This window comes from Mus musculus, chromosome 13, assembly GCF_000001635.26.
Source record: "Mus musculus strain C57BL/6J chromosome 13, GRCm38.p6 C57BL/6J".
NCBI classification, from domain to species: Eukaryota; Metazoa; Chordata; class Mammalia; order Rodentia; family Muridae; genus Mus; species Mus musculus.
This window is the reverse complement of record NC_000079.6, coordinates 67,571,704-67,688,454: the sequence shown is the minus strand read 5'-3', so window position 1 is coordinate 67,688,454 and position 116,751 is coordinate 67,571,704. Positions and strand designations below refer to the sequence as shown.

Here is a 116,751-nt window from a genome sequence, read left to right as displayed (position 1 = left end):
GTATTCTTTCGGTTTTGGGCAAGAGGTTCTGTAGATACCCTCCAGGTCGATGTGTTTTAATGATCGTCAGTGATGGTGTTTTTGGGTTTAGCTTTGGGCTGGATAACCTGACAATTGGTGAGAATCGGGTATTGAACTCTCCAATGAGGTTAGGGCCAATGTGGTATTATGCAGGTAATGTTTCTCTTACAGACGTGAGTGTTCTTGCATTTGTGATGTGGATGTTAAGAATTGAAACATCATCTTTGTGGATCTTTCCTTTGATGAATTTAAACTGTTCCTCTCTGTTTGATTAGTTTGTGTTTGATTAATTTTGGTTTGAATTCTATTTTGGACATGTGAGAATAGCTACAACAGCTTGCATCTGAGGTCCATTTGCTTGGAAAATATTTTTATAAAACATTTCTCTGAGGTGATAGCTGAAGTTTAAGTGTGTTTCTTATAGGTTGCAGGATGGTCTTTTTGTCTTGCATCCTTTCATTCATTCTACGTCTTTTTATTGAAAACGTAGTCTTGTCTATTTCCTGAGGAAGTGAGTCTAATCTTTAGTGGTTTTATTATTGTATGACAAGGAGACAGTGCTAGTTTGAACATGCTTGGTCCATAGGAAGTGGTACTGTTAGGAGGTATGGCCTCGTTTGTGGTATAGTCTTACTACAGGAAGCATGACAGGAGGTGGGGCTTTGATATCTCATATATAAAGTCGAGTCTGGCCAGTGTGACCCAGAGCCTCTTCCTTGCTGTATGCAGAAGACAGACCCCCTTCTGCTGCCTGCAGATAAAAATGTAGACCTCACATTTCTGCCTAAACCTTACCATGCTTTCTACCATGACGATATTGAACTGACTCTCTGAAAATGTAAGCCAGTTCCAATTAAATATTTTCTTTCATAAGGGCTTATCCCTGACTAGCTTACAAGTAAACGAGGTTCAGACTCGAGGTTATTTCATCTGGCTTTGACAAGTACTGGGGTTCAACCCCTAATTTACTCTTCCTCTAACTGCTTTCTTGGCTACCTTCCCAGTGGTGTACTTCAGATACTTGATGTTTCTCCCGGCCATGCACCACCCCCTTGCCCCCATGGCAGCTCGTCCTCTTCCCCCATTCTTCCTTCTTTTCCTGGCCTTTTTCCTTCTCTCTCTTCTCCACCCCGTACCAGGTAACTCAGAAGCCACCTACCTCTAATCCCTCCAGTAATAGACTGTACCGAATTTGATTTAACTAAGAGTTTTCAATCAAGGAACAAGGTTTGCATAACAGAACCTTTTAAATGTAAGAGGTCCATGGTAAGCTTAGAACTTCGAATATAGAATTTAGTATTACAATACATAGTAACATACCAAACCTCAACACATACACATATTGGAAAACTAACTATGCTCAGCTTTGTTAAATCCTTGTGGTTGCTGACAAGACCCTTCACTGCAGTCTTCAGGGGGAGGACATACCACTCATGATGTCACTCTAAACAGACATGCCAATCAAATGTCCAGGTGAATGTACTGCTTGTTGACTCTAGTTTTTCTAAGTTGAGGAATCTGTTCTGATCCCTAGGCAAACACACTCCCTAGAGAAGAAGAATTGGATAGGTGTAGTCTCCCCTCCCCCAGCCTGAAACCTGCTTGCTCAGGGGTGGAGCTTCCTGCTCATTCGTTCTGCCACGCCCACTGCTGGACCTGCGGCTTTGCTGTTCTGAGCCGTGCACGTGGTCACCCTGCTATTGGACCCCAAGATTAATTGGCAGGAATCGGCCCCCTTCCCCTGCTTTATAATTGCATGCGGAACAGTAAAATTGAGCTTTGATCAGAATAACTGTCTTAGCTGCATTTCTTTATCTCGCCACCTAGCCCCTCTTCTCTTCCAGGTTTCCAAAATGCCTTTCCAGGCTAGAACCCAGGTTGTGGTCTGCTGGCTGGACACAACATTTGGCGAACCAACGCGGGACTGAGAAACGGCAAAGGATTTTTGGAAGAGACACTGCTGGTTCGGAGCTCCATGAAATAATTAAAGGATAAAGGAAATTCATACCGGAGAAGGTATGGGCTAAGCTGAGACAGCGTTAAACCCGAGCGCTGGTTCACTTAGGTTCAGCAGTGAAGCTTAAGAGGAGCTGGGTAACAGGCGGTAGGCCGTGGCTCTCCGAAGCTACATTAGGCGTGAGAAAAGAAAGGGTTTATTAAAAGGAAATTAATAATCAGGCGGATTGCCGCAGTTAATAAAAACTGCATCATGAGGGAGGAAAATGTTCCAAAAAGCAGAGAGAAATTTCTCTCTGGGCCTTATAGCAGGAGTACTCTGTTCCCTTTTGTGTCTTGTCTAATGTCTGGTGCACCAATCTGTTCTCGTGTTCAATTCATGTATGTTCGTGTCCAGTCTGTATGAATGAATGTTCTATGTTTTATGTTGGATAATAAAGATGGTATAAAAAACTTTATCTGCAAAGCCGAGAGCTGCCACGTGTTTCAGCCAGGAATCAGACACGTGGCAGGAGGGCCCCTGCTGGAAAAACTGTTCGTTTTAGGAAATAAGGGCGAGTGCACAGCCTCTTAGTTTCGGAGTAAAAAAGCTGATAAATGGTTTCTGACTAATGTGTTTGAGAATGGTAAAGTGCCTTTTATTCTATGATTGTAGCTAGAAAAATTAATATTCTCTGATTGGTCTAAATGTAACTGCTTCATTTGGTTCTTTTTTATTGATAATGTGCTCTGCATGTTTTCACATCCAGCTCATAAGTTGTTGGTTAAGATTAATAATTGTTACATTGCTATAGATGGTTAGTGTTAAATTTGATAACTCAAGTTTAGAGTCCTTCCGACACGTGGCATAAAGCAGGCCAAGAGGCTGGGTTTCTAAAGATATTTCTAGTTTAGATAATAATTAATGTGGTTCCTATCCTAAATAGTAAAATTTAAGATAAGATCTAAAACAATGCCTCTTTATTAAAGCAGTAAAGCTTGCTTTAATAGGTATTCATAAGTATTAATTGGCATCCAAACTTCGTAATGGGATAGTAATGCTTCTAATATTGATTTTAAAGATGATAAATTGTTTTAAACTTGGGTTTTGCTTTCCCAAGGTTGTAGGTATTATCCTAACCTTGCACAAGAAACTTAAAAATTATGGTTAAAACTGCCAGAGTTCCACTGACTTCAGCCTGCAGTTTCATTGCAAATTTAAGATTTTCTACTCACCCATATATTGTTAATTAAGATTATTACAAGAGTAATCATCTTTTGAAAGCACTAATACAGCTCACTTCATACAAAACTGTGACAGAGTTATCTAGTTATGTTTGTCTTTGTGAATAGATTAGACAATCACTTTGGCTATAGTTGCTGCCTGGCAGGAAACTGCAGTACGGGCAATTTTTTCACAACACTAAAGTTGTGAAGAACATTTTAACTGTAAGTCATCTTAAGAAAGAGTATCAAACTTTAGAGGCGTAGACGGTTACATTGTTCCTCTAGAATTGGTCCTTATTACAGGAGGGCCAAGATGCTCAGATTAAAAAAAGTATTTTACCTTTGAGTCAATGCAGGGCTCTGGGCAGCCCCAGAGCGGCTTGTGGCCTTCTTGTGTTTTGCAAACAGTGCCTGAGAAAGTTTTTCCCTGTGTCCAAGAAAATTTCTTTTTAACAGTGTTGCAGATCTATTCAGATGTTTAAAATAATGCTTAAATTCAAAGAGTTTTGCTTCAGGTGAACTGTAATCACTAGAAAATTTTGCCTCTAGGTATGGCTAATGTAACTTTACCTTATGTAAGAAAAATTTTTATTGTTTCTGCTTCTATACTTGAAGCCAAGAGTTTTAATCTTTCAGTGTATATTGTTTCCTAAGTGGAAAGTATTTTATTAACTAATGCTTCTTAAAGGAAGTTTACCTTAAATCCTTGCTCTCACCCAAAGGATTCAGAGACAATCCTTTTATTACTTAGGGATTTCGCACAGTCTCTGCTCTGAAACAGCTTGCTTTTGAATTATTGTGCCTCAGGGAAGTATGAAATCTTTTCTGTAATGCCATTTGTAGCTTTAACTCAAGCATGAACTACACAGGAATAAACCTTCCCACGAAAAGATGGGAATTCTCAATACTCCAAGTTTCCAGTCTAACTTCTTTAATACATCGACCTCGTTTTACAGTGATATGAACATATTTCTGATACCTTTATATTCCAGGAGGAACGATCTCAGTGTTCTGCTTAGGAGAAGTGAGGGAAGTACAAGGCAGCTACCAGTAATGTTCAAGTATTATCAAATGTGAATGATGACAGGATCAGTGGAGACAGGAAAATCAATAAAGAACATCAAACCAAACACAGAGGGAAATTGAAGAGCCAGTACACACACCATTGTGATCCTAGGAGCTGTGCCCCTCCTCTTGGGAGAGATTCAGAGGAGGAAAGCAAGTGCTCAGAAAATACTTGGTGGTGACTCACTTTGATTTCTAATTCTGTCTTAAGTACCTGGGATGGTTTCGATAACATCTTAAAGAGATAATGCCCACTCTTACATTATCTTCCTTTTTCATATTTTAAGTAAACCATGAAAGCATTAATTTTCCACTCCGTAGTAAGATGCTAATAAGTAGAGATGTGCTTTTTAAAAAACCAAAAACAACAATAACAACAAAAAAGATCCGAGCTTTAAACTCACAATGTTTTAGAAGAGATAACAAGGAAATGCGATAAACATTACTGTGAAACTCAGCTCACAGGCTAACATCGCGTGCTGTGACCAAAGACTTTTTTTAAAGCCCAATTTCCCTGTGGCTGCCCACATGCTGCAGCCTGTTTTTTTCTAACTTCAGCTGCCCAGAGCTGGGCTGCAAGGCAGGCAATGCACAAGACCTCTTCTGTGGGTCCCTGTAAGTCCTTCCAACTGACTTGTGGGAAGTGTAGTCCCGTCCCTTGTGAGGTCATCAGAAAGGGCCCTCGGAATCGAGCTTCCTTAGTCTTTCTTCAAACTTCACTCCTCAAATGTATGCAGTTGTCCTCAGCACTACATCTGGATTTCTGACATGGAGGTTGGTGCAGGGAGCAGCGCCATCTTTCAGGTCTGAGGGGCTGTGCAGGGTGGCAGGTAGGGCACGGAGGGAGCTGGCTCGGGCTTATTGAGAGGCAAGAAGCTGCTGACCTGGAGATGCTGTGCTGACCTAGGCTGGGCCGCTGCGCCTGGGCACGGGTTTGAAGGGGAAAAGACTGAAAACAACAGGATGGCAAGGGCAGGCTGGGTCAGCTGCCTGCCTGTTCCTGAGATGCTGACAAGAGCGCACTCATCATTACCTAGCTGGCCCGTTCTCACGTGACTGTAGTCAGATTCTCAGGACATACAGAGCACTTGACATGTAGCACCCTCTATACGTTATGTCTTGGACACCACTCCTGGTTTGTGCTCAAACAGCTTCCTAAAGTTCCTAGTGTCCAAGGAGCAAGAATCCTGTGAGGGAGGGCAAACTGTTGTGTGGGATGTTAGTTCCTGTTCCTTTGGAACGAATTGTTAGACTCACGGATGCCCTGATTCAAATAAGATTTTCTAATAGACACCTTTGTGACCTGAATGCGACAATACATGGATATAAAACCACAAAATAATCTTGTAGTTGGTATGAACCAGTGTTTGCACAATCCAAATAAATAGGATTTTACACTAAAGATTAAAAATCACTAGACAATAATACCTCAACAATTCTGAGTATGTGTTGTGTCCAAAATTTTGACTCCTTTTCAGATGTGAGAGACTTGACTTGGTGTGATGAGAAATGGCAGGGGGGGCTAGAAAGTCTGAAAGGGAAGGGGGAAATGGCTCTGCTCATCTTCCAGGCTCTGTACATTGCACTCTAATCTGCAAGGATCTGTACATTGCTCTCTAATCTGCCAGAGTCTGTACATTGTTGTCTCTTCACTTGCTTTTCTTCTTTGTGTTCATGTTATCAGCATTGTCTGAACTCTCTTAAATTTTCCTTTATCCCTTAATGTGACATTCATGTTTACTGACACACCCTTCTTAATAGTTTTAGAAAAAATTCTCCCAAGTTTTTCAACTGTATTTGAAAAGCTGTAAGATAGAACTGGAGAGATGGCTCAGTGGTTAAGATATCTGGCTGTTCTTCCAAAGGTCCTGAGTTTAATTCCCAGCAACCACTTGGTGGCTCCCGACTATCTATAATTGGATCTGATGTTCTCTTCTGGTGTGTCAGCAAAAGAATGCTCAAAGAAAGAAAAGAAAGAAAGAAAGAAAGAAAGAAAGAAAGAAAGAAAGAAAGAAAGAAAGAAAGAAAAATACTTTCGGTCTTATGGTTTACACATAGTATGTTTATGATCATTCAAAAATGCACAGTTCTCCTCTTGAAAGGTTAAGAGAATAGTTTAGTACAGAGCAATTTGAGTAGCCATGATCTGAGGACATAGATTTAGTTTAAACCAAATTCCATACTCTAACATGGAATCAGTTTCATGATTGTACACTCAGGAAGAGTGAGAATCAAGCATCCTCCATTGGGCCCTCCTTTTTATTTAGTGTGTCTGGGTCTGTTGATTGTATCATGGATATCTTCGTAGCTAATATCCACTTATAAGTGAGTATATATTATGCATATCCTTTTGGTTCTGGGCTAAGTCACTCAGGAAGATGAAGTGCAAGTTTCTAGTTTCTTTAAATTCAGTTGTGTCACGTAATGTTTTGCTGGAAGCTGTCTCGTCAGAGGGCATGTGATGTTTTGCTGAGAGCAGATGCTTGAGAACGTGGGTGATATTTAGAAAGAAGATAAATAGCACCCCACAGACAATGAGAGGATGCTTCTGCATTGATAGGACCTGCAAAGCTCTGCTGGTCTTCACTACATAGAGAGAAATGCACCAAAGAACTTCTGTGGGATTTTGGCTGCTTCTACTGATTCATATGAATTCAGTGGTTCCTTGTGCTTTCTGTTGGATCTTGCTATGTGTCCTGATTCATGCTTGATGTTTTGTAATTGGACTGGACTGCTGTCTTAGTCGGGGTTTGTATTCCTGCACAAACATCATGACCAAGAAGCAAGTTGGGGAGGAAGAGGTTTATTTGGCTTACACTTCCATAGTGCTGTTCATCACCAAGGAAGTCAGGACTGAAACTTAAGCAGGTCAGGGAGCAGGAGCTGATGCAGAGACCATGGGAGGATGTTCCTTACTGGCTTACTTCCCCTGGCTTGCTCAGCCTGCTCTCTTATAAAACCAAGATTACCAGCCCAGAGATGGTCCCACCCACAAGGGGCCTTTCCCCCTTGATCACTAATTGAGAAAATGCCTTACAGTTGGATCTCATGGAGGCATTTCCTCAACTGAAGCTCCTTTTTCTGTGATAACTCCAGCTGTGTCAAGTTGACACAAAACTAGCCAGTACAATTGACCCCTTGTCAACTTGACACACAAACACATCACTAGTAAACCTCAACCCTTAGTTTCTTATTCATCCCCAAGTTTAAAACATTAAAAGTCAATCGCTTTAAAATGTCCAATATCTTTTATAAGCCAAAGTCTTTTTACAATTAAAATTCTCTTAACTGTGGGCTCCACTAAAATAGTTTCTTCCTTCAAGACTGAAAATAACAGGGCACAGTCACAATCAAAAGCAAAAATCAATCTCCAACCATCCAATGTCTGGGATCCAACTCACGATCTTCTGGGATCCTCCAAGGGTTTGGGTCACTTCTCCAGCTATGCCCGTTGTAGCACACGCGTTGTCCTCTAGGCTCCAGATGCCTGTACTCCACTGCTGCTGTTCTTGGTGGTCATCTCATGGTACTGGCATCTCCAAAACACTGCATGACCTCTTCAATGGTGGGCCGACAATTGCAACTGTGGCTGCACCTTCACCAATGGACTTCCATGGCCTCTCACAGTGCCGAGCCTCAGCTGCTCTGCGTGACCCCTTCATGCCTTTAAAACCAGTACCACATGGGTGACCCTTACACGTTACCAAGTCCTGCTGCAGCAGGAGTACAACCTTGGCTATCTCTGGAACACAGCCTCTTTGTGCTTTGAGAAAACACTTCCCAGATGATGTTTCCTCAATGATGCTGGTCTCTTCTTAATCACCACTAATTTCTTAGCTCCAGCTAACCAGCATCAGTAGTCCCAGTAATGCAAAGTTTTTGCTTTGGTAGTTCTGGTATCTTGTTAATCACAGCTGATTCTTCAACCCCAACTAACCAGAAGTACAGAATATCCACAATCAAAATAGCAATGGCCCTGAACAGGGTCTTTAATTTTCCCTCTGAAATTTCACAAGCCAGGCCTCCATCTTCTGCACAGTTCTCAACATTATCTTCCAAGCTCCTACACAACATCTGACAGCTCTTAACAATGAATGGATCTTCAAGCCCAAATTTCCAAAGTCCTTCCACAGTTGTTCCCAAAACACGGTTAGGTTGTCACAGGAATACCCCACTATGCTGGTACCAATTTGACTTTGTCAGGGTTTCTATTCCTGTACAAAACATCATGACCAAGAAGCAATTTGGGGAGGAAGGGGTTTATTCGGCTTACACTTCCATACTGCTGTTCATCACCAAGGACGTCAGGACTGGAACTCAAGCAGGTCAGGAAGCAGGAGCTGATGCAGAGGCCATAGAGGGTTGTTCCTTACTGGCTTGCTTCCCCTGGCTTGCTCAGCCTGCTCTCTTATAGAACCAAGATTACCAGCCTAGAGATGGTCCCCCATAAGGGGCTTGATCACTAATTGAGAAAATGCCTTACAGTTGGATCTCATGGAGGCATTTCCTCAATTGAAGCTCCTTTTTCTGTGATGACTCCAGCTGTGTTAAGTTGACACATAACTATCTCGAGTACAATTGCTGATATCCTGACAACAAATATTGGAACTACCCCAAGGAACTACTTCTAAATAGGGCCATAACCCCTGTTTTCTATTTATCTTTTTTGTCCCCAACCACTGGTATGTGGGCTAGAAAGAAGGTTGAAACATTTGAGAACTCTACTTAAAGTAAGTTTTGAAAAAAGTCTACGTTTTCTAGTTCCATCAATTTGCCTGTAATCTTCATGATATCCTTGTTTTTAATAGCTGAGTAATAGTCTGCTGTGTAAATGAATAACAATTTCTTTATCCATTGTCCCTTAGGGATATCTGTGTTGTTTCCAGTTTCTGGCTGATATGAATAAAGCTGCTACAAATATAGTTGAGCAAGTGTCCTTGTGGTATGGTAGGACATCTTTTGGGTATATGCCCAAGAGTGATCTCTCTGAGACTTGAGGAAGAGCTATCCCCATTATTCTGAGAAACCTCCACATTGATTTCCATAGTGATTATATAACTTAGCATTCCCACCAGCAAGCAAGGAGTGTTTCCATTGCCCTACCTATATCCTTGCCTGCATGTGCTGTGGGTGTAAGGTAGAATCTCAGAGTCACTTTGATTTGCATTTCCCTGATGACCAAAGAAACTTGTTAAAGTGTTTCCCTCTGTTGAGAATTCTCTGCTTAGCTCTGTACCCATTTTTTAACTGGGTTATTGGGTTTGCTGCTGTCCAACTTCTTGAGTTTTTTAATATAATTGCATATCAGCCCACTGTGAGATTTTGGGTTGCTGAAAATCTTCCCATTCTGGAGGCTGTCAATATGACAGTGTCCTTTGCTTTACAGAAGGTTTCCAGTTGCATGAGATCCCACTCATTAATTGTTTATTTTAGTGCCTTAGTTATTAGTGTTCTGTTCAGTAAGTTGTTCCTATACCAATGCATTCAAGGCTACTCCCCACTTCCTCTTCTATTAGACTTAGAGTATTTGTTGGTTTGGTTTTTTACAGTTTTATTTTGTATTTATATGAGTGCACTGCAGCTCTCTTCAGACACACATTAGAAAAGTGCATCAGATCCCATTACAGATCGTTGTGAGCCACTATGTGGTTGCTGGGATTTGAAGTCAGAACGTCTGGAAGAGCAGTCAGAGCACTTAACTGCTGAGCCATCTCTCCAACCTGTGTATCTGGTTTTATGTTGAGGTTTTTTGATCCACTAGGACTTGAGTTTTGTGCAGAGTGATGAATATGAATCTATTTGTGTTCTTCTACATGCAGATATCCAGTTAGATTGCCACCATTTTTTGAAGATGCTTTCTCTCTTCCAATGTATGATTTTGGCTTCTTTGTCATAATTTACGTGTCCAGAGGTGTATTGGTTATTTCAGAGTCTTCTGATCAATTCCCTTGGTCAATCTGTGTGTTTCTATACCAATACCATACAGGTTTCTTTCATTACTCTTTCTCTGTAGTTCTGCTTGAAATCAGGGATTATGATACCTGTGGGAGTTCTTTTGTTGTATAGGACTGTTTTTTCTATTCTGGGGGGGGGGGAGTTGTTTTTTTGTTCTTTTTTAATATGAAGTTGAGAATTGTTCTTTCAAAGTCTGTAAAGAATTGTATGGGAATTTTGATGAGAAGTGCATTGAATCTATAGATTGCCTTTGATGAGATGGCCATTTTCACTGTGTTAATACTACTTACCCATGTGCATGAGAAATCTTTCTATCTTACGGTATATCCTTCACATTCATTCTTCAGAGACATGAAGGTCTTGTCATACAGCTCTTTCACTTGATTTGTTAGAGTTACACCAAGACATTTTATATTATTTGCAGATATTGTGAAGGGTATTATTTCCCTGATTTCTTTTTTAGCCTCTTTATGGTTTGTATAAAAAAAGGTTACTGATTTTTTTTTTTTAATTTCTCAAGGCAGGGTTTCTCTGTGTTCCCCTGGCTGTCCTGGAACTCAGAAATTTGCCTGTGTCTGCATCCCAAGTACTGGGATTAAAGGCATGCACAACCATGCCCAGCAATTTTTTTTTTTAGTTGATTTTTTTTATCCAGCCACTTTGCTGAAGGGATTTATCAGCTCTACAAGTTCTCTGGTAGAGTTTTTTGTTTGTTTGTTTGTTTGTTTGTTTGTTGGGGGTGTCACTGATATACTATCATATTATCTGTAAATAGCTATACTTTGCATTTTTCTTTTCCAGATTGTATCCCCTTGATCTCTTTTCCTTTTCTTATTGCTCTGGCTATATATTCAAGTATATATCAAGTAATATGTTATAGAGACATGGAGAGAGTGGACAGCCTTGTCTTGTCCCTGATTTTAGTGTAATTGCTTTAAGTTTCTCTCCATTTAAGTTGATGTTAACTTAAGATTGGCTTGCTGTATATTACTTTTATTATGTTTAGGTATGCACCTCATATCCCTGATCTCTCCAAGACTTTTAACATGAAGGGGTTTTGAATTTTCTCAAAGGGTTTCTCAGCATTGGAGATTGTCATATAACTTTTGGTTGTCTCATTTTGTTTATATAATGGAGTAAATTGACAGATTGTCATATATTGAACCACCCCTGTATTCCTGGGATGAAGACTACTTCATGGTGGATTATGTTTTTGGTGTATTCTTGGATTTGGTTTGTGATCATTTTATTGAGTATTTTTGCATCAATATTCATAAGGAGCTGGGCGTGGTGGCGCACACCTTTAATCCCAGCACTCAGGAGGCAGAGGCAGGCGGATTTCTAGGTTCGAGGCCAGCCTGGTCTACAAAGTGAGTGCCAGGACAGCCAGGGCTACACAGAGAAACCCTGTCTCGAAAAACCAAAAAAAGAAAAAAAAATATTCATGAGGAAAAGTGGTTGAAATACTCTTTCTTTCTTGAGTCTTTGTGTGGTTTAGGTATCAGGGTGACCACTATTGGGTTTACCAAGAGAGACTGCAGGCTGGTAGGGAGCTGGGGTTGAAGGTTCAAGGTTACTTTCAGACCCCTATTTATGTTCTTCCACTTCCCTAATTATTGCCCCACAATTCTTCCCAATTTCCCCATGCACTCATATGTAACCTCCATTCCCTTTCTTATGCTCGCAAACAGCATCCCTGCAGCAGAATACCAAGGCAGGGGAGGAAGGAAGGCAGTCTGCCCAACACAACTCACTAGTAGTTGCTTGTTCAAATGGGGGGAATCTGATGTCCACTTGATTGTTTTAGGCATATTCAAGCACTAGCACAATTAGGTGTAAACTCTTCTGGTGATAATTACCTCAGTACTGTAAGCACAAAAAAACATACCTAAATGTCCTAGAGGAACAAAGTTAGCAAAATACATATCATAAGTGACTAAGTAGACTAGTAATCAGCTCTAAGCTTTGTATGGAAAACAGAGTTTACATTCCTTCCCTTGAAGAAACATTCCTCTAGTCTCACATTCTGTAGCACTTACACCCTGAAAGCATATTGGAGTTTGTCCAAGACTTTTCTGCCCCTCTTGAAATGACCATGTGTTTATTGTCTATAAGACTATGTCATTTTTTGCATTTATTCGCTTGCATATGGTGAACTATCCCTGCATTTAAGAGATAAAGCCAACTTGGTCATGGTGGATATTTCTGACATGTGTCTATATTCTCTTTGCAAAGTTTTGTTGTTGTTGTATATTTTTTTTTCTTTTATAGCCTTTTTGAAGATCAATTTATGCCATTGTCTGGAGGTTGTTCTCCTTCATCTATGCCTGTTGTTATCACCGTGTCTAACATTTCCTATATATTTCCTTTCATTGTCTTTAATGGCATTGAGATGTTTCTTCATACCTTTAAGAGATGTTTGTAGTCTTTGATGAAGTTTATGATTGTACTTCTAAAATTTGGTTCCTAGTGTTCATCCTAAGTAATGTGTATTGGCAAATGTTTCTAGAAATCTTGTAGGATACTGAATGGAAATTCCAGCGTGATGTTTTATATTGTTTTTCTATGAAATCTGGTCATATGGTTTATAGGAAAAAAATACAGGCATGACCTACCAGTCAGCGTACATACTGCAAAAGTAATTGTTGTTTTATTAATTTTGTGTGTCTGACTCTATTCCTATTCCTTCCTCTATTCTTATCCATTATGAAACATCTCTATATTCCTTAACCCAATACATTATTTTTCTTTATATTCTTCTTTTTGGTAATTTTGAGGTTATCTTAATGTGGTCACAAATGAACATCTTTAATTTGAATGAATTAATTACACATAAAAGTAAAAGACTTAGGAAATTGCGGCACACAGTTTCTCTCTGTTCTGCTCCTCAATTCACTGCTTAATTTGTGGTATTATTTGGTGATGTTACTGCATGCAATATGGTCATTTGTAAAAATATGGATTATGTTAGATTTGTGAACACAGATCAAAAAGAAGAAAGGCAGGAAAGAGGTTGAAAACAACAGTTGAGGCTGCTTATTAGTACACAAACAGACAGGCACCAGCTCTCCTGGAAACATGGGATGGGGTTTATGTTAAAAAAGGAACCTGGCTTGAAACTTTTAAGACACGCAAGGGGCTTGCGAAAGAGGAAGTGGGTCCTGCTTCTAGGAGCCCCATCCAGGTTTCTCCTTTCTGGTATTGTCTGCTTAAGCTAGACAGGTTTTCATGCTGTCCTAAAAACAAACAAACAAAGAAAGAAAACATTCCTCTGTGGGTTGTAGCAGACAAATAAGGTCAACTGTATTCACATAGGAATCCTGATTTTAAAAGCAAGACTCTTATCAGATGGGAAAGGACATTATTGTTTTAGTCATAAATAGACAAGTCTCTCATGCTGTGTGACCGTACTTCTTGTGCCTTCTGACTGACTTACCTATACCAGGTGCTTGTCTGCCTGAAATCACGGGCACAGATCTTCTATGCTTTATAGTAAAGGAGGATTGCTTTCATGTCTGAGAGATTGTCTGATCCTCTGTAACTGGAGTTATAGACAGTTGTGAGTGGCCATGTGGGATGTAGTAATCAACCCCATGTCCTTCGAAGAGTAGCCAGTGCTCTTAACTGCTGAGCCATCTCTCCAGCCTCAGCACACTGTACTATAGTTGCCCTTGTTGTCTCCTGTTTATGGTCCTTAAAAGTGTTAGACCATAGAAGATTGTCAGACCTTCTGTCATCCATGTCCCATAAAACAACAGCAGATGAGGAGAACTTTAGGGATATTACTTACCTATATCAGAAGTCGTTCCAGTTCTCACTTAGGGCCACCTTTAGACTTCTGTGAAGAAGCACATGATGCCTCTTTGTATTTATGTTATTCTTGATGGTTCTAATTCGCATAGTATATAAGTTAATTGTGGTTGTCTCTATCCCAGTTTAGCTTCCAAATGAGTGAGGCTCACACTATGATTTATTTATTTGGCTTTTGCTCAATTACTTGGGAATAATGCCTAATCTATTTTTCTAAAGCTAGACTGGCTACTTCTCCAGCTGTGCTCCCTAATTCCTTGATGATTGAGACTTTCCTGAATTATTTCTGCTCCATCAGTGTTTCCTGGGGGTTTAGGGATCACTTCAGTTGGGCATATGCTACTGATCCATCATGTCTCATGGAGACCTCATGTCCTCCCGTCTTCCCCTTCTCCCTGTTTCTCCTCATCGTGATTCTTTTTTCCCCCTTTGGTTTTTGAGACAGGGTGTCTCTGTATAGCCCGACTTTCATCATGATTCTTACTTTGACTCCCAGCCTGATCATTGAAGCCATAGTACCCTCCATTTTTCTACATAATTGGCTGTTGCCAGTTTTATTTAACTAATAGTTTTAAATTTGAGAGCAGGGTTTACACAGTAAATGCAGGGGTTGTTTAGAATTTGTTTGTCTTGTGGGAGCCAGATCTTTAGTATAGATTTAGCATTTGAACACATAGCAGCACCAGACCAAATCCCAAAGGTGTGTTATTCTCATTCATTCTCTCTCTCTCTCTCCCTCTCTCTTTTTTTCAGGAAATGCTGTCATTCAGGGATGTGGCCATTGATTTCTCTGCAGAGGAGTGGGAATGCCTGGAGCCTGCTCAGTTGGATCTGTACAGGGACGTGATGCTGGAGAATTACAGCAACCTTGTGTTCCTGGGTAAGGAGAGCTTTCATTAATTGTCAGCATGAAATTCCTCCTTTTGTACAGTATCTGATGGGAGCCTGTGCTTCCAACAATATCGTTTATAGGACTATTTTTAAGAAAATTTAGAATTATTTATATACCTTACAACTATTTCTTCTGGTGTTGGTTCCTCCCTGCATCCCCATAAGTCTCAGTGTTATTAGAATGTAAGTGGTACACCTTACAGAGACTGTCACACACTTCAGTTTTAAAAGTTGTACTTATAAATAAGGACATGAAATAAGGGATATGAAGCTCAGGACACAGAAGTCCTAAGTTTCTCCTAAGGACTCTGGTGTGCCCATCAGAAAACATATGAAAAATGAATCCTCTATATTCCTCTATTGTATCATCTCATTGATTATATACACAGTCTGGAAAGGACCATTTTATTTTCCAGGAAAATACCCTAACAATGTTGTTTCCTTTTCCCACAAACAGGTCTTGCTTCGTCTAAGCCATATCTGGTCACATGTCTGGAGCAAATACAAGAGCCTTCAGATGTGAAAAGAGGAGCGGCTACCTCTATGCTCCCGGGTGTGTTAGGAGGAGGGAATCAGAGAACAGAGTGGGAAATTCTAAGATCTAATATAAAGCCATTAAGACATAATATTGTGGTATAAATCATCTTTTAAAGCTATACTTTTCTGTCTTTTTCTTTGAAAGGAAATTATCTAATGTTAAGGATGCTTTGAATCTCATAAGCTTTGTTTTCTTCCACCATGATATTAACTTGTGTTCCCCAGGACAGCCAAAGATCTGTTATTTCTAAGTAGTCTTTAACTCTGATGTTTATTTTTTAATATAAAATATAAAAAATGCATTTAAAAATGTGTACATACATTCTTAAAAGTGAAGATTTGTCTCTGTCCCTGCCTAGCTCCAAAATGAAAGGGACTGAAACTATAAGATTTATTTGATAAGATTCACAAGACAATTACCTGGCAATTAATGATCAGTTCTAATCTAAGTTAATCTGGCTACCTCCCAGCCAAAATTCTCAGGATACTTGCATTTTTGTATTAGTCTGGCTCTCTGGGCTTTGTGTGTCTTTACATTATGTCTCTCCAGACCCCGTCCTCCAGGTGAATCCTTTCCTTCCCTCCTGTCCCTCTCCTTCTTCTTCTCCTCCCCCAGCCCCAGCCTTCTCTTCTTCCCTGGGCTTGCAGATGTCCAACTCTTTCCTCTCTACAGTTGGTCTTTTGGCTTGTCAGTTTTCTTGGCAAGTTAGAGACTGAAATGGGATCAATATTTACACAAACTTCATAAGAGAAATTCTTAGAATACATATTACGTATCATGTGTGGATGGCAAGTAGATATGAGGCAGAAAAATCAGTGTTTGAATAATACCAGGATAATGTTCACATACTGCTCAAACCCACCATGCCTAAAGATATGCATAAGCTTCTTTCTTGAACTCTTGAAAATTTATTATTGATAACTTCATAAACTAAACTCTATACTAATATATTTATATCTATATCATATATATTTAATATATTATATAATATAGAATATAGAAATATTGTTTGTTCTGGTGTATTCAAAGGTAGACCATTCTATATTTTGTCTTTATCTAGTTATGAGATTTCTGTATTTCTGTTAGGAGCTGATTTGTATATACATAATGGGTTTTCTTAGCTGATATTATGTTTTGCTTACATTTTAATATTCTTTTGATTAATATTTTTGGTTCCATGTTCTAAACAGTCATGCTCTTCTTTTAGTACAAGGTGACATGATTTTCACTTATTCTGTGATTTAACTTAGGCTTCATTGAATACAGGTTTAGAAATTTGAATATAGGTTATCATTTATAAAAAAATGCAACTATGAGTAAATGTTTGTTATTAAAAAGAAGCATTATAAATTTACGGAATTTTGCTCTACCTTCACTAATTTCTCAATCATTCCTCACCAGAAAGAAAATGCTATAAGTGCAAAGAGTGTGGCAAAGTCTCTGAGTGGACAAAAGTGTTTCAAAATCACCAGATGCTTGATTTAGGAATGAATTACTACAAGTGTGAAGAATGTGCCAAGTCCTTCCATAGTCCATCATTAAGTTCTGAAGAGAACAGAATTCATGCAGGAGAAAAACCTTACAAATGTGAAGTTTGTGGCAAGGCCTTCTGCATTCCATTATTACTTTCTAAACACAAGATAATTCATAAAGGAGAGAATCTCTACAAGTGTGAAGTGTGTGGCAAGGCCTTCCAACATCCATCAAGACTTTCCAGACATAAGAAGATTCATTCAGAAGAGAAACCATACAAGTGTGAAGTATGTGGAAAAGCCTTCCACTTTCCATCATTACTTTTGGTACACAAGAGAGTTCATACAGGAGAGAAACCATACAAGTGTACAGTATGTGGCAAAGCCTTCCATTATCCATCAATATTTTCTAAACACAAGCGAATTCATACAGGAGAGAAACCATACAAGTGTGAAGAATGTGGCAAGGCCTTCCACATTTCATCATTTCTTTCTAAACACAAAATAATTCATAGAGGAGAAAAACCCTACAAGTGTGAGGTATGTGGCAAGGCCTTCCATTATCCATCAAGACTTTCCAACCATAAGAAAATCCATTCAGGAGAGAAACCATTCAAGTGTGAAGTATGTGGGAAGGCCTTCCGCATTTTATCACTCCTTTCTAAGCACAAGATAATTCATACAGAAGAGAATCCTTACAAGTGTGAAGTATGTGGCAAGGCTTTCGATTATCCCTCAAGACTTTCTAACCATGCAGAAATGCATACAAGAGAGAAACCATACAAGTGTGAAGTATGTCAAAAGGCTTTCCGTTCTCTGTCATCATTTTCTAAACACAAGAGAATTCATACAAAAGACAATTACTATAACAGTGAATTATGTGGCAAGGCCTTCATTTATCCTTCAAGACTTTCTAAACATAAGAAAATTTGTGCAGGAGAGAAGCCCTACAAGTGTGAAGTATGTGGCAAGGCCTTCCATGTTGCATCACTACTTTCTAAACACAGGACAATTCATACAGGAGAAAAACTCTATAAGTGTGAAGTATGTGGGAAGGCCTTTTATTATCCATCAAGACTTTCCAACCATAAGAAAATTCATACAGGAGAGAAACCATTCCAGTGTGAAGTATGTGGGAAGGCCTTCTGTTTTCCTTCATCACTATCTAAACACAAGAGAATTCACACAGGAGAGAAACCATACAAATGTAAAGAGTGTGGAAAGGCCTTCCGCTCTCTGTCCTCACTTTCTAAACACAAGAGAATTCACACAGGAGAGAAACCCTACAAATGTGAAGAATGTGGCAAGGCCTTCCATTATCCATCATTACTTTCTAAACACAAGATAATTCATACAGGAGAAAAACCCTATAAGTGTGATATATGTGACCAGGCGTTTCATGTTCCATCAAAACTTTCTCATCACAAAATAATTCATAGAGGAGAAAAACCCCACAAGTGTGAGGTATGTGGCAAGGCCTTCCATTATCCATCAAGACTTTCCAACCATAAGAAAATCCATTCAGAAGAGAAACCATACAAGTGTGAAGTATGTGGGAAGGCCTTCCGCATTTTATCACTCCTTTCTAAGCACAAGATAATTCATACCGAAGAGAATCCTTACAAGTGTGAAGTATGTGGCAAGGCTTTCGATTATCCCTCAAGACTTTCTACCCATGCAAAAATGCATACAAGAGAGAAACCATACAAATGTGAAGTATGTCAAAATGCTTTCCGTTCTCTGTCATCACTTTCTAAACACAAGATAATTCATAAGGAAGAAAAACCCTACAAGTCTGACATATGTGGCCAGGCGTTCCATGTTCCATCCAAACTTTCTCATCACAAAATAATTCAGACAGGAGAAAAACCCTACAAGTGTGAAGTATGTGGCAAGGCCTTCTGCATTCCATTATTAGTTTCTAAACACAAGAGAGTTCATACAGGAGAGAATCCCTATAACAGTCAAGTATATAACAAGGCCTTCATTTATCCTTTAAGACTTTCTAAGCATAAGAAAATTTGTACAAAAGAGAAACCATACAAGTGTTAATATGTGGAAAGTCGCGCCACTTCCCATCATTACTACTAATACACAAGAGAATGCATACTGGAGAAAAACCCTACAAGTGTGAATATTGTGGCAAGGACTTCCATTATCCATCACTACTTTCTAAACACAAGTGAATTCATACAGGAGAAAAACCATACCAGTGTGAAGTGTGTGGCAAGGACTTCCATGTTTCATCATCACTATCTAAACACGGGATAATTCATATGGGAGAGAAGCCATACAACTGTGAAGTATGTGGGATGACCTTCCGCTTTTCATCATCACTATCTAAACACAAGAGAAATCATACAGGGAAGAAACCCTACAAGTGTGAGGAATGTGGCAAGGCCTTCCATTTTCCGTCAGTACTTTGGAAACACAAGATAAGTCACACTGGAGAGAAACCCTACAATTGTGACTTATAAGGCAAGGCCTTCCATTACTCATCATTACTTTCTAAATATAAGATGAGTCATACAGAAGAAAACCCCCACAAGTGATATATGTGGCAAGGCCTTCCATTATCCTTCAAAACTTTCCAGCCATAAGAAAATTCATGCAGGAGAGAAACCCTACAAGTGTGACGTATGTGACAAGGCCTTCCATTATCCATCATTACTTACTAAACACAAGGTAATTCATACAGGAAAAAAAACCCTCAAGTGTGAAGTATGTGGCAAAGCCTTCCATTATCCCTCACGACTTTCCAAGCATAAGAAAATTCATGGGGCTGGAGACATGGCTCAGCAGTTAAGAGAACTGGCTGCACTTTCAATTGTGCTGTCCTGGGTTCAAGTTCCGGCAACCACATGCTGGCTCACAGTCATGTATGATGGAATCTGTTTCCCTATTCTCGTATGCAGGGGTACATGCAGGCAGAGCACTCATGTACATAAAATAAATGTTATTTACAAAATTGATAGTATGTTGCCTGGTGACTAAAAGTAAAATATACCAGAGACAAACCAACCCTATTAGTGGAAGCATGTGGCAAGGACTTCCAATGTCCAGAACTATTTTCTAACCACAAGAGAAATCATATGGGAGAGAAACCCTCCAATTAGGAAGTATGTAGCCTGTTCCTCTATTGTCCATAATTACTTTCTGAACACAGGAGAATACACACAGGTTAGAAACCCTACAATTGTTAAGTGCAAGTGAACTCCTGTAGAATTTGCCAGATTTTTCATACTCGTTTAATGTGGAAAAGACTTTTCTACAAATATACACCAGTGTTTACACAAGTTAACTCATAATGTGGCAACATTTACAAATACAAAGAATATGTCCAAGTGTTCAACAAAAACTTTAGTGATCATCAAAAATTCATTTTGTCAAGAAAACATACAAATCTAAAGAATGTGGCAAATACATCAGAAGTTCCAAAGCATGATCTGAACACCGGATAATTCCTACTGGAGAGAAACATTACAATTGTGGAGAATGTGGCAAAACCTATTACCAGTCTTCTGGTCTTAAACAACATTCAAGAATTCATCTGTGAGTGAAACCACACAAGTGTGAAGAATGTTCCAAGGTCTTTTGTACTTACTAAGAATTTGTGAAACACCTCATAATTCATACGAAACTGAAATGCCACATGTGGAAAATGTTGCAAACCCTTTATTAAACTTTCTTATATTTCTCAACACAAAGTAGTTCAAATGGGAGTGAAATAATACAAATGTTAAATATTCATAATATGTTAACACTTCTTCAGACACTAAAAGCTCCCTGCTGAATAGAAACCAGATAAGAGTAAGCAATGTGTGGTAAGTAAAGACTTTGGAATCATTCACACAATCATGCCAAAAGTAGAGCTGTCAGATTGTATGTTTGTTCTCTGGATTTGGGGCTGATCTTTCCTGGGTGTCTTTTGTTTCTTCTGTTTTAGAATAAGAATACTTATTCTATACCAGTGAGTAGTAAAAGTAGTCTCTTGTTCTTATGTTGTAAGAGCTCACACAAAGAGATTGCCTTGAGTGTCATGTGACACATGGACTGTGAGCTTTCATAGTGTTGTAATTATTAAATCTTGTATGGACCTTTCAAGTTGTTATTTTATTTATGAGATGAAAGTAAGGTTGGAGAAAAGGGAAGAAATGTTAAGATTAAAGCTTTGTGGCTAAAGCTAGCATGATGACTTTGGGAACAAACTTAATTGCCAACAAAACCTGTACCCATGTTAGTATTCCCAGTACAATGAAATGCAAAGGGGTAATTATCTCTGAATGTTGTCCTCTGATCTTCACGCATTGGCTGACATACATACATACATACATACATACATACATACATACATACATACACCCAGACAAAATAAACCTAGATTTATAACAGCAAAATTTCAACCCACAAAACGTCTACACAATCAACTCAGAGCAATTGATATTGATACAAGCTGCCCACCTAGATTGGACACATTGCCCTATTTTATTCTATGCTCTTTTATGATATTCATAGCTACCTGTGACTATTTCAAGCCACATGGATCTGGTTGGTCCTCTTCCTCCATCTTCTCTGTCCTTCTGTCTTTCCCCTGTCCTCTCTCTCTGAAACTCTTAGCTCCATCTTCCTATTTCACTGCCCATTCACAGACTCTAGCCTTATATTTCACTGGCCCTCACCTGCATATCAACAGCAATCCATAGTGTGCTCTATCAAAAAGCAAGATCATATGAAACTGTTGCTTTCAAATTATTATGAGCATATAGAATGAAACACTGCTTTAAACTTGTCAATGACAGTGTTCTGTAACTCCCATTTTGTGTAACATTTAATCAACAATGGAATTTTCTAAAGAATTTTTGTCTAAGAAGGTATTAAAAGGCAAAAATAAATAAATAAGGAGAAGTTAGTAGCTTGAGGGTAGGAGCTCTGCCTATTCCATCCATCTAAAGGTGATGTAGGCATTTTCCACTTCATCCGGTGTGTGTTTTCTATGGGAGTGACTCTTTTTTTCTCTGATTCACAAAGAAGTAAACTAGTATGTCCTTTTATAAAGTTCTTGGACCCCATTTTTTTTTCCATTTTTTATTAGGTATTTCGCTCATTTACATTTGCAATGCTATACCAAAAGTCCCCCATAGCCACCCACCCCCTCTCCCCTACCCACCCACTCCCCTTTTATGGCCCTGGCGTTCCCCTGTACTGGGGCATATAAAGTTTGCGTGTCCAATGGGCCTCTCTTTCCAGTGATGGCCGACTAGGCCATCTTTTGATGCATATGCAGCTAGAGTCAAGAGCTCCGGGGTACTGGTTAGTTCATAATGTTGTTCCACCTATAGGGTTGCAGATCCCTTTAGCTTCTTTGGTACTTTCTCTAGCTCCTTCATTGGTGGACCCCATTTTTTAATCGAGTCATTTGTTGTTTTGGAGGTTATCTCCTTGAGTTCTCTATATATTTTGGGTATTGGATGTAGGTTAGTGAAGATTTGTTCCCTATCTATAGGTTGCTGATTTCTCCTACTGACACTGTCCTTTGCCTTACAGAAGCTTTTCAGTTTCCTGAGGCCCCATCTGTCAATTGTTGATCTTAGAGCCTGAGTCATTGGCATTCCATTCAGGAAATTTCCCCTGTACCAATGAGTTCTAGGCTCTTTCCTACTTTCTCTTCTATGAGATTCCGTATATCTGGTTTTATGTTGAGGTCCTTGATCCACTTGGACTTGAACTTTGTACAAGGTGATGAATAGGGATCTATTTTCATTCTTCTACATGCAGGCCAGTTAGCCCATCACCATTTATTGAAGAAGCTTTCATTTATTGTATGGTTTTGGTTTCTTTTTCAAAAATCAAGACTCTATGTGTGTAGCTTTATTTTTGATTTTTCGATTCTATAGTACTCATCGACCTGGCTGTCTTTGTACCAAAACCGTACACTCTTTAATCACAATTCCTCTGTAGTACAGCTTGAGGTCAGGAATGGTGATTCCTTCTGAAGTTATTTTATGGCTCAGGATTGTTTTGGCTATTATTATTTTTTGTTTTTCCATATGGAATTGAAAGTTGCTCTTTCAAGGTCTATAAAGAATTGGAATTTTGATGGGGATTCCTTTTAAACCATAGATTGCTTTTGGTAAGATGACCATTTTCACCTTGTTAATCCTTGTTATCCATGACCATGGAAGATCTTTACATCTTCTGATATCTTCTTCAATTTATTTATTCAGGTACTTGAAATTATTGTCATACAGAACTTTCACTTGCTTGATTAGATTTACATCAAGCGATTTTATATTATTTGTAGGTATTGTGAAGGATATTGTTTCCCTAATTTCTTTCTCAGAATATTTTTATCATTTGCATGAAGAAAGGTCACTGATATCTTTGAGTTAATTTTATGTACAGCCACTTTGCTGAAGTTGTTTCTCAGCTCTAGGACTTCTCTGGTAGAATTTTCGGGGTCACTTATGTATACTATCATGCCATCCATTAATAGTGATGCCTTGACTTCTTCCTTTCCAATTTTAATCCCCTTGATCACCTTTTGTTGTCTTGTGGCTCTAACTATTACTTCAGTGACTATATTTAATGGATAGAGAGTGTTCAGCCTTGTCTTCTACCTGATTTTAGTGCAATTGCTGCTTCATTCCATTTATTTTGATATTGGATAGTGGTTTGCTGTACATTGCTTTTGTTCCATTTCGGTATGTACCTCAAAGTCTTGCTCTTTCCAAGACTTGGAGGGTTGTTGGATTTTATTAAAGGCTTTTTCATCATCTAATGAGATGATCATATGATTTTTTTAACCCCCTTTTGGTTTGTTTATATTGAAATTCTTTGAATCTGTGGATTACTTTGATGGATTTTTATATAGTGGGCCATCCCTATGTCCCTGGGATGAGGCTTATTTGATCATGCTGAATGCTTTTGTTGTATTTTTGGATTCAGTTTGTGAAAATTTTATTGAGTATTTTTGCATCAATGTTCATAAGTAAAATGGATCTTAAGTTCTCTTTCCTTGTTGAGTCTTTGTGTAGTTTATGTATCAGGGTTACTGTGGCCTCATAGAATGATTAAGGTAGTGTTCCTCCTGTTTCTATTTTTTGAAATAGTTTGGGGAGTATTTGGTATTAGTTCTTCTTTGAAAGACTAGTAGAGGGCTGGAGAGATGGCTCAGCAGTTAAGAGCACTGACTGCTCTTCCAAATGGTCCTGAGTTCAAATCCAAGCAACCACATAATGGTTCACAACCACCTATAATGAGATCTGTTGCCCTCTTCCGGTGCTTTTGAAGACAGCTACAGTGCACTTATAATAATAAATTAATCTTAAAAAAAAAAAAAAAAGGAAGGAAGGTAGGTAGATAGGTAGGTAGAATTCTGAACTAACAACATCTGGCCCTCACTTTTTTGTTTGTTTGTATTGTTTTGTTTTGTTAATGAATGCTTTTATTTCTAATGGGTTATGGAATAGCTTACCTGATCTTCATTTAACTTTGGTATGTGGTATCTGTCTATAAAATTATCCATTTTGTCTATGTTTTCCAGTTTTTTTGTGTATATGCATTTGTAGTAAGATCTGATAACTTAGTGAATTTCCTCAATTTTATGTCTTCCTTTTCATCTCTGATTCTATTGATTTGGATACTGGCTGTGTGTCTTTTAGTTTGACTAAGCATTTGTCTATCATGTTGATTTTCTCAAAGAACCAGCTCTTGGTTTTCATGATTCCTTGTATTGTTCTCTTTGTTCTAATTGGCTGATTTAGGCCTTGAGTTTACCTCTTTCCGGCCATCAACTCCTCTTGGGTGTGTTTGTTTCTTTTTGTTCTAGAGTTTTCAGGTGTGCTGTTATGTTGCTAATATATTTCCAATTTCTTTATGAAGGCACTTAATGCTATGAATTCTGCTAAATATTTTTCATATTAATACTGCTTTCCCAAAGTAACTCTGTGTCCCATGGGAATAGGTATACTGTGTCTTCATTTTCATTAAATTCTAGAAAGACTTCAAATTTTTAGTGTATTTCTTCTCTAAGTTATCATTGTGTAAACAGTTGCTCAGTTTCCTTGAGTATGTGTGATTTCTGTTGTTTCTGTTGTTGTGGAAATCCAACCTTGTTCTGTGGTAGTTTGATAGAATGCATGGTTTGTTTCAATATTCTTGTATCTGTTGCGGCTTGTTCTGTGTCCAGATGTATGGTCAGTTTTGGAGAAGGTTATATGAGGTGCTGAGAGGAAGGTATATTTTGTTTTGGCGTGAAATGTTCTGTAGTTATCTGATAAATACATTTGGTTCCTAACTTTTGTTAGTTTAATTGTATCTATGTTTAGTTTCTGTTTTGATGAACTGTCCATTGATGTGAGGTGAGGTGTTGAAGTCTCCTATGATTATTATGTGGGACTCAGTATTTGTTTTGAGCTTTAGTAAGGTTTTATGAATGTGGTACCCTTGCATTTGTGGCAACAATGTTCAGAATTGAAACTTCCTTCTGGTAGATTTTTCTTTTGATGAGTATGAAGTGTCCTTCCCCATCTCTTTTGATTCCTTTTGTTTGAAAGTTGATTTTATTGCCACTCTAGCTTGGTTCAGGGACTGTTTGCTAGGAAAACTTTTCCCCAGCCCTATACTTTGAGGTAGTGTCTATCCTTGTTGCTAAAGTGTGTTTCTTATAGGCAGGAGAGGGATGGATCCTGTTTACATATCCTTCTGTTAGCCTATTTCATTTTATTGAGAAATTGAGATTTTTGGTATTAAGAGATATTATTGACCAATGGTTGTTAGTTCTTGTTATTTAGTTCTTGGAAATGGTTCTCTCTCTCTCTCTCTTTCTCTCTCTCTCTCTCTCTCTGTGTGTGTGTGTGTGTGTGCACGCGCATGTGTGTGTGTCTGTACAAATGGAATAGTAGAAAGATATTATTAAGTTTAGTTTTGTCATGAGTATATTGGTTTCTCCATCTATTGTGATTGAATATTTGCTGGGTATAGTTGTCTGGTCTGGCTTCTGTGGTCTTTTAGGACCTGTAAGATATCTGTCTGAGATCTTCTGGATTTTAGAGTATCTGTTGAGAAGTCATGTGTCATTCTGATAGGTCTGATAATTTACCCTAGTCCCTTAAAATTTTTAATGTGCTTTCATTCTTTTGTACATTTGATGTTTTTCATTTTTGTGGGGTAAGAAGATTTTATTTTCTGGTCCAATTGATTTGGTGTTCTGTAGGCTTCGTTTATGTTTATGACCATCTCTTTCTTTAGATTAGGAAAGTTTTCTTCTATAATTTTGCTGAAGATGTTTTCTGGCTGTTTGAACTGGGAATGTTCTTCCTCTTCTATTTCTATTATATTAGGTTTGTATTTTTTCATTTTGCCCTAAATTTTCTGGATGTTTTGAGTTAGGAACTTTTTCCGTTTGTCAGTTTCTTTGATTGGTGTATCAATATCTCCTATGGTATCGTCTATACTAGATATTCGTTCTTCCATCTCTTTTATTTGGCTGGTGGTCCTTGTGTCTGTAGTATCTGTTGTCTTTCTTAGGTTTTGCATCCCCAGGGATGCCTCCATGTGTGATTTTTTTCACTTTTTAAAAAAGATTTTATTTATTTTATATATGTGAGTACACTATATCTATACAGATGATTGTGAGCCATCATGTGGTTGCTGGGAATTGGAATTAGGGCTTCTGCTCACTCTGGCCCTGCTTGCTCCAACCTGGCTTGATCTGGCCCCACCCCTCTTTCTCTTTCTTTAAATTTTCTATTTCCATTTTTATGTCTTGGACTCTTTTGTTCATTTCCGTCACCTATTTGATTGTATTTTCCTGTATTTCTTTAAGATATTTATTTCTTTCCTCTTTAAGGACTTCTACCTGTTTGACTGTATTTTTCTTTCTCTCCTTTTTCTTTTTCTTTTTTTTTTATGCAGTGGGTGCAGTGAACTTTATTGATGGTATTCAAGATGGTAGGGCTCCCTAAGCCTTTCCTGTTATTATGGGGGTCTGGGATGTTAACTGGGATGGAGATGCTCAGTGTTGGAGACCGAGTAGGACAGGGACTCCTCAGCAACTGAGAGCCTCTCACTTGCTCTCAATGTCCTTGCTTGGGTGAATAGTTTCTTACTATTTCTTACTCCTAGGAGGCCATGTAGCCCTTGAGGTCCTCCACCCTGTTGCTATAGCCATATTCATTGTCATTCTAGGAACTGAGTTTAACAAAGTTGTCATTGAGAGCAATGCCAGCCCCAGAATCAAAGGTGAATGAGTGGGAGTTACTGTTGAAGTCACAGGAGACAAGTTGGTCCTTAGTGTAGCCCAGGATGCCCTTCAGTGGGCCATCAGATGCCTGCATCACTAACTTCTTTATGCCATAATATATGGCAGGTTTCTCCAGGTGGCATGTCAAATCCACACTGGATATGTTAGGAATAGTAACACAGATGGCCATACCAACTCTGGAATTAACTTGCCCACAGCCTTGCCAGCACCAGTTGATGCAGGGATGAAGTTCTGGGCAGCCCCATAGCCATTACACCACCCCTTTCCAGAGGGGCCATCCATAGTCTTCTGAATTGCAGTGATGGCATAGACCATGGTCATGAGCCCTTCCACTATGCCAAAGTTGTCATGGATGACCTGGCCAAGGGGTCTAAGTAGTTGGTAGTACAGGATGGATTGCTGACAATCTTGAGGGAGTTGTCATATTTCTTGTAGTTCATAGCCATCACAAACATGGAGGCATCGGCAGAAAGGGTGAAGATGATGACCCTTTTGATCCCACCCTTAAAGTGAGCTCTGGCCTTTTCCATGGTGGTGAAGACACCCGTAGACTCCACAACATAGTCAGCACCAGCACCACCCATTTGCTATTAGTGGGATCTCACTCCTGGAAGATGATGTTGGCCTTCCCATTGATGACAAGCTTGCCATTCTCAGCCTTGACTGTGTCATTGAACTTGCCATGGGTCATACTGTAATATGTAGACAATTTAGTTGAGGTTAATGAAGGTGTCATTGATGGCAACAGTCTCCACTTTGTAGCTGCAGAACAGAAGGCAGCCCTGATAACCAGGTGCCCAATATGGCCAAATCCATTAACACAGAATGTCATCATCACGTCTACAGAATCAAGCTGGTCCTCATGGGAAGATGCAGCTGTCTCTGAAACAGGGAGGAGCAGAGAACCTTCTTTTATTTTTTTTTAAGGGAATTACTTATATCCTCTTTAAGGGCCTCCCTCTATCATCTTCATGAGATGGAATTTAAGGTGTGTTAGGGTATCCAGGGATTGCTGTAATAGGAGAACTGGGTCCTGATGGTGCCAAATTGCAATGCCTCCTGTGAGTTATGTTCTTCTGCTTTTCATTTGCCATCTGGTTGTTTGGTGTTAACTGGTCTGGGTGTCCAGGATTGGGGCAGGCCTCACTGGAACCAGGGTGAACTGTGTGTCCCAGGTTAGAGCAGGCCTCCTGTGAGGCAGGCAGTGCTCTGTCTCTGGTTACACCAGGCCTACTGTCCTACCTCTGGGATCAAAACTTCTAGGCCAGCAGAAGTTTGGGGTGTGGGAACAGGAAGTAAAAACGTTGCTAGTGGGTCACTAGGCATGATAGTAAGTGGACCTGTTCCCTTTCTACCCCTTGATTCCTGGACCCATGATTCCCAGCTATGGGAGACACTGTACCATGTACGGAATACTGATTCAAAGCATATACTGCTTTCTGGAGAACCCTGTTTTAGCCATTCATGCTCCTGCCACCTATTTGGTGCTATCACTGTGTCTTCAAAAGGACATTCCATTTCTCTGTCATGTCATCTCACTTCAGGATGGTGGTGTACAAGGTAAGACCAGTGGATTCCATGATCATGGGGCCCTGCTGTGGCAATTCTTTGGGTGTGAAATGTGTTTCTTGGTCAGAAGACATACTGTGTAGAATACCATGACAATGGATAAGTCACTTTATAAGGTCATAAATTGTAGTTTGGCCAGAAGGATCATGTATAGGAAAGGCAAATGCATAACCAGAATAAGTATCTACTCCAGTAAGAACAAAATGTCTTTTTTTCCCATGGAAGAAGCTCTCCAATGTATTGCTGGCTGGTCACTTCAGTGAATGGTGCTACATCTGGGGCTCAGTTTTGGTCTCTGGTGATGGCAGATGTGGCATCCAGCAGCAGCTGTAGCCAGGTCAGCCTTGGTGAGTGAATTACCATGTTTTTGAACCGAAGCATGAACACATCTTGCCAACATGGCCACTTTGTTCATGTGTACATCAAGCAATGGCAGGGATGGCTGGGAATTGATTTACTAAACAAGATTGCCAACTAAAGTTGGTTTCTAACAACTTTGGGCTACCCCTTTTCAGTTTCATTATGTGGTGGCATGGTAGGCTCTTATCTAAATTCTTCTTTCCCTTACTGAATATTCTTCTTATTTTTATTTATTTCTCTTTCTAAGTTTTGTGTAAATTCCAGTCTGTGTCTGAATATTTTGATATTAAATCTTTTTAAGGCTTGCTTAAATTCCTTTGTCTGAATCGGAGTATTTTGGTCATATTCATTTACAAGACTTTCCATTTTCAGCTAGAGAAAGCACCCAAGGAGGTGAAAGAGTCTGCAACCCTAGGTGGAACAACAATATGAACTAACCAATACCCCCGGAGCTTGTGTCTCTAGCTGCATATGTAGCAGAAGATGGACTAGTTGGCAGTCACTAGGAAGAGAGGCCCCTTTATCTGCCCCAGTACCGGGGAATGCCAGGGCCAAGAAATGGGAGTGGGTGGGTAGGGGAGCAGGGCATGGGGAGGGTATAGGGGAGTTTCAGGATAGCATTTGAAATGTATTTAAAGAAAATATCCAATAATAAAAAATTTTAAATTAAAAAACAAAAGACTCTCCATTTTCCTCCTAAGGCTTTTATCCTATCATTACATAGTTCGTATCTTTTTCCTAAATCTCTATAGGGTTATTTTTGAACAGGTATAGTGCCATGGACTGGGCCTAGTCGGCCCCCCTCAATCCATGGGAATCAGGGGTTCTGGCAGATGGGCATAGAGTTGGCGGGAATAGGGTGACAAACAGACACAAGGGAGTATGGATCTGAATGTAATTTGTCTCAAACAACCATCAGTTTTATAATACAGAAAGCAAAGGAGTTGGATATCATAGCAGGCAAGGTATATCTGACACAAAACAGAGGAGTGCCTACAAAGGACTGGCAGGAACCAACTGGGATAAAATTCAATGTTAACAACTGGGAATCAAAAGCAGTCCCACCTAAGGTTCACTTAATCTTAGAAGTCAGGGACTTCGTGCCCTTGCCATAGTTCCTATTCTAGTCTATTGTATAGTCTACCTTCCCCCTAGGCCTTTGTAAATACTTGTATATGGGTATAACTCAGCTATCTATAGTTCTAAGTATCTACTCTGGTTCCTCCTAAGATCACAAACTTCCTTCTTCCTAGATAATGGTAAATTCCTGTGTAGGGCTGTGACTTAGCTATCCATGCCCAGAGTCGGATCAAGGTCTGCCTAGAATCTAACTTAGCTATATGTCAAAAAATTCAATCCTTAGGAGCACTTGTAATAAAGCAATATTAAGGGAAAGCACATAGATCTACCAACAAAAGCAAGGACATTGGATCACTCGTTATACAGGATGCCATGGCTCCAGGAAACTAAGTTTCCGTGACCTTTTCGCCTGGGGACAGCGCCCAGGTTTTTGGAGCCTTTTGTGCTTGTCACTACTGGAGTGGATGTAGCAGTATAAAAAACCACTTTAGCCATTAAGAGAACAGTATGAAATACCAAAATGATAATAATTATAATCTATATTGAGCCAATCTCAGGTAAGTCAATTAGCTCTTCATTTGCTTCATTTGCTCAAGTGATCCAAAGGAGCACTGTGCAAGGTTGTCAACTGTTCTACTGTGGTAGCTCCCATCCTTAACTTTCTCTTTGAGGACATCCCAGATGATTTTCAAAATCTGTTAGCTTCTCTGTCTAGCTGGAGTGATCTCTCCATCTGTGGGTGGGATCTTGCCACAAGTTAGAGGACCAAAATGTTGTTTTAAAAACAAAAAATAGCAGCAGTTCAATTTTAATAACTAAGACATAGGAGCCTTAAGCTGTGGTGAAAGCCTGCTATCCCAAAGAGGAAGAGAAAACAGCCAGCTCACCTTCCTACTCCACCAATGTTCCAGAGGGAAAAGGCTCTTTCCCCTTCTCCATGCTGCCTTAAATAGTCTTCTCCTCAATGGTACTTTTTCTGTTTACTCAACGTTCCCTCTCTGCCTGCTGGTTGTTTCCTCTGCCCCTTATCTGGAGTTGACCTAATTGAGCTCTTGGATTAAAGATATGTGCTAGAGCTGAGTTTAATAGGCAAAAGTGAGCAACAAAGACCCACCCCAGAGATAGATTACATAGTGCTTTATTAACCTTATTTTTTTTTAATGCTATAATTGGAAAAAAACTACAGCTGCTGAAAGACATTCAGCTTCTTGCTTGATGTACTCAAATACATTGAGATGGTTTCCTCTAAAGACTTGCTTCCAGGATATTTCCAGAACAGCTAGACCACCCATTCAGCCTTTCAGACTGTTACAGTCAGGACTTTAGATAAGGCATGAACTTTCTCAGCACAAAGAGACTGGAAAGCAAATGAGAGCCCTCCTTTGACAAAGCCAATTTTCCTATTTTCCTTTGGGCCCCCAGAAGGGAATTCACCCTGATTCAGCTAGAAGGAAGCAAAAGAAGATCTTCATCCCAACCCCTTAGGTTCTGGTGGATGGTTCTGATATTTTATAAATTATAATTATGCTGTCATTTCAAGGGATAACCTGCAAGTATTGTAACTTTTGGACAGGGAAGAAAGAGAGTTTAGACTCGGGGATTTCTTTTTCCTTTCCTCTTCTCTACCCTTCCTTCTTGAGTAAAGGAGAGGGGGATGGAAAGAAAAAAGGGGGAAAAGACAAATAGACACAGGATATTAAATTTACTCTTAAATCATTGTATAGCCATAATCTTACATTGGTAGAAACCTTTATATTTGATGCCAAATTGAAGTTTTCATTTCTTACATTGGTACAGAATTTATATATTGACACAGGTTTAAGGATTTCATTAGGATAAATTTTTGTATATTGATACAAAATTTAAAATTGATATTGTTACTCTTAGATAGGTATTGTGCCTATGCAACTCAAATAAGAATACAAAGGCTTGGGGGCTAGAGGGATGGCTCAGTAGTTAAGAGCATTGACTGTTGTTCTTCCAAAGGTCCTGAGTTCAATACCCAGCAACTACATGGTGGCTTACAACCATCAGTAACAGGATCTGATGTCCTCTTCTGGTGTGTCTAAAGATAGCTACAGTATACTCATCATATAAATTAAATAAATAAAATCTTTAAAAAAAAACAAAACACAAAGGCTTACACCCAGTCCTTGCAATCACTGCCATTACAAACTGTTTAAGATGATTAAGTAATGTAAGTTAATAGTCAGATAGTAAAACTCATGGCCATATCCGATTCTAATTTAATTAATTACAATAAGTGTTTTCAAGATTATTCAAATAATGAATAGCTAAGCATAATGAATGTTCACCAATTCAGTTCTGCTACATATTTAGATCGTCTTCAAAAGTATCAGCATCAGAGATCCATAGAATATGTCATTTAATATTATTTCATTTGACTACGAAACAGGTGTGCTCCTGACAGTGTTCCCATTCCACTTCCAGGAAGATATTGAGCAGCATTACCTCCGGGCTGAGTTGCTTCAATCATGACAAAGTAGCCACTTTACAAAAATTGCTCTAATCCATATGCAGACAAAAATACTGTCCAAAAAGGACAAACAGATGTGGGATAGTTGACTAATAAGCTTTGCCAAGACAGCATAAGCTAGTCCTCCATAATTCCTGCTTCACTTAAGGACTGTTAGATGGTTCTGGGCCAGAAGTCTGAAGACAGATGCTCCAATGTTATAAGAAATTAAGGGACTGTCCAGGCAGTCAGCTGACTCCACAAAGTATAGCTTTATAAGCTATGTCTTTGTGCTTCCTACAGATTCAGGTAGTATATAATTTATTCTCAGATCTCTGATGGAATTGAAGACTAGTCATAATCTCATAATCAAACTTAAGTTGTTTAGCATTAAGGAAGATGATCTAGATTTATAAGGATGGATGTCAGATGGGAATACAAGTTAAATAAAACATAATTCAGGCACAGAATTGTAAACTTTTTAAGGGAGGATAGATGGTAGATTACTTTATCTACATTGACAAATATCATGGAATGGACGGTAAGTGTGTATCATAGTTTATAATTTGCATAATTGTTATAGTAGTGTTCAATGTATATCTGAGGGAGAGCCTTTCTTATTGGACAAAAAGGGGGAAGTGTTGTGGGTTGCCTGGATTCTGTTTGTATTCTGGTGTTAATTCTGCTTCCTCAAGAGGAGCTACCCTTTGACAAGCAGTTGATCACATACTCAGGTGATGTCATGCGAATCATTTGCCCATTCTTAACTGGTCAAATAAAGGCTAGAGCCTATGACTGGGCAGTGGAAGGAAAAGGAGGGACAAGAGGCCTTGAAGATCTGGGGAAGGAAGGAGGAGAAAAAAAGAAGAGAGGACAGAGGAGTAAGAAGAGTAGGAGGGGGAGGAAAAGGAGGAAGAGAAATAGAGCAGAACCATGTATAACAAGGAGAAACTGCAAGTAGCAAGGGTCTTATAGCTGGGGAAAAAGTTAGCATAGTGATAGAGCTGTTCAATCTAGTCTTATAGTTTATAAATATAATAGCTGGATTTTGTGTTTTTACACTGGTTTATAGGGGTTAATAATTCTTGTAACATAGAGTACTAGCAAATTCTAGTCATAAGCTTCACCTAGATTCATGTATGTGTTTTCATGTTTGAGTCTGAAGCAGGCGACTAGGAACAAAATTTATGTACCTCACATGTACTTATCATATTGTGGTCTTCAAGTGTTTCAGGGAATTGCTTAATATGATGGTTACATGTGTAAGTTTTTTTACAGTAAACTGAGACTATTCCTAACACTAACCTGTTAGGTCTCCAAGAAGATAATGGGGCCCTGCAATGCAGAATCCAGCTGGACTGTGGTAACACTGTCTTAGTCAGGGTTTCTATTCCTGCACAAACATCATGACCAAGAAGCAGTTGGGGAGGAAAGGGTTTATTCAACTTACATTTCCACATTGCTGTTCATCACTGAAAGAAGTCAGGACTGGAACTCAAGCAGGTCAGGGAGCAGGAGCTGATGCAGAGTCCATGGAGGGATATTCTTTACTGGCTTGCTTCCCCTGGCTTGCTCAGCCTGCTCTCTTACAGAACCCAAGACTACCAGCCCAGAGATGGTCCCACCCACAAGAAGCCTTTCCCCCTTGATCACTAATTGAGAAAATGCCTTACAGTTGGATCTCATGAAGGCATTTCCTCAACTGAAGCTTCTTTTTCTGTGATAACTCCAGCTGTGTCAAGTTGACTCACAAAACCAGCTAGTACAATTGACCCCTTGTCAACTTGACACACAAACACATCACTAGTAAGCCTCAACCCTTACATTCTTATTCATCCCCAATGTCTAAATAACTTTCAATGTCCCACAGTCTTTATATATTCTTAAAATTTCAATCTCTTTAAAATATCCATCTCTTTTAAAATCCAAAGTCTTTTTACAATTAAAAGTCTTTTAACTGTGGGCTTCACTAAAATAGTTTCTTCCTTCAAGACTGAAAATAACAGGGCACAGTCACAATCAAAAGCAAAAATCAATCTCCAACCATCCAATGTCTGGGATCCTCCAAGGGCTTGGGTCACTTCTCCAGCCATGCCCTTTGTAGCACACGTTGTCCTCTAGGCTCCAGATGCCTGTACTCCACTGCTGCTGTTCTTGGTGGTCATCTCATGGTACTGGCATCTCCAAAACACTGCATGACCCCTTCAGTGGTGGGCCAACAATTGCAACTGAGGCTGCACCTTCACCAATGGCCTTCCATGGCCTCTCACAGTGCCGAGCCTCAGCTGCTCTGCGTGACCCCTTCATGACTTCAAAACCAGTACCATATGGGTCACCCTTACACCTTACCAAGTCCTGCTGCTGCAGGAGTACCACCTTGGCTATTTCTGGAACACAGCCTCTTTGTGCTTTCAGAAAAACACTCCCAGAAGATATCACCTCAATGATGCTGGTCTCTTCTTAATCACCACTAATTTCTTAGCTCCAGCTAACCAGCATCAATAGTCCCAGTAATGCAAAGTTTTTGCTTTAGTAGTTCTGGTATCTTGTTAATCACAGCTGATTCTTCAGCCCCAGCTAACCAGAACCACAGAATAATCAAACTCCAAAATAGCAATGGCCCTGAAAAAGAGTCCTTAATTTTCCCTCTGAAATTTCACAAGCCAGGCCTCCATCTTCTGCACAGTTCTCAACCTTATCTTCCAAGCTCCTACACATCATCTGACAGAGCTCTTAACACAGAGTGGATCTTCTAGTCCTGCCAAGCACACTGGTCAAATCTGCTGAAAAGCCTTGGAGCCACTCACGAGGAAAAGAGTTTCAAGGAAACTCACGTCTTGGAGCTTTGGCATTCTCATTTACCCATATACTCATACCCTATTCCCGAGTTAGTCTGGTGTATGGAACTACGAACTCTCTTTTAGTATTATTTTATTATAAAAGCTTTTTAAGATTAAATTCTGAGATAGTTAAGTCTCCCCAGTGTTCCAAGCTCCCAGAAGCAGAGCTTAGAATCCTGTAAGAATGCAGTAAGGAAGTTAACCTATTCAGTAACTAATTAAGCATTACAAAAGACGGAGCCAGTGGCTCAGAGCTAGTCTACAAGGTGTTTACTAAGGACAGTAACAAATTGCATGCAAACAAGGAATACCACGAAAGAGCCAGGGAATCCCACTGAGATAGAAATCTTCAGTGCAGGCTACATTACATATTAGAAGCAAGTCAGTGAATTCTTCTGACAAATGGAGATTCTCCAGTTACTTAAAATTTACACTCATATAGGAATTTATCAAGGTCTAGGAGATAGGGGGGTTGTGATATTGCATTATTCATGAGGTCTGCCAAGAGCAGAACCCCCTGGTGCTAGCCTTCATAAGGTTCAAATGTATAGCACTAGAGTGTGAAATCCTTACCTGTCACTAAGCTGCCCCTAAGCAGGACTGCTTTATCTTTACTGTAACCTTCTACCTGGTTCCTATAAATCCTTTTGAAGTCATTCCTTTGTTTTGTATCAGGTAATTTCAATGTACTTTGCCTGCTACCCTTTGTATTTTCTGTACTATATAAGATTGGTGTTCACTTTGTGACAATACATTCAGATTCTACACAATCTCACCTGTTAGTCTGTCTGTCACCTGCCAATGCTTTGCCCACCTGCCCCAGAGACCCGTTCCACGCAGACAAAGGGACCCACAGGGTCTGTGACATAGCCCAATGTTCCAAAGTCCTTCCACAGTCCTCCCCAAAACATGGTCAGGTTGTCACAGGAATAACCCACTATGCTGGTACCAATTTGTCTTAGGGTTTCTATTCCTGGACAAAACATCATAATCAAGAAGCAAGTTGGGGAGGAAGGGCTTACACTTCCATATGGCTTACACTTCCATATGGCTTACACTTCCATACGGCTTACACTTCCATACTGTTCATCACTAAGAAATTCAGGACTGGAAATCAAGCAGGTCAGGAAGCAGGAGCTGATGCAGAGGCCATGGAGGGATGTTCTTTACTGGCTTGCTTCCCCTGGCTTGCATAGCCTGCTCTCTTATAGAACCCAAGACTACCAGCCCAGAGATGGTCCCACCTACAAGGGGCCTTTCCCCCTTGATCACTAATTGAGAAAATGCCTTACCATTGGATCTTATGGAGGCATTTCCTTAACTGAAGCTCCTTTCTGTGATAACTCCAGCTGAGTCAAGTTGACACAAAACTAGCCAGTTAACTACCATTGAGAAAATATTTTTGAAGATTCTGGCGCCAAGTTCTGCACAAACTATGGACAACTTTGGGTTGAATACTGTGTTCTACCTAAGCATGATTGCTACTAAGCTGACAAACACCTCCCAAAAATCAGCTTTGGACTATGAACTGCTCAGGACAATCAAATTGCTGATTCCATATGAGACTTAAATACACATTTTTCAGAATTTTGAATTCAAAAATACTTAGTCTTAAGCCTTCCAAATACAGCCAGGTGTGGTGGCGCACGCCTTTAATCCCCGCACTCAGGAGGCAGAGGCAGGCAGATTTCTGAGTTCGAGGCCAGCCGGGTCTACAAAGTGAGTTCCAGGACAGCCAGGGCTACACAGAGAAACTCTGTCTCGGAAAAACCATAAAAAAAAAAAAAAAAAAAAGAAGACTTCCAAATACAACCAAGCTCAGCATGTTGGAAAGCTTAGCACAAATAGCTTTATTAAATATGTTTTACTGTGTTTGCATTAAAACCATGCCCTTTTTATTTAGACAAAAAAAAAATGGAGAAATGTTGAAAGGAATCTGATCACACTGTTAAGCTCCAATTCTGTTATTTACAGGAAAATCCCATTTCTAGATGTGCTGTGGCTCAGTCCTAGCAGATGCCTTTAATCCAAGAGCTATCTCCTTGAATAATGTATGCAAGGTTAAAATAAAGTCAACCATAGGTCAAGAGGCAGAGGATGTGAAAGAACTCAGTGGGGAAACCCCCACTCAGCTCCCGATTCGGCATGCACCCAAGAATCACGAATAGAACACAACACCTTGGAGTTTCATTAGGTCCCATTTGTCAATTCTCGATCTTACAGCACAAGCCATTGCTGTTCTGTTCAGGAATTTTTCCCCTGTGCCCATATCTTCAAGGCTTTTCCCCACTTTCTCCTCTATAAGTTTCAGTGTCTCTGGTTTTATGTGAAGTTCCTTGATCCACTTAGATTTGACCTTAGTACAAGGAGATAAGTATGGATCGATTCGCATTCTTCTACACGATAACAACCAGTTGTGCCAGCACCAATTGTTGAAAATGCCGTCTTTCTTCCACTGGATGGTTTTAGCTCCCTTGTCGAAGATCAAGTGACCATAGGTGTGTGGGCCCCATAATCAGCATCCAAACGCTGACACCATTGCATACACTAGCAAGATTTTATTGAAAGGACGCAGATGTAGCTGTCTCTTGTGAGACTATGCCGGGGCCCAGCAAACACAGAAGTGGATGCTCACAGTCAGCTAATGGATGGATCATAGGGCTCCCAATGGAGGAGCTAGAGAAAGTAGCCAAGGAGCTAAAGGGATCTGCAACCCTATAGGTGGAACAACATTATGAGCTAACCAGTACCCCGGAGCTCTTGACTCTAGCTGCATATATATCAAAAGATGGCCTAGTCGGCCATCACTGGAAAGAGAGGCCCATTGGACTTGCAAACTTTATATGCCCCAGTACAGGGGAACACCAGGGCCAAAAAGGGGGAGTGGGTGGGCAGGGGAGTGGGGGTGGGTGGATATGGGGGACTTTTGGTATAGCATTGGAAATGTAAATGAGTTAAATACCTAATAAAAATGGAAAAAAAAAAAAAAGAAATAATGTTTAAAAAAAAAAAAAAAAACACAACACCTTGATGTAACAACAAGAGGTTTTTAATGGCGGAGCTCCGGGTAGAAACGTATCTCACATAACAGGAGACAGTGGATTCGACCAAGAGGCTTGGAAGCTAGGGGGTTTTATAGAAAAGGAGTGGGGCTGGGGGAGGAATTGGCGCGGTTTCACATGATTGGTCCATTTAAACATCAGCAGCCTGTAACATTTAACTTAGGTCAGAGGGGTGGGAGCTAGGGAGGCGATGGGCTTGCCCGGGCATGTCCTGGTCTGTTCTGCTATGTTCTCAGCCCCAGGTTTCAAAGCTCAGAAACAACTCTTTGGGCTATTTAACATACATTACATGAATTACAGTTTTATTTCCTTTCATTCCCCTCTTCTTCTGTTTAGACTAATTCTAATCATAGAATTTTAGAGATTGGTGTCCCCTAACTCTTCATCTACCTGAACTATAGGTTGATATTGCCTTTGAAGAACCATGAGTTTTACTGTATCAATTTTACTCTGGATGAAAGCCATTCCTCTATTTATTATACAAGGGCCGAAAACTAAAGCTAAGCATATCATAAGGATTGGTCCGGCTACAGCGGAAATTAAAGAAGTTATCCAAGATGGTCGTGATTCAAACCACGACTCAAACCACCCCCGTTGAGCATCCCGTTCCCGTTTCCTTCGCTCTAATCTTTCTCTCAGTTTCTGCATAGAGTCTCTAACTATTCCTGTATGATCTGCATAGAAGCAGCACTCTTCTTTAAGGGCAGCACACAGTCCTCCTTCCTTTAGGAACAACAAATCAAGACCTCTCCTGTTCTGTAAAACTACCTCAGACAGGGAGGTCAAAGATTTTTCTAAAGCGTCAATGGACTTCTCTATTGCCGCTAGGTCTTCATTGACAGCATCCCTCAAAGACTGAATTCCCTGTCTTCCTTCTATCAAAGCTGCCACTCCCGTCCCCACTCCTACTGCCATACCTATTCCCATGAATGCAGCCAGGGTTAAAGTAATTGGTTCTCTTTTTGACCGCCGGCCAGCATAGCTTTCTTCTAAACTGGATGCAGGGTGATAATATACGCGGGGTAACAGCTGGATCATGACACAAAAATCATGAGATGAACTAAAAACCTTAGTTGATACACAGGGAGTAAGTCCTGTATTGCAAGCCCACCATCCAACCGGGGAAGGTACAAGATAGTAATTAGCTTCCGTTCTGGACACGGACTGAATTTGTCCGCATAGGTGTTTGTGAGTGGAAGGTGGGGTACCTATACAGAGACCTGGATTCCTTGCGGATACTTCAGTCAGGGTCAGTTTTTGTCCTGTACCCCAAGAGCAGGAAGTATGGCTGCTGGTTCTGTTGAAATCTCCATTGAAGGCGATTCCTTCATAATAAGGCGGACCCAAGGACAGGCATAGCCAGCAGTCCTCAGTAGCGCTTGGATCAGTTCTGTTAAGGGCATAAAAGGCTCCTCTCACTAGGTTAAACATCCTCTGTCTTGAAGGAATCTCGGGGGTAATAGTTAGAGGTACCTGAGGAGTGGGAGGTTGGGTGATAGCGGCCATATTAAGGGGGTCCGCAATCACTGGAGTAGGCTGAGTAATTGTATGGGTGAGGGGTGTGAACTTGGTTGGGGGGCCTAAAGGATTGTAGGGGGTCTCTATTTTTAATCTGATAGTGAACAATAATCCCTCATCATATCTTTCCTTGTAAATCCTAAGACCCCAGGTATACCCTTTTGTCCATCCCAGAGCTCTCTTCCCTGGTTCAGTGAAGGTGACACGGAGCGGATGGCACCAGTCAGTACACTCGTCTAGGTCAAATCCTCCAGGTACATAAGACGCTAGGGAATAGTTGGCTGTTACTCTAATATAGTCCCAGCTCGAGGAGGGCTTCCAGCGGGCTGTACCTGAAGTCTCGCAACCCCAGCTCTTACAAAAGAAGTCAGCCTTACCTCCACACGTTGGATTGAGGGACTGACTTCGGTGGGGCCCGGGGCAGACATAGAAGGGATGGGTTCGAAGCATACTTCTATCCCTTTGGTTAGAGCAACCACCCCATGGGTCTCTCGAATGTTTTTCTACGTACGGAGGGGGTGTTAAAGGTGCCCTCTGAATGTCAAAGTACCCCTCCAAGTCCCATCCAGGAGGGGCTCCTATAGCCAACTTACAGATGTCAGGGAAAAGATCAGGCCACCAAGTCCACAGAGGGTGTTCCTCGGCGATTGTCCATACAGCCCTACCCCCCTCATTGAGTACCTCCCACATTTGTTGAACAGGACTGTGGGGGTTAAAGTCTTTTGGGATCGCTCCTACGAAGCAGGCGCAACTTCAAAGGATTAGTAGTCTTCTCCAAAGTCCACTCATCATGGCTGACTCCAGGGGGTGCTCTCTTGACGTGGGATGCGTGGACCCAAGTGGGGATTCCTTCCACTTTGACCGCGGTGGGCGTTGTCAGTAGCACCAAGTAGGGTCCCTTCCACCTCGGTTCTAGGTTTCCCACTCGGTGTCTCCTCACCAGGACTGCGTCTCCTACTTCAAACTGATGCGGCACCTGTGTGTCACCAGCAACATAGGTTTCTTTTAGCTGTTCCCAGACCTCTTTTCTTACTATTTCGAGAGCTTTTAATCGAGCCAAAAGACTAGAAGAAGGAGAGAAAGACACATCCGGGCGATTCTTATCCCCTACGGTCATAAAAATGGGTGGGGGCGCCCCATACATTAATTCAAATGGAGTTAGGCCAAGGGGTCCAGGTGTATTCCGAACCCTGAACAAGGCATAAGGGAGAACGGCTGTCCAATCGCTTCTGCCGGATTCTAAGGCTATTTTAGTCAGAGTCTCCTTTAGCGTTCTGTTCATCCTTTCTACCTGTCCTGAACTCTGGGGTCTGTATGCACAATGTAATTTCCAATTTGTCCCCAGTTGTCTGGCCAATCCCTGACTTACCTGGGAGACGAAGGCAGGTCCGTTGTCTGACCCCATTACCTTAGGTATCCCAAAGCGGGGAAGGATTTCTTCAAGTATCTTCTTGACCACTACATTAGCCGTTTCTTTCTTGGTGGGGAACGCTTCGACCCATCCTGAAAAGGTGTCTATAAAAACTAGGAGATATTTATTTCCATACCTAGCCGGTTTCACCTCAGTGAAGTCAGTTTCCCAGTAGGCTCCAGGCCTGTCTCCTCGCAGTCGTTTTCCTTCCTGGAGCCTGCTAGACCCAGCGTTGGTAAGTGCACAAGCACGGCAGTTTTTTACTATCTCTTCCACAATTCCTTTTAATCCAGGAATGTAATAGGGGGACTTACTAACCAATTTTAGTAATTTTTTAGTTCCTAAATGAGTCAGATGGTGTATGTTAGCTAAGTAATCTCGCCCCTCTTCTTCTGTGAGGGTTCTTTTATTTATTTCCTCAGCAGCGGGCTGTTGGGTTCTCACCACCAGAGTCATTGGCCCTTGGGCTGCTTTTTTAGCTTCTTGGTCTGCCATTTGATTTCCCTTTTCAACGGGCCCAGTTCCCTTCTGGTGTCCTGGGCAATGGATAATTGCCACCCTACGGGGCAAATGAACAGCTTCTAATAAGCTGAGAATTTCTTCTTTATTTTTGATATCTTTGCCGGCAGACGTCAGCAGTCCACGGTGTCGGTATATTGCTCCGTGAACATGAGCCGTGGCAAAAGCGTACCGGCTGTCGGTATAGACATTAAGAGCCCTTCCTTCTGCCAGCCTTAAGGCTTGAATTAATGCGATTAGTCCCGCTTTTTGAGCTGATGTACCCTCCGGCAGACTGCTGGCCCATATGACAGCCTTTCCATCCACTACTGCAGCCCCAGCCTTCCGCTTACCTTCTACCACAAAGCTGCTTCCGTCCGTGAACCAAGTCATCGCCCCTGGCCAAGGTTGGTCTGTGAGGTCTGGCCGGATTCCAGTCTCTTCTGCCAGTATTTCTTCACACTTATGTGCAGGGGCCTCGTCAGCCTCAGGTAGTAAGGAGGCGGGGTTGAGAATGGCTGGGGGTGCAAAACTTACTCGCTCTGTCAGCAATAGGCTCTGGTAGTGCGTCATTCGGGCGTTGGTCATCCAGCGGTCCGGTGGTTGCCTGATGATGCTCTCAAGAGAGTGTGGGGCCACTATAGTAACATTCTGGCCCATAGTCAGTTTGTCAGCATCTTTTACTAGCACAGCTGTGGCTGCTATCGCTCGCAGGCAGGAGGGCCATCCACTGGCCACAGCGTCCAGTTTCTTTGATAAGTAGGCTACCGGGCGCTTCCATGGTCCCAAAACCTGGGTAAGGAATCCCCTTGCCACTCCATTTCTTTCATCAATGTATAGGGTGAAAGGTTTGTTTAAATCTGGCAGGGCCAATGCCGGAGCCTGCAGCAGTGCCTTTTTGAGAGTTTCAAAGGCTAGCTGATGTTCTCTGGTCCAGGTGAATTCCCCTTTCTCTTTGGTTAGTGGATACAAGAGAGCTGCCAGTGTGGCAAATCCGGGAATCCAGAGTCTGCAAAACCCGGCGGTCCCCAGGAACTCTCTTACCTGGCGAGCAGTGGTTGGGGTCGGGATCTGCATAACAGCTTGTTTTCTGGCTTCTGTGAGCCACCTTTGTCCATCTCTCAAGACATATCCTAGGTAGGTCACTTCTATCTGGCATTACTGAGCCTTTTTAGCAGAGGCCCGATACCCCAGCTTACCTAACTCGCCCAGGAGGTTTTGGGTCCCAATTTCACAGTCCTCGAGTGTTTCTGCAGCTAGGAGCAGGTCATCTACATATTGCAGAAGAGTCACCTGTGGGTTATTGGCTCGGAAAAGAGCAAGATCTCGGTGTAGGGCTTCATCGAACAAAGTGGGCGAGTTCTTGAATCCCTGAGGCAGCCTCGTCCATGTGAGCTGTCCGGCTTGTCCACTCTCGGAGTCTCGCCATTCGAAAGCGAACAAGGGCTGGCTGTTGGGGTGTAACCTCAAACAGAAAAAAGCGTCTTTGAGATCCAGGACTGTGTACCATGTCCGACCAGGTGGCAAGGTGCTGAGGAGGTTATAAGGATTTGGCACCGTGGGGTGTATGTCCTGAACTCTCTTGTTGACTTCTCTAAGGTCCTGTACTGGACGATAGTCCCTGGTCCCTGGTTTTTTTACTGGAAGTAGAGGAGTGTTCCAAGGGGATTTGCATGGGACCAAAATCCCTTGTTGGAGCAGTTTGTTGATTTGGGGGCGTATACCCTCTTGAGCTTCTCTGCTCATGGGATATTGTCGGACCCCTATAGGGGTGGCCCCGGACTTAAGTTCAATCACCACAGGGGGGACCAGTTTTGCCATCCCCACTCCTCCCGTCTCTGCCCACGCCTGAGGGTATCAATTCAACCAGTCCTGTAATCCCTCAGGGGGCTTTACTTTATTTTGGTAAAGTCGATATTCCTCCCCTAGTTGTAAAGACAGCTCTAGAGTCTGGGGTGCTTTTATTCCCCAGAAAACCTCCGGTCGATGAGAGGTGAAAGTTATTTGTGCTTTTAACTTGGTTAGTAAGTCTCTCCCCAATAAAGGCATAGGACACTCTGGAATGACTAGAAACGAATGAGTTACTCGATTTCGCCCTATGTCTACTACTCGGGATGTGGTCCATGGATACGATTTTTGTCCCGTGGCCCCGATCACCAAGATTTTTTCATTTTTCTTTACTTTTCCTAGAGGTGTTTTGAGTACTGAAAATTCGGCTCCTGTGTCAACTAGAAAGTCCACAGGGGTCCCCTCCACTTCTAAAGTTACCCTAGGCTCGGGGAGGGGAGCCGAGCCCCGTTCCCCCTAGTCTTCATCTTCCCCAAGAGAAAGCACCTTTACCTCTTATTTTTTTTTCGGACAGTCGCTCTTCCAGTGGCCCATTTCCTTGCAATACGCGCATTGGTTCCTCTCCAGGCGCTGCCCGCCTTCTCTGGGTCTCCTTGGTCCCTGCTGCCTTTTGTCTCCCAGGTTCCCTGACTGTCTACCTCTTCTTCCATTATCTCTTTCTCCTACTGCGGCCAGGATCCTAGTCAAAACCTTTTCTTGCCTCCTGTCTCTCCTATCCTCCTCTTCTCTTTTCTCTCTTTTCTCTCTCTCTAACTTTTCATCTTCTGTTTCTCTCCTATGATACACTTTCTCTGCCTCTCTAACTACATCCCTTATGGTGTAATCCTGCAAGCCCTCAATTCGCTGTAACTTCTTCCTAATGTCAGGAGCTGACTGGCCAATGAAGGCCATAATTACTGAGGCCCTTTGACCCTCAGACGTGGGGTCGAATGGGGTATATCTCCTATAAGCCTCCATGAGCCTTTCAAGGAAGACTGAGGGGGGCTCAGTCGCTCCCTGCATAACCTCTCTTACCTTGGCCAGATTCGTGGGCTGACGGGCAGCACCTCTGAGACCCGCCACTAGGACCCGGCGATAATTGGACAGTCGTTCCCTACCTGATGCCGTATTATAATCCCATCGGGGCCGGGTTAGCGGAAATCCTTCATCTATCTCAGCTGGAGTTTGGACAGGGCGCCCAGCCTCATCTCGGACGTTTTTCCGAGCCTCGAGGAGAATCCTCTCTCTCTCCTCGGTTGTGAATAGAGTCTGCAGAAGCTGCTGGCAGTCATCCCAGGTCGGCTGGTGTGAATACATTAATGATTCAACCAACCCAGTGAGTCCTGCAGGGTTTTCTGAAAAAGGGGGGTGATTAGCTTTCCAGTTATAAAGGTCAGAAGAGGAAAAAGGCCAATACTGTAGGGGCTGTAGACTATTTGGATCGGCAGGAGGAGCCCCAATAGCCCTGAGGGGGAGCGCCACGGTTGAATCCGCAGGCCCCTCAGGGGTGACTCCTCGCCGACTCCTTGTTCCTGTGGAGGGACCCCCTCCTCCGGCCGGGGCCTGAGGCAGGGGTCCCGAAGGAGCTAAAGGTTGGGGCTGGGGAGCATACGGTGGGGGTTGAGGGGTGTCGGGCCACTCAGGGGGTTCTTCAATCTCTGGATAGATCTTGGGGGGTTTCGTCACTGGTGTGCTGCGATCATCATCTCCCCCGAGCGGTGGTTTCGGTTTCTCTTTCTCACCATTTTCTCGGATGGCTAGAATCTTGGTGCCAGGGCGGAGAGGCGGGAGGAATGGGCGAACCCACGGGGGTGGGTAACGTGCCAAGTCCTCCCATACCATGATGTACGGTTGTTGGTCTGGATGCGACCCTGGCCCTTCCTGAAAAACAATGGCCTTCACAGCCCTTATGGTAGGTAAGTAAAAAGTTCCTTCTGCTGGCCAACCTACTCCAAAAACAGGCCATTCTGAGGAACAGAAAGTCATCCATGGCTTTTTCTTCACTTTTACTGACAAATTTTGTCCTCTAGCCCTAACGTCCGTCCAATGGTCCTTAGTTAAAGATAAAGGAGTAGACACGGTCTGTCCCATAGTGAAGAATAAGAGTAAACACAACACAATGACAGAGACGGAAAACACTAAGACATCCAAGCACACTCGTCTGCGTCTGGACTTACACAACCAGCCAAACGCTACCTCTGATGGAGTGGGATTCCGCTCCACTCCTCTGGCAGGAAGAGCACTCACTCTTCTTCACTCTGCCAGACAACAGCCAGGTCCTCCTGACTGTTCCGTACCCCGGGCACTCCAGGGTCTCCCTCGGAATGTCTTCCAAGGGTGCAGCCTGTGGGGAAATAGACCGTCGTCTTCCCACAGCCACTAGGGTCCTTACGGTCCGCAGTGGCAGCTGCCAGAATACAGAATACCAGAACTGGTAACACAGGTGGGGCTCAAACCCACAATCTCAGAACTGAAAAACTAAGACACAAATTCAGCAGTGCCACACTTAGACACTTAGACAACAGACAACATAACAAGACTCACACAAACAAACGCACCTCCAAGGGGTCCTTCGGGGTTCCTGGGTGTCACGCAGATCTCGGTGGAACCTCCAAATGAAAGAACTCAGTGGGGAAACCCCCACTCAGCTCCCGATTCGGCGTGCACCCAAGAATCACGAATAGAACACAACACCTTGATGTAACAACAAGAGGTTTTTAATGGCGGAGCTCCGGGTAGAAACGTATCTCACATAACAGGAGACAGTGGATTCGACCAAGAGGCTTGGAAGCTAGGGGGTTTTATAGAAAAGGAGTGGGGCTGGGGGAGGAATTGGCGCGGTTTCACATGATTGGTCCATTTAAACATCAGCAGCCTGTAACATTTAACTTAGGTCAGAGGGGTGGGAGCTAGGGAGGCGATGGGCTTGCCCGGGCATGTCCTGGTCTGTTCTGCTATGTTCTCAGCCCCAGGTTTCAAAGCTCAGAAACAACTCTTTGGGCTATTTAACATACATTACATGAATTACAGTTTTATTTCCTTTCAGATGCAACAAATTGACAGGAACCAAACATAAGATTATTAAGGAAAGAGCAGAGAGTGTAAGAGAGACAGGAGGACGGACTGATTGATAAACACATAGGAAATAGGAAGAGGGACATTATTTTTGGAGGAGGTTGTTTAAAAAGGCATGAGAGAAAGAGGATTCCTTCTGAGATAAATCAGCTGAGAAAGAATGTCAGCAAGGTGCTTTCTCTGCCTCGCTGAGATATCAGGCTTTCGCCCTGGCATCTGACTCCCAAGTGTTCATTGGTAAAATCAAACAATTGAGATTTTGTTAAAACAACAATTAGCTAAGGCCCACAATTGGATTGGATGTAAGAGGTGGGGATTTATTTCAAATTTTACAAGGTGATGCAAACTTAAGTACTCCATGAAAATTATCTGCTGAATCTAAAAAATAATTGACTCTGGTAGAAAAGAGATATAGGATGACTGCTTGAATCCCAAACTAGATTGTGTTATTTTTGGCTTCTTTCATTCCCTCACAGGAATTCTCATATATAGAAAAGATAATATATTAGAATAGATATTTCAAACACATAAACAGAGCAAAAAGTTACAAACATATACAGAAAATTTTTTAATTTGATTATGAGAGGGAGAATAACACTTCATCAATTACCAAGAATAAACCCATCATAGATTGCAGTGCCTTACACTAATGCTGAAGTTATCACATTATAGGTAATCAATAAGGATTGGCAAGGAACTTGCAATAATTTTGGGGGGGAAGAAATTAACAAAAAAAACCCCACAAAAGCAAAAACAACAACAAACCACACACACACACACACAGACTAATTGGATTCTTCCTCAGTTATTGAGATGAACAATATTTTCGAAAGCTCCTACCTTTTACACAGATGGCAATAAATCAGGAGAAGCAGGTTATAAATCAGAAAACATAAGTAACATAATTCAGAGTCAGAAGTCAAATCAGAACTCTCATGTTTATATCAGATTTTTCTAAACCTCTTAATATAGTTCTCAATATGCAGAGAAACTTCTTTTGCATATAAAAACTTATTTCAGATGATTCTGAATAAAGACTGTTATTTAGACAATGGTAACTAATTGTCTTAGTCAGGGTTTCTATTCCTGCACAAACATCTTGACCAAGAAACAAGTTGGGGAGGAAAGGGTTTATTCAGTTTACACCTCCACACTTCTGTTCATCACCAAAGGAAGTGAGGACTGGAACTCAAGCAGGCCAAGAAGCAGGAGCTGATGCAGAGGCCATGGAGGGATGTTTCTTATTGGCTTGCCTCCACTGGCTTGCTCAGCTTTCTTTCTTTCTTTCTTTTCTTTTTTTTTCTGATAAGAGTCTTTAATATTCCCTCTGAAATTTCACAAGCCAGGCCTCCATCTTCTGCACTCTTCTTAACATTATTTTCCAAGCTCCTATAGAACATACCACAGAGCACTTAACACAAAATGGATCTTCTAGCGAAAAGTTCCAAAATCTTTCCACAGTCCTCCCCAAAACATAGTCAGGTTGTCAAATGAATACCCCATTCCTAGTACCAAATTATCTTAGTCATGGTTTCTATCCCTGCACAAACATCATGACCAAGAAGCAAGTTGGGGAGGAAAGGGTTTATTAGCCTTGCTTCTGAAAGGTTTCACAAATCTGGTAATGAATTACATGGCCATCGGACTGGTTGATTTTGTGTCAAATTGACACAAGCTAGAGTTATCACAGTCTATATCTTTTTATTGAAAACATAATCTTGTCTATTTCCTGAGGAACTGATTCTAATCTTTAGTGGTTTGATTATTGTATAACAAGGAGACACTGATAGTTTGAATATGCTTGGTCCATGGGAAGTTGTACTGTTAGGAGGTATGGCCTGATTTGAGGTATAGTCTTTCTACAGGAAGCATGTCAGGAGGTGTTGTTTGGATAACTCATATATGTGGTTGAGTCTGGCCAGTGTGACCCAGAGCCTCTTCCTTGCTGTATGCAGAAGACAGACCCCCTTCTGCTGCCTGCAGATAAAAATGTAGACCTCTCATTTCTGCCTAAACCTTACCATGCTTTCTACCATGATGATATTGAACTGACTCTCTGAAAATGTAAGCCAGTTCCAATTAAATGTTTTCTTTCATAAGGGCTTATCCCTAACTAGCTTACAAGTAAAAGAGGTTCAGACTCGAGGTTATTTCATCTGGCTTTGACAAGTACTGGGGTTCAACCCCTAATTTACTCTTCCTCTAACTGCTTTCTTGGCTACCTTCCCAGTGGTGTACTTCAGATACTTAATGTTTCTCCCAGCCATGTACACCCCCCCCCCATGGCAGCTCATCCTCTTCACCCATTCTTCCTCCTTTTCCTGGCCTCTTTTCCTTCTCTCTCTTCTCCACCCCATACCACCTAACTCAAAAGCCACCTACTTCTAGTCCTTCCAGTAATAGGCTGTACCAAATTTGATTTAACTAATAGTTTTCAATCAAGGAACAAGGTTTGCACAACAGAACCTTTTAAATGTGAGAGGTCCATGGTAAGCTTAGACCTTCAGATATAAAATTTAGTATTACAATACATAGCAACATACCAAACCTCAACACATACACATATTGGAAAACTAACTATGCTCAGAAATGTTAAGTCCTTCTGGTTGTTGGCAATGCCCTTCACTACAGCCATCAGGGGGATGACAGACCACTCATGACCTCATTCTAAACAGACATGCCAATCAAATGTCCAGGTGAATGTACTGCTTGTTGACTCTAGTTTTTCTAAGTTAAGGAATCTGTTCTGATCCCTAGGCAAACACACTCCCTAGAGAAGAAAAATTGGAATGGGATTTTGCACAGTCTCTGCTCTGAAACAGCTTGGCTTTGAATTATTGTGCCTCAGGGAAGTATGAAGACTTTTCTGTAATGCCATTTGTAGCTTTAACTCAAGCATGAACTACACAGGAATAAACCTTCCCACGAAAAGATGGGAATTCTCCATACTCCAAGTTTCCAGTCTAACTTCTTTAATACATCGACCTCATTTTACAGTGATATGAACATATTTCTGATACCTTTGAATTCCAGGAGGAACTATCTCGGTGTTCTGTTTAGGAGAAGTGAGGGAAGTGCAAGGCAGCTACCAGTAATGTTCAAGTATTATCAAATGTGAATGATGACAGGATCAGTGGAGACAGGAAAATCAATAAGGAACATCAAACCAAACACAGAGGGAAATTGAAGAGCCAGTACACACACCATTGTGATCCAAGGAGCTCTGCCCCTCCTCTTGGGAGAGATTCAGAGGAGGAAAGCAAGTGCTCAGAAAACACTTCGTGGTGACTCAGTTTGATTTCTAATTCTGTCTTCAGCACCTGGGATGGTTTTGATAGCATATTAAAGAGATAATGCCCACTCCTACATTAACTTCCTGCTTTCATATTTTAAATAAACAATGAAAGCATGAATTTTCCATTCGGTAGTAATATTCCATAAGTAAATCTGTGCTTTAAAAAACCAAGGGGAAAAAAAAAAAAGAAAGAAAGATCGAAGCTTTAATCTCACAATGTTTTAGCAGAGATAACAAGGAAATGTGATAAACATTACTGTGAAACTCAGCTCACAGGCTAACATCGCTTGCTGTAACCAAAGACTTTTTTAAAAGCCCACTTTCCCTGTGGCTGCCCATGTGCTGCAGCTTAGTTCTTTCCAACTTCAGCTGCCCACAGCTGGACCGCAAGGCAGGCAATGCACAAGACATCTTAGGTGGGGTCCCTGTAAGTCCTTCCAACTGACTTGTGGGAAGTGTAGTCCTGGTTCCTGTTTCGTCATTAGAAAGGGCCATCGGACTCGAACTTCCTTATTCTTCCTTCAAACTTCACTCCTCAAATGTATGCAGTTGTCCTGCTCAGCGCTGCATCTGGATTTCTGAGATGGAGTTCGGTGCAGGGACCAGCGCCTTCTTTCAGGTCTGAGGGGCTGTGCAGGGTGGCAGGTAGGGCACGGAGGGAGCTGGCTCGGGCTTGTTGAGAGGCAGGAAGCTGCTGACCTGGAGATGCTGTGCTGACCTAAGCTGGGCCGCTGCGCCTGGGCACGGGTTTGAAGGGGAGAAGGTTGAAAACAACAGGATGGCAAGGGCAGGCTGGGTCTGCTGACTGCCTGTTCCCGAGATGCTGACGGGAGCGCACTCATCATTACCTAGCTGACCCGTTCTCACGTGACTGTAGTCAGATTCTCAGGGCATACAGAGCACTTGGACTTGTAGCGCCCTCTGTATGTTATGTCCTGGAGACTACTCCTGGTTTGAGCTCAAACAGCTTCCTAAAGTTCCTAGTGTCCAAGGAGCAAGAATCCTGTGAGGGAGGGCAAACTGTTGTGTGGGATGTTAGTTCCTGTTCCTTTGGAATGAATTGTTAGACTCACGGATGCCCTGATTCAAATCACATTTTCTGATAGACACCTTTGTGACCTGAATGCGACAATACATGGCTATAAAACCACAAAATAATCTTGTAGTTGGTATGAACCAGTGTTTGCACAATCCAAATAAATAGGATTTTACACTAAAGATTAAAAATCACTAGACAATAATACCTCAACAGTTCTGAGTATGTGTTGTGTCCAAAATTTTGACTCCTTTTCAGATGTGAGAGACGACTTGGGGTGATGAGAGATCACAGGGTGGCACTGGAAAGTCTGAAAGGGAAGGGGGAAATGCCTCTGCTCATCTGCCAGGCTCTGTGCATTGCTTTCTAATCTGCCAGACTCTGTACATTGTTGTCTCTTCACGTGCTTTTCTTCCTAGAGTTCACGTTATCAGCAGTGTCTGAACTCTTTTAAATTTTCTTTTGTCCCTCAATGTGACATTCAGGTTTAGTGACACACCCTTAATAGTTTTAGAAAGAATTCTCCAATTTTTTCAACTGTATTTGAAAAGCTGTAAGATAGGGAAGGAGAGATGGCTTATTGGTTAAGAGCATGCCTATTCTTCCAAAGGTCCTGAGTTTAATTCCAGCAACCACTTGTTGGCTCCCAACCGTCTATTATTGGATCTGATGTTCTCTTCTGGTATGTCAGCAAAAGAATGCTCATATAAATAAATAAATAAATATTTTGAAAAGTTGTAATATAAATTTCAAAAGCCGTGGCACTCTTGGGGTCTTATGATTTACACATAGTAGGTTTATGTTCATGTAAAAATGCACAGTTCTCCTCTTAAAGGGCTAAGAGAATTGTTTAGTCCACAGCTATTTGAGTAGCCATGATCTAAGAACATAGATTTAGTTTAAACCAAATTCCATACTCCAACATGGAACCAGTTTCATGGTTGTACAGAACAAATAATGTCATTGACCAAGGAAAATTTGAAATACATTGGTGTGAGTCTGATAGAGGCATGCACTATGAGACATTGGAGATATTTTCAATGTCTAAGATACCATCTGATGAGATTTTAGCTTTTGGATTGATAGAAGCTCATGTTCTGCCTAGTCAGTGGATTCTGGGAGGTTTTTATCTATTGTCACAAGCTGTGTGGCCGACTACAGAGTGAGGCAAGGACTGACCCTGAAGGTAAAACCAGCCCAAGGTAAGACAGCTAACCCTAAACCTGCAGAATTCCAGGCTCTGCCTCTCAGTGAACTTCCACGTGGGCCATCAGACTCTGCACCCACAGACTCCTTACAAGAGTTTTGCATTCACAGAATACACACAGGTTTTTTTGTCTGTTTGGTTTTTTGTTTTTGTTTTTTGTTTTCAGGATTTCTCCTCCACAGCCCCTCCCCTATCTCAGGGGATCTTGCTTATATTATCACTCTTCAGTCAAACCAAGTGTTTGTGAGCCAGAGCTGGAGCCTGACTTACAGCATTCAAGTCTACTGTCAGGAAGCATGGGCTTCAGACCACCTTGTCCTAGCTACTGGAATTTTCAATGAGTTTGCAACCACATCTAGAATAAATAAACATTTCCTAGTTAATGATGCTAATCGGTAGGGAAAATATAACAGTATATGAAGTCGGGAATCACATGCTACCTTGTACACCAAAACACATTCATTACAACATAGAGAGGGTACAGCAGGGTGCTCATATATAAACTTACAGACACCAAATAGTCGTATATTTTCTATTAATCAGCCCTATGATAGACAAGTGAGCTAAAGCCTATTGTGTCATTCATCTCTGTGTTTTGGGGGAGGAATCAGGAATCCTGGAGTTCAAAGTCATCCTTTCCTTCATAGCCAACTCAGGGGAGCCTAAGCTACTTGAGACCCCTTGATTTAAAAGACTTTTAAAGCATACTGTATTGGGTGTAGTAATTACTTCTGTTGCTCTCAGTTCTGAGCACCAGTGACCTAACTAGAATCCATCCACTTGATATCTTCCTAATCCTAAAACCTTACCAATCTAGTATTTTGCTAGCATCCTTTTGTTAATGACTTGTGTTGAAGATCAGGATCTTGCTTACATTTACTGTGCAAGCAGTTAGGGTGGGGGGCATTCTCTCTGCCTTGCTTGACTAGCAGGGAATGTTAGCCTTTCTTTGTACTCTGACTATTCTCTATTATTTTCTGTCCTGACCCCATGGGCTGTCTGACTTTACCTGAAAGTTTTCAGAACATCTGACTCTGCCAATGGAAAATGACAACTGCATCTACCACTGTCTGTCACATGTGGTATCACCGCCATCCAGGCAGTAATCTGTCAAGGTGGGTTTCCTTCCTCTTCCTCAGGGAGGAGTCCAGTCTCCTATGCTTGCAGTCCTGCCCTTTTCCTCGAGGCTCTTTTCATTTCATTCTAATACTGTGAGCGATGGTATGAATAATCGACTCACTCATTTTAACAGACTCAGGCAGCAACCTTGTTATGTTAGACAGGTCGTTCTGGGAAACTCTGAAGGGTCCTGTGTTGGGTGATGTCATTCAGTTTCTGGTCTGGGCTGTGTGCATGTCAAGTGGCCATGAAAAGAATGCAGAAACCTCATTTGTACTGATTTTGATGGGCATCAAAAGAAGAAAGGAATACACCCGAGAAGCACAGGTTGATGTCATTTTCTGCCTTTAAAATATGTCTGTCAGTGAGTTCAAGGACACTTTTCTTTCTTCTTTCTTGTCCATTCATTTGTGTATTTAGCTACTTTTCATCCCAATCACAGCCCCCCCGCCCAGTCTTCTCCCAGGACCCCCTCCCATTGCCCCTCTCCCCATGCACCACTTCCTTCCTCCCCGACCAACCCCTACTGGCACATGTAGTCACTGGAGGAGTAGACACATACCTTTCCAATGAAGCTAGGTGAGGCAGCCCAGATCGCGACTCAGGCTCCACTGTCAGGAAACAGGGTCAGGGATAACCTCCACTTCAGGCTTTGGGAGATCCATATGAAGGCCAAGCGGCCTTTGTGCTACATATGTGTGGAGGTGAGCTGTGGGTCTAGTCCATGTATGCTCTGTGCTTGGTGGTTCCCTCTCTGGAAACCCACAAGGGTCCAGGTTAGTAGTTGACTCCGTTGGTCTTTTGTGGAGTCCCTACCCTCTCCCAATCCCACAATCCTTTCCCCAACTCTTCTACAATATTCCCTCAGCTCTGGCTAATAATGTTTGACTGTAGGTCTCTGCATCTGTTTCAGAGAGTCGCTGGATGGGTCCTCTCAGACGACAGTTAAACCAGGCTTGTCTGCAAGCCTAACAGAGTATCAGTGAAAGTTCTTATCCATGGAAACTGTCCACGTTGGGCCCATCATTAGTTGGCTATTTCCTCAGTCTCTTTTCCATCTTTGTCCATGCACTTTTTGTAGGCAGGACACATTTTGAGCTGAAGGTTTGGCATCCTCATCTCTCCCCTGGGAGTACTGCCTGGCTACAGGAGGTAACCATTTTAGGTTGCATCTTCCCTAATGTTAGGAGTCTCAACTAGTGTCACCCCTATAGGCTCACAGGAGCCTCTCCCATCCCAGATCTCCAGCATATCACATAAATGATCCCCTTCCTCAACCTGGCCCACCACCAAATTTTACTCATTCTTTTGGCCCCTCTCTCCCAGGCTTTCCCTACACCTGATCCTTCATCCCCATATCCTTCCCAATCCCCTTCCTCTCCATCTACTTCTGATGACTAATTCCATTCTGAGTGAGAATCAAGCAAACTCCATTGGGCCCTCCTTTTTATTTAGTGTGTCTGGATCTGTGGATTGTCTCTAGGGTATCTTTGTAGCTAATATCCACTTATAAGTGAGTATATATTATGCATATCTTTTTGGTTCTGGACTATGTCACTCAGGAAGATGAAGTGCAAGTTTCTAGTTTCTTTAAATTCAGTTGTGTCATGTAATGTTTTGCTGGAAGCTGTCTCGTCAGAGGGCATGTGATGTTTTGCTGAGAGCAGATGCTTGAGAAGGTGGGTGATATTTAGAAAGAAGATAAATAGAACCCCACACACAGTGAGAGGGTGCTTCTGCATTGATAGGACCTGCAAAGCTCTGCTGGTCTTCACTACATAGAGAGAAATGCACCAAAGAACTTCTGTGGGATTTTGGCTGCTTCTACTGATTCATATGAATTCAGTGGTTCCTTGTGCTTTCTGTTGGATCTTGCCATGTGTCCTGATTCATGCTTGATGTTTTGTAATTGGATTGTACTGCTGTCTTAGTTGGGGTTTCTATTCCTGCACAAACATCATGACCAAGAACCAAGTTGGGGAGGAAGGGGTTTATTCGGCTTACACTTCCATACTGCTGTTCATCACGAAGTCAGGATTGAAACTCAAGCAGGTCAGGGTGCAGCAGCTGATGTAGAAACCATGGACTTTACTGCCTTACTGGCTTACTTCCCCTGGCTTGCTCAGCCTGTTCTCTTATAGAACCCAAGACTACCAGCCCAGAGATGGTCCCACCCACAAGGGGCCTTTCCCTCTTGATCACTAATTGAGAAAATGCCTTACAGTTGGATCTCATGGAGGCATTTCCTCAACTGAAGCTCCTTTTTCTGTGATGACTCCAGCTGTGTTAAGTTGACACAAAACTAGCAAGTACAATTGCTGATATCCTGACAACAAAGATGGGAACTACCCCAAGGAACTACTTCTAAATAGGGCCACAAACCCTGTTTTCTATTTATCTTTTTTGTCCCCTACCACTGGTATGTGGGCTAGAAGGAAGGTTGAAGCATTTGAGAACTCTACTTAAAGTAAGTTTTGAAAAAAGTCTAAGTTTTCTTGTTACACCAATTTGCCTATAAACTTCATGATATCCTTGTTTTTAATAGCTGAGTAATAGTCTGCTGTGTAAATGAATAACAATTTCCTTATCCATTTGTCCCTTAGGGATATCTGTGTTGTTTCCAGTTTCTGGCTGTTATGAATAAAGCTGCTACAAATGTAGTTGAGCAAGTGTCCTTGTGGTATGGTAGAACATCTTTTGGGTATATGCCCAAGAGTGATCTCTCTGAGACTTGAGGTAAAACTATCCCCATTATTCTGAGAAACCACCACATTGATTTCCATAGTGATTATATAACTTAGCATTCCCACCAGCAAGCAAGGAGTGTTTCCATTGCCCTACCTATATCCTTGCCTGCATGTGCTGTGGGTGTAAGGTAGAATCTCAGAGTCACTTTGATTTGCATTTCCCTGATGACCAAAGAAACTTTTTAACGTGTTTCTCAGCCATTAGAGATTCCTCTACTGAGAATTCTCTGCTTAGCTCTGTACCCATTTTTTAACTGGGTTATTTAGTTTGCTGGTGTCCAACTTCTTGAGTTTTTTTTAATATATATATATATATATATATATATATAATTGGATATCAGCCCACTGTGGGATTTAGGGTTGCTGAAAATCTTCCCATTCTGGAGGCTGCCATTATGACAGTGTCCTTTGCTTTACAGAAGGTTTCCAGTTGCATGAGATCCCACTCATTAATTGTTTATTTTAGTGCCTTAGTTATTGGTGTTCTCTTCAGGAAGTTGTTCCTATACCAATGCATTCAAGGCTACTCCCCACTTTCTCTTCTATTAGATTTAGAGTATCTGTTGGTTTGTTTTTTTAAAGATTTATTTTTTATTGATATGAGTGCATTGCAGGTGTCTTCAGACACACACTAGAAAAGTGCATCAGATCCCATTACAGATGGTTGTGAGCCACCATGTGGTTGCTGGGAAGTGAACTCAGGACCTCTAAAACAGCAGTCAGTGCACTTAACTGCTGAGCCATATCTCCAGCCTGTGTATCTGATTTTATGTTGAGGTTTTTTGATCTACTAGGACTTGAGTTTTGTGCAGAGAGATGAATATGAATCTATTTGCGTTCTTCTACATGCAGACATACAGTTAGATTGCCACCATTTTTTGAAGATGCTTTCTCTCTTCCAATGTATGGTTTTGGCTTCTTTGTCAAAATTTACGTGTCCAGAGGTGTGTAGGTTATTTCAGGGTCTTCTGATCAATTCCCTTGGTCAATCTGTGTGTTTCTATACCAATACCATACAGGTTTCTTTAATTACTCTTTCTCTGTAGTTCTGCTTGAAATCAGTGATTATGATACCCGTGGGAGTTCTTTTATTGTACAGAACTGTTTTATCTATCCTGGTGGTTTTTTGTTTTTTTGTTCTTTTTAAATATGAAGTTGAGAATTGTTCTTTCAAAGTCTGTAAAGAATTGTATGGGAATTTTGATGAGAAGTGCATTGAATCTGTAGATTCCTTTTGATGAGATGGCCATTTTCACTGTGTTAATCCTACTTACCCTTATGCATGAGAAATCTTTCTATCTTATGATATTTCCTTCACATTCATTCTTCAGAGACGTGAAGGTCTTGTCATACAGGTCTTTCACTTGATTTGTTAGAATTACACCAAGATATTTTATATTATTTGTGGATATTGTGAAGAGTATTATTTCCCTGATTTCTTTTTAGCCTGTTTATGGTTTCTATAAAGGAGGGCTACTGATTGTTTTTTGTTTTTTTTTTTTAATTTTTCAAGACAGGGTTTTTCTGTGTAGCCCTGGCTGTCCTGGAACTCACTCTGTAGACCAGGCTGGCCTCGAACTCAGAAATTTGCCTGTCTCTGCCTCCCAAGTGCTGGGATTAAAGGCATGCGCACCATGCCCAGCAATTTTGTTTTTTGTTTTTTGTTTTTTTTTTGAGTTGATTTTGTGTGGACGCCCTACTCGCCAGCAAGGAAGACGCCACAACAGGATTCTTCTGCACACATTTATTGGAAGAGCTTGATAGCGAAGGTGAAAGACCCCAAGCCCCAAAACTGGCACTGCTTAAACAGGCCTAGGAGTGGCGTATCTATACCTGATTGGTTGTGCTTTTATTGCCTCATTTACATTCCCCAGGATGGGCTGTGACTTGGTGCAAAACCCTTATGCACATGTGTACATTGGTTGTTTACCTGAACTTACGGGCGGTGGCCAGCAGTAGCCAGCTCCATCTTGTAATGGCGTATGTGGCTTCCCACATCTCCCCCTTTTTTATTATTATGGCCTAATCCAATGATCTAGTTGCTAGCCTCTCCAGCTCGCAATGATCAAGAAGGATCTCGTTTTTGGCAGACCATGATCAACCTATCGTATGCAATGGGCATACCCTCAGCGATGTGCAAGGGCTGATCAAGGAAATCGAGTCTTACTCATCCCAGTGCAATGGGTACACAGACCCGTGGGGTCCTATAGCTAAGGACTCAAATGCCTGTTATTTATGTAGCATGGATAACCATACTTCAGAGGAGGCCCCTTGTTCAATGGTCATGAGTGCTTGGGTGATGGCCACGTTGTCACGTTTCTGTTGAGATCTAAACTTGCAAACCAACCAAAGCATTAATACCAATCCACAGCATATGGCAGCGCCAAAAAGAACAACTCCCACCCACTCCTTAAAGTAGGAAAATGCAGAGGTAAGCCAAGAGGTCGTGAAGCATTAGATGTAAAGAATTAAGGAAACACTTGAATGTGTCAACAGTATGGTTTTCAGGAACACAGAGCTCTTCAGTTCTCACTAGTGGGAGCATTCCCAGCCACAGGAACATCCTCGTCCTCATAGTTCTGCTTGCCTTGAATTGCTCTGATCAGCCATTCTGGGACCCACAGCTGTTGTTGATGATCCTGAGGAAACACAAACAGACCCTCTTGCCCAAACCAATTGAGAGCGCTCCTCTCTCACCTGATTCAACACCTCATTACCTCTCTGGAGTTCTGCACCACATCTTTATCTTCTATGCAATTTCTCACTAACTTCCAGACTGGCAAAACCCCTTTTAGTAAAACTCTCTGTTCCTCTGCAAACCTCAATGCCCCATGGTGCTTGGTGCAACTTGTCCCAAAGCCATGAACCTTAACTTGTACCAAAGCCGTGAACCTTAACTTGTCCCATTTACCCAGGAACCTTATCGTCTCAATCCTTTCTTTCCTTCCTTTCTTTCCTTCTTTTCTTTCCTTCCTTTCTTTCCTTCCTTTCTTTTCCTTTTTCCTTTTTTCTTTCCTTCCTTTCTTTTCCTTTCCTTTCCTTTCTTTTCCTTTCCTTTTTCCTATCCTCTTTCCTTTCCTTTCTCTTTTCTTTCCTTTTTCCTTTCCTTTCCTTTCCTTTCCTTTCCTTTCCTTTTCCCTTTCCTTTCCTCTTTCCTTTCTTTTTTTTCTTTATCCTTTGGCTCATCTTTTCCTTTTCTAGGTTTTGTTTTCTACGCACTCCTGCTCTCTCATCTTTCTCTGTTTCTGACATACTTTCCTGATGTTCCTGTAACAGTCTTTGTCCCTCTTTTTCACACTTCTTATCCTGTATATAAGCCTTAATTACTTTCCAAAGCGGACGTGTGCCTGGTTTCAGTTTTTCTTCCCAGCAAACACACTCGTGCCCTGGATGATGACAATTAAGGCAATAGCACAGAATCAGGACTACTATAAAGATGACTGGAATGAGACAGGCAACTGTTAGAGGATCTACTCCAAAGGGAAGCATACCTCTCAGAGACTTACGTTATTCCTTCCCCGTGATGCAGTTCTGAATCCTCCCTGTAACAGGGGGTCTTTGCTCGTGCCTGAAGATGTTTCCTTCCCGGGTTTCGGCACCACCTGTGGACACCCGACTTGCCAGCAAGGAAGACGCAGCCACAGGATTCTTCTGCACACATTTATTGGAAGAGCTTGATAGCGAAGTAGAAAGACCCCGAGCCCCAAAACTGGCACTGCTTAAACAGGCCTAGGAGTGGCGTATCTATACCTGATTGGTTGTGCTTTTATTGCCTCATTTATATTCCCCGGGATGGACTGTGACTTGGTGCAAAACCCTTATACACATGTGTACATTGGTTGTTTACCTGAACTTACGGGTGGTAGCCAGCAGTAGCCAGCGCCATCTTGTAATGGTGTATGTGGCTTCCCACAATTTTGTATCCAGCCACTTTGCTGAAGGAATTTATCAGCTCTACAAGTTCTCTGGTAGAGTTTTTTTGTTTATTTGTTTGTTTGTTTTGGGGGGGTCACTGATATACTATCATATTATCTGTAAATAGCTATACTTTGATTTTTTCTTTTCCAGATTATATCCACTTGATTTCTTTTCATTTTCTTATTGCTCTGGCTAGAACTTCAAGTAGTATAATTATAGAGACATGGAGAGAGTGGACTGACTTGTCTTGTCCCTGATTTTAGTGTAATTGCTTTAAGTTTCTTTCCATTTAAGTTGATGTTAACTTAAGATTGGCTTGCTGTACTTTTATTATGTTTAGGTATACACCTCATATCCCTGATTGCTCCAAGACTTTTAACATGAAGGGGTTTTGAATTTTCTCAAAGGGTTTCTCAGCATTGGAGATTGTCATATAACTTTTGGTTGTCTCATTTTGTTTATATAATGGAATAAGTTGGCAGATTTTCATATATTGAACCACTCCTATATTCCTGGGATGAAAACTGCTTAATCATGGTGGATTATGTTTTTGGTGTATTCTTGGATTTGGTTTGTGATCATTTTATTGAGTATTTTTGCGTGAATATTCATAAGGAAAAGTGGTTGAAATACTCTTTCTTTGTTGAGTCTTTGTGTGGTTTAGGTATCAGGATGACCACTACTGGGTTTAGCGAGAGGGACTGCAGGCTGGTAGGGAGCTGGGGTTGAAGGTCCAAGGTTACTTTCAGATCCATATTTATGTTCTTCCACTTCCCTAATTATTGCCCCACAATTCTTCCCAATTTCCCCATGCACTCATATGTACCCTCCATTCCCTTTCATATGCTCCCAAACAGCATCCCTGCAGCAGAATACCAAGGCAGGGGAGGAAGGAAGGTCGTCTGCCCTCTTACACGCGTTCGCGACCGGCCAGGAAAGACGCAGCAAACCAGAATCTTCTGCGGCAAAACTTTATTGCTTACATCTTCAGGAGCAAGAGTGCAAGAGAGCAAGAGCTCTATTGCTTACATCTTTAGGAGCAAGAAGCAAGAGCCAGAGCAAGAGTGAGAATGGCGAAACCCCGTCCCTTTTAAGGAGAATTATTCTCCGCCTAGGACGTATTACTCCTTGATTGGCTGCAGCCCATCGGCCGAGTTGTCGTCACGGGGAAGGCAGAGCACATGGAGTGAAGAACTACCCTTGGCACATGCGCAGATTATTTGTTTACCACTTAGAACACAGGATGTCAGCGCCATCTTGCAACGGTGAATGTGAGGGCAGCTCCCCACACTGCCCAACACAACTCACTAGTAGTTGTTTGTTCAAATGGGAGGAATCTGATGTCCACTTGTTTGTTTTAGGCATATTCAAGCACTAGCACAATAAGGTGTAAACTCTTCTGGTAATAATTACCTCAGTACTGTAAGCACAAAAAACATACCTAAATGTCCTAGAGGAACAAAGTTAGCAAAATACATATCATAAGTGACTAAGTAGACTAGTAATCAGCTCTAAGCTTTGTATGGAAAACAGAGTTTACATTCCTTCCCTTGAAGAACCATCCCTCTAGTCTCACATTCTGTAGCACTTAAACCCTGAAAGCATATTGGAGTTTTTTACCCCTCTTGAAATGACCATGTGTTTATTGTCTATAAGACTATGTCATTTTGGGCTGGAGAGATGGCTCAGCCATTAAAGGCTAGGCTCACAACCAAAAATATAAGACTATGTGATTTCTTATATTTATTCACTTGCATATGTTGAACTATCCCTGCATTTAAGAGATAAAACCAACTTGGTTATGGTGGATATTTCTGATGTGTCTATATATTCTCTTGGCAAGCTTTTGTTCTTGTTGTTGTATATTGTTTTTTTTCTTTTATGGCCTTTTTGAAGATCAACTTATGCCATTCCCTGGAGGTTGTTCTCCTTCATCTATGCCTGTTATTTTCACAGTGTCTAACATTTCCTATATATTTCCTTTCATTGTATTTAATGGCTTTGAGATTTTTCTTCATACCTTTAAGAGTTGTTTGTAGTCTTTGATGAAGTTTATGATTGTACTTCTAAAATTTGTTTCCTAGTGTTCATCCTAAGTAATGTGTATTGGCAAATGTTTCTAGAAATCTTGTAGGATACTGAATAGAAATGCCAGCGTGATCTCATATTGTTTTTCTATGAAATCTGGTCATATGGTTTATAGGAAAAAAAATACAGGCACGACCTACCAGTCAGCGTACATACTGCAAAAGTAATTGTTGTTTTATTAGTTTTGTGTGTCTGACTTTATAACAGCTTCCTCTATTCTTTTCCATTATGAAACAGCTCTATATTCCTTAACCCAATACATTATTTTTCTTTATATTCTTCTTTTTGGTAATTTTGAGGTTATCTTAATGTGGTTACAAGTAAACATCTTTAATTTGAATGAATTAATTACACATAAGTAAAAGACTTAGGAAATTGCGGTACACAGTTTCTCTCTGTTCTGCTCCTCAATTCACTGCTTAATTTGTGATATTATTTGGTGATGTTACAGCATGCAATATGATCATTTGTGAAAATATGGATTATGTTAGATTTGTGAACACAGATCAAAAAGAAGAAAGGCAGGAAAGAGGTTGAAAGCAACAGTTGAGGCTGTTATTAGTACACACAGAGATGGGCACCAGCTCTCCTGGAACCATGGGATGGGGGTTATGTGAAGAGAGAAACCTGGCTTGAAACTGTTAGAGACATGCAAGGGGCTTGCGAATGAGGAAGTGGGTGCTGCTTCTAGGATCCCCATCCAGGTTTTTCCTTTCTGGTATTGTCTGCTTAAGCTAGACAGATTTTCATGTTGTAGCAAACAAATAAGGTTGAAGAAGGTCAACTGTATTCACATAAGAATCCTGTTTTTAAAAGCAAGACTCTTATCAGATGGGAAAGGACATTATTGTAGTCATAAATAGACAAGTCTCTCATGCTGTGTGACCGTACTTCTTGTGCCTTCTGACTGGCTTACCTATACCAGGTGCTTGTCTGCCTGAAATCACGGGCACAGATCTTCTATGCTTTATAGTAAAGGAGGTTTGCTTTCATGTCTGAGAGATTGTCTGATCCTCTGTAACTGGAGTTACAGACAGTTGTGAGTGGCCATGTGGGAGATAGTAATTAACCCCATGTCCTTCGAAGAGTAGCCAGTGCTCTTAACTGCTGAGCCATCTCTCCAGCCCCAGCACACTGTACTGTAGTTGCCCTTGTTGTCTCCTGTTCATGGTCCTTAAAAGTGTTAGACCATAGAAGATTGTCAGACCTTCTGTCATCCATGTCCCATAAAACAACAGCAGATGAGGAGAACTTTAGGGATATTACTTGCCTATATCAGAAGTCGTTCCAGTTCTCACTTAGGGCCACCTTTAGACTTCTGTGCAGAAGCACATGATGCCTCTTTGTATTTATGTTATTCTTGATGATTTTAATTCGCATAGTATATAAGTTAATTGTGGTTGTCTCTATCCCAGTTTAGCTTTCAAATGAGTGAGGCTCACACTATGATTTATTTATTTGGTTTTTGCTCAATTACTTGGGAATAATGCCTAATCTATTTTTCTAAAGCTAGACTGGCTACTTCTCCAGCTGTGCTCTCTAATTCCTTGCTGATTGAGACTTTCCTGAATTATTTCTGCTCCATCAATGTTTCCTATGGGTTTGTGGGTCATTTCAGTTGGGCATATGCTACTGATCCATCATGTCTAATGGAGAGCTCATGTCCTGCCGCCTTCCCCTTCTCCTTGTTTCTCCTCATCATGATTCTTACTTTGACTCCCAGCCTGATCACTGAAGCCATACCACCCCCTTTTTTTCTACATAATTAGCTGTTGCCAGTTTTATTTAACCAATAGTTTTAAATTTGAGAGCAAGGTTTACACAATAAATGCAGCTGTCATTTAGACTTTGCTTGTCTTGTGGCAGCCAGATCTTATAGTATAGATTTAGCATTTGAACACATAGCAGCACCAGACCAACCCCCAACAGTGTTTGTTATTATATATATATATATATATATATATATATTTTTTTTTTTTTTTTCCCCAGGAAATGCTGTCATTCAGGGATGTGGCCATTGATTTCTCTGCAGAGGAGTGGGAATGCCTGGAGCCTGCTCAGTGGAATCTGTACAGGGACGTGATGCTCGAGAACTACAGCAACCTTGTGTTCCTGGGTAAGGAGAGCTTCCATTAATTGTCAGCATGAAACTTCCTCCTTTTGTACAGTATCTGATGGGAGCCTGTGCTTCCAACAATATCGTTTATAGGACTACTTTTAAGAAAATTTGGAATAATTTATATACCTTACAACTATTTCTTCTGGTGTTGGTTCCTCCCTGCACCCCCATAAAAGTCTAACTGTTATTAGAACGTAAGTGGTACACCTTACAGAGACTGTCAAACACTTCAGTTTTAAAAGTTGTCCTTATAAATAAGGACATGAAATAAGGGACATGAAGCTCAGGACACAGAAGTCTTAAGTTTCTCCTAAGGACTCTGGTGTGCCCATCAGAAAACATGTGAAGAATGAATCCTCTATACTTCTCTATTGTATCTTCTCATTGATTATATACACAGTCTGGAAAGGACCATTTTATTTTCCAGGAGAATACCCTAACAATGTTGTTTCTTTTTCCCACAAACAGGTCTTGCTTCGTGTAAGCCACATCTGATCACATGTCTGGAGCAAATACAAGAGCCTTCAGATGTGAAAAGAGGAGCAGCTACCTCTATGCTCCGGGGTATGTCAGGAGGAGGGAATCAGAGAACAGAGTGAAAAATTCTAAGATCTAATATACAACCATTAAGACATAATATTGTGGTAAAAATCATCTTTTTAAGCTATACTTTTCTGTCATTTTCTTTGAAAGGAAATTATCTAATGTTAAGGATGCTTTGAATCTCATAAGCTTTGTTTTCTTCCACCATGAGATTAACTTGCATTCTCCAGGACAGCCAAAGCTCTGTTATTTCTAAGTAGTCTTTAACTAGGAAGTTTATTTTTTTAATATAAGATATTAAAAATGCATTTAAAAATGTGTACATACATTTTTAAAAGTGAAGATTTGTCTCTGTCCCTGGCTAGCTCCAAAATGAAAGGGACTGAAACTATAATCTTTTTTTTTTTTTTTTGTTGTCACATAACCCATTTATTTTTTTTTAAAGATTTATTTATTTATTATATGTAAGTACACTGTAGCTGTCTTCAGACACTCCAGAAGAGGGAGTCAGATCTTGTTACAGATGGTTGTGAGCCACCATGTGGTTGCTGGGATTTGAACTCCGGACCTTCGGAAGAGCAGTCGGGTGCTCTTACCCACTGAGCCATCTCACCAGCCCCCTGAAACTATAATCTTTATTTGATAAGATTCACAAGACAATTACCAGACAGTTAATGATCAGTTCAAATCTAAGTTAATCTGGCTACCTCCCAGGCAAAATTCTCAGGATACTTGCATTTTTGTATTAGTCTGGCTCTCTGGGCTTTGTGTGTCTTTACATCATGTCTCTCCAGACCCTGTCCTCCTAGTGAATCCTTTCCTTCCCTCCCGTCCCTTTCCTTCCTCTCCCCTCACCCCTGTTCTCTTCTTCCCTGGGCTTGCAGATGTCCAACTCTTTCCTCTCTACATTTGGTCTTTTGGCTTGTCAGTTTTCTTGACAAGTTAGAGAATAAAATGGGATCAATATTTACACAAACTTCATAAGAGAAATTCTTAGAATACATATTACGTACCATGTGTGGATGGCAAGTAGATACGAGGCAGAAAAATCAGTGTTTGAATAATACCAGGATAATGTTCACATACTGCTCAAACCCACCATGCCTAAAGATATGCATAAACTTCTTTCTTGAACCCTTGAAATTTATTATTGATAACTTCATAAACTAAACTCTATACTAATATATTTATATCTATATCATATATATTTAATATATTATATTCATATAATATAGAATATAGAATTATTGTTTGTTCTGGTGTATTCAAAGGTAGACCATTCTATATTTTGTTTTTATCTAGTCATGGAATTTCTGTATTTCTGTTAGGAGCTAACTTGTATTTACATAATGGGTTTTCTTAGTTGATACTATGTTTTGCTTACATTTTAATATTCTTTTGATTAATATTTTTGATTCCATATTCTACAGATTCATGCTCTTCTTTTAGTGGAAGGTGACATGATTTTCACTATTTCTGTGATTTAACTTAGGCTTCATTGAATACAGGTTTAGAAATTTGAATATAGCTTATCATTTATAAAAAAATGCAACTATGAGTAAATGTTATTAAAAAGAAGCATTATAAATTTACGGAATTTTGCTCTACCTTCACTAATTTCTCAATCATTCCTCACCAGGAGAAAAATGTTATACGTGCAAAGAGTGTGGCAAAGTTTTTGAGTGGACCAAAGTGTTCCAAAATCATGAGATGCTTTATATAGGAATGAATCCCAACAAGTGTGAAGAATGTGCCAGGTCCTTCCATAGTCCATCATTAAGTTCTGAAGAGAACAGAATTCATACAGGAGAAAAACCTTACAAATGTGAAGTTTGTGGCAAGGCCTTCTGCATTCCATTATTACTTTCTAAACACAAGAGAGTTCATACAGGAGAGAATCTCTACAAGTGTGAAGTGTGTGGCAAGGCCTTCCAACATCCATCAAGACTTTCCAGACATAAGAAGATTCATTCAGAAGAGAAACCATACAAGTGTGAAGTATGTGGAAAGGCCTTCCACTTTCCATCATTACTTTTGGTACACAAGAGAGTTCATACAGGAGAGAAACCATACAAATGTGAAATATGTGACAAAGCCTTCCATTATCCATCAATACTCTCTAAACACAAGCGAATTCATACAGGAGAGAAACCATACAAATGTGAAGAATGTGGCAAGGCCTTCCACATTTCATCATTTCTTTCTAAACACAAAATAATTCATAGAGGAGAAAAACCCTACAAGTGTGAGGTATGTGGCAAGGCCTTCCATTATCCATCAAGACTTTCCAACCATAAGAAAATCCATTCAGGAGAGAAACCATTCAAGTGTGAAGTATGTGGGAAGGCCTTCCGCATTTTATCACTCCTTTCTAAGCACAAGATAATTCATACAGAAGAGAATCCTTACAAGTGTGAAGTATGTGGCAAGGCTTTCGATTATCCCTCAAGACTTTCTACCCATGCAAAAATGCATACAGGAGAGAAACCATACAAGTGTGAAGTATGTCAAAAGGCTTTTCGTTCTCTGTCATCACTTTCTAAACACAAGAGAATTCATACAGAAGATAATTATTATAACAATGAATTATGTGGCAAGGCCTTCATTTATCCTTCAAGACTCTCTAAACATAAGAGAATTTGTGCAGGAGAGAAGCCCTACAAGTGTGAAGTATGTGGCAAGGCCTTCCATGTTTCATCACTGCTTTCTAAACACAGGACAATTCATACAGGAGAAAAACTCTATAAGTGTGAAGTATGTGGGAAGGCCTTTTATTATCCATCAAGACTTTCCAACCATAAGAAAATTCATACAGGAGAGAAACCATTCCAGTGTGAAGTATGTGGGAAGGCCTTCTGTTTTCCTTCATCACTATCTAAACACAAGAGAATTCACACAGGAGAGAAACCATACAAATGTAAAGAGTGTGGAAAGGCCTTCCGCTCTCTGTCCTCACTTTCTAAACACAAGAGAATTCACACAGGAGAGAAACCCTACAAGTGTGAAGAATGTGGCAAGGCCTTCCATTATCCATCATTACTTTCTAAACACAAGATAATTCATACAGAAGAAAAACCTTACAAGTGTGACGTATGTGGCCAGGCATTCCATGTTCCATCAAAACTTTCTCATCACAAGATAATTCATACAGGAGAAAAACCCTACAAGTGTGAAGTGTGTGGCAAGGCCTTCTGCATTCCATTATTACTTTCTAAACACAAGAGAGTTCATACAGGAGAGAATCCCTATAACAGTCAAGTATGTAGCAAGGCCTTCGTTTATCCTTCAAAACTTTCTAAGCATAAGAAAGTTCGTACAAAAGAGAAACCATACAAGTGTGAAGTATGTGGAAAGGCCTTCCGCTTTCCATCATTACTACTAATACACAAGGGAATGCATACTGGAGAAAAACCCTACAAGTGTGAAGATTGTGGCAAGGCCTTCCATTATCCATCACTACTTTCTAAACACAAGCGAATTCATACAGGAGAAAAGCCATACCAGTGTGAAGTGTGTGGCAAGGACTTCCATGTTTCATCATCACTATCTAAACACAGGATAATTCATACAGGAGAGAAGCCATACAAGTGTGAAATATGTGGGAAGACCTTCCGCTTTTCATCATCACTATCTAAACACAAGAGAAATCATACAGGAAAGAAACCCTACAAGTGTGAAGAATGTGGCAAGGCCTTCCATTTTCCATCAATACTTGCAAAACACAAGATAAGTCACACTGGAGAGAAACCCTACAATTGTGACTTATGTGGCAAGGCCTTCCATTATGCATCATTACTTTCTAAACATAAGATGATTCATACAGGAGAAAAACCCCACAAGTGTGATATATGTGGCAAGGCCTTCCATTATCCTTCAAAACTTTCCAACCATAAGAAAATTCATACAGGAGAGAAACCCTACAAGTGTGAAGTATGTGGGAATGTCTTCTGTTTTGCATCTTCACTTTCTAAACACAAGAGAATTCACACAGGAGAGAATCCGTACAAGTGTGAAGTGTGTGGCAAAGCCTTCTATTATCCATCATTACTTTCTAAACACAAGATCATTCATACAGGAGAGAAACCCTACAAGTGTGACTTATGTGGCAAGGCCTTCCATTATCCATCATTACTTTCTAAACACAAGGTAATTCATACAGGAAAAAAACCCTACAAGTGTGAAGTGTGTGGCAAAGCCTTCCATTATCCCTCACGACTTTCCAAGCATAAGAAAATTCATGGGGCTGGAGACATGGCTCAGCAGTTAAGAGATCTGGCTGCAATTTCAATTGTGCTGTCCTGAGTTCAATTCCCGGCAACCACATGCAGGCTCACAACCATGAATGATGGAATCTGTTTCCCTATTCTGGTATGCAGGTGTACATGCAGTTAGAGCACTCATGTACATAAAATAAATAAGTTATTTTTAAAATTGATGGTATGTTGCCTGGTGCCCAAAAAATAAAAAATACCATAGAGAAACCAACCCTACTAGCGTGAAGCATGTGGCAAGGACTTCCAATCACAAGAGAAATCATATGGGAGACAAACCCTCCAATTATGAAGTATGTAGCCTGCTCCTCTATTGTCCATAATTACTTTCTGAACACAAGAGAAAACACACAGGTTAAAACCCTACAATTGTTAAGTGCAAGTCAACTTCTTTAGAATTTGCCAGATTTTTTCTACTCGTTTAATGTGGAAAAGCCTTTTCTATAAATATACACCAGTGTTTACACACGTTAACTCATAATGTGGTGACATTTACAAATACAAAGAATATGTACAAACAAGTGTTCAACACAAACTTTAGGGATCATCAAAAATTCATTTTGGAGAGAAAACATACAAACCTAAAGAATGTGGCAAATACATCAGAAGTTCCAAAGCATGATCTGAACACCGGATAATTCCTACTGGAGAGAAACATTATAATTGTGGAGAATGTGGCAAAACCTATTACCAGTCTTCTGGTCTTAAACAACATTCAAGAATTCATCTATGAGAGAAACCACACAAGTGTGAAGAATGTTCCAAAGTCTTTTGTACTTACTAAGAACTTGTAAAACACCTCATAATTCATACGAAACTGAAATGCCACATGTGGAAAATGTTGCAAACCATTTATTGAACTTTTTATATATCTCAACACGAGGTAGTTCAAACTGGAGTTAAATAATGCAAATGTTAAATATTCATAATATGTTAACACTTCTTCATACACTAAAAGCTTCCTGCTTACTAGAAACCATATAAGATTGAGCAATGTGGTAAGTAAAGACTTTGGAATCATTCACACAATCATGCCAAAAGTAGAGCTGTCAGATTGTGTGTTCTCTGGATTTGGGGCTGATCTTTCCTGGGTGTGTTTTGTTTCTTCTGTTTTAGAATAAGAATACTTATTCTATACCAGTGAGTAGTAAAATTAGTGTCTTGTTCTTATGTTGTAAGAGCTCACACATAAGAGATTGCCTTGAGTCTCACGTGACACATGGACTGTGGGCTTTCATAGTGTTGTAATTATTAAATCTTTTATGGACCTTTCAAGTTCTAGCCTATTTTATTTATGAGTTGAAAGTAAGGTTGGGGAGAAGGGAAGAAATGTTAAGATTAGACATTTGTGGCTAAAGCTAGCATGATGACTTTGGGAACAAACTTAGTTGCTAACAAGACCTATACCCATGTTAGTATTCCAAGTACCCATGGAATACAAAGGGGTAATTACCTCTGAATGTTGTCCTCTGATCTTCATGCATGGGCTGCCACACATACACATGTACATACATACATACATACATACATACATACATACATACATACATACATACATAAATGTGCCCAGACAAAATCCTAAATTACGTTTTGAATTATGTTTGTATTTTATGTAGACAGGGGTCAAGAAGTAATGCTTGTATCTCAGTTGTTAACTCCATGAATTCGAGCATCATGTGAGGAGCAAGCCTCTGACTATTGATTCTCAATTTCTTGATTAGTTTAATTGACGTCAGAAGATTGGTGATTGTGGTTGGAAGCATGTGCTGGAAATGCTGCAGTGTAAGAAAATACGTTGATGGCAAGTATCCATCAATCTCCTGCTTCCTGACTGTGTATGGAACATGATGAGCTTCTTTAAGTTCCTGCTGTCATAAGTTTCCCATCATGTATTGTGGTTGGAGTAAGAATTGCTCTAAGTGTTCATAGAGTTGAATGCTTAGTCATCAGGCAGTAGCACTTCTTTGAAAGGATAAAGAAGTGTGGCATTGTTGGAGTAATGTGTCATTACGGGTTGTATTTGAGGTTTCAAAAGCTCAGATGTAGTGTCGCTCTCTTCTTAATAACTATAGATCAAAATGTAAGATTCTCAGCTACTTCTTGAGCATCAATATATCTGTCTCTATCCACCATGTTCCCTACAATATGTTTTCTACAATAATGATAACTTACAAAACTTTTGAAACTGTAAACAAGCCCAATAAATGCTTTACTTATAAGAGTAGCCTATTTTATTTATGAGATGAAAGTAAGGTTGGGGAGAAGGGAAGAAATGTTAAGATTAGACATTTGTGGCTAAAGCTAGCATGATGACTTGGGGAACAAACTTAACTGCCAACAAGACCATACCCATGTTAGTATTCCCAGTACCTATGAAATACAAAGGGGAAATTACCTCTGAATGTTGTCCTCTGATCTTCATGCATGTGCTGCCACACATACAAATGTACATACATATATACATACATACATACATACATACATACATACATACATACATACATACATGTGCCCAGACAAAATAAACCTAAATTATGTTTTGAATTATGTTTGTATTTTATGTAGACAGGGGTCAAGAAGTAATGCTTGTATCTCAGTTGTTAACTCCATGAGCTCTAGCATCATGGGAGGAGCAAGGCTCTGACTATTGATTTGAATTTGTTTATTAGTTTTATAGACGTCAGAAGATCTGGTGATTGTGGTTGGAGTGGCCCACAATTTTTGCATGATCTGTGATAGGGAATCTCAATGAGGAAAGATCCCAATAAGACTTCATCTCAGGATTGCTTCTTGCAGCTGACAAGCCTGTCCTTTCATTATTAAATTGATATAATAATCCTGAACATCTAGCCCACCCTACTGAGCAGATTTTCTACAGGTCAATAAAAAGGCAAACTTTCAAAAATTAATTCTGTTGAAACAATAATTTTACAGAATTTCTGATTTGATTCAAATAATCATTGGAAGAAAGGTTTTTTTGTTTGTTTGTTTTTGTTGTTGGTTTTTGGTTTTTTGAGACAGGGTTTCTCTGTGTAGCCCTGGCTGTCCTGGAACTCACTCTGTAGACCAGGCTGGCCTCCAACTCCTGCCTCTGCCTCCCAAGTGCTGGGATTAAAGACGTGCACCACCACTGTCCAGTCAGAAGAAAGTTTTAAGAGACAGTTTTAGTTGTTTTGCTAGAAAGATAATAAAGTTAGACTGAAGAATAGAATGTACCCACTCCTCATAATAATAATTAAATGCTGCATAATTAGGAATAAAATGAGCTTTCATGGTTACACTAAAAAGAGAAATTGGCTTGTGAAATTTTTTGTTCAAGAAAAAAAATTCAAGTCCAAGAATAAAGCCACAGGTGTGCTGTTGCATGTAATAATTAAAAATCAATCCACGCTATCGCTGCTATGCTCTGGCTGTGGTGGTCTCCCCGCCCCCATGTCTATCCCCACAAGCCTGCCTCCAAACCTGCTCACATTCCCAGTCATCTGCTCCCTGTGGCTAGCTGTCACAATTCCCTTAACCCAGTAAAATCAAAACTCTAGAGGCTTGTAAATTATCAGTCAGATTTATAACAGTAAAATTTCAACCCATAAAACGTCTACACAGTCAGCTCAGAGCCACTTGATATTGATACAAGCTGCCCATCTAGATTGGACAAATTGCCCTATTTTATTCTATGCTCTTTTATGATATTCATAGCTACCTGTGGCTATTTCAAGCCATACGGATCTGGTTGGTCCTCTTCCTCCATCTTCTCTGTCCTTCTTCTGTCTATCCCCTGCCCTCTCTCTCTCTGAAACTCTTAGCCCCTCCTTCCTATTTCATTGCCCATTCACAGACTCTAGCCTTATATTTCACTGGCCCTCACCTGCATATCAACAGCAATCCATAGTGTGCTCTATCAAAAAGCAAGACCATATGAAACTGTTGCTTTCCAATTATAATGAGCATATACAATGAAACACTGCTTTAAACTTGTTATTGACAGTGTTCTGTAACTCCCATTTTGTGTAACATTTGATCTACAATGCAATTTTCTAAAGAATTTTTTGTCTAAGAAGGTATTAAAGGGCCAAAATAAAAAAAGCAAAATTTAGTAGCTTGAGGGTAGGAGCTCTGCCTATTCCATCCATCTAAATGTTGTGATGTAGCCATTATCTAGAAATAAGAACAAAGAAGGAATGCTGGCTCTACTGAGGCCCTCCACGACCCTGCCTTTGTTGCCCAGGTAAGTCAGGGCGTGGTCAAGTATTTAGAGGTCAAATGAAAATTACATTGTGTGGACAGACCTCAGAGCTCAGGACAGATAGAAAGAATTAATAGAACTCTAAAAGAGACCTTGACAAAATTAACCATGAAGACTGGTGCAGACTTGGTGCTCCTTCCCCTTGCCCCATTTGGAACTGGAAATACTCCCTCTTGATTCAGTCTTACTCTTTTTGAGATCCTTTATGGGGCTCCCATGTCCATCACTGTCTAAAAATGATGTGTTTGAACCCATATTTTGTTGTAATAATGATCTGTATGCTAAGTTAAAAGACTTGCAGAGAAACCGGGCGTGGTGGCGCACGCCTTTAATCCCAGCACTCGGGAGGCAGAGGCAGGCGGATTTCTGAGTTCGAGGCCAGTCTGATCTACAAAGTGAGTCCCAGGACAGCCAGGGCTACACAGAGAAACCCTGTCTCGAAAAAACCAAAAAAAAAAAAAAAAAAAAAAAAAAAGCTTGCTGGTGGTGCAGAAAGAAGTCTGGTCACAACTGGGTACAGCAAACGAGCTGGGTACCCCAAAGATATCTCACCAGTTCTAGTCGAAGATCTGATCTACCTGCACCTGCATCACGCCCAGACCCTCAAGCCTCGCTGAAAGGGTGCTGCAGACCCTCTGGGCCCCTTTGTCTGTGTGGAATGGGTCTCTAGTGGACAAAGTGTCAGATGAATTGACAAACAGATGCACACAGGAGAGGTTGTGTTGGATCTGAATGTAATGTCAAATCGAGCATCAGACTTTTTATGCAGAAGACAATAAGGAAGTTGGGTGACATATTCACAAGGTACAAATGAGGTAACCAGAATCTTACATAAAACAGAGGAATGCAAACACAAAAGGTCTAATGGGAACCACCCGGGATAGAATTCATTGTTAACAACTGGGTTCAAAAAGGGCTCCACCTAAGATTCGTTTAATCTTAGAAGCCAGGGTCAAGGGCTTCGTGCCCTTGCCATAGTTCCTATGTTAGTCTATTGTATAGTCTACCTTCCCCTTAGGCCATTGTAAATATGTGTGTATGGGTGTAACTCAGCTATAGTCTTAGAAGCCAGGTGTGAGGTCTTTACTCTCCTAGGACAAGGGCTTTCACACCCAAGTCATGGTTCTAACTAGGGAGTTCCGTTCTAGTTAACCATTTCATGAATAATGCAATACTCTAAAACCACAGCCCGATCTAGTTCCTAAACCATTGTAAATTCCTGTATATGGGAGCCACTTGGCTTTTATTGATAGTGTAATACCAGAGGCTATTCTAAATGTCACTGTCTAGCTCAAGGACATTCTAGGAATGTTGGAACACTGGCAGAAGCCTTTAGCTATGTCAGAATTCAATCTTAAAAGGCACTTATAATAAAGAGAGCACATGGATCCATCCACTAGACTAAGGCGGGAATGGAAAATTTAGAGAGCACGCCAAACTCCAGGAGCGAGTTTCCATGAAACTCTTTTGCCTCGAGAGTAGCTTTCAAGCCTCTCGGCTTATCAAGCTGACTCGACCAGAGCGCGTGGCAAAAGGGTCCCTGCCTAGTCCTGTTTCCTACCCCTTCTTATCCTGTTTTTGTTCTTAACCTTTGGCCCATGTATCCTTAATTGTAGAGTAGAAGTTAATATACTTAGACAACAATATCAGTAACTGTAACAAAAGTGAGATATCATTTCAGGATTGAAATGTACCTGGGAAAAGGGGGGTGGGAATGTAATATCCAAAATGAATTCAAGACCACCCAATACCTTCCCCCTTCGAAAAGAACTTTCCAAACTGTACTAGCAGGCAAAGTGCAGATCCAAATAAGGAAGCTGAGTAAACAAATGTAAAAACATAGTTTTAGCGGTCAAAATTATTAAGCCTGCAGCTACCAAAATAATATTAGCTGTTCTCAAAGAAATAGCCATAACAAGATTAGCAATTCTACTGTCTCCTCCCTTCTGACATGGGTTAAATGTTATCCATATGCTCTGCTGACACAGATAAGCACCTGCGCCCTTCAGAATTGCTGTTACCTTGATCTGCACGTACAATTTGCTGATGTTTATACTGTCCAATTGTGTGTAACTGCACCAATTTCCCCTATCCCCCGACTTTTTTCCTATATAAACACCTAACTTTTGAGCCTCAGGGTCGACTCCTCTGTTTCCTGCTAGAGATATATGTCAGCTGAAGCTCTGTCATTAAACTGCCTTGTGTGTTTGCATCAGGATGGTCTCTCGTGATTCCTTGGGTGCACACGAAATCTTGGGACTTGAGTGGGGGTCTCCTCACTGGGATCTTTCAAGAAAATGCCTTACACCTGGATCTCATGGAGGCATTTCCTCTACTGAAGCTCCTTTCTCTGTGATAACTCCAGCTTGTGTCAAGTTGACACAAAACTAGCCAGTGCACTAATCACCTGGAACAGAGATCTTCCAATATAGGTAAATCATATTTAATCTCATGCAGGTTTGCCAGGACCATTGCCATTAAGAAATGAGAAGAGAGATCAATGATTAGTAGCAAATGTATCAGAAACTTCAATATTTATAAAACTTAACCTGAAAAAATGTAGAAAAAAATTAATATGTGTTTTTGTTTGTTTGTTTGTGTGTATGTTTTGTAATCAAGCTCTATTTCGTGCCACAGAAAAAAACCTCTAGATAGAGGTAATCAAAGAAATGAAATTTGGCAGATGGATGTGTTTGGAAAAATTAAAGTATGTACATCAATTTTAAGGGAAAACAGCCTAATTTCCAAGAGTCTGGGTAGGTGATTTTTGGTTGTTCCATGGGTAATGGAAGTTTATCATTCTTTAAGGGGGATAGGTCAATGATTTTAGTCAGAGGAAACAAAGTAAAAGCGGTTAGATTCAGGGATCTCTTTCTTTTTCTTTCTTCTGTTCTTTCTCTTCTATCTTGTGCTAGGGCCAAAATGGTGGAGGGAGAATGAATATGAAAAGGGGGGTACATAAATAATGGGATGAAAGAGTAGATTGTTTAATCTGTTTACACTAGAGAGCATCAACAGGCCAAATAAATTACATTGGTATAGAATTAATATATTCATACAAATTTAAAGTTATTTACATTACAATACATTATATTATGTTTCAACCATGTTTTCTGTATCAGACATAAGCTGTTCACTTAAAAGTGTAACCTAAAGTTCCAGGCCTTGAAAGATACTGTTTCAAACTGTTTAGGATAATTATGAAATGCAAATTAGTCATTCAATCAAATCTGTAATTGTGTTAGATACTAATTTAGTTAATTATAAAAATAAGCTTTGTTGACCAGAGCCTCTTCCTTGCTGTATGCAGAAGACAGACCCCTTCTGCTGCCTGCAGATAAAAATATAGAACTCTCATTTCTGCCAGCATCATAGCTTACCGTGCTTTCTACCATGATGATATTGAACTAACTCTCTGAAAATGTAAGCCAGTTCCAATTAAATGTTTTCTTTCATAAAGGCTTATCCCTGACTAGCTTACAAGTAAACGAGGCTCAGACTTGAGGTTATTTCATCTGGCTTTGACAACTACTGGGGTTCAACCTCTAATTTACTCTTCTGCTTTCTTTGCTTCCTTCCCAGTGGTGTACTTCAGGTACTTAATGTTTCTCCCAGCATTTTACACCCCACCCCCAATCACAACTCGTCCTCCTCCTCTATTCTTCCACCTTTTCCTTCTCTCTCTTCACCCTGTACCAGGTAAGTCAAAAGCCACCTACCTCTAATCCCTCTAGGAATAAGCTGTAGCCAAATTGATTTAACTAATAGTTTTCAATCAAGGAACAAGATTTGCACAACAGAACCTTTTAAATGTGAGAGGTCCATGGTAAGCTTAGACCTTCAGATATAGAATTTAGTATTACAATACATAGCAACATACCAAACCTCAACACATACACATATTGGAAAACTAACTATGCTCAGAAATGTTAAGTCCTTCTGGTTGTTGGTAATGCCCTTCACTACAGCCATCAGGGGGATGACAGACCACTCATGACCTCATTCTAAACAGACATGCCAATCAAATGTCCAGGTGAATGTACTGTTTGTTGACTCTAGTTTTTCTAAATTAAGGAATCTGTTCTGATCCCTAGGCAAACACACTCCCTAGAGAAGAATATTTGGATAGGGATTTTGCACAGTCTCTGCTCTGAAACAGCTTGCTTTTAAATTATTATGCCTCAGGGAAGTATGAAGTCTTTTCTGTAATGCCATTTGTAGCTTTAACTCAAGCATGAACTACACAGGAATAAACCTTCTTACGAAAAGATGGGAATTCTCAATACTCCAAGTTTCCAGTCTAACTTCTTTAATACATCACCTCATTTTACAGTGATATGAGCATATTTCTGATACCTTTGTATTCCACGGGAAACTATCTCAGTGTTCTGCTTAGGAGAAGTGAGGGAAGTGCAAGGCAGCTACCAGTAATGTTCAAGTATTATCAAATGTGAATGATGACAGGATCAGTGGAGACAGGAAAATCAATAAGGAACATCAAACCAAACACAGAGGGAAATTGAAGAGCCAGTACACTCACCATTGTGATCCAAGGAGCTCTGCCCCTCCTCTTGGGAGAGATTCAGAGGAGGAAAGCAAGTGCTCAGAAAACACTTGGTGGTGACTCAGTTTGATTTCTAATTCTGTCTTAAGCACCTGGGATGGTTTCCATAGCGTCTTAAAGAGATAATGCCCACTCTTATATTAACTTCCTGCTTTCATATTTTAAGTAAACCATGAAAGCATGAATTTTCCACTCGGTAGTAACATTCCATAAGTAGTTCTGTACTTTAAAAAAACAAAACAAAACAAAAAATCGAAGCTTTAAAATCACAATGTTTTAACAGAGATAACAAGGAAATGCGATAAACATTACTATGAAAAGCTCAGCTCACAGGCTAACATCGCGTGCTGTGACCAAAGACTTTTTTTTTTTTTTTTTTTGGTTTTTTTTTTTTTTTTTTTTTTTGAGACAGGGTTTTTCTGTGTAGCTCTGGCTGTCCTGGAACTCACTTTGTAGACCAGGCTGGCCTCGAACTCAGAAATCCTCCTGCCTCTGCCTCCCGAGTGCTGGGATTAAAGGCGTGCGCCACCACTGCCCGGCAAACAAAGACTTTTTTAAACGCCCACTTTCCCTGTTGCTGCCACGTGCGGCAGCCTGGTTCTTTCCAACTTCAGCTGCCCACAGCTGGACTGCAAGGCAGGCAATGCACAAGACCTCTTGGGGGGGGGGGGGGGTTCCCTGTAAATCCTTCCAACTGACTTGTGGGAAATGTAGTCCCGGGTCCTGTGACATCATCAGAAAGGGCCGCCGGAATCGAACTTCCTTATTCTTCAAACTTCACTCCTCAAATGTGTGCAGTTGTCCTCCTCAGCGCTGCATCTGGATTTCTGACATGGAGGTTAGTGCAGGGAGCAGCGCCATCTTTCAGGTCTGAGGGGCTGTGCAGGGTGGCAGGTAGGGCACGGAGGGAGCTGGCTCGGGCTTGTTGTGAGGCAGGAAGCTGCTGACCTAGGCTGGGCCGCTGCGCCTGGGCACAGGTTTGAAGGGGAGAAGACTGAAAACAACAGGATGGCAAGGGCAGGCTGGGTCTGCTGACTGCCTGTTCCTGAGATGCTGACAAGAGCGCACTCATCATTACCTAGCTGACCCCTTCTCACGTGACTGTAGTCAGATTCTCAGGACATACAGAGCACTTGGACATGTAGCGCCCTCTGTATGTTATGTCCTAGAGTCTACTTCTGGTTTGAGCTCAAGCAGCTTCCTAAAGTTCCTAGTGTCCAAGGAGCAAGAATCCTGTGAGGGAGGGCAAACTGTCGTGTGGGATGTTAGTTCCTTTGGAACGAATTGTTCGACTCATGGATGCCCTGATTCAAATAAGATTTTCTGATAGACACCTTTGTGACCTGAATGCGACAATACATGGCTATAAAATCACAAAATAATCTTGTAGTTGGTATGAAGCACTGTTTGCAAAATCCAAATAAATAGGATTTTACACTAAAGATTAATAACTAGACAATAATACCTCAACAGTTCTGAGTATGTGTTGTGTCCAAAATTTGGGCTCCTTTTCAGATGTGAGAGACGACTTGGTGTGATGAGAGACCTCAGGGTGGGGTGGAAAGTCTGAAAGGGAAGGGGGAAATGGCTCTGCTCATCTGTCAGGCTCTGTGCATTGCTTTCTAATCTGCCAGACTCTGTGCATTGCTTTCTAATCTGCCAGGCTCTGTGCATTGCTCTCTAATCTACTAGGATCTGTACATTTCTCTAATCTGCCAGAGTCTGTACATTGCTGTCTCTTCACGTGCTTTTCATCTTTGTGTTCACGTTATCAGCAGTGTCTGAACTCTTTTAAATTTTCCTTTGTCCCTCAATGTGACATTCAGGTTTAGTGACACACCCTTCTTAATAGTTTTAGAAAGAATTCTCCAATTTTTTCAACTGTATCTGAAAAGCTGTAAGATATGGCTGGAGAGATGGCTCAGTGGTTAAGAGCACTGCCTGTTCTTCCAAAGGTCCTGAGTTTAATTCCCAGCAAGCACTTGTTGGCTCCTAACCATATATATTTGGATATGATGTTCTCTTCTGGTATGTCAGCAAAAGAATGCTGAAAGAAAGAAAGAAAGAAAGAAAGAAAGAAAGAAAGAAAGAAAGAAAGAAAGAAAGAAAGAAAGAAAGAAAGAAAGAAAGAAAGAAAGAAAGAAAGAAAGAAAGAAAGAAAGAAAGGAAGGAAGGAAGGAAGGAAGGAAGGAAGGAAGGAAGGAAGGAAGGAAGGAAGGAAGGAAGGAAATACTTGGGGTATTATGGTTTACACATAGTAGGTTTATGTTCATGCAAAAATGCACAGTTCTCCTCTTAAAGGGTTAAGAGAATAGTTTATTCCAGAGTTATTTGAGTAGCCATGATCTGAGAACATATATTTAGTTTAAACCAAATTCCATACTCCAACATGGAATCAGTTTCATGGTTGTACAGAACAAATAATGTCATTGACCAAGGAAAATTTAAAATTCATTGGTGTGAGTCTGATGGAGTCATGCACTATGAGACATTGGAGATATTTTCAATGTCTAAGATACCATCTGATGAGATTTTAGCTTTTGGGTTGATAGAAGCTCATGTTCTGCCTAGTCAGTGGATTCTGGGAGGTTTTTATCTATTGTCACAAGCTGTATGGCCCACTACAAAGTGAGGCAAGGATTGACTATCCATGAAGGTAAAACCAGCCCAAGGTAAGACAGCTAACCCTGAACCTGCAGAATTCTAGGCTCTGCCCCTCGGTGAACTTCCACGTGGGCCATCAGACTCTGCACCCACAGACTCCTTACAAGAGTTTTGCATTCACAGAATACACACAGGTATTTGTGTGTGGGGGGGTGGGGTTCAGGATTTCTCCTCCACAGCCCCTCCCCTATCTCAGGGGATCTTGCTTATATTATCACTCTTCAGTCAAACCAAGTGTTTGTGAGCCAGAGCTGGAGCCTGACTTACAGCATTCAAGTCTACTGTCAGGAAGCATGGGCTTCAGACCACCTTGTCCTAGCTACTGGAATTTTCAATGAGTTTGCAACCATATCTAGAATAAATAAACATTTCCTAGTTAATGATGCTAATCTGTAGGAAAAATATAACAGTATATGAAGTCAGGAATCACATGCTACCTTGTACACCAAAACACATTCCTTACAACATAGAGAGGGTACAGCAGGGTGCTCATATATAAACTTACAGACACCAAATAGTCATATATTTTGTATTAATCAGCCCCATGATAGAAAAGTGAGCTAAAGCCTATTGTGTCATTCATTTCTGTGTTTTGGGGAGGAGTCAGGAATCCTGGAGTTCAAAGTCATTCTCTCCTTCATAGCCAACTCAGGTGAGCCCAAGCTACTTGAGACCCCTTGTTTTTAAAAGACTTTTAAAGCATAGTGTATTGGGTGTAATAATTACTTCTGTTGCTCTTAGTTCTGAGCACCCGTGACCTGAAGGGAATCCATCCACTTGATATCTTCCTAATCCTAAAACCTTACCAATCTGGTAGTTCACTAGCATCCTTTTGTTAACGACTTATGTTGATGAAGATCAGGATCTTGCTTACATTTACTGTGCAAGCGGTTAGGGTGGGGGGCATTCTCTCTGCCTTGCTTGACTAGCAGGGAATGTTAGCCTTTCTTTGTACTCTGACTATTCTGTTATTTTCTGTCCTGACCCCATGGGCTGTCTGACTTTACCTGAAAATTTTCAGAACATCTGACTCTGCCAATGGAAAATGACAACCACATCTACCACTGTCTGTCACATGTGGTATCACTGCCATCCAGGCAGTAATCTGTCAAGGTGGGTTTCCTTCCTCTTCCTCAGGGAGGAGTCCAGTCTCCTATGCTTGCAGTCCTGCCCTTTTCCTCGAGGCTCTTTTCATTTCATCCTAATGTTACTGTGAGTGATGGTATGAATGAACGACTCACTGATTTTAACAGACTCAGGCAGCAACCTTGTCATGTTAGACAGGTCGTTCTGGGAAACTCTGAAGGGTCCTGCGTTGGGTGATGTCATTCAGTTTCTGGTCTGGGCTGTGTGCATGTCAAGTGGCCATGAAAAGAATGCAGAAACCTCATTTGTACTGATTTTGATGGTCATCAAAAGAAGAAAGGAATACACCCAAGAAGGACAGGTTGTTGTCATTTTCTGCCTTTAAAATATTTCTGTCAGTGAGTTCAAGGACACTTTTCTTTCTTGTCCATTCACTTGTGTATTTAGCTACTTTTCATCCCAATCACAGCCCCCGCCCCTCCAGTCTTCTCCCAGGACCCCCTCCCATTGCCCCTCTCCCCATGCACCACTTCCTTCCTCCCCGACCAACCCCTACTGGCACATGTAGTCACTGGAGGAGTAGACACATACCTTTCCAATGAAGCTAGATGAGGCAGCCCAGATCAAGACTCAGGGTCCACTGTCAGGAAACAGGGTCAGGGATAACCTCCACTTCAGGCTTTGGGAGATCCATATGAACGCCAAGCAGCCTTTATGCTACATATGTGTGGAGGTGAGCTGGTGGGTCTAGTCCATGTATGCTCTGTGATTGGTGGTTCCCTCTCTGGAAACCCACAAGGGTCCAGGTTAGTAGTTGACTCCGTTGGTCTTTTGTGGAGTCCCTACCCTCTCCCAATCCCACAATCCTTTCCCCAACTCTTCTACAATATTCCCTCAGCTCTGGCTAATAATGTTTGACTGTAGGTCTCTGCATCTGTTTCAGAGAGTCGCTGGATGGGTCCTCTCAGACGACAGTTAAACCAGGCTTGTCTGCAAGCCTAACAGAGTATCAGTGAAAGTTCTTATCCATGGAAACTGTCCACGTTGGGCCCATCATTAGTTGGCTATTTCCTCAGTCTCTTTTCCATCTTTGTCCATGCACTTTTTGTAGGCAGGACACATTTTGAGCTGAAGGTTTGGCATCCTCATCTCTCCCCTGGGAGTACTGCCTGGCTACAGGAGGTAACCATTTTAGGTTGCATCTTCCCTAATGTTAGGAGTCTCAACTAGTGTCACCCCTATAGGCTCACAGGAGCCTCTCCCATCCCAGATCTCCAGCATATCACATAAATGATCCCCTTCCTCAACCTGGCCCACCACCAAATTTTACTCATTCTTTTGGCCCCTCTCTCCCAGGCTTTCCCTACACCTGATCCTTCATCCCCATATCCTTCCCAATCCCCTTCCTCTCCATCTACTTCTGATGACTAATTCCATTCTGAGTGAGAATCAAGCAACCTCCATTGGGCCCTCCTTTTTATTTAGTGTCTCTGGATCTGTGGATTGTCTCATGACTATTTTTGTAGCTAATATCCACTTATAAGTGAGTATCTATTATGCATATCCTTTTGGTTATTGGCTACGTCACTCAAGAAGATGAAGTGCAAGTTTCTAGTTTCTTTAAATTCAGTTGTGTCATGTAATGTTTTGCTGGAAGCTGTCTCGTCAGAGGGCATGTGATGTTTTGCTGAGAGCAGATGCTTGAGAAGGTGGGTGATATTTAGAAAGAAGATAAATAGAACCCCACACACAGTGAGAGGATGCTTCTGCATTGATAGGACCTGCAAAGCTCTGCTGGTCTTCACTACATAGCGAGAAATGCACCAAAGAACTTCTGTGGGATTTTGGCTGCTTCTACTGTTTCATATGAATTCAGTGGTTCCTTGTGCTTTCTGTTGGATCTTGCCATGTGTCCTGATTCAAGCTTGATGTTTTGTAATTGGACTGGACTACTGATATCCTGAGAACAAAGAGTGGAACTACCCCAAGGAACTACTTCTAAATAGGGCCATAACCCCTGTTTTCTATTTATCTTTTTTGTCCCCTACCACTGGTATGTGGGCTAGAAGGGAGGTTGAAACATTTGAGAACTCTACTTAAAGTAAGTTTTGAAAAATCTAAATTTTCTAGTTATATCAATTTGCCTGTAAATTTCATGATATCCTTGTTTTTAATAGCTGAGTAATATTCTGCTGCATGAATGAACAACAATTTCTTTATCCATTTGTCCCTTAGGGATATCTGTGTTGTTTCCTGTTTCTGGCTGTTATGAATAGAGCTGCTATAAATGTAGTTGAGCAAGTGTCCTTGTGGTATGGTAGAACATCTTTTGGGTATATGCCCAAGAGTGATCTCTCTGAGACTTGAGGTAGAACTATCCCCATTATTCTGAGAAACCACCACATTGATTTCCATAGTTTTTATATAACTTAGCATTCCCACCCGTAACCAAGGAGTGTTTCCAATGCCCTACCTATATCCTTGCCTGCATGTGCTGTGGCTGTAAGGTAGAATCTCAGAGTCACTTTGATTTGTATTTCCTTCATGACCAAAGAACCTTTTTAAAGTGTTTCCCTCTGTTGAGAATTCTCTGTTTAGCTCTGTACCCATTTTTTAACTGGGTTATTTGGTTTGCTGGTGTCCAACTTCTTGAGTTTTTTTTTTTTTTATGTAATTGATGTCAGCCCACTGTGGGATTTAGGGTTGCTGAAAATCTTTTCCATTCTGGTGGCTGCCATTATGACAGTGTCCTTTGCTTTACAGAAGGTTTCTAGTTACATGAGATCCCACTCATTGTTTATTTTAGTGCCTTAGTTACTGGTGTTCTGTTCAGAACGTTGTTCCTATACCAATGCATTCAAGGCTATTCCCCACTTTCTCTTCTCTTAGATTTAGAGATTTAGAGTATTTGTTGGTTTGGTTTTTTTACAGATATATTTTTTATTTATATGAGTGCACTGCAGCTGTCTTCAGACACACACTAGAAAAGTGCATCAGATCCCATTACAGATGGTTGTGAGCCACCATGTGGTTGCTGGGAAGTGAACTCAGGACGTCTGGAAGAGCAGTCAGAGCACTTAACTGCTGAGCCATCTCTCCAACCTGTGTATCTGGTTTTATGTTGAGGTTTTTTGATCCCCTAGGACTTGAGTTTTGTGCAGAGTGATGAATATGAATCTATTTCTGTTCTTCTACATGCAGATATCCAGTTAGATTGCCACCATTTTTTTGAAGATGCTTTCTCTTTTCCATTATATGGTTTTGGCTTCTTTGTCCAAATTTAAGTGTCCAGAGGTGTGTAGGTTATTTCAGGGTCTTCTGTTCGATTTCCTCAGTCAACCTGTGTATTTCTGTACCAATACCATACAGGTTTCTTTAATTACTCTTTCTCTGTAGTTCAGCTTGAAATCAGGGATTATAATACCTGTGCGAGTTTTTTCTTGTATAGGGCTGTTTTTTCTATCCTGGGTGGTTTTTTTGGTTTTGTTCTTATTTAATATGAAGTTGTGAATTGTTCTTTCAAAGTCTGTAAAGAATTGTATGGGAATTTTGATGAGAAGTGCATTGAATCTGTAGATTGCTTTTGATGAGATGGCCATTATCATTATGTTAATTCTACTTACCCATGTGCATGAGAAATCTATCTTATGATATCTTCTTCACATTCATTCTTCAGAGACTTGAAGGTCTTGTCATACAGGTCTTTCACTTGATTTCTTAGTTACACCAAGATATTTTATATTATTTGCAGATATTGTGAAGATATTATTTCCCTGATTTCTTTCTTAGCCTGTTTATGGTTTGTATAAAGGAAAGCTACTGATTTTTTTTTTTTAATTTTTCGAGACAAGGTTTCTCTGTGTTCCCCTGGCTGTCCTGGAACTCACTCTGTAGACCAGGCTGGCCTCCAACTCAGAAACGTGCCTGTCTCTGCCTCCCAAGTGCTGGGATTAAAGGCATGTGCCACCACTCCCGGCAATTTATTTTTTAGTTGATTTTGTATCCAGCCACTTTGCTGAAGGTATTTATCAGCTCTAGAAGTTCTCTGGTAGAGTTTTTTTGTTTGTTTATTGGGGGCGGTCACTGATATACTATCATATTATCTGTAAATAGCTATACTTTGACTTTTTCTTTTCCAGATTGTATCCCCTTGATCTCTTTTCATTTTCTAATTGCTCTGGCTAGAACTTCAAGTAGTATATTATAGAGACATGGAGAGAGTGGACAGCCTTGTCTTGTCCCTGATTTTAGTGTAAATACTTTAAGTTTCTCTCCATTTAATTTGATGTTAACTTAAGATTGGCTTGCTGTATATTACTTTTATTATGTTTAGGTATGCACCTCATATCCCTGATCTCTCCAAGACTTTTAACATGAAGGGGTTTTGATTTTTCTCAAAGGGTTTCTCAGCATTGGAGATTTTCATATAACTTTTGGTTGTCTCATTTTGTTTATATAATGGAGTAAGTTGACAGATTTTCATATATTGAACCATCCCTGTATTCCTGGGATGAAAACTACTTGATCATGGTGGATTATGTTTTTGGTGTATTCTTGGATTTGGTTTGTGATCATTTTATTGAGTATTTTTGCATCAATATTCATAAGGAGCTGGGCATGGTGGCGCACACCTTTAATCCCAGCACTCAGGAGCAGAGGCAGGCGGATTTTTTTTTTTTTTGGATTTTTTTCCATTTTTTATTAGGTATTTAGCTCATTTATATTTCCAATGCTATACCAAAAGTCCCCCATACCCACCCACCCCCACTCCCCTACCCACCCACTCCCCCTTTTTGGCCCTGGCGTTCAACTGTACTGGGGCATATAAAGTTTGCGTGTCCAATGGGCCTCTCTTTCCAGTGATGGCCGACTAGGCCATCTTTTGATACATATGCAGCTAGAGTCAAGAGCTCCGGGGTACTGGTTAGTTCATAATGTTATTCCACCTATAGGGCTGCAGATCCCTTTAGCTCCTTGGGTACTTTCTCTAGCTCCTCCATTGGGAGTCCTGTGATCCATCCATTAGCTGACTGTGAGCATCCACTTCTGTGTTTGCTAGGCCCCGGCATAGTCTCACAAGAGACAGCTACATCTGGGTCCTTTCGATAAAATCTTGCTAGTGTATGCAATGGTGTCAGCGTTTGGATGCTGATTATGCGGTGGATCCCTGGATATGGCAGTTTCTACATGGTCCATCCTTTCATCTCAGCTCCAAACTTTGTCTCTGTAACTCCTTCCATGGGTGTTTTGTTCCCACTTCTAAGGAGGGGCATAGTGTCCACACTTCAGTCTTCATTCTTCTTGAGTTTCATGTGTTTAGCAAATTGTATCTTATATCTTGGGTATCCTAGGTTTGGGGCTAATATCCACTTATCAGTGAGTACATATTGTGTGAGTTCCTTTGTGAATGTGTTACCTCACTCAGGATGATGCCCTCCAGGTCCATCCATTTGGCTAGGAATTTCATAAATTCATTCTTTTTAATAGCTGAGTAGTACTCCATTGTGTAGATGTACCACATTTTCTGTATCCATTCCTCTGTTGAGGGGCATCTGGGTTCTTTCCAGCTTCTGGCTATTATAAATAAGGCTGCTATGAACATAGTGGAGCATGTGTTCTTCTTACCAGTTGGGACATCTTCTGGATATATGCCCAGGAGAGGTATTGCTGGATCCTCCGGTAGTACTATGTCCAATATTCTGAGGAACCGCCAGACTGATTTCCAGAGTGGTTGTACAAGCCTGCAATCCCACCAACAATGGAGGAGTGTTCCTCTTTCTCCACATCCACGCCAGCATCTGCTGTCACCTGAATTTTTGATCTTAGCCATTCTGACTGGTGTGAGGTGGAATCTCAGGGTTGTTTTGATTTGCATTTCCCTGATGATTAAGGATGTTGAACATTTTTTCAGGTGCTTCTCTGCCATTCGGTATTCCTCAGGTGAGAATTCTTTGTTCAGTTCTGAGCCACATTTTTTAATGGGGTTATTTGATTTTCTGAAGTCCACCTTCTTGAGTTCTTTATATATGTTGGATATTAGTCCCCTATCTGATTTAGGATAGGTAACGATCCTTTCCCAATCTGTTGGTGGTCTTTTTGTCTTATTGACGGTGTCTTTTGCCTTGCAGAAACTTTGGAGTTTCATTAGGTCCCATTTGTCAATTCTCGATCTTACAGCACAAGCCATTGCTGTTCTGTTCAGGAATTTTTCCCCTGTGCCCATATCTTCAAGGCTTTTCCCCACTTTCTCCTCTATAAGTTTCAGTGTCTCTGGTTTTATGTGAAGTTCCTTGATCCACTTAGATTTGACCTTAGTACAAGGAGATAAGTATGGATCAATTCGCATTCTTCTACACGATAACAACCAGTTGTGCCTGCACCAATTGTTGAAAATGCTGTCTTTCTTCCACTGGATGGTTTTAGCTCCCTTGTCGAAGATCAAGTGACCATAGGTGTGTGGGTTCATTTCTGGGTCTTCAATTCTATTCCATTGGTCTACTTGTCTGTCTCTATACCAGTACCATGCAGTTTTTATCACAATTGCTCTGTAGTAAAGCTTTAGGTCTGGCATGTTGATTCCGCAGAAGTTCTTTTATCCTTGAGAAGACTTTTTGCTATCCTAGGTTTCTTGTTATTCCAGATGAATTTGCAAATTGCTCCTTCTAATTCGTTGAAGAATTGAGTTGGAATTTTGATGGGGATTGCATTGACTCTGTAGATTGCTTTTGGCAAGATAGCCATTTTTACAATGTTGATGGCAGGCGGATTTCTGAGTTCGAGGCCAGCCTGGTCTACAAAGTGAGTGCCAGGACAGCCAGGGCTACACAGAGAAACCCTGTCTCGAAAAACCAAAAAAAGAAAAAAAAATATTCATGAGGAAAAGTGGTTGAAATACTCTTTCTTTGTTGAGTCTTTGTGTGGTTTAGGTATCAGGGTGACCACTATTGGGTTTACCAAGAGAGACTGCAGGCTGGTAGGGAGCTGGGGTTGAAGGTTCAAGGTTACTTTCAGACCCCTATTTATGTTCTTCTACTTCCCTAATTATTGCCCCACAATTCTTCCCAATTTCCCCATGCACTCATATGTACCCTCCATTCCCTTTCTTATGCTCGCAAACAGCATCCCTGCAGCAGAATACCAAGGCAGGGGAGGCAGGAAGGCAGTCTGCCCAACACAACTCACTAGTAGTTGTTTGTTCAAATGGGGGGAATCTGATGTCCACTTGTTTGTTTTAGGCATATTCAAGCACTAGCACAATTAGGTGTAAACTCTTCTGGTGATAATTACCTCAGTACTGTAAGCACAAAAAAACATACCTAAATGTCCTAGAGGAACAAAGTTAGCAAAATACATATCATAAGTGACTAAGTAGACTAGTAATCAGCTCTAAGCTTTGTATGGAAAACAGAGTTTACATTCCTTCCCTTGAAGAAACATTCCTCTAGTCTCACATTCTGTAGCACTTACACCCTGAAAGCATATTGGAGTTTGTCCAAGACTTTTCTGCCCCTCTTGAGATGACCATGTGTTTATTGTCTATAAGACTATGTCATTTTTTGCATTTATTCACTTGCATATGGTGAACTATCTCTGCATTTAAGAGATAAAACCAACTTGGTCATGGTGGATGTTTTTGTGATGTTCTGTATTCTCTTTGCAACCTTTTGTTGTTGTTGTAGTTGTTTATTGTTTTTTTCTTTTATAGCCTTTTGAAGATCAATTTATGCCATTGCCTGGAGGTTTTTCTCCTTCATCTATGCCTGTTATTTTCACAGTGTCTAACATTTCCTATATATTTCCTTTCATTGTCTTTAATGGCATTGAGATGTTTCTTCATACCTTTAAGAGATGTTTGTACTCTTTGATGAAGTTTATGATTGTACTTGTAAAATTTGGTTCCTAGTGTTCGTCTAAGTAATGTGTATTGGCAAATGTTTCTAGAAATCTTGTAGGATAGTGAATGAAAATACCAGCGTGATCTTTTATATTGTTTTTCTATGAAATCTGGTCATATGGTTTATAGGAAAAAAATACAGGCATGACCTACCAGTCAGCGTACATACTGCAAAAGTAATTGTTGTTTTATTAGTTTTGTGTGTCTGACTTTATAACAGCTTCCTCTATTCTTTTCCATTATGAAACAGCTCTATATTCCTTAACTCAATACATTATTTTTCTTTATATTCTTCTTTTTGGTAATTTTGAGGTTATCTTAATGTGGTTACAAGTGAACATCTTTAATTTGAATGAATTAATTACACATAAAATTAAAAGACTTAGGACATTAAGGTACACAGTTTCTCTCTGTTCTGCTCCTCAATTCACTGCTTAATTTGTGATATTATTTGGTGATGTTACAGCATGCAATATGGTCATTTGTGAAAATATGGATTATGTTAGATTTGTGAACACAGATCAAAAAGAAGAAAGGCAGGAAAGAGGTTGAAAACAACAGTTGAGGCTGCTTATTAGTACACACAGAGATGGGCACCAGCTCTCCTGGAAACATGGGATGGGGGTTATGTGAAGAGAGAAACCTGGCTTGAAACTGTTAGAGACATGCAATGGGCTTGCGAATGAGGAAGTGGGTGCTGCTTCTAGGAGCCCCATCCAGGTTTCTCCTTTCTGGTATTGTCTGCTTAAGCTAGACAGATTTTCATGCTGTCCTAAAAAAAAAAAAAAAAAAAAAAAATTCCTCTGTGTGTTGTAGCAGACAAATAAGGTTGAGGAAGGTCAACTGTATTCACATAGGAATCCTGTTTTTAAAAGCAAGACTCTTATCAGATGGGAAAGGAAATTATTGATTTAGTCATAAATAGACAAGTCTCTCATGCTGTGTGACCGTACTTCTTGTGCCTTCTGACTGACTTACCTATACCAGGTGCTTGTCTGCCTGAAATCACTGGCACAGATCTTCTATGCTTTATAGTAAAGGAGGATTGCTTTCATGTCTGAGAGAATGTCTGATCCTCTGTAACTGGAGTTATAGACAGTTGTGAGTGGCCATGTGGGAGATAGTAATCAACCCCATGTCCTTCGAAGAGTAGCCAGTGCTCTTAACTGCTGAGCCATCTCTCCAGCCCCAGCACACTCTACTGTAGTTGTCCTTGTTCTCCAGTGTATGGTCCTTAAAAGTGTTAGACCATGCAAGATTCTCGGACCTTCTGTCATCCACTTCCCTTAGAGATGAATCCTGTGTTGCCCCTAGCATCACATCAGTAGTATTTTATGGATTTTACTTCCCTATATCAGAAATGCTTCTAGCTCTTACTCAGAGCCACCTTTAGATTTTATACAGAACATATGATACCTCTTTGTATTTATGTTATTATTGATAGTGATAATTAATCTGATGTGTAAGTTAATTGTAGTTATGTCTATCCCAGCTTAGCTTCCAAAGGAATGAGACCAACACTATGATTTATTTATTTGTTTTTTGTTCAATTACTGGGGAATTACTCCTAATCTATTTTTTTAAAGCTAGACTGGCTACTTCCCCAGATGTGTTCCCAATTCCTTGCTGATTGAGTCTTTCCTGAGTTGTTCCTAATCTATCATGTCTAATGGAGACCTCATGTCCTCCCATCTTCCCCTTCTCCTCCCTATTTTTGTTTTTCCTCATCATGTTCCTTACCTTGACCCCCAGCCTGGTCACTGAAGCTCTACCAACCTCTATTTCACCCCATAATTGACTGTTGCCAGTTTTATTTAACCAATAGTTTAAAATTGGGGAGCTAGTTTTACACAGTAAATACTGGAGTATGTTAGAATTTTGCTTGTCTTCTGGCTACAAGATCTTATAGTATCATTTGAGCACATAGAAGCACCAGATCAACCCCCAACAATGTGTGTTATTTCCTTTTTTTGTTTTGTTTTGTTTTTTAGGAAATGCTGTCATTCAAGGATGTGGCCATTGATTTCTCTGCAGAGGAGAGGGAATGCCTTGATCCTGCTCAGTGGAAACTGTACAGGAATGTGATGTTGGAGAATTATGACAATCTTGTGTTCCTGGGTGAGGAGAGCGTCCATGAAGAACTTTTTTTGTTGTTGTTGTTGTTTTAATTCATCATTCCATTCATTTACATCTCAAATAATATCCCACTTCCTGTTTGCTTCTCCACAAGCCGCCCCACCCCATCCCATCCCATCTACCTTCTCCTCCCTCCCCTTTGCCTCTATAAGGTTGCTCCTCTACCCACAAACTCAGTCTCACCTGGCCACCTCTCCAGCATCCCTCTACGCTGGGGCATCAAACCTCCGCAGGACCAAGGGCCTCCCTTACCATGATGTCAGATAAGGCCATCCTCTGCTGCTTATATATCTGGAGCCATGGATGTACACTCCTTAGTTGGTGGTCTAGTCCCTGGGAGCACTTGGTGGTCTGGCCTGCTGACATTGTTCTTCCTAAGGTGTTGAATCCCCCTCTGCTCCTCCAGTCCTTCCCTCAGCTCCCCCACTGGGGTCCCCAAGCTCACTCTGATGGTTGGCTATGAGCATCTGCCTCTGCATTGTTCAGGTGCCGTCAGAACATCCCAGGGGACAGCCACACCAGGTTCCTGAAAGCAAGGGACTCTTGGCCAAAGCAGCAATGTCGGGGTAGGGTTTCTGAAGACAGGATGAATCCCCAGGTGTGGCAGTATCTGGATGGCCCTTCCCTCAGTCTCTGCTCCATTTTTTGTCCCTGACTTTCCTTTAGACAGGAACATTTCTGAGTTAAAAACTTTGAGATGGGTGTGTGGCCCCATCCATCGACAGGGATCCATGCCTATCTACTGGAGGTGGTCTCTACAAGTTTTGTCTCCCCCTTACTCTTCATTTCTGCTAATGTCATCCCCATTGGGTCCTGGAAGCCTCCAGTGGCTATCCCTGGTTCCTCATTCCCCATTGCTACATATTTCCATGAAGAACTCTTAACTGTCAGCATGAAAGTTGCTCGCTTTGTACAGTACCTCATGGAAGCTTGTGCTTCCAACAGAGAGGTTCATAGGGCTGCTCTTAAGGAAATTAACATTATTTATATACCTTAAAACTATTTCTTCTGGTGTTGGTTCCTCTTCCCCCAACTCTCTTAAATGTTTCATTTTTATTAGAACAGAAGTGGTACACCTTACTGAGACTCTCACACACTTCAGTTTTAAAAATTGTCCTTGTAACTAAGGGACATGAAGCTCAGGACACAGACGTCCTAAGTTTCTCCTAAGGATTCTGGTGTGCCCATCAGAAAACATGGGAAAAATGAATCCTCTATATTCCTCTATTGTATCTTCTATCTTATACACAGTCTTAGAAAGGACATTTTATTTCTGAGGTGAATACTCTAACAATATTGTTTCCTTTTTCCACAAACAGGTCTTACTTCGTCTAAGCCATATCTGGTCACATGTCTGGAGCAAATACAAGAGCCTTCAGATGTGAAAAGAGGAGCAGCTACCTCTATGCTCCCAGGTGTGTCAGGAGGAGGGGATCAGAGAACAGAGTGGGAAATTCTAAGATCTAATATAAAGCCATTGAGACACAGTATTGTGGTAAAAATCATCTTTTAAAGCTATATTTTTCTGTCTTTTTCTTTGAAAGGAAATTATCTAATGTTAAGGATGCTTTGAATCTCATAAGCTTTGTTTCCTTCCACCATTAGATTAACTTGTGTTCTCCAGGACAGCCAAAGCTCTGTTATTTCTAAGTAGTCTTTAACTTGGATGTTTTTTTTTTTATATAAGATATATGGACATTCATTTTTAAAAGTGAAAATTTGTCTCTATTTCTGGCTAGCTCCAAAATGAATGAGACAGAAACTTTTTATAAGATTCACAAGACAATCACTGGGTAGTTAATGATCAATTCTAATCTTCTAACTTAATCTGGCTACCTCAAAATAATCAGGATACTTACATTTTTGTACTGATCTGGCTTTCTGGGCTTCAGGTGTCTTTACCTGATGGCTCTCTGGAAGTGACTCCTTTCCTTCCCTCCTCCACCCCACACCCTGCCCTCCCTCTGTCTCTTCTTCCCTGGGCTGGCAGATGTCTAACTCTTTCTTCTCTAGAGCTGGTCTATTAGCTGATCAGTTTTATTGACAAGTTAGATAATAACATGGAAACAAACTTTACACAAACTTGATAAAGGAAATTCTTAGAATAAATATTACAGTACCATGTATGGATGGCAAGTAGATACCAGGCAGAAAAATCTTTACATAGTGCGCAAACCCACCAAGCCTAACGATATGCATAAACTTCTTTCTTGAACCACTGAAATTTATTTTTCAAAACTTTGAAACAAAATTGTAATGCATGTATGTATATCATACTCATATATATATATATATAAAATATGTAGAAATATTGTTTATTTGGGTGTTTTCAAAGTTAGACTATTTTATACTTTGCTTTTATCTAGTCATAAAATTTCTGTATTTGTGTAAGGGGCTGATTTGTGTTAACATAATGGGTTTTCTTTGTTAATTTTATGTTTTTGTTTCATATTTGACTTTGATTAACATTCCCTTGTTTCCATTTCTGTGTTGTCATGGTCTTCTTTTGTCAGTGGGAGGCTACTTGATTTCCACTTCTGTTTTAAATTAGGCTTCATTGAATACAGGTGTAAAAAAATGAATGTAGCTTATCATTTATAAAGACAAGTGCAAGTAAGACAAGACAAGTGAGAAATGTTGGTTTTTAAAGAGAAACATTATAAATTTACAGAATTTTACTCTGCTTTTATTAATTTCTCAATCGTTTCTCCACAGAATGCAGAGAATATGGAAAAGTTTTTGAGTGGTCCAAAGTGTTTCAAAATCACCAGATAATTGACTTAGAAGTGAAGCCCTACAGGAGTGAAGAACGTGCCAAGTCCTTCCATATTCCATCATTAAGTTCTGAAGAGAGCACAATTCATGCAGGAGAAAAACCTTACAAATGTGAAGTTTGTGGCAAGGCCTTCTGCATTCCATTATTACTTTCTAAACACAAGATAATTCATAAAGGAGAGAATCTCTACAAGTGTGAAGTGTGTGGCAAGGCCTTCCAACATCCATCAAGACTTTCCAGACATAAGAAGATTCATTCAGAAGAGAAACCATACAAGTGTGAAGTATGTGGAAAAGCCTTCCACTTTCCATCATTACTTTTGGTACACAAGAGAGTTCATACAGGAGAAAAACCATACAAGTGTGAAGTATGTGGCAAGGCCTTTCATTATCCATCAATACTCTCTAAACACAAGCGAATTCATACAGGAGAGAAACCATACAAGTGTGAAGAATGTGGCAAGGCCTTCCACATTTCATCATTTCTTTCTAAACACAAAATAATTCATAGAGGAGAAAAACCCTACAAGTGTGAGGTATGTGGCAAGGCCTTCCATTATCCATCAAGACTTTCCAACCATAAGAAAATCCATTCAGTAGAGAAACCATACAAGTGTGAAATATGTGGGAAGGCCTTCCGCATTTTATCACTCCTTTCTAAGCACAAGATAATTCATACAGAAGAGAATCCTTACAAGTGTGAAGTATGTGGCAAGGCTTTCGATTATCCCTCAAGACTTTCTACCCATGCAAAAATGCATACAGGAGAGAAACCATACAAGTGTGAAGTATGTGAAAAGGCTTTCCGTTCTCTGTCATCACTTTCTAAACACAGGAGAATTCATATGGGAGATAATTATTATAACAGTGAATTATGTAGCAATGCCTTCGTTTATCCTTCAAGACTTTCTAAACATAAGAAAATTTGTAGAGGAGAGAAGCCCTACAAATGTGAAGTATGTGGCAAGGCCTTCCATGTTTCATCACTGCTTTCTAAACACAGGACAATTCATACAGGAGAAAAACTCTATAAGTGTGAAGTATGTGGGAAGGCCTTCTATTATCCATCAAGACTTTCCACGCATAAGAGAATTCATACAGGAGAAAAGCCATACAAGTGTGAAGTATGTGGAAAGGCGTTCTGTTTTCCACCATCACTATCTAAACACAAGAGAATTCACACAGGAGAGAAACCATACAAGTGTAAAGAATGTGGGAAGGCCTTCCGATTTCCATCATCACTATCTGCACACAAGAAAATTCATACGGGAGAAAAACCCTACAAGTGTGAAGTTTGTGGCAAGGCCTTCCATTATCCATCATTACTTTCTAAACACAAGATAATTCATACAGGAGAAAAACCCTATAAGTGTGACATATGTGACCAGGCATTTCATGTTCCATCAAAACTTTCTCATCACAAGATAATTCATACAGGAGAAAAACCCTACAAGTGTGAAGTATGTGGCAAGGCCTTCCATTATTCATCACTACTTTCTAAACACAAGATTATTCATACAGGAAAAAAACCCTACAAGTGTGAAGTGTGTGACAAGGCCTTCCATTATCCATCAAGACTTTTTAGCCATACAAAAATGCATACTGGAGAGAAACCATACAAGTGTGAAGTGTGTGGAAAGGCCTTCTGTTCTCCATCATCACTTTCTAAACACAAGAGAATTCATAAAGTTGAAAAAGCCTACAGTTGTGAGATTTGTGGAAAAACCTTCTGCATTCCATTATTACTTTCTAAACACAAGATAATTCATACAGGTGAGAATCACTATAACAGTGAGGTATGTAGCAAGTTCTTTGTTTATCCTTCAAGACTTCCTAAACATAAGAAAATTTATAAAAGAGAGAAACCATACAATTGTGATGTATGTGGGAAGGCCTTCGATTATCCATCAAGACTTTCTAAACATAAGAAAATTCATACAAGAGAGAAACCGTACAAGTGTGATGTATGTGGAAAGGCCTTCCACATTGCATCATTACTATTAGTACACAAGGGAATTCATACTGGAGAAAAACCCTACAAGTGTGAAGATTGTGGGAAGGCTTTCTATTATCCATCATTTCTTTCTAAACACAAGAGAATTCATACAGGAGAAAAACCGTACCAGTGTGAAGTGTGTGGCAAGGCCTTCCATGTTTCATCATCACTATCTAAACACAGGATAATTCATACAGGAGAGAGACCATACAAGTGTGAAGTGTGTGGGAAGGCCTTCCGCTTTTCATCATCACTATCTAAACACAAGAGAATTCATACAGGAAAGAAACCCTACAAGTGTGAAGAATGTGGCAAGGCCTTCCATTTTCCATCATTGCTTTCTAAACACAAGATAAGTCATACTAGAGAAAAATTCTACAATTGTGACTTATGTAGCAAGACCTTCCATTATCCATCATTACTTTCTAAACACAAGATGATTCATATGGAAGGAAAACCCCACAAGTGTGATGTATGTGGTAAGGCCTTCCATTATCCTTCAAAACTTTCCAATCATAAGAAAATTCACACAGGAGAGAAACCCTACAAGTGTGAAGTATGTGGAAATGTCTTCCGTTTTCCATCGTCACTTTCTGAACACAAGAAAACTCATACTGGAGAGAATCCATACAAGTGTGAAGTATGTGGCAAGGCCTTCTGTTCTGCATCATTACTTTCTAAACACAAGATAATTCATATAGGAAAGAAGCCCTACAAATGTGAAGTGTGTGGCAAGGCCTTCCATTATCCGTCACGACTTTCCAAGCATAAGGCAATTCATGGTGCTGGAGAGATGTCTAGAGTTGAGGGCACTGGATGCCCTTCCAGAGGTCCTGAGTTTAATTCCCAGTAACTACATGGTGGCTCACAACCATCCGATGCCCTCTTCTGGTATGCAGATGTACATGCAGATAGAGATGTCATATACATAAAATAAACAAATCTTTAAAAAATATTGATGGTATATTGCTTGGTACCAAAAGAAAAGAAAAAATGAAATTCACACAGGAGAGAAACAGTAGTAGTCTGAAGTATGTAGACGGGCCTCAAATTTCATCATCACTTTTGGTACAGAAGAAAATTCATACAGGAGAAAATCCCTACAAGTGTGTAGTGTGTGGCAAGGATTTCCATTGTCCAACATTACTTTCTAAATACAGGAGAAGTCACTCAGGAAAACAAAAAAACAAACCTACAAGTATAAAGTATGTATCCTGGCCTTCTGTGCTCAACAAAAACATTAGGGATCATGAAAGAATCCATTCTGCAGATAAACCATACAACTCTAAAGAATGTAGCAAATACTTCAGAAGTTCCATAGCATATGCTGAGCACAGGATAATTCCTACTGTACAGAAATATTACAATTGTGGAGAATGTGGCAAAAACTATTACTTGTCTTCTGGTCTTAAGCAACATTCAGGAATTCATCTGTTAGAGAAACCACACAAGTGTGAAGAATGTTCCAAGGTCTTTTGTACTTACTAAGAACTGTAAAACACCTCAGTTCATACAAGACTGAAATGCCTCATGTGAAAAATGTTGCAAACCCTTTAATAGACTTTCTTGTATGTCTCAACACAAGGTACTCCAAGCTGGAGTGAAATAGTACAAATGTTAAAAATATTCACAGTACATTAACACTTCTTCAGACACTAAGTTATCGAAAGCTTTCTGCTGAATGGAAACTATGTAAGATTGAGAAATGTGGTAAATAAAGCCTTTGGAATCATTCACACAACCATGTCAAAAATACAAATGTCAGACTGTTTATTCTCTGGATTTGAGGCTGATCTTTCCTTGCTGTCTTTTGTTTCTTCTGTTTGAGAATCAGAACACTTCTATACCATTGTTGCAAAAGTAGTCACTTGTTTTTATGTTGTAATAGATCACACATAAGAGATTGCCTTGAGTCTCACATAACACATGGACTGTGGTCTCATAATGTTGTAATTATTAAATACTATATGGACCTTTCAAGTTGTAGGCTATTTTACTTAGGAGGTGAAAGTAAGGTTGGGGAAAAGGGAAGAAATGTTGTGATTAAAGCTCTGTGGCTAAGGCTAGCATGAGTTTGGGAACAAACTTAAAAGACAAGACCCATACCCATGTTAGTATTCCAAGTACCCACAAAATAGGTAATTACCTCTGCAGATTTTTCTCTGACCTCCATGTGTGGGCTCCCACATATACATACATACATACACCCAGACAAAATAAACCTAAATTATGTTTTGGAATTATGCTTGTGTTTTATGCAGACAGGGGTCAAGAATTAATGCTTATATCTTAATTCTCAGCTACTACTTGAGTATCATATCTGTCTCCATTCCACCATGTTCCCTAAGCATGCTTTCTAAAATAATGATAATGTACAAAACTGTAAACAAGCTCCAATAAATGCTTTGTTTATAAGAGTTATCCTGGTTTGGTGTCTCTTCATAAGACTAGAACAGTAAGTAAGATACCATGGTAGATAATGACCTTGAACTACGATGCAAATTAAACCCTTTAACTTGCTCTTGTGTGGATATTTTATCACGGCCATGAGAAAACTTACTAAATCTTCTTGCCAAATGCAAGTTTCAATGTTACATTTAATACATATGAATCCTGTACTTTCCCTTTTGCCATTATTGTCCTCCATTTATCTCCCTTCTCTGAAAAGTGTTCCCTCTCTTCACCTATATTCCTACCTACACATCTACATGAACAGGCACATATGCAGTATAACCTTTGCTATTATAAATACCTTTCTAAAATGTAGATATCATATATGTGTTTTTTTCTGTTCATTTGTGTTTTGTGGGGGTTTTTTGGTTTTTTTTTCTTTTTGCATTTTCAGTGTTTAATAAATGACTGATTTCAAGTTGATTTTTCTGTAAGGTGAGCAACATTTCGTTTTTCCACAATCTAGTGGACATCTAGTTTTGGGGCAGTGTTTGTTGTAAAGGCTGTGTGTATCAGAATATCTTCTTTGGGTAATTTTTGTTTTGATTTTTTTTTTTTCAAGACAGGGTTCCTCTGTATAGCCCTGGCTGTCCTGGAACTCACTTTGTAGACCAGGCTGGCCTCGAACTCAGAAATCTGCCTGCCTCTGTCTCCCGAGTGCTGGGATCAAAGGCGTGTGCCACCACGCCCAGCGGGTAATTTAAAATATATATATATATATATATATGTCTTTCACCTCCTCTGGTAATGTTACTCCTGTATTTTTTTGTTTTGGGGGGCTTTTGTAAATAGCCCTGATGACTTTTTTCCCTCTAATTACATTTTTAGCAAGTCATTTGTTGCTGTTATATAAAGGCTAATGATTTTTATATGCTTACTGTTTTTAACTGCCATTTTACTGACGTTAAATTCATGAGATTTTTATGTGTGGTGTTGAGCCTTTTACGTAGTGTTAGGTCATCTTAAGAGAGGGATAGTTTAAGTTCCTCCTTCCCCATTTTTTCCCCTTTTACTAGTGTTCTATTCTTATTTTTTAATGATTACTTGACCCAATGCATTACAGTGTAGAGAAGGAATCCTTACCTCATGTCAAATTTTACAGGACTTGTTTTCAGTTTCTTCTTCTTTTACTGAGCATTAGCTATGGGTTTGTCATACACAGCCCTTACCCTGGTGAAAGATTCTCCATCCATTCCTACATTCCTTGGAATTTATTCTACAGGTATTGTGAAATTTCACAACTGCCTTGCTTGCAGCTATTGAAAGAATTATGTGAATTCTGGTTTTCTCTCTCAGTGTGGCTTATTACACACAAGATCTGTACAAGTAAAGCAACCGTTTGTCATAGACATGAAAGCAGGTCACTTATAAAGTATGATTCAGTTGACATCCTTGAAATTTTTTATGTTAATTAGAGAAATTATTCTACAGTGGTTGGTTGGTGTGTTTGTTTTATTTCTTCCCCCTCTTGGCATACACACACAAAACTCCCATCTCTCTGAGACCCATCCGATTCTTGTATCACCTCAAAAAAAGAGCAGGCTTTTCCAGACATCAGCTTAATACTGCACAAGATTCACACACACACCCTCAAATACAGGGTGGGCTAGACAACATAGTAGGACAAAATGATAATGAAAGCTGGAAGGAGATGAGAGACACCCAAGTTGGAATGTCAGGAGCCCCACCAAAACACAAAGCCAACAACCATAAGGACCTAGTACAGACCCATGCTTGCTCTACAACTCCTACTTTAGTCTCTGCGAGCCACCATGAGCCCTCCTTAAATGATTCCACAGGCTCTTGCAATGTCTTCAAGCCCTCTGGTTCCCAGAATTCCTTATACGATCCTTTGACAGGATTCCCCAGTCATCAAAAAGACTTGATGGACACTCCTAACCTGGGCTCTGTGACTAATATTTGCGTGTAGTTTGGTGTGTGTCCATTTTCCACCATCTTTCAGGGTAAGCCCTTATATACTTACGTGTTTGAATGTTTGTCCCATAGAGAGTGGCACTACTAGGATGTGTGGCCTTCTTGCAGGATGTGTGTCGCTGATGTGGATGAGAGCTTTGAGTTCTATACACAATATATGCCTATTGGTAAAAACAGAAATTCCAGCAGTTTAATTTTACAAATGAAAACTCAAGAGCCAGATACCTTGGTGACAGCCTGCTAGCTCAGAGAGGCAACTGCCCTTCCTATCTCACTGATGTCCCAGATGAAAAAAGGTCTTTTCTTCTTCCACATGCTGTCTTAAATACACTACTCTTCAATGCCTTCCTTTCTGTTTATTTATGTTAACTCCCTGTTAGCTGGTTGCTTGCTCTGCCTCTTTACCTAGGGTTAAATTTATTTGGCTCTTGGGTTAAAGGTTGTGCTAAAGCTGAGCCACACTGTTTTTTCCAGTTCACAATCTTGGAGCTCAAAATGTGATAAAATATTCTGCAACATTCCCACTTTTTGTCTAAATACAAGACTTCTGCTAACATCAATAAACAACATAGTGTATAATAAGAATAACATTCACACTGTGCAGTCCATTTCTATTTGTTAATCTTGGAGGAAGTATTGTACTATCTATTCTATCTTCATGAACCCAAAGTTCTGTACCTAAATCACTTTCTATCATAACTTGCATTTATTAATTGAAAACACATTTTAAACCATAAAGCATTTTCTTAAATCCTAAACAACTATTTATTTTTTTTATTTATTTATTATTTATTTATGATTTATTTATAAGCGGAAAGGGCTACAAGTTTAATAAGTCAGTGGGGGTCCTTCTTCTTCTCCTTCTTCACTTTGGGTTTCTTGACCTTGTCTGAGGAGCGTTCATGCTTCTTTCAGCCAGCGTACCTGCTACTGTTGCTGGAGTGGGAGGAGCTCCTAGGGCCATGCTTCCTGCCTGCCTCTAACCCACCCCAGTGCTTTACGAGGACAGCATTTGGGATCTCTCACTTGACCTGCCCCCTCTGGCTTCTTAGAACCAGGGCCCAGGACTGCACCAAGTCAAACTCCATGGCGGTCACCAGTCTGGATGGCCCGAAGCTTTAGTAAACAACTAAATCTTAACTGTGATACTATGTGATCTAGTCTTCTGCCCCATCAGAGAGTTGGGAGAGAGAAATGTTTCCTGAATAAATAGGAAGTACAGATCAAGCAGCTTACAAAACTATAGAAATATTAGAGACTTCTGGTGGCCTGTCAATCACCCAAGATTCTTCTGCAGTATTGGTATATTTGTCTTTTCAATATACTGGCAGATTTTTCTCTGAAGCAACAAAAAGGAAGGACTTCTACACTTTGTCCTAGCAGAGTTTGGCATTTGACTTTCTTTGTGACCTGCTTGTCCACAGCTTGAAGGGCAGATGGTCAGCAATTGAGGGAAAGGTAGTTTCATGCCCAGTGACAGTTTGCAACATTTGCAGCAAGTTTCATAAGGAATTTCTTCGATGCTCATCATCTTCTTTGAAGTAATATGGGATTGCTTCCATACTACTAAACTGACATTTCTCATTGTCAAAAATTAATAAAAAACAGCTTAAATGCTACAGTCAACAGATTTTTGATGTTCCTAAAGACTATCTGACCATCTAGGATTGGCTAAAGGCTAGCAGGTGACTTTTCTGATGTTGGCCCACCAGTTTTGCATGATCTCTGATGGATGAGCTCTACGAGGCAAGATCCCAATGAGACTTCATCTCAGGATTGCTTCCTGCAGCTGATATGCCTTTCCTCTCATTATTAAATTAATATAATAATCCCTGGGCATTAGCCTATCCTACTGAGCAGATTTCTTGCAGATCAACAAAAAGATAAACTTTCGTGCATTAATCCAGTTTCGATGAATTAATGATTTTTATATAATTTCTGATTTGATTCAAACAATCACAGTAAGAAAGTTTTAAGAGATGGTTTTAGTTGTTTTCGTAAAAATATGTAATAAAGTTAGACTCAAGAATAGAACGTTAATAGTTAATGCTGCATAATAAGAAATCAAATGAGCTTTCATAGTTACACTAAAAAGAGAAATTGGCTTGAGATAAATTTGTGTTCAAGGAAAAACATTCAAATCCAAGAATAAAGCCACAGGTGTGCTCTATCTTTAATAAAGCAAGGCCATATGAAACTGTTGCTTTGAACTGATAATGAGTCTATAGAATGAAACACTGCTTTGAACTTGTCATTGTTATTGCTCTGTAACTTCCATTTCTTTATTTAACATTTTATCTATGAGGTAATTTTCTAAAGAACTTTTGTCTAAGAAGATATAAAAAGGCCAAAGAAAATATCAGTAGTTTTGAGGTGGGGCATTCTGCCTCATCCATTCTTCTAAATGTTGTGATATAGCCATTTTCCACTTCATCCAGTGTGTATGTTTTTAATATGAGTGCCGCTTTCTTTTTTCTCTTGTTCTCAAGTAGGTAACTAGACTAGCCTGTCCTGCAAATAGAGCTCCTGTACCCCATTTTTAATTGGGTTATCTGGAGTTTTGTACGTTAACTTGAGTTTGTCAATTGTTGATCTTAGAGCCTGAGCACAATCAGGAAATTTCCCCCTGTACCAATGAGTTAGAGGATCTTTCCCACTTTCTCTTCTATGTGATTCAGTATATCTGGTTTTATATTGAGGTCCTTGGTCCACTTGGACTTAAGGTTTGTGCAAGGTGATAAATAGGGATCTATTTTAATTCTTCTACATGCAGACAGCCAGTTAGATCAACACCGTTTATTGAAGATGCTTTCTTTTTTATTGCATGGTTTTGGCTTCTTTGTCAAAAATCAAGTCTCTATATGTGTGTGGGTTTATTTCTGAGTTTTCAATTCAATTGCATTCATCGATCTGTCTGCCTCAGTACCAAAACCATACACTTTTTAATCACAATTCCTCTGTAGTACAGCTTGAGGTCAGGGATGGTGATTCTTTCTGAAGTTATTTTATTACAAAGGGTTGTTTTGGCTATCTTTGTCTTTTGTTTTCCCATATGGAATTGAAAATTACTCTTTCAAGGTCTCTAAACAATGTGTTGAAATTTTGATGGGGATACATTGAATCTGTAGATAGTCATTTTCACCATGTTAATCCTTGTTATCCATGAGTATGGGAGATCTTTACATCTTCTGATATCTTCTTCAATTTATTTATTCAGAGACTTGAAATTCTTGTCATACACTTGCTTGATTAGATTTACATCAAGATATTTTATATTATCTGTAGGTATTGTGAAGGATATTGTTTCCCTAATTTCTTTCTCAGCCTATTTATCATTTGTATAAAGGAAGGTTACTGATTTCTTTGAGTTAGTTTTATATACAGTCACTTTGCTGAAGTTTTTTCTCAGCTCTAGGACTTCTGTGGTAGAATTTTCCGGGTTGCTTATGTATACCATCATATCATCTGTAAATAGAGACACTTTGACTTCTTCCTTTCCAATGTATATCCACTTGATCGCCTTTTGTTTTCTATTTGTTCTAGCTAGAACAAGTCTATATTAAATAGATAGGGAGAGTGCATTGATTTTATTATGTTTAGGTGCATGCCATGAATTCTTCATCTCTCTATGACTTTTAACATGAAGGATTGTTAGATTTTGTCAAAGGCTTTTTCAGCATCCATTGCAATGATCATGTGACTTTTTTCCTTGAGATTGTTTGTATATGTATTACATTGATGGATTTGAATATATTGAACCATCCTTACATCTCTGGAATGAAGCCATCTTGATCTTGGTGAATGATGATTTTGATGTGTTCTTTGATTCAATTTCCAAGAATTTTCTGGAGAATTTTTGCATCGATATTCATAAGTGAAATTGGCATGATGCTCGCTTTCTTTCTTTCTTTCTTTCTTTCTTTCTTTCTTTCTTTCTTTCTTTCTTTCTTTCTTTCTTTTTTTTGGATCTTTGTGTGGTTTAGGAATCAGAGTATCTGTGGTTCCATAGAATGAATTAGGTAGTGTTCCTTCTGTTTCTATTTTGTGCAATAGTTTGAGGAGTATTGCTATTAGCTCTTCTTGGAGGTCTGGTAGAATATCTGCATTAAAACCATCTGGCCCTGGGCGTGTTTTGTTTATTTGTTTGTTTGTTTGTTTGTTTTGGAGGTTGTTAATGACTACTTCTATTTCCTTGGGGGTTATGGGACTGTTTGCATAGATTACCTATTCTTGATTTAACTTTAATACATGGTATCTGTCTAGAAAATAATTCATTTCCTCTAGATTTTCCAGTTTTGTAGAGTATAGGTTTTTGTATTAGGTTCTAATGATTTGTTGAATTTCTTCAGTTTCGGTTGTTATATCTCCCTTTTCATTTCTGATTTTGTTAATTTGGATACTGTCTCTGTGCCCTTTAGTTAGTTTGGCTAAAAGTTTATCTATTGTTGGTTTTCTTAAAGAAACAGCTTTTAGTTTTGTTGACTCTTTGTATCATTCTCTTTGTTTCTACCTGGTTGATTTCAACCCTGAGTATGACTATTTCCTGTTGTCTTCTCCTCTTGGGTGTGTTTGCTTCTTTCTGTTCTAGAGCTTTCAGGTGTACTGTTAAGTTGCTTTCCCAATTCCCATGAGGTGGGGTGGGTAATTTTTGGTCATTTGATGGGTGATGGAAGTTTGTCATCTGTTAAGAGGGGTTGATCAGAAGTTGTTAATGATATTGGTCAGGAGGGAAAAAGTAAAAGAATTTAGATTCATGGATCTTTTTCTTTCTCTTTCTTCTATCCTTCTTTGTGTTTTATCTAGTGGTAAACAGGGAGAGAAAATGGAAAGAAAATGGGGTGGCATATGAATAAAAGGATAAAGGTCATTGAATCTGTTTAAACTAAGGAGTACCTTAGACCAAATTACTTACATTGGTATAGAATTTATAATATAAATTTAAGGTTATTTATGTTACAAAGTAGCATACTATGTTTCAACTCTTGTTTTAGGTATTATACGTATGCAATTCATTTAAAAAACATAAGCTAGGATACTCAAGATATAAGATACAATTTGCTAAACACATTAAACTCAAGAGAACGAAGACCAAAGTGTGGACACTTTGCCCCTTCTTAGAATAGGAAACAAAACACCCATGGAAGAAGTTACAGAGACAAAATTTGGAAGTGTGACGAAAGGATGGACCATCTAGTGATTGCCATATCCAGAGATCCATCCCATGATCAGCTTCCAAACGCTGACACCATTGCATACACTAGCAAGATTTTGCTGAAAGGATCCAGATATAGCTGTCTCTTGTGAGACTATGCCGGGGCCTAGCAAACACAGAAGAGGATGCTCACAGTCAGCTATTGAATGGACCACAGGGCCCCCAATGGAGGAACTAGAGAAAGCACCCAAGGAACTAAAGGGAACTGCAACCCTATAGGTGGAACAACAATATGAACTAAGCAGTACCCCGGAGCTCTTGTCTCTAGCTGCATATGTATCAAAAGATGGCCTAGTCGGCCATCACTGCAAAGAGAGGCCCATTGGACTTGCAAACTTTATATGCCCCAGTACAGGGGAACGCCAGGGCCAAAAAGGGGGAGTGGGTGGGTAGGGGAGTGGGGGTGTTGGGTATGGGGGACTTTCGGTATAGCATTGGAAATGTAAATAAGCTAAATACCTAATAAAAAATGAAAAAAAAACCATAAGCTAAAGTTACAACCCCGAAAGCTACTATTACAAACTGTTTTAAATAATTATGAAAAGCAAGTTAGTCATTCATCAAACATGTAGTCTTGTTTGGTAGTAGTTTAGTTAATTATAAATAAAAATAAGCTTTGTTTACCCTCCTATAGCTGTTTTCAAACGTCAGCAGATAAATAGCTAGAAACATGCAATGTCTGCCTACTCAGATATCCCTTAGATACATATATGATTTTCAATCATTTCAGAGATCTACAGCATATGTCATTTAAGATGTTTTAATAGTAAAAGGCTTTTCATGACAGTGAGACACATCAGTTCCTGAAAGCATTCCCAATCTACTTCCAAGAAAATTATGGGCACCAAGGAGCTTCCATCTGGAGTTTTAATTCACAAGTTTTAAAACTTGCCCTTGCCTAGACTTCTCACAGCATGCCATCCAAAGTGTGGACAAATAGGACATTGGAAAGGTGACAAAGGAGGACAAGCTTCCAATACTCCTGCTTCACAAAAAAGCCTGTCATTCATTCTGGGCTTTTAGGTTGAACATGGATTCCCCAATCTGTAGAGGAACATTGGGGAAATTTCCAGGCAGCTCACAGTCTCTGTCACTTTTATAGTTTTGGAAGCTTCTTGCTCTGGACTTCCTGTTTTCTCAAGTAATATTTATCTGTCTCAGGTCTCTGATGAGGTAAAAACTAAATAGTTATAATCTCACATATAGCCTTAAGTTGTTCAGGATTTAAGAAAATGTTTTAAAATTTAAATAAATATTTTAGGTTGGCAATTAAGGGTATGATAGAAAGAAATACAGGTACAAAAATTTGTACTCATCAAGATAGTATAGATGGTGAAGTACTTTCTCCAAGATTGCCAAACACAAATGGACTGGACATTGTGAATTTAATTCTGATCTGATAGTTCCTATAGTCTTCTTATATAATAAACCTTATTGATGTTAGAGAAAACCCCATTCATTGGCCTAAAAGAGAGAAATGTTGTGATAGAATTTTTGTACCCTGTGAAAAGGTTGTCTTTGTATTATTCAAATGTTAGTTTCAGTACCAGCAGACAACTGTATGCTGTGTGAACTTTCATATTGTTGTTTTTACGGCTCATTACCTGCCTTAGTATTTAAATATACACCTCCCTCTGGTTATCTTAATAAAGAACTGACTGCTATATGTGCTTGTGTGCCACTATGTGCATGTTACAAAACAAACTCATATCCTATAAGATCATTAATTACTCTCAAGTATGGAATAATTTTGTCAGCTGATAATCATAGAATTTCTCAAACATTACACCTAATGGGGAATATTTCAATGGGAGAAAATTAAATGATCAAGATATTACAAAAAAATTGACAGTATTAACTTTACTATGTACACGGTAAAGTTAATACTGTCAATATGGTCTAAACAAACACTCGGCCTAATAATCTTTTCCTATTGAATTTTTCGTATGTATGCCTGGGTCCTGTTGAATGGGTCTCTCTCTACAGATCCTCCATGTTTAGGTTGTGCCCACACCAGGGTAGCTCCTCCTGCTCTTGTATTAAACAATCCCACTAGGAAGAAATGGAGACTGCAGATGAGTTATAAATGAATGCTACACACTCACAAGGATCCACTACCCTCTCAGGTGGGTGTGCATGTAATAGACACAAACACACATGTACACACTTACACACACATACTGGAAGATTAGCCATGCTCAGAAATACTAAGCTGTTATGGGTCCTGACAATGCCCTTCACTGCAATGTTCAAAAGGAGCACAAACCAGTCATGACCTCATCAAAACAGACATGTCAATCAAATGTCCAGGTAAACGTACTACTTGTTTGTTCTAGTTACTCTAAGTGGAGGAAGCTATTATGAATCACTGGGTTAACATACTACATGAAAAATAATTGAATAGGGACTTTGTATAGTCTCTGCTCTGAAATAGCTTAATTTTGAATCATTATGTATTGTGGAAGCGTGAAGTCTTTTCTGTGATGGATTTGTACTTTTGTCTTAAGTATGAACTGCACAGGAATAAATGTTCCTAAAAAGAGATTGAAATTCTCAGTACTCCATGTTTCCAGTGTAACGTATTTATTACAGTGAGGTCATTTGACAGTCCTGTGAACATATTTCTGATACCTTTGTTTTCAAGGAGAAATTATCTCAGTGTTCTGATTAGGAGAAGTGAGGGAAGTTCAAAGCAGATACCATTGATGTTCAAATATTCTCAAATATGAATGACAGAATCAACAGAGAGACTGGAAAATCAATAAGGTATGTCAAACTTAAGGTGAAGCGAAATCCTATAGTGCACAGTGGACCAAGAGCCAGTACATACACCATTGGGATCCTAGGAGCTTTGCCCCTCCTCTTGGGAGATGAGGAGGAGGAAAACCAGTGCTCCAAAAACACCTGGTGGTGACTAGCTTTGATTTCCAATTCTGTCTTAAGCACCTGAAATGCTGTATGACATGCAGAGTCACCAAGCAAGGTGTCTGAGTTTTGGGTTTTACTGTCCTGAACAGACATCATAATCAATGCAAGTCTTATAAAGAACAACATTTAATTGGGGCTGACTTATAGGTTCAGAGGTTCAGTCCGCTATCATCAATGTGGGAACATGGCAGCATCCAGGAAGGCATGGTGCAGGAGGAGTTGAGAGTTCTACATCTTTATCTGAAGGCTGCTAGCAGAAGATTGACTTCCAGGCAGCTAGGATGAGGGTCCTAAAGCCCACAACCACAGTGACACACATACTCCAAAAAGGCCACACCTAATCCAAATGGGCCACAGCCTCTAATAGTGCCACTCCCAGGGCCAACCATATACAAACCATCATACATGGTTAAAATAGCATCTTAAAAAGATAATGCTCAATCCTAAATTAGCTTCCTTACTTTAAAGTTAAGCAGATCAATTTGAATTTTCCATGCAGGAGTAAGATTCTATAAATAGATCTGAGTTTTAAAATTACAATGTTTTAGCATAAATAACTAGGAAATGAGAGGACTGAGACAGGCTGACTCCATGACAGGCTTCAAACTGGCAGTGCAGGAGATACACTTCAATTTCTGTTTCCCAGAACTGGGCAGTTCTGGAAAAGCCACCAGCCACAGGAAATCAGTCCAAAGCTGTCCCTCCCTCAGAAGCTGCCCTAACCTGGCCTGAGGCAAGAACATCGAGTCAGCAACAGCTTCCAGTCCCTCCCTCTCGCCCCAGCCATGGTTCTGGAACTTCCCCAGAGTGTTAGCCCCTCCAAAAGTCACCCCTAGAGACTGAGCCAAGCAATCAAGCTAAAGGTCACGTACCCCTCCCTGGAATTCCTCTAATCTGTTTAAATCCAGCCTGCGAGCTCACCTAGGTGTCTTCAGTTTGGTAAATGCTGATTTCAGCAACCTGGCATCTTGGACTACTGCTAAATAAAATGTTCTTTGCTTTTGTATACTATTTGAGTGTGGGGTCTCATTCTTCGATGAATCATGGACCCTTACAAAAATTTGATAAACATTTCTGTGAAAGGCTCTACTCACAGGCTAAAATAGAGTGCTGCAACTACAAGACATTAAAAGAGCCAGATTGCTTTGTGACTACCCATGCTCACAGCTGTGCAGGAGTCCAAGAAGTGCACAAATCCTCCTCTGCGAGATCCTTTCTTTTTGTTGTTGTTGTTGTCATATCCTTATGTGATTTTGTTATTAGAGTGATACTAGCTTCATAGAGGTACTTCGTGGATAAGACTCTCATTCCTATATATATATTTTTAATAGTTGAAGAAGGATTAGTTGTAGATCTCAGAAAACTGCATTGCCAATCCATCTGGGCATGAAATGTTCTTTTAGTTCAAAGACTGTTTATCAAATTTTCAATCTCCCCATTTTTTAGTCCATCTAGGCTATTAATTTCTTCATTAATTCTATGTATATGTAAAACATACATAGGAATGAAAATGAAATCACACAAAAGCTAACCCTCCAGAACCTGTTGAAGGCAGTCCTATAGGGGAAGATTGGAGCTCTAATTACCTATATGAAACTATGAGAAGTGATTGAATGATACAATTTTTAAACATTGGTAAAAGCAAGAAAAATCTTGGGCTGGAGAGATGGCTCAATGGCTAAGAGCACTGACTATTCTTCCAGAGGTCCTGAGTTCAATTTTCAGCAACCACAAGGTGGCTCACGACCATCTGTAATGGGATCCAATGCCCTCTTCTGCTGTGTCTGAAGACAGCTACAGCGCACTCACATATATAAAGTAAATAAATCTTAAAAAGAAAGAAAGAAAGAAAGAAAGAAAGAAAGAAAGAAAGAAAGAAAGAAAGAAAGAAAGAAAGAAAGAAAGAAAGAAAGAAAGAAAGAAGGAAAGAAAGAAAGAAAGAAAGAAAGAAAGAAAGAGGGCTGGTGAGATGGCTCAGTGGGTAAGAGGACCCGACTGCTCTTCCGAAGGTCCGGAGTTCAAATCCCAGCAACCACATGGTGGCTCACAACCATCTGTAACAAGATCTGACGCCCTCTTCTGGAGTGTCTGAAGACAGCTACAGTGTACTTACATATAATAAATAAATAAATAATTTTAAAAAAAGAAAGAAAGAAAGAAAGAAAGAAAGAAAGAAAGGAAGGAAGGAAGGAAGGAAGGAAGGAAGGAAGGAAGGAAGGAAGGAAGGAAGGAAGGAAGGAAGAAAGGAAGGAAGAAAGGAAGAAAGAAAGAAAGGAAGGAAGGAAGAAAGAAAGGTCTTAATCCAAATCATATGAATGACAAGAATTAAAAATAAAAAACCCAGAAGAGAAACTATCAAAATGAAGTCAAAGAAAAAATATTCAAAGATCAACAAATTTATAGGTGATTCATTGAGAAGATAAACAAGACTGTGGGACACTAGACCCCCCACCCAACCAAAAAAAAAAAAAAAAAAACCCAAATGATCAGGACCAGAATTGAACAGGGAGACATTACAACAGATACCAAAAAATTCAGCCTATCATAAGCGAATATTTTGGAAACCTGTCCTGTTTGGAAAATCTAAAAAACATCACTTAGATCTTTTTGTAGAAAACATAACGATGGATCTGTTTCTTGATCCATCTGTGCCTTATGAAAGGAGAATGTAGGGCATCACTAGTTCACTCACACACATGACTGGTAGTTGTCACTGTAATGATTACTTGTAGTATGTTTTGTGTTCTCAGTGGTCCTCTGTGTTTTACTAATTCTGACTTCCTGTTCCTTTCAACAGTCTCTGAACAATACTCATCCCCCTTTTCAGCCTAAAATATTGTTCTCTATATTTTCTGTATCTTTGACTTAAAGTATATATTTCTAAAATTCTCTTTCTACCATGTTTAGTTGTTCTTTCTCCACTTACTACAGATGGCTGTGATGTGTGTAGTAGCTTAGGTTGTATGTCCTGGTGTTTTAGGACTTTGAATGCATTTCTCCAGGCTCTTTTGTTGTTGTTGTTTTAATTTCCATTGAAAAATCAGCTTTTATCCAACTAAGCACATTCTTTGGCTTCAGATTTCAGTAAGAGATTCTTTTCTGGTCTTGTGCAGATAGTGTTTTCATGTTTATAATATTTTATAGGTGTGTCTTTCCTTGGTTTTGGGAAACTTTGTTTAATAGTCTTGTGGACAATCTGATCTATGCTATTGTCTGGAGGGTGTTTCTCCCTCATCAATGCCTACAATTTGAAGGTTTGGTCATTTCACAGTGTCTAACATTTCCTATATGCTTCCCTCCTGCGGATTTTTAAAACTTATTTAATATTCTTAGCTTATTTTATCTTATCTCCATTATCTGTAAGTCCTTATATCCTGTTTTCTGCTAATTTGTTCTATTGTATGTTTTTCTCTTAGGTTTTCTTTTTAGGTTAGTGGGCTTTTAAATTCCATCTTCATTGCAGTCATTGACTCAGTTTACTGAATTTCAATTTCGAATCCTAAATTACCTGTGTCATTTCCATTATTCTAATGTTTTTGGTTTTTTTCTTGGACATAACTCGAGCATTTATTCTGTTAAAGTTTGCTGTCTTTAATGACCAATAAGGTTGAGGAAGCTGTATTTACATAGTAATCCTGCTTTACAACCAAAACAGATGGGACGAGGACATTTCTGTTTCGGGCATAAATAGCCAAGTCCCACATGCTGCATGACCATGCTTCTTGGGCCTTCCTACTGACTTACCTACATCAGGATCGTGTCTGGCCAAGATCACTGGAACTTATCCACTCTGTTTGGTGGTAAAACAGAACAACTCTGAGATTACAGGTGACTTTTCCAGCCTTCTCACTCTTTCTAGAGAGCAATATCTGAAGGGTCAACCTGACTCAAATTAGCAAACAGTTTGATGAAGAAAAGACTTCAGGATACAAAGGTGGTCTATGGCTGTAACAATTTCTTCATTCCAAGGAGCCTTATTCTGCCCCTATAAATGGTTGTAGCCATGAGAGTGAGTCTGTCTTTCAGTGTGTGAGTTAATAAACTCAGTTCTCTCTGTTGAATATCAGACTTCTCTTGGAGTTTCTGTTGCTATGGTTCTGAGGTTAGGTCCATTATCATCATGTCAGAAAGCATGGCAGCATTCAGGAAGGCATGGTGCTGTAGGAACTGAGAGTTCTACATCTTCACCCAAAGGAAGCAGGAGAAGACTACCTTGAAAGAAGCTAGGAGAAGGGTCTCAAAGCTCATGCCCATGGTGACACAATTCCAACAAGGCCACACCTGCCAACAGTGCCGTTACTTATGGGCCAAGTATATTCAAACCACAAGACTCCTGTCTGTTTTGTGTCTTCTGGCTTTTTATTCTGCCTCAGAAATCTCACTATATCAGTCAGATGTTGAAGCTAAAGGATTTTACATCAAGAGATGTAATGTTTAGTTGTTAACATTAGGAAGAGGAAACTTGGAGGGTGTTGATCAATGGATGTTCTTCTTCATTCAGATAGGATGTCCCAATACCCATTCATGCAAACCTTACACATATATATCCATAAACACAGTTGATGAATGGAAGGAACAATGTTTCAGCCCTTGAACTTTGTTCTTTTTTCCATAGCTTATAATCCCAGCAAAATCTTTCAAGCAGTATAAAATTACAATGTGATTACATTTTATTTTTCATATAGTGAATGATTGTGAAAAAAAATATGGTGTGTTCTCCAATACATTTATAAGAAATAACATTATGTAGTACAGGTAAAAAAAATAATTTATTCCCCCAATCCCATGTACATTCATAACTAAGCAACTTGTTATATATTAACAAAATATAAGTAAGCAAGGTAGTTTACTTGGCCAGGTTTTCTTACTGGCAGGCAGCCATTTGATGTTATAAAGAAATGTGTAATTATTTTATTATTTATCTTTAAAAGTAATCTTGTCATAATCTTAAAGAATCACAAATCTAAACTTTTATATAAAAATCAGCCATATCTATCTTAAATCCTCAGAATGCATATCTACTCATCAGCAATTCTTGGTAAATCATATCAGGAAGCTGAGGGCAAAAATGGGTATTGAAAGATCCTGGCAGAATGTAAAAGGTCATAGAAGCCCTGAAATTGGTAAAATAGATTTTATTGTTAGTAGAACTGGCTTCACTGATTTAGAAAAATAAAGGTGCACAATGCTTTGGCCACTCCTCGAACCTGTGTGTCTGCCAATGTTCTGACCAGGTGTGTGCCCATTGCTGCACCTTCATTAGATTCTTTCCTTGTTTCACTCCCATACCCATTTCTTGAGGAACCAATCATTTTAGAATAGATACTGTTTAGATCTGGAAATCCCCTAATCTCCCCCTTCTCCTTTCCCCCCTGAGGGCCTATAAAAACTGGAAACTCTTTCCCCTCGAAGTCGACTCCTCTACCCCTGCGTGGGATATGAGTTGTCCTCAGAGCTCTGGCTTTCCCCGAATAAAGCCTCATGTGGTTTGCAACAAGCTCGGTCTGTCGTGAGTTCTTGGGTGTCCGCTATTGTCCTGAGGCCTGAGCGAGGGGCTCCTCTCGGAGTCTTTCAGTATAAGAAAGCAATCATCACCAGTCCAGCCTCAGTGAGAGTCACGTCAGCTAGTGCTGCCATTGTTCTTGTTCCCTGACCATAAAAGCTCCTTAGCTTAACTAATAAAAGCATGCCTTTCTGAACTTCATATTTTCCCTTAAGATTTTCTACATCAGAGCCAGTAGTAAAAACATCTCAACCTATCTTCACTAATAATTTTATTTTTCCTAAATGTTTTCTAAGAGTGGAGGTCATTGATGACAATCTACATCTCTGAATTCTTTCCTAGGGTGGTGATTGAATCTTTAATCTGCTCCTGCAACAATGCCTGAAAGAGATCTAGTGTTATTATTGTGAGTATCAGAGATACTGTCCAGTGAGGGACTGGAAGCCCCCTTAGAGTTTTCATATAATTTTTAGATTAAGAGGTGTTGGGGCCGGCCTGTGGCTCTCATGTCCGGGTTTGAGCCTGGAAGGCATCTTGGAACTGTAAGAGAAGAGGGAACCTAGCAGGGTTGAGAAATAATGGAACCAAGACAACTAGTCTGCTCAAGGTTCAAATGTTTAATGGCGGACATGCTTTATAAAAGAGGGGGGAAAGCCCATTCCTGCCAATTCATCTTGGAGCCTGGAACCAGCTGCAGGTGATGACATGCAGGATAGGGCATGGTCTCCGGAATAGCTCTGGGGCCTCTCAGCAGGTAGCATTATCTTGAAGAGGAACAGCAACAGTGGCTCAACAATAAAGTGATCTAGGGACGAAGGCTCCTCCCTAGATAATCTCCTTAGTGGCAGCAAGGTCAAGTTCTGGCTCAGCCTGCTTCAGGCTTATGGGAGGCTACAAAGAGGGATGTGGTGGGCAGCAAGCAGAACAGAATTCCATAAGAGCATGAAGTCCTCAGGACATGTGGTCCTAGCGTCCTTGCCACAGGAAGCTCAGTAATGTGACTGTGGTAACTAGGGGCCACATTCCATGAGTTCTAAAGCTATTTGTCATTCTTCCTGCATGCTCCTCAGCATCACTTGATGCAGTGTCATCTCTCTGTACATGCTCAGGATGCTGACCTCAGCCCAGAGGTGCTCATCAGATCTGCATATTCACTGTATTTGTCATTGTGATAGTGCATATTGGGTTGAGAAGTCCCTTCTCCATCACCACAGCTCTCTACTGTGAGAAACGTGCGTAGTGTGTGCTGTGTTATAATACAATGAAGGGACACTAAAGTATGCTTTTTCACATTTTACTATTTATTTCTTTTTCGTGTGCTGGCTAGATTCATGTGAACTTGAAACAAACTGTAGTTATGTGAGTGTGTGAAATGTCAATTTAAAGAATGCCTCTGTAAGATTGGGCTGTGTGCCAGCCTGTAGAGCATTTTCTTAATTAGTGATTGATAGAGAATGACACAGCCTGATGTAGGAGATGCTAACTAACACTGGCCTGGTGTCCCTGGGTTCTATAAAGAAGCAGGCTGAGCAAGCCATGTATATCAAGCCTGTAAGCAGAACCCCTCCTGATCTCTGCATCAGCTCCTGCCTTTAGGTTACTGTCCTGTTTGAGGCCCTGTCTTGACTTCCTTTAATGGTGAACTGTGCTATGGAAATGTAACTCCAATAAACCCTGTCCTCCTCAAGCTGGTTTTTGGTCATGGAGTTTCATGGCAGGAACAGAACCTCTAACGAGGTATATATGTGCTTGTATCTTTATAGCATACATGTCTAAGATATTGTCTGATCCTCTCTAATCGGTGTTATAGACAGTTGTGAGTGGTCATGTGGTATCTAGGAATCAACTCCAGGTCGTCTGGGAGAGTAGCCAGTCCTCTTAACTGTTGAGCCAACTCTCCATCCCCAACACACTGCTGTGTAGATGCCCTCATTCTTCATTTTATGGGTTTTGAAAGTGCAATATGCATAAGAGTTTATAGAGTTCTCTGCCATCCACTTTCCTTAGAGGTAAGTCCTGTGTGACCCCCAGCTCCAGATTAGGAGTACTTTAGGGATATTACTTACCAATACAAGAAGCCCTTCCACCACTTATCTCACTCTGGGTCACCTTTAGATTTATATTGGA

The 116,751-nt window shown here is 40.3% G+C and overlaps 3 protein-coding genes and 1 pseudogene across 6 annotated transcripts; 3 read left to right on the top strand and 1 right to left on the bottom strand.

Annotated features, from left to right (window-relative positions):
- Positions 1–4,942: 4,942 nt before the first annotated feature.
- Positions 4,943–21,014, top strand: Zfp738 (zinc finger protein 738). The gene is made up of 4 exons (NM_001001187.3): positions 4,943–5,052; positions 14,767–14,893; positions 15,362–15,457; positions 16,844–21,014. The coding sequence occupies exons 1-4, from the start codon at positions 5,017–5,019 to the stop codon at positions 18,964–18,966; spliced, it is 2,382 nt and encodes a 793-aa protein (NP_001001187.2). The 5' UTR covers positions 4,943–5,016; the 3' UTR covers positions 18,967–21,014.
- A 19,766-nt stretch (positions 21,015–40,780) lies between these two features.
- On the bottom strand, positions 40,781–45,910 carry Gm46439 (annotated as a pseudogene).
- Positions 45,911–50,651: 4,741 nt separating this feature from the next.
- Positions 50,652–75,695, top strand: Zfp729a (zinc finger protein 729a). Of its 4 annotated transcripts, none has more exons than XR_873435.3 (5): positions 50,652–50,808; positions 64,294–64,420; positions 64,892–64,987; positions 66,606–70,547; positions 71,491–75,695. XR_873435.3 is itself a non-coding variant. In XM_011244504.3 (5 exons), the coding sequence occupies exons 3-5, from the start codon at positions 64,297–64,299 to the stop codon at positions 69,266–69,268; spliced, it is 2,883 nt and encodes a 960-aa protein (XP_011242806.1). In that variant the 5' UTR covers positions 50,652–50,808; positions 53,449–53,547; positions 64,294–64,296; the 3' UTR covers positions 69,269–75,695. The 4 variants fall into 4 exon arrangements, 3 of the variants coding, with proteins under 3 accessions (XP_011242806.1, XP_011242805.1, NP_898969.2); XM_011244504.3 differs by adding an exon at positions 53,449–53,547 and having other exon boundaries at positions 66,606–75,695; XM_011244503.3 differs by having other exon boundaries at positions 50,652–50,834; positions 66,606–75,695.
- A 3,052-nt stretch (positions 75,696–78,747) lies between these two features.
- On the top strand, positions 78,748–99,016 carry Zfp729b (zinc finger protein 729b). The gene is made up of 4 exons (NM_001163246.2): positions 78,748–78,882; positions 91,680–91,806; positions 93,144–93,239; positions 94,540–99,016. Exons 1-4 carry the CDS (start codon positions 78,877–78,879, stop codon positions 97,446–97,448), a joined length of 3,138 nt encoding a protein of 1,045 aa, NP_001156718.1. The 5' UTR covers positions 78,748–78,876; the 3' UTR covers positions 97,449–99,016.
- Positions 99,017–116,751: the final 17,735 nt, after the last annotated feature.

Coding starts and splice junctions, on each gene's coding strand:
- Zfp738 (NM_001001187.3), top strand. CDS start 5,017: ATGGAGGTTGGTGCAGGGAGCAGCGCCATCTTTCAG. Junction 5,053..14,766: donor GGAGCAGCGCCATCTTTCAG/GTCTGAGGGGCT, acceptor TCTTTTTTTCAG/GAAATGCTGTCATTCAGGGA. Junction 14,894..15,361: donor CAGCAACCTTGTGTTCCTGG/GTAAGGAGAGCT, acceptor TCCCACAAACAG/GTCTTGCTTCGTCTAAGCCA.
- Zfp729a (NM_183146.4), top strand. CDS start 50,773: ATGGAGTTCGGTGCAGGGACCAGCGCCTTCTTTCAG. Junction 64,421..64,891: donor CAGCAACCTTGTGTTCCTGG/GTAAGGAGAGCT, acceptor TCCCACAAACAG/GTCTTGCTTCGTGTAAGCCA. Junction 64,988..66,605: donor AGCTACCTCTATGCTCCGGG/GTATGTCAGGAG, acceptor ATTCCTCACCAG/GAGAAAAATGTTATACGTGC.
- Zfp729b (NM_001163246.2), top strand. Junction 91,807..93,143: donor TGACAATCTTGTGTTCCTGG/GTGAGGAGAGCG, acceptor TTCCACAAACAG/GTCTTACTTCGTCTAAGCCA. Junction 93,240..94,539: donor AGCTACCTCTATGCTCCCAG/GTGTGTCAGGAG, acceptor GTTTCTCCACAG/AATGCAGAGAATATGGAAAA.